General features: G+C 41.7%; 1 non-coding gene across 1 annotated transcript; it reads right to left on the reverse strand.

The window, feature by feature from the left end:
• Positions 1-30,051: 30,051 nt before the first annotated feature.
• Positions 30,052-30,174, reverse strand: LOC132400152 (U6atac minor spliceosomal RNA). The gene has a single exon (XR_009514186.1). It is a non-coding gene; the product is annotated as a U6atac minor spliceosomal RNA (small nuclear RNA).
• Positions 30,175-144,179: the final 114,005 nt, after the last annotated feature.

Consider the following 144,179-nt stretch of genomic DNA (forward strand, 5'->3'; position numbering starts at 1 on the left):
CAGCCATGATGGAATGGTGTGCAGGCTCAATGAGTCAAATGACCTAATTTTGCTTCTGTGTCTTATGGTCTAAATTATGAGGCTGTGCCATTATAAACGGAAGTAACAAATAGTGGGAAATTTTCTCAACGCATCAATAAGAGGAGTTTCACAGAAACTGCACTGACTTCTGTTTGCCCCATTATGGGAAGGATATGGAGGCTTTGGAGAGGGTGCAGAAGATATTCACCAGGATATTTCCTGGATTAGAGGGCATACGCTAAAAGGAGAGAATGGACAACTTAAGATGTTTCTGTGGAGTGGCGGTGGGTGAGAGGAGACCTGAGAGAAGGCTCAAAGTTAATGAGAGGCAGACATAGAGTAGACAACTAGTATCCTTTTCCTAGGGTTGAAATTCCAATACCAGAGGACGTGCAATTACAGTGAAGGTGGCAGGAGGGGGGAATTCAAAGGAGATGCATGAGGCAAGATATTTACACAGAGTTGTGGCAGCTTGGAATGTTCTACCAGTGGTGGTAGTGGTGGCAAATACAATAGAGGCAATGAAGAGGCTCTTAGGTAGGCACATTAATATGCACAGAATAGGGGGACGTCGACATTGTATAGGCAGAAGGGATTATTTTAGTTCGGCATTTAATTGCCTGTTTCAATAGTTTGGGCTGAAGGGTCTGTACCTGTGCTCTATTGTGCTACGTTCTGTGTTCTGCATTCTGAACTGCTACCATGAAATTTGGAACTTGCTCATAGTTTCAAAGTATGGCACTAGGCCTAACATGATTAAATAGGAACCGCATGCTTTATCTCAGTGTGAAAATCAGCATTTTTTTGGAATTCAGAAGTCTCTGGATTTGTCCCTTGGTAGGAAGTGGGTTTGACATCATTAGCAGTGATGGTCACTGGATTCTCAGGATTAACCTTAAAACACAAGAGCCACTTGTAAGTTGATCACAGTTTCTACCTTGAATGCGTTCCCAACAGAGGTCTGCCGACACAATTTTCCTCCTTCCATTTCCAAAACAATAGAGACAGGCTCAATACGAAGAGGCACCCTTCATATGACCATAAGCTATAGGAGCAGATTTAGGCCACTTGGCACATGAAGCCTGCTTGGCCATTTCATCATGGCTGATCCGTTTCCCTCTCAGCTCCAGCCTTCTCCATGCATCCCTTCATGCTCTGACTAATCAAGAATCTATCAAGCTCTGCCTTAAATACACCCAATGACTTGGCCTCCATAGTGATCTGTGGCAACAAATTCCACTAACTCACCACCCTCTGGCTAAAGAAATCCCTCTTCATCTCCAATCTAAATTGATGCCTCTCTATTCTGAGGCTGCGTTCTCTGGTCTTCAACTCCCCCATCATAGGAAAAATCTTCTCCAGTGAGATCCACCCCCTCCCCATGGTTCTTCTGAATTTCAGTGAGCATAAGTCCAGAGGCATCAAATGCTCTTCATTTGCCAAGTCTTTCAATCCCAGAATCATTTTTGTGAACCTCCTTTCAACCCTCTCCCCAGTTTCAGCACATCCTTTCTTAGATAAGGGGCCAAAAACTGCTCAGAATACTCCAAGTGAGGCCAGACCAGGGAATATGAGATCTTTAATAATTCCCAGGTTATCAATGTCACCAGTGGGATTGCATGCATTGTAGGTTTCCTCTTTCCGATGAAACATCAAACCAGGACCCCAGCTGATGTGTACATAAAATATGCAGGGGCACTATTTATCTCCAATGATCATCAAAAAATAAATAATTTTCCCATTTATTAAATTGAAGATGCAGAAATTTTGCTGTGTGCAAATTGGTTGCCTCATTTCCTACATTACAATAGAGATCAGATTTTGAAAGTATTTATAATGCCTTTACAACCACCAGGCCACCCTGAAAGGGTGTGAAGGCCATTATCAGTGCCTCTTTCATTCTACCCGATCAAAAGTAGATGGAAGTAAACTTTCCCCTTTCTTGCCCATTGTGATTACCAATGGATTAGATTTAGAGATACTTGAATGTATTTCTTATCAGTACACTTGTCTTATGCCTGTGTAAAAGTTTTATTCCACTGCCATCAGGCACTGTTTCTTCAGCTGCCCTAAACTTTAGAATACTGTCCTGAACCAATTCCACAACCTTTATGAATTCACTTTCAAGGACTAAACAACTAATCTTCTCAGTATAATTAATCAATCAATCTATCTATCTGTTAATAGTTTGCATAGTTTTCCTTCTTCTGCACATTGGCTGCTTGACTGTAGTGTATCGTTGTTTCTGCTGTAATTCTCTGACCTACTGTGAATGTCTGCAAGGAATTGAATCTCAGGATGGTATATGCTCTTGATAGTAATCTCAAGTTAGTACTTTGATTAAAAATTTACTTTGAACTTTGGACTTCAATCTGCTCATCTCCTGTTTGGTTAAGATGCTGCTTAAAATCATTGACTGAGGCTTTGTCCACCTTATCTGATATTTCTACATGTCTCTTGAAGCATTATTTGGATGTATTGTCATCGTGTACTTAGTTTTTAAAAAATATTCTTTTTCAGAAATATAAAATTCATCATTAGAGTCTTCAGGTAACACATCTCAGTGCTTATTTTCCTGACCTTATGTGCAAACCATACATTACTGAAGGCTGCTTCAGTGAGTTGATTGCTTGGTAACTGATGATGTTGTGGCTAGATTGTACATGCGATAGAATTGCAATTGGCCCTGCTCTCACTTGAAAATAATGTGCTCATCTGAAATTGTCCTGCTGAACTCATTTACTTGGAGGAATAATGCTGGTAATTCTAATTTCTTGTCAATGACAGAAGAAGAAGGAAAAAAGGATTCAAAGGTTGGCAGTTCATGACATAAATATTGCATGGCCATTGTCAATGTCACACTCCATGGCCACTTTATCAGGTACAGGGACCCAGTGAAGTCTTCTGCTGCTGTAGCCCTTCGAAGTCCAACATGTCCTGTGTTCAGAGATACTCCTCTGCACAGCACTGATGTAACACCTTGTTTATTTGAGTTACTGTCACCTTCCTGTCAACTTGAACCAGTCTGGCCATTCTCCTTTGACCTCTCTCATTAACAAGGCATTTTTGTCCACAGAAATGCTGCTCACTGGATTTTTTTTTTCCACACCTTTCGCTGTAAGCTCTAGAGACTGTTGGGCATGAAACTTGCAGGAAATCAGCAGTTTCTGAGATACTCAAACCACTCAGCCTGGCACCAACCATCATTCCACAGTCAAAGTCATTTTTTTCCCTATTCTGTTATTTAGTCTCAACAACAATTAGACCTCTTGACCATGTCTGCTATTTTCTCTCTTTGCGGAGCTTTAGCAGAACTGGAGCTGTTGTCCTCGTATTAGAGTCATAACAAAATCTACCACACTACTGGCAGGTACTTACATAGTTTTCCCTAAGCACTTGAATAGTTCTGGAGCCAGATTAAAACATACTGAAGGACTGCCAAGGGCCTCCTTCACACTTAGTCAGCAGTGCAGTGGATGAGATTTCCTTAGATTTACATGACCTGCCTTCTTGAAATGTTTGCTGCTGCCCATTTGGCAGCTTGATCATCCTGGAGTCGGAGGGTGGTGAGTACAAGACCCGTCTCAGGGATTTTAGCACAAAATTCTTGGCTGATCCCCTCCAGTACAGCTCTGAGAAAGTGTTACGCTGTCAGACATTTCACCCATTTCCTTTCTCAGGTGGATGCAAAACTCTGCCATGGCTCTTTACAGAAGAAAGGCAGAGGAGTCCTCGCCAATATCCTGGTTGCATCACTACAACAGTTTATTTAATCATTAATATTTTCCTCTTTGTGCTGGCACAAATACAGAGTCATAGATACGCAGCCAAACTGGCTCATGTCAATGAAGATTTCCATCTAAGTTAGTCCTGTTGGCCCATATTTGTCCAAACCCTTGCTATCCATGTACCTGGCCAAGATCCTTTCAATTGTCATTAATATACAGTACCGTGCAAAAGTTCTAGATATACTGTATATATAGCTGGGGTACCTAAGACTTTTGCACAGTAACCATATAACAATCACAGCACGGAAACAGGCCATCTCGGCCCTCTTAGTCCGTGCCGCACTCTTAATCTCACCTAGTCCCACCTACCCGCACCCAGCCCATAACCCTCCATTCCTTTCCTGTCCATATACCTATCCAATTTTACCTTAAATGACACAACTGAACTGGCCTCTACTACTTCTACAGGAAGCTCATTCCACACAGCTGTCACTCTCTGAGTAAAGAAATACCCCCTTGTGTTTCCCTTAAACTTCTGCCCCCTAACTCTCAAATCATGTCCTCTTGTTTGAATCTCCCCTACTCTCAATGGAAACAGCCTATTCACATCAACTCTATCTATCCCTCTCAAAATTTTAAATACCTCGATCAAATCCCCCCTCAACCTTCTACGCTCCAATGAATAGAGACCTAACTTGTTCAACCTTTCTCTGTAACTTAAGTGCTGAAACCCAGGTAACATCCTAGTAAATTCTATCCTAGTTACTATTTAAATACTATGTAAGTACCTGTCAGTAGTGTGGTAGATTTTGTTATGACTCTAATACGAGAACAACAGCTCCAGTTCTGCTGAAGCTCCGCAAAGAGAGAAAATAGCAGACATGGTCAAGAGGTCTAATTGTTGTAGTAACATCCTAGTTACTGTTGTAACTTTATGTACTGCTGTCACAAAAAAAAAGACACAAATTTCATGACATATGTGAGTGATGATAAACCTGATTCTGATTTGGGTCTCTATTATGGACTGAGAGTGGGAAAGGGGCACAGAGAGAGGAATCATTGTTGGGAAAAGGGGTGGGGTGGGGGAAGGGAGGGGGGGAGGGAGCAGGAAGCACCAGAGAGACATTCTGTAATGGTCAATAAACCAATTGTTTGGAATCAAATAACCTTCCCCAGTGTCTCAGAGCTGGGTGTGTCTGTACTCGCGCAACACCCCCCCCACCCATGGCACTCTTTCTCTGCCACATCCCACACCCCTCCCACGGGTCTCCACCCTCACCATTTCCAACATCCTTTGCTCACACCAGATTTACAAGCTCACTCTCTACTCTACACTGACAAATACAATACTTTGCAAAAGTCCTAAGCTTCCTAGCTCTATACAGTATATATATTCCTCAGGCTTTTGCACAGTATTGTAAATCTACCTCACTGTACTTGTGCTCATGTCAATAAACTCAATTTGACTTGAAAGTCAGAACAGGCTCAGTTCATTTTAAATGTTGTTAATATACCTGCCCTAACCACTTCTGGTAGTTAATTCCATATACTGACTACCCTCTATGTTAAAAAGTTGCCCCTCAGTTTCCTGTTATACCTATTACTCATTGGTCTGACTGACGATGGCCAGGATGCCGAAAGACTTCTTCACTACCCTGTCAATCTGTGTAACCAGCTTCAGGAAACAGTGTACTAGGTCTGTCTATTCTACAATATTTTCACTTCCTGAATATTCATTGTAAAATTCCTAACGTCATTTGTCTTCCCAAAATGCAACTTGCCTGAATGAAACTCAGTTTACCATTCCTCAGCCCACCTACCAAGTTGATGAGGTCTGTCTCATGGACCTCTAGTTTTGCACAACCAATGATCTCACTTTAAGGATTCTTTATCTTGTTATTTCATGTTCACATTATTTATTGCGATTTATTTACATTTGCATTTGCATTGTTTGTTTTCTGCTGGTGGATTTTTCATTTATCCTGTTATAGTTATTGAGACTTCAAGTCAAGTCAAGTCAAGTCAAGTCACTTTATTGTCATTTCGACCATAACTGCTGGTACAGTACATGGTAAAAATGAGATAACGTTTTTCAGGACCATGGTGTTACATGACACAGTACAAAAACTAGATTGAACTACGTAAAAAAAAACGACAACACAGAGAAAGCTACACTAGACTACAGACCTACCCAGGACTACATAAAGTGCACAAAAACAGTGCAGGCATTACAATAAATAATAAACAGGACAATAGGGCAAGGTGTCAGTCCTGGCTTCGGGTATTGAGGAGTCTGATAGCTTGGGGGAAGGAACTGTTACATAGTCTGGTCGTGAGAGCCCGAATGCTTCAGAGCTTTTTCCCAGACGGCAGGAAGGAGAAGAGATTGTATGAGGGGTGCGTGGGGTATGGGTGAGGGGTACTTGCAGAGTATGACAGCATAAAAATAAACCTCAGGGTTTTATGTGGTGATATATATGTGGTGTGAGTGTTCTGAGGCATATATGTACCCTGATAATAAAATTTACTTTGAATTTTGATCAAGATCCTGCTGAAATTCCTGATAATGTTGTAAGAGTGCAATATATTGTTAAGTGTCAACAATTCAGAAGTACTTCATTAGTTGTAAAATGCAGCAAGATTTCCGGTAAGATAGCGTTGCATTCGATCACAGCAGCCTCTTTGGGGTCAACCAAAGGTGTTCGTGTCCTTCTTAATTGCAGTTTTTCAATCACGAAACCCTGCTGGACATTGGGGAGTTAAAGTACTGCAGGTCTACCCTGCCAGCGAGTTGCTCATTGGTGGAGAAACTGAAGGAGCTGGAGTTGGTGTGGATTGTGTTGCTGTCTGCGTCAGAGGAGTTGGTGTGCAGCCTAACAGCAGGTCGTCATCCTAGCTGCTTTCCTTGAGATCGCAAGACTCTGTTGCGAAGGCTGAGGAAAGTCCATCTCCCACCCCCCATCCTCATCACATTCTACAGGGGTTGTAATGAGAGCATCCTGAGCAGCTGCATCACTGCCTGGTTGGGAAATTGCACCATCTCGGATCGCAAGACCCTGCAGCGGATTGTGAGGTCAGCTGAGAAGATCATCAGGGTCTCTCTTCCCGCCATCACGGACATTTACACCTCACGCTGCATCCGCAAAGGAAACAGCATTATGAAGGACCCCATGCACCCCTCATACAATCTCTTCTCCCTCCTGCCATCTGGTAAAAGGCATTGAAGCATTTGGGCTCTCAAGACCAGACTATGTAACAGTTTCTTCCCCCAAGCTATCAGACTCCTCAATACCCAGAGCCTGGACTGACACCTTACTGCCCTGTTGTCCTATTTATTATTTATTGTAATGCCTGCACTGTTTTATGCACTTTATGCAGTCCTGGGTAGGTATGTAATCTAACGTAGTTGTTTTTTTTGTCTCTCTGTGTTGTTTTTTACGTAGTTCAGTCTAGTTTTTGTACTGTGTCATGTAACACCATGGTCCTGAAAAACGTTGTCTCATTTTTACTATGTACTGTACCAGCAGTTATTGTCGAAATGACAATAAAAGTGACTTGACTTGACTTGACTTGATTTGACATTGCTAATGTGGAGTGCTGCAAGCCTGATTCACTGATTTATCGGAGGACGGCAGGGAACTGCATGTCTTCTGTAGTAGTGAGAACTAGGTCTGTTTAAAGCCACCCAGGAGAAATGCTTTGGAGCACTCCACCAGAGCTGGTGCTGCCCCCTACTGTTCAGTTGGCAGAAGACAAGCTGTATTGTGTTCAACTGCAGACTGCTGCAACATTCTGGGACCTTTTTTTTGCGCTGTGACTGTATTTTCCTGATATCTTACATGTGCTTGCTATCTTATATGTGCTATATGCAGCTTGTTCTGTGTATGACTGTTGGTGCTGTGTTTTGCACCCTGGCCCTGGAATAACTCTGTTTCATTTGGCTGTATTCATGTATGGTTGAATGACAATTAAACTTGAACTTGAGGTCACTAAAATGCTGTTGGTCAGACTTTCTTGTATTAAATGAACCACATCAGAATACAAGAGTTGAATGGACCTGTTGTTTCTTTGTAGCTCGTTTAATGCCCTAATAGTTACTTTAACTCTTCCGCACATCCCCCGGTTTTCACAGCTCCACACTAGGTGACTGCCTTCAGGTAGTACAGTAGAGTACTGGTCAACGCAATACACTGGCTGTAAGATCGGTGTTCAATTCATTGCGGTTGCTCTGTTGAAGTGGCAACAAGAAGGAGTTCACCATTTTTCTTTAGTTCTGTGGCAGCTTCTAATTGTCACTGTCGGCTGTTTTTGCGTAACATTTCTCAGGGAGACTTGTCAAAATGATTGCAAACTCTGAGGGACCCAAGGGTGTGTCAAAATGACAATTGTGTTCTCCTGTCATGCGAAGTTCAATATCAATAGAATTGGATCTTGACACTTACCATGTCATTCCATTTCTCATGTTTGTATGTTCTCCCCGTGACCACGTGGGTCTCCTGCCACATTCCAGAGAGTATGGGTTAGGGTAAGTGAGTTGTCGGGGCACACTATGCAGTTGGCATGCTATGTTGGCACTGGAAATGTTGTAATACTCGCAGTTTGCCTAGCACAATCCTTGCTGATTTGGTTAGACACAAATGACACATTTCACAGTACATTTCAGGGCACATGTGACAAATAAAGATAATCTTTGTCCTTATAATCTCTCCTTTCTAGTTTTTGGAACAGCCTCCATGTTTTCTGCTTCCTTACCTTTCTGTAAGATGCATCTTATATTATATATAAGATTTTGGTCATGCAATCAAGCATGTCAAAATCAAAGTTGAGTTTATTGTCATATGCATAAGTACATGTATACAGAGTTGCAACGAAAAACGTACTCATTGTTAATTTATATTTATTTATTTAGTGATGTAGTGTGCAGTAGGCCCTTCTGGCCCTTCGAGCCATGCTGCCCCAGCAACCCCGACAGCCCCGATTAACCCTAACCTAATCATGGGACAATTTACAAAGGCCAATAAACTTCCCCAGTAGGTCTTTGGACTGTGGGAGAAAACACTCAATTCTGTACAGAGACTCCTTACAGAACATTGCTGGAATTGAACTCAAAGCTCTGAAACGTCCAGAGCTATAATAACATCACTCTAACTGCTATGATACCGTGGCGCCCTATAGTTGCCATCTATAAATTTGCCGATGGCACCACTGTTGGTAGAATTTCAGATGCCAACACAGAGATGAAAGAGGTGCATTGGCTGGTTGAGTGGTGTTGCATCAACAATCTCCTACTCAATGTCAGCAAGACCAAGGAATTGATTGAGGACTTCAGAAAGGGTAAGTCACAAACACACAATCCAGTCCTCGTTGAGTGGTCACTGGCGGAAAGGATAAGAGGCTTCAAGTTTCTGAGCATCTATATCTCAATTGGAATTTGATCACTTCCCCTCTGGTCTGTAAATGTTGTTGAACCACAGAATATGATGAGATTTTCTGTAAGAAAGATTGGATGGTGTGATTAGGTTTGACTGTGAGAAGCAAAATCATTTGGATGTGTTTCTACTGGAAGAAGAGGCAATAAAAAAAGAACTGTCCCCGAGCAAAATGTTTATCCCTATCCCAGAACAGAGAAAAAAAACTTGCTTTGAGAAATGGAATGACATGGTAAGTGTCAGGATCCAATTCTATTGATACTGAACTTTGCATGACAGGAGAACACAATTGTCATTTTGACACACCCTTGGGTCCCTCAGAATTTGCAATCATTTTGACAAGCCTCCCTGAGATGTTACACAGAAACAGCCAACAGTGGCAATTAGAAAGAGACACAGAACTAAAGAAAAATGGTGAACTCCTTGTTACCACATCAACAGAACAACCGCAATGAGTCAGTACTAAATGAACTGCTTGCCTGCAGTTGGAGAAAAACCTTTATTGTTTCTCTTGCCCTTTGTTGAAAGGGCCGTCACTATTAACCACCTCCCACACAAGGACATTTGAGTCAGAATCTATGAATCAGGTGTCACCAGGTTCATTTTCTCTCTCTTTTTCCCGACGTGTGCTTGTAGTTAATATGATGTATGCCTTTTTTAAAAACATGTGATGAAAAGGTAAAGACTTGTAAATGAAAAACAAGCACACTTTTCTCAGCAGTGGTACCTAGCTTTACCAATGGGTTAATTGTTATAAATGAACATACAGGACGTGATGCAGCACGGGAACAGTCTCTTCGGCTCAGCATATTGTTCCAAGCTAATTAAACTCGTAATTAAATGCCTAATTAAACTAAAGCAATACACACAAAATGCTGGAGGAACTTAGCAGACCATGCTGCATCTATCAAAAAGAGTAAACATTCAACATCTTTGCCTGAATCGTCGACTGTTTATTCTTTTCCAAAGACGCTGCTTGACCTGCTGAGTTCCAACAACATTTTTTGTGTGTTTCTTTGGATTTTCAGCATCTGCAGATTGTTTGTGGCCTATTTAAGCCCTTTTCTATCTCCATCCCTCCGTTCTCTGTCTCTCAAAGAGCCCTCTAAAATGCCTCTATTGTGTTTGCCTCCACTACTGCATATGGGGTTGTCTTTCTGTTTCCCAGGAGTGTCTGCTTAAAAATTAGAGGAGAACAAAGAAATGAGGGAAGTGTGGATTAGTCCAGTCAATACCTGGTCACAGAAGTTCAATCAAAAAGCACTGATCTGAAGAGATAACTCAGCATCTTTGTCTACATAGAAAGAAGAAGAAGAAGAAGAAGAAGAAGAAGAAGAAGAAGAAGAAGAAGAAGAAGAAGAAGAAGAAGAAGAAGAAGAAGAAGAAGAAGAAGAAGAAGAAGAAAGAAGAAGAAGAAGAAGAAGAAGAAGAAGAAGAAGAAGAAGAAGAAGAAGAAGAAGAAGAAGAAGAAGAAGAAGAAGAAGAAGAAGAAGAAGAAGAAGAAGAAGAGAAAGAAGAAGAAGAAGAAGAAGAAGAAGAAGAAGAAGAAGAAGAAGAAGAAGAAGAAGAAGAAGAAGAAGAAGAAGAAAGAAGAAGAAGAAGAAGAAGAAGAAGAAGAAGAAGAAGAAGAAGAAGAAGAAGAAGAGAAGAAGAAGAAGAAGAAGAAGAAGAAGAAGAAGAAGAAGAAGAAGAAGAAGAAGAAGAAGAAGAAGAAGAAGAAGAAGAAGAAGAAGAAGAAGAAGAAGAAGAAGAAGAAGAAGAAGAAGAAGAAGAAGAAGAAGAAGAAGAAGAAGAAGAAGAAGAAGAAGAAGAAGAAGAAGAAGAAGAAGAAGAAGAAGAAGAAGAAGAAGAAGAAGAAGAAGAAGAAGAAGAAGAAGAAGAAGAAGAAGAAGAAGAAGAAGAAGAAGAAGAAGAAGAAGAAGAAGAAGAAGAAGAAGAAGAAGAAGAAGAAGAAGAAGAAGAAGAAGAAGAAGAAGAAGAAGAAGAAGAAAGAAGAAGAAGAAGAAGAAGAAGAGAAGAAGAAGAAGAAGAAGAAGAAGAGAAGAAGAAGAAGAAGAAGAAGAGAAGAAGAAGAAGAAGAAGAAGAAGAAGAAGAAGAAGAAGAAGAAGAAGAAGAAGAAGAAGAAGAAGAAGAAGAAGAAGAAGAAGAAGAAGAAGAAGAAGAAGAAGAAGAAGAAGAAGAAGAAGGAAGAAGAAGAAGAAGAAGAAGAGAAGAAGAAGAAGAAGAAGAAGAAGAAGAAGAAGAAGAAGAAGAAGAAGAAGAAGAAGAAGAAGAAGAAGAAGAAGAACTCGGGCATCGGCAGCGGAGTTATCCAGTCACCATTTTTGATGATGTTTTCGTAGCAGGCTATTCTTGTTTTTAACAAGGCTGAGTTGCTAGCTCGACGCTCAACCCAACTTGGATTCGAACTTGGGAACCCTCACTCTGGAGTCCAGCGCTGATATAATTGCACCACCAAGCAGGGTTTTAGACAGATAACATAAAAAATAGAGCATTTCAGCACAGTACAGGCCCTTCGGCCCATGATGTTGTGTTGGCCATTTAACCTACTCTGAGATCAATCTAACCTTTCCTTCCTGCATAGTCCTCCATTTTTCTGTCATTCATTTCCTTAAGAGTTTCTTAAAAACCTTCAATGTATCTGCCTTTATCACCAGAAAAGATGTTTCACACACTCACCACTTTCTGTGTAAGTAAGTTACCTCTGACATTCCCCCCATACCTTCCTCCAGCCACCTCAAAATTAAGCCCCTTGTATTAGGCATACATTCAATTAATGTTCACTGTTTTTATTTCACATTTCCAGTTTCAGTAGTACTTTGCTTTGGTCCTTTTAACAATTCATTCCAATTTTATGTTAGAACTTTCAGGAAGCCTTGTGAACTGGGAGTTTTGCGGGTTAAAACTTCCATTGAGATCTGTGTACTCTCTATTAACTGAAAATTTCAGAGGACATTTCATCTTGAAGCAGTTTCTATGTTATTGATAGTTGTGCTGGTTGTGTTACTGTGGACTTCCATTGAGGTTAATACAGTTTCTGCTCCTTGGGTGGCAGGGTGGAGATCTGTTTCTACCAAAGGAAGTGTAAAGTACTCCTTCTCTCTTGGGCAGGGTATAGCACCCTCCCACCCCCACCGATCAAGGTCACATGAAGCCATGGGAGCAGGTGGTGGATGGTCGTATGAGCAGCTGGTGCATATCACCAATCTTGGTTATGGGACCACTGATGCCAGGCAGACTTTCACTGAAGAGTATTGATAATGGCTGGAATCACCTGTCTTGTAATGATGAAGGCAATGACAAACAAATTCTGTAGAAAAAATTTGCCCAGAACAATCATGGCCAAAGACTATGATCACTCACATCATACAGCATGGCAAATGATGATGATAACTCTTTCAACACAAGAATTCTGGGTTTCACAGAGCATAAAACAAAAAAACATAGAACTGCACGGTTTCTTAGATAGAACTCTCTTATCTGCTTCTACATAACCTTCACTTGGAGTGCATTCTAGAAATTTCTGGAACTTTTTGTTTAGTTCCTCCCTGCACCTTGTTTGGCACATCAGGCAGCAATCTTGCCTTTATTTTAGTGTTTGTCTGTTTTACAAGGCTGAGTTACTAGCTCGATGCTCATTCCAGCAAGGTGCCAGCTGGATTCAAACCGGGGACCACTCGCTCCGAAATCTGGTGTTGATGCCACTACATCACTGACACTAGGATACTTATGCTCCACTAATTCTGTGTTGGGAATTCAATATGCTTACTATTGATGCTTGTGCTTTTAGTTATCTTGGACCTACATTCTGGAACCTTCTCCCATTTCCTTTCTGCTCTTTTTCTCCTCAAGACAATCATAAGACACAGTGGGATAATTAGGCCATTCGGCCCATTGAGTTGGCTTCACCATTCCATCCTGGCAGATTTATTAATCCTGTCAACCCTATTCTCCTGCTTGTTCTCATAACTTTTAAAGCCCTTACTAATTAAGACCTATCAACCTCCACTTTAAACATTTCCCATGGCAAGGCCTTCACAGCTGTCTGTGGCAATGAATTCCATAGATTCACCACTGTCTGGTCTAAAAAGGGTGGGACCTATTACACTCCCCAAGCTTTCAGTCATCTCTGACCGTAAATCTCCTTAGGAGGTTTTGGCCCATCAAAGGTGCTAAATTGGAATAGTTATTGACTTAGGGAAGTGATGGCTGACTCTGAAGCTATTGGCTGTTGTCATTTTGTTGTCAAATACACTTCTTTTTAATCTAGTGGTCTGGGGGAGGGATTTTTCATGCTTCCCATTTTGCTGCATGGTTCTTGGGTAATGTGAATTGATTTCTTTGTTCACTGGTGAAGATATTAATTGTCTGTTGTTACTATCTTTGTTTAGCAGCTGGTCACCGACTGTGGGAATATTGGTGATGTGGAATTTCAATGTTCTTGCCTCTTTGTTTGAAAAGCACTTTACCCAGTGGTTCTCTCTAGAAATATTTCTTGCAGCAATAATCAGTGGAGCAGTTCCTTTTCCTTTCTGATGTTAAGAAATAATTAGAAGCTCCTTTGTTGTTTATTTAGTGAGGCCTGGGTAGCACAAAGGTTATGCAGCTGGACTAAGAGAGTGGGATTAGTAGTCTAGACACACAAGTTCATATCCTGCTGTGGCATTAACTAAGATAAAGAAATGGGAATAAGTGAAAAGTTAGTATCAGCTTTGGTGATCCTGAATTCACCTGGTTGAACTTCATTAGTGCTCTTTAGAAAGGAAATCGAGTGTTTGAGTGTCTATGACTGTAGACACCTCACAACAATGTTAACACCTTCTGGTCATCAGAAGCGGCTTGCCAAGCCAGTCATTTATCAGGATGTGATTTTTCAAGGGCATTTAAGGACAGGTAATAAACGCTAGACTTGCCATTGATATACCTATTCTATGAACGATCAATAAAAACAAAATTTTCTTTGCCACTGACTTCATTTATAACTGAGAGTTGGAAGTTAAGAAATGGTCTGGCACTATGCTACATGTATAATAATCTCGAAAAGAAGTGAGGTTAAAGATTTGAAGAGATGAATTCATTTAACAAAGCTTACTTCACATGAGCTCTGGAAAAGGCATTAATGTTTGTAATGGACTATTACCAGAGGAAGAAATGATAGTGAATAAGGTACATGATAGGCCATTAAGCAGGGTAATGAGAAAAGGAAAGGACATTGCCTTTTACATTGGCACTAATGCCCTTTTAATGCTGCTGGCTGATGATATGACTTCCTCTGCATTAGAGGACATTTTGATATTACAAAGTGCAGCCAGCTGCAGGCTGATCTTCCTGTGGCTGCATTCTAAAATGAGTAACCTACAGTCAACCGATGATAGCATAAAACACGTGCAATATACATGTTGTTAGGTTACAGCCGACACATAGAGTCTGCTGATTAAGCTTCTAGTTAAATTAATTTCAATATCATAGCAAAGTGCACAGCTGGAAAGCCTAATAGGTTGAGGGGATCTCAGAAACCCTCTTGAATTCCCAGAAATCAACAACAAAGGTTGAAATTGCTGTTCTTAATTTTCGAGGTCAAGGTTAAGAGGGATATGAGCCAAACTGGGCATCTTGGTTGGCATGGGTGGGTTGGTCTGGTGGTTCTTTTTCCATGCTCTGTAACTCTGCAGAGACTGGAGTTGTAATGCATCCTGAAAGGTTCTCAGAGAAGGAGATGATAAAACGGAAGTGAAATGTTGAAAGTGGGGTGGAATCATGGATGGAATTCCAGATAATGTGGTGAAGATATTTTGTACAGGGTCACAAATTATGCCAAATTAGGAAGTGGGAAAAACTGAAATTACTTAGTGAAGTGGGAGAGAGACATGGCTCAGGTGTTTTATTTAACTTCCATAGAAGTTTGGCTCTGAGGAATTCCCTAATGTTGTATTTACCAATGTTTTGCAAAGACTTTTATGTATTTCTCAAATTTATTTTATTGATTAAAAGTTACTTTTAAAGAAAGTTTATTCTTAACATTTAAAAACTGTTAGATTTTTTTTTTAAAGTTAAGAATAATTTCTATAGCATTTAGAAACAATCTGACCAAGAATGCCAGGGGAGCTCCAGCAAAGTGAGATCCAAGGAATCCAGCGGTGAGGTAAGCAATGGTAGGTAAATGTTTGTGCTTCTTGACAGATGATAATTGCAGCAGGAAATCTATAGTCCAACTGTCTTCACTTCCATCAGCAATGCCTCATTGTGTCAAATATTTTGCCTCTGACTCGGGATGCTTTGCATGGAAATCCTACTCCAGAGCCTTAAACAAGTTGCACATGGTTACATTACACCCAGTGGGTACCTTATTAGGAACCTCCTGTACAGTGACCATTGAGTGTATGTTCATTGCTGCCATTTAATATCAGAGAATATCAACCTGAAATTCTTACTCTTCGCAGACATCCTTGAAACAGAGAAAACCCTACAGAATAAATGACGGGGAAAATAGTGTAAAAACCCCAAAGCCCCCTGCCCCCTCCCACGCACGTAGCAGCAAACACCATCAACCCTCCCCCAACTTATTCTAGCATAAAGCATCAGCATTCCCACCACCCAACATGCAAGCAACAGCGAAGCCCCCAAAGAGAGATCATGGTCCACAGTCCATCAAACACTAGCTGTTCACTCCAACAATTCGACATCCCTTGGGCTCCCTCTCTCACTAACAAGGGAGAGACAGATACCACTCCTTCAACGGCAAAAGGGGAGACAATCAGTCAATGTTTCAATGTTATAGTCACAGTCTAAAGTGTTGCTTTATTTTGAGCTACTTGACTTCAGAATTGGCAGCAAATTCTCACTAACCAATTAGAGCGCGATCAATCACTGAATGCAGAGGCCTCTGAGAGCTGCCTCGATGTTCCAGCTCTCTCTATGCTTCAGTTCGCGACACCAGTGAGAATTCATGTCCTCAGAGCCATTTTCCAAAGGCGCCCAACTTCAGGCTGACCTGGACGTATCCAAAACGTGGCTGATTGGTGAACTCCAACAACGGGAACACACCGCCGTGCAGAACCACAGTTTGAGTACCATTGTAGATCACAGACTCTGGCAGAAACCCAGTCACACTGAGAAAGAAAACAGACATTAGAACAGGGAGAATTTAACTGTTTTGCAGACGGATTGGGAGAAGTCGCCCTCTGATGGCATCTTTAGCTCCAACCATCTCGCGTTCATGTTCTTGGTTTTCTGCTGTTGTAGCCCACCCACTTCAAGGTTTGATGAGTAGTGCGTTCAGAGATGCTCTTCTGCACTCCACTGTCGGAACGCATGGTTATTTGAGTTACTGTTGCCCTCCTATCAGCTTGACCCAGTCTGGCCATTCTCTTCTGACCTCTCTCATGAACAAAACATTTTCACCCATAGAACTACCGTTCACTGGATTTTTTTTGTTGTTTCTCGCACTATTTTCTGTAAACTCTAGAGACTATTGTACATGAAAATCCTCGGAGATCTGCATTTTCTGAGGTACTCAATTCCCCCCATCTGGCAAAAGCAGTCATTCCACCGTCAATGTCCTTAGATCACATTTTATTCCCCATTCTGACGTTTGGTCTGAACAACAACTGGACCTCTTGACCATGTCTGCATGGTTTTATGCATTGAGTCGCTGACACATGATTGGCTGATTGGATATTTGTATTAAGGGGCATGTGTAATGGCATAACTAATAGTGTATAATGTCATTGTTAGTCAGCATGGGCATTATGGGGTAAGTAGAAACTTCCAGTGATTTTGGAATTTCACTGAGATATGTCCAATGCTGAGGCTGTGCTGCATGTCAGAACTCAGTGAATACCATCTGAAGTCCTATTCACCCTTTTAGCTGGATGCTACAGATTCCATAAAGAAGAATAGCAAGTCACCCTGATATCCTGGCCAATATCACCGCTTAGCCCTAGAATCTAGGCCAACCTATAGTGTTGGTTGTGGGGTCCTGTGTAAAAATTGTTGCCACTATTCCAACATTTCAGCAGTGACTTTGCTTCCGAATTATTTCTCTCACTATAAACCATTTTGCAGTGCCCCGGGGTCTTGGAAGGCATTATGTAAATGCCAGCCTACAGTATTTTTTCATTCTAGTCCCAACAGTTAACTTTATCTAGTCAAGGGTACAAAATTGCTCATAGTGCATCATCTGAATGACAACTGACTATCTGAAAACAAGAGAAAATGCAGCATAAATGGTAATCACATCATCAAGAATAATATTTTTTTCCATGGTCTGCCCAATCCTATTTACTAGACGTGGCAGGATTTTGTCAGAGATTGGTATCAATGTGATTAAAGTTGTGGCTTTGAGTTTTGCTCCTTGTTTTCTCCTGCACTTTACCTTGGTTTAACAGCGAGAGTTCTTGTTATGTGGTGGACATCAGATTAAACATACATTTAGTATTTTTATAACAGACTCTTCACACTTGTAGGCATGCAGGCAGTAAACTCAGTGGCAACTTTATTAGCTACACCTGCTCATTAATGCAAATATCTAATCAGCCAATCATGTGGCAGCAACTCAATACATAAAAGCATGCAGACATGGTCAAGAGGTTCAGTAATAGTACAGATCAAACATCAGAATGGGGAAGAAATGTGATCTAAGTGAATTTGACTGTGGACTGCTTGCTGCTGCCAGACGGGATGGTTTGAGTATCTCAGAAACTGCTGATCCCCTGGGATTTTCACGCACAACACTCTCTAGAACTTACAGAGAATGGTGAGAGAAACACAAGCCATGTTCTTTCACCCCTCCTGCTCTCATTTTATACAAATTACTGCACCTCCACAGATCAATCAATTAAAATCCTAAAGTTTGCAGATGATACGACTGTAGTTGGTCTCATCTCTAATAATGTTGTGACCTACTATCAAAGAGAGCTAGATTACCTTGCGGTGTGGTGTGCTTGTATTAACTCAGAGTTTCATGCTATTGAGACAGTGGAAGTGAGGATTGACTTCACATTTGGCTGGGTTAAGTGCCATCTGCATTTCTCCAACCATATCTGCAAATGGCCTACATCCTGCTGTACTCTTTCCCAGTCTTCGCCACTATCCACAACACCGCCAATCTTCACGTCATCTGCAAATTTACTATTCAAGTTATTCAATATAGATTTATGTCATTTCCAGTACTCAAGTGTAAAGGAGAATTAAGTAATTGTTACTCCGGATCTGATGCAGCACAAACACCAGAAGATAAAGGACACAATAATAAAACCACAATAAATATAAACACATAAGATAATGTAGCTTATATACATAGGTTGATTGTATGTCCATTAAGTTTCACTAGGCACACGATATGCATAATGTGACTGACAGGAAATGATAAAGTAGTAGTGGTTTGGGGTGTGGAGGGGTGGGTTAATGGGTGGAGGTGTTGATCAGCTTTACTGTTTGGGGAAAGTAACTATTTTTGTGTCTGGTGGTCCTGACATAGATGCTACATAGACTCCTCCCTGATGGGAGTAGGACAAACTGTCCACAAGCAAGGTGGGTAGGATCCTTCATGATGTTACTGGCCCTTTTCCGGCACTTTTCTGTATATATGTCCTTGATGGCAGGTAGGCTGGTGCCAGTGATGCATTGGCAGTTTTGACTACCTGTTGTTGAGCCTTCCTGTCCACTGCAGTGCAGCTTCTGTACCATTTAGTGATCCAGCATGACAGGATAATAGACAATAGACAGTAGGTGCAGGAGTAGGCCATTTGGCCCTTCTAGCCAGCACCATCATTCACTGTGATCATGGCTGATCATACACAATCAGTACCCTGTTCCTGCCCTCTCCCCATATCCCTTGACCCCACTATCTATAAGAGCTCTATCTAACTCTCTCTTGAATGCATCCAGAGACTTGGCCTCCACTGCCTTCTGAGGCAGAGCATTCCACATATCCACCACTCTCTGGATGAAAAAGTTTTTCCGCATCTCTGTTCTAAATGGCCTACCCCTTATTCTTAAACTGTGGCCTCTGGTTCTGGACTCACCCATCAGCGGAAACATGCTTCCTGCCTCCAGTGTGTCCAATCCCTTAATAATCTTATATGTTTCCCCTCTCATCCTTCTAAATTCCAGTGTATACAAGCCCAGTCGCTCAAATCTTTCAACATATGACAGTCCCGCCATTTTGGGAATTAACCTTGTGAACCTACGCTGCACTCCCTCAATAGCAAGAATGTCCTTCCTCAAATCTGGAGACCAAAACTGCACACAATACTCCAGGTGGGGTCTCACCAGGGCCCTGTACAGCTGCAGAAGGACCTCTTTATTCCTCTTGTTATAAATGCCAGCATGCCATTAGCTTTCTTCACTGCCTGCTGTACCTGCATGCTTGCTTTCATTGACTGATGTACAAGAACACCTAGATCTCTTTGTACTTCCCCTTTTCCTAACTTGACTCCATTTAGATAGTAATCTGCCTTCCTGTTCTTGCCACCAAAGTGGATAACCTCACATTTATCCACATTAAACTGCATCTGCCATACATTTGCCCACTCACCCAACCTGTCCAAGTCACCCTGCATTCTCATAACATCCTCCTGACATTTCACACTGCCACCCAGCTTTGTGTCATCGGCAAATTTGCTAATGTTACTTTTAATCCCTTCATCTAAATCATTAATGTATATTGTAAACAGCTGCGGTCCCAGCATCGAACCTTGTGGTACCCCACTGGGTACAGCCTGCCATTCCGAAAGGGACCCATTAATCGCTACTCTTGGTTTCCTGTCAACCAGCCAATTTTCAATCCATGTCAGTACTGCCCCCAATACCATGTGCCCTAATTTTGCCCACTAATCTCCTATGTGGGACTTTATCAAAAGCTTTCTGGAAGTCCAGGTACACTACATCCACTGGCTCTCCCTTGTCCATTTTTATAGTTACATCCTCAAAAAACTCCAGAAGATTAGTCAAACATGATTTTCCCTTCATAAATCCATGCTGACTCGGACTGATCCTTCTGCTGCTATCCAAATGTGTAGTAATTTCCTCTTTTATAATTGACTCCAGCATCTTTCCCACCACTGACGTCAGGCTAACCAGTCTATAATGCCCTGTTTTCTCTCTCTGTCCTTTCTTGAAAAGTGGGACAACATTAGCCACCCTCCAATCAGCAGGATGCTCTCTGCTATAGAAGAACTCACTACAGCCTCATCAGAAAGCAGAAAGTGAGCTTTCCTGATGGTGTAGAATGTGAACTGGGACCATGAGATGTGCACTCTCAGTAGTTTGAACCTGCTTGCAGTTTCCACTGCTATGCACTTTGCTGGGTTGGTTATTGAATTGTCGGAGCTGGTTCGGTTAATGAATTGTCAAGGCCAGGTCAGTTAACAGATTGTCCAGGGTGATTTGGTTAATGAATTGTAGGGCCAGGTTGGTTAATACGTGGTTAGGGCTATTGATTACTTGCACTGCTCTCTCTTAGAAGCTTTTGAATTTTATTCTGCATTGTTAGCACTTCACCTTGTTCTATCCCAATGCACAGTATGAATGGCATTCAAGACAAGCTTTTTACTGTCCATGTAACAATAATAAACCAATTCCAATACCAATCCCCAGTCCGTGTACAACAGAACTCTTACAACACTGTGCAAAAGCCCTGTCACATATAGTTAGGGTGCCTAAGACTTTTGCACAATGCTGTAGTGGTTTTATGTACGGATACGGTTGCTGCAAAAAGAACATATTTCATGATATATGTGAGTGATGATAAATCTGATTCTGATATGGGTCTCCATCATGGACTGAGAGTGCGTCTACCTCCTTTTGTGTCTAAGGACAGAGAGTCGAGAGCTGCAGAATGGAAGTAACATTCGTCATGCAGATATAGTCGGAATTTTTTGGCTGCTTTTCGTGCACTAATGATGACAAAGATTCGCCTTGAACAGCTTAATAATATAAGAAAGCAAAACATCTGAGCCCTCGCATTAGACTGTGACTGTCCTCTCTCCAATCTCCAGATGCATTCTGCAGAAAAGTTCCTTCAATTTGACACTGCGCAAATCTTTTGCAATGGCATTTTCCACAGCATGAAATAAGTTATTCTACAATTTTCTCAGTATTGTGAAGTCATTGATGCTGAAAGTGTAAATACTAATATCAATCTAACCCTTTCCCAGGACTAATCTACCCATATGCATTTTCATCCTGGTCATTTATATACATCACAAATAGCAGGGGTCGTAGTACGGGGCCCTGCGGAACATCACTAATCATAGACCTCAAGCTAGAATAAGTTCCTTCGACCACTACCCTCTGTGTTCTATGGACAAGCCAGTTCTGAATCCAAATGGTCAATTCACCACGGATCCCATGCATCTTAATCTTCTAGATGACCCGCCCCATGAGGGACCTTGTCAAACGCCTTAGAAGATCCATGTTGACAACATCCATAGCTCTATCTTTATCAATCACACTCATCATCTTGTTAGTACCAAGTTAGAAAAGTATGACTTGTCCACATAAACCCATGCTGGCTCTTCCTAATTTTCCAAATGCTCATAAATCTTATCCCTAAGAATTCTCTGCAGTAACTTCCCTGCCACTGATCGGAGTCTCAGCGGTCTATACTTTCCAGAATTAACCTTGGTTCACATCTTGAATAATGAAACAACATTAGCTACTTGCCAGTCCTCTCAGATCTTGCCTGTGACTAGAGTGGAGATGAAGTTATTGGTCATGGCCCCGGCAATCTCCTCTCTTGCCTTTCTCAATAACTTGGGGTATATCCTGTGAGGCCCTGGGGACTTACCCAGCTTAATGCTCTTTAAGAGACCTAACACTACTTCTTCCTTAACTGTACCTTGAAATGCCCTAGTATAACAATTTCTTTGGCACTGATCTCCCTATACTCCATGTCCTACTCCTTGGTAAATACCAATGTAAAGTACTCATTAAGGACATCAGCAACATCCCCTGCATCCAAGCAAATATTTTCCCATTTATCCTTGAGTGGCTCTACCGTCTCCCAAGTTATCCTTTTGCTCCTGATGTATGTATGGGATTCTCTTAATCCTTCTTGCCAATGAATTTCATGGTTCATCCTAGTTTTCCTAATTCCCTTCTTGATTTCTCTTCTGCCTTCTGCCCTCATGGGCTCGGTTTGATTCTAGCATCCTAAATTTTACATACCTTTCTTTTTTCTTCTTGACTGAATTCATCACCTCTCTTTTGCCATCCTTGTCCTTCTTTCTGACTGGAACATACTCTGTGCAGTTGGTCTTTATACACCCTCCACATACCCAAAAACAGCTGTTCCCAATTAACTCTCCTTATTTCCTGCCTAAAGTTCTCATAACTTGTTCTTCTCCAGTTTAATATTCTACCACAATGCCCATAGTTATCCTTGACTACAGCTATCTTAAAACTTAAGGAGTTCTGATCCCCGTTCCCTAACCTGTCACCAACTGATAATTCAGTCACCTGGCCAGGCTGATTACACAACACCAGGCCCAGTATAACCCCACCTCTTGTTGGACTAACTACCCATTGACTTAAGAAACCCTCCTGGGTGCACCTAACAAATGTTGTCCTATCTATTTCACTTGCACTAAGAATGTCTCAGTTTATATTAGGGAAGTTGAAGTTTCCCCCTGATAACAACCCTATTGTTTTTACATATTTCCTTAATTCGCTGCATACTAGTTCCTCAATGTCCCGGAGGCTATCCTGTCAGAGTGATTACACCCTTGCTGGCTTTGTATAGACTCACTGGATATGCCCTCCATTATGTTCCCCCTCCACCCCCCAAGTGCAGACATAATATTGTCCCTGATTAGTAGATCATTTCCTCCCCTTCTTTTACTTCCCTCTCTATCTTTTCTAAAACATCAAACCCCGGGACACTAAGCACTCATTCCCGTCCCTCTGTCAACCAAGTCTCTGTAATGGCCACAACATTGTAATTCCATGTACTGATCCATGCTCAATGTTACCCATTATTCTCCTATAACATTAAAATACACACACTTTAAATAAACTATACATCCTGTAGTATCTATTCCTTTGCTGCTGCCTATTTTTACCGGCCCTGGTTTCTAACTTCCTCTCCACTGCTCTACTCTCTGTGCTTCCCATCACCCCGCCAAACTAGTTCATACCCTCCCGAGCAACATGAGCAAACCTCTTGGCCAGGGTATAGATTCCTCTCCAGTTTAGGTGCAACTCATCCCTCTTGTACAGGTGACCCCAGCCCCAGAAGTGGTTCCAATGATCCAGGAACCTGAAACCCTGCCCCCTGCACCAATTCCTCAGCCACTCATTCATCTGTACTATCACAGTATTCCTGCCTGACTAACATGTTGCACTGGAAGTAATCCAGAGATTACTACCTTGGAGGTCCTGCTCTTGGACCCTTTCCTCACTGAGTAGGACCTCTTCCACCTTTCTACCTATGTCTTTGGTGCCAATGTGCACTACAACCTCTGGCTGCTCACACTTCTCCTTGAGAATATTCTGCAGCCACTCCAAGACATCCTGGACCCTAGCACCTGGGAGGCAATGCACCATCCAGGCGTCTGTTTTGTGGGCAGAAAATCTGCTGTCCTTCCCCCTAACTATCGAGTCTCCTATCACTATTGCTCTGCTTAGCTTTACCCTTCCTTGCTGAGCGTTAGAGATGGCTGGCTGAAGTGTCACTGGCCTGGTTGACGCTGCTGTGCCCTGATCAGTCATCACCATAGCAGTATCCAAACAGTGTACTTGTTGCTGAGGGGAATGGCCACAGGGGAACCCGGCACTGACTGCTTCTCCCAGTGTCTCTCATCCATTATCTGGAGCCTGCTCTTTGGGTGTGACCATCTTGGTAAAAGTTTTATCTGTGAAGTTTTTAGCCTCCCAAATGGTTCCCACTGCACCCAGCTCCAGCTCCAGTTCCTTGACCTTGTCAGTCAGGAGCTGCAGGTGCTTGCACTTCCTGCAGATGTCGTTCCTGGAGACCGTTAGCTACCCTGAAATCATACATCTTAGAGGAGAAGCCTTAACTACCATCCTGCCTATACTTGTTATACCTTTAGCTCTACCTTCTCAAGCTTAAGTTCTACAATCAAATAGACAATATGAAATGACTCAGCACCTTTAGCCTCTCCCTGTTCTTGTCGAAGCCTTTTGAGCCAAAGCCTCCCACTCTAACCCTGGCCCACTCTAACAACAGCTGCTCCCTCTATGCCTGCTCCTCTGAAACCTTAACTCTTTTTACTGGTCCTTGCTGTCACTAATAACCCAAACAATCTCCCACTCTGCAGACCAGTCCCGACAGGCCTCACTTGCTTTTTAAATATGTGCTCAGTAACGGTGTGGTCTTTTCCTGTAATGGACTGGGGTTTATCACTATTTTTTTAAGTTTCTGCCTGCACTAGCTTTTCAGTCGGAGACTTCATGAGGTGAAAAAATATTTCCTCAACAATGTCCTCTAATTCATCTGCCAGATGATTTGTGGTCTGTGGTAGCAGGTTCCGCTACTGAAGAATATGAGTCCTTTCTGTTTACTTTAGACCTTTTATAATTAAACATACTCTCTTTCAAAGTCAAGAATAAGGCATAAATCTTATTGTTTGCAATTGTCTTATTAAATGTTACAAGAGCAAAGAAGAAGAAGAAAGAACATTGAAAGAACAAAGAAAGGACCAGAATGAAAAGTAGTTGTGGTCATCTCATACCAGACTAGATATAAAAATGAATTAACAATCAGCCTATAAAACAGCCAAATTCATGTGGCGCAATACCTGCTGCTAAAAACTATAAAGTTTCTAGAAAAGTATATAAGCAACTTACTGTAATTACTAGAAATATCACTGATGTATATAGTTGATTACATTTTAGAAGTACAAGCAAGCATAGGCAAGTTAAACTGACACCTAATCCAACAAGCTCAAATTTGTCAGGATCTCAAGGCTTATCTAGCGAGCTGATGATTGTATGTTCACGTCTCTTACAGTGCAAGTCAAACTGATCTACCCCCTCAGCATCCTTGCCTTTGGATACCTGCAGGCTGCCTCTGCCAAAATGTGTTGGATTTGACACCTTGCTATCGCTACTGCATTGCAGAAGTCAAACAAATTCTCCTTCTGCCAAGTGGAGAACCTTAGAATCAGATTAATTTTGTCACATGAACCAGGGTGCAATGAAATTCCTAGCTCTTTGATACTTCTGCGTTCACCTCTGAAAGGGTTATATCATTTCCATGGAGGGCTTTGAAAATTATTGACATTCATAATGGGCTCTTATTTGTTTACACTCATGTCTCCTGCTTCTGCCATGAGTCTGACCTTTCTGTTTTTAGCTCCTATTTGATCTGCTGAACATTGAACCTGTTTTTTTTACCAGATTTCTCTGGCCACATACCTTCAGCAGGATATTGCTGAATCTATCAGAGGGATGTGGTGATTGCAATTTCAGTCTGGGTCAACCCCCTTGGTTTTTTCCAAGGCAGGGATTTGTGTAGCAGTCGGCTTATGACTACAGGGAGCTGACTCCAAGCTTTTAGCAATGGGACATAAGAGACTGCAGATGCTGGAATCTGGAGCAACAAATGATCTGCTGGAGGAACACAATGGAGGAGCAGCATCTGTAGGACAAAGGAATTTTCAGTGTTTCAGGTTGGAACCTGCATTAGAACCCTATATAAGCTTTGATCAACATCAGACTAACTTAATTGGAAATCACCCCAGGAATTAAATTTGGGTGTGGAAATGCTGCTAATAGCAAATTGACCATTTGCTAAGATTCACAAATTTCTCACTCCAAAAGTCTAAACCTATTAATATCTTACGTTAACTTGCATAGAATTATGCATGAAACTGGTTAATACAATTTTCATTTTCACAATACCCATATTTTTTTAGGAATTCATCTGTGCATTTTGGCTTTTAGAATAGTTTTAAAAAATAAATTAATTACTTTAACATAGTTTGAAATATTATTCTTTTAATAGCTATGTGAGAAACATTTATAAACCCTTAGTACAACAATGGTTTGAATGAAGACAATGACTTCTACTAAGAATGTTTCAGGAAAGTGTCTCAAAGCTATGCTGCCCAAGATCTGATCATTGCTGAAACTTCATCACTCAGTTTCTGGACATGGACTGCCAGTGAGATTTGACTTTTGAGGGAAGCCTAGGTAAGTTTGGAAGGATGATGACCATGTCTCATTCCAGTCCAGCATGTTCCCAGATACTCTCCCAAAGCCTCTCTTACCCCAGTGTCTCCTATATCACAGTAACGTGGTGTAAGCAGAGCAGTCACTTTCAAAGCATTTGTATCAGTCCAAGATCGTGTCCTCGATCTGTAAGGTGCATAGAGTAGTAAGCAAGCCTTTAGGCCTACTTTGTGCTGATGCAGTGTTTTGTTCTGTACCTCTTGCCCCCTTAGATGCTGCTTGACCTGTTAAGCTCTTCCGAATTTCTAGTTTTTGTTCTAAATTCCAACATCTGCAGTCTAATTTGTCTTTGGTCAATAGTACTGTGTATGCTCCTAGGAGCACCCGGCCCTTGGACATTATCTAACAACATCTGCATTATCTTTTATCCTTTTCTCTTTTCTGCACATTCAACTTCCCACTAAAGGCAATAATTCTCTCATTTCTCTTAAATCTCCTTGCAATGGTTTATTGCTGTCTTCATATGAAATATATTGTATGGATTATGAGAGTAATTGTTCCCTTTAACTTGTGCTCCCATTCCAGAGCCCCCATTAACAAGGATATATTTTCCTACCTTTGCCCTACCTTGTTTGGATGTACAGAAGTACCGTGATGTGAGAATGTAGGTCTCTTTTTAGCCCAGCGCCCTGTTTCATTTATTTTAAGCTGCTCTTGCTCCAGAAAAACAAATTAATTTTGAAAAATATTCTCTACCTCCACTCTCACCAAGCAAGAAGCTATATCCGGAAGTTCAGTTAGCTGAAGCTTCCTGTCCAATGAGAGCCACTGGAAGTACTGGTAATTAATACCACAGAGTTGCTTTTTTTTCCCACAGCCTTTTCGCAGAGAAGGTAGTTGTCTCCTCTCTGTTGGGCCAGCAGCCTGCAGATAGCAGTGCTGTATTTTCTCTGGCTGCAGGCAGAAGGGATAAAGGTCTCCTTGGGGAAAGAGGAGCTAAATAAATTAATGGAAAGACATTGCAGAAACAAACAATAGCTTGCAGAGCTTGGTTGGCACCCAGTTCAGTCTTTAGTTACTGTAGAGGGCAGTGAAGTGCCGTATGAATTTGGAAGGCAGCAAAAGGTGTTCTTTCCAACATGCTGCCTTTTATGACATCTCCACTCCCCATTAACTTGAATCATAGTCATAAATTGCGACTCTCTAAGTATGGAGGTGAGGATGTCAGAGGAGATGCAAGGATGCTTGAGACTGCTTCAGAGCCTGGGAACATTTAGGTTGCTCAGTGTGATTACAACTTACTCATGGACCAACCACTCATTTAATACTCAAGGCACCTTCATGACTACTGGGGTTGGGGGTTCTGAAAGAAAATTAAATCAATGAGAGAAGCATGATGTAAAAACATTCACAAACAAATCATATTTTCTTGGAAGGCCTTTATGAAGAACTGATGCTGGTCAATGTACAAGTTTGTAAGTAATAAAGGGGTGCTGATTGGGAAAATCACAACAGGACCATGCCAATGAGATATGAACATTCACTTCTACAAGCTTATGCTGATTTTCTAATTATTATTCATCCCATCCCATCCCACCAAAGTATCTCCTTAAAAGCCAAATAATCATCTTTCCATTTTCTAAACATTTAATTACTGCACTTTAGTTAAAATACTTACTGAGGAGATCTAATTCCAACAGAGCTCATTGTTTGAGCATGATCCTTAACTCAGTCAAATCTTGCCATGAAAATTCAGTTTGGAATACATCCTCTACACAGCAGAAATTTGCCTCAGGACTCTGAGACTTCCAGTGATTCTGGCCTACTTAATTATTAATACTATTTACTATCAACTTGGATGGAACTGTAAGAGGAACATTGTCATGCAAAAACAGCTTGGGCTACAGTATTGATTCCTCCAAGAGGACCACAGCTTTGTCATAGGGTTTGGAGGCTTGTGTGCCTCAATGACTCAGACAGCTATGTTTGCTAGAGTTGGGGCCTTGTGCTTTGGCTCTTGGTAGGGTCACCCATGCCAAACAAGTCATAAGGTAGAGGCTAGGCTAAGAGTGGTCCATTGGTCCTCTAGATTTGGTGGGGGTGGCAGATTCAGCTCAGGCTTAACAACCTTCGACCGGTCAAAAAAATTGTTATGGAAACAGCAATGAAGAATCCTTCTTTATCAGTGTGTAACAGTACAGACAGAGATGGAGGACCTTCATTGCTGCCATAAATGCCAGCAGCATAATAGGCAGTAAGTAAGTTATAGTGTAGTTATGTTCAGTGATGCTGATACAGATGTTGCTACATCCTGTTTAATCTACTCCATGTGAATTTCTGCATCTCCAGCTCTATGTCATTGGCACTCTACACGGTGCGAGTGGGATGGTTTCTTGACAGTTGTCAATCACATCCATGGGTAGGACAAATCTAACTCTGAGTTCAGACTCTGATCCAGGCCATTGTCAAGGTCCACCATGTTACATCTGTAGATCCAACTACCAGATAAGTAGTGAATACTTCTTTCCAGGTTCTAGACCTGGACATAGGACAGTAGAGCTCAGGTATAAGCCCTTCAGCCCACAGTGTTGAGCTAAAGCAGCTCAAAAGTAAATGAGAAAAAACAAAACACTAATCCCTCCTGCCCTCCAGAGAATCCAAAGAGTACAACTTCAGCCCTTGATGTTGGTATTGGTTTATTATTATGACAGGTACCGAGACAGAGCAAAAAGCTTGTCATGCAGATCAAATCATTACACAGTTCATTGAGGTTGTACAAGGGAAAGCAAAAATAATACAGAATAAAGTGTAACAGCTGCAGAGAAAGTGAAGTGCAGGATCATATCAAGGTAGATCATGAGGTCAGGAGTCATTGTTATCGTACTAGGGAGTCATTTAATTGTCTTTCTACAGCCGGGTAGAAGGTGTTCTTGAGCTTGCTGGTATGTACTTTCAGGCTTTTGTATTTTCTGCCCGATGGGAGAGGGGAGAAGAGAGAATGTCTGGGATGGACAAGGTTGTTGTTTACACTGGCTGCTTTACTGAGGCAGCAAGACATATAGACAGAGTCCATAAAGGGAAAGCTTGGTCCATGAGGTGCTGAATTGTGTCCACATCTCCCTGCAGACCAGTTGCCCTACTAAGCCATTATGTATCAGTAAAAATTGGTAATTGATCATTTTTGTAATGGTAGATCGTCAAGTAAGGGGGATGAGGAATGAAAGATCACATAATAAAATGGCAATGCAGAATTGAAATTACAAGCAAAGCAGCCGTGACCTTATAAAATGGAGAAGTAGCTCAAGCGATTGAGTGGCCGACCCTTGCTCCTAACTTGTACACTTATGCGTAATTACAAGCATCTTGATATCTGGCTAGTACTGTCTTTATAGAGTCTTTGTAAACTTAGGGACCCCTGGTGTTGTCTGTATGAAGAAATAGAAACAGACAAAGCAACTGCCATGTGTCAGGCAAAATGTGTGGAGAGAGAAACAGGGTTTACATTTCAGGTCTATGGCCTTCTTTCAGAACTGACCTGCTGAGTCATAGAGAACTTCAGCACAGAAACAGGCCCTTCAGCCCATCTAGTCATGCTGTACTATTATGCTTCCTCGTCCCATTAACCTGGACCCAGATCATAGTCCTCCATACAACCCCATCCATGTACCTAACCAAATTTCTTTTAAATACTGAAATCGAACCTGCATCCACCACTTCCACTAGCAGCACATTCCACACAAAATCAAAGATGCACCTAAGTAGATGGCAATGCCTTGATCATTTATTTGTTATGAGACCACTAGGCCCCCTTCCGTCCTTATCAATGGAAGTACTAACTCTCTCTCCTTTCATATAACACTATTTCCAGCATTTTAGATGTTTGTTTCAGATTTCCTGCATCTGCATTCTTTTGATTACTGATGGAAGAGTCGGTTTGTAATAAATCTGAAGCATTGAAGCCCCCAGGTTTCTGAGCTGTTGATCTTGGGGACTACAATTCAGGCTGTGGAGAAGCAAAATTTCAAAGTTCAAAATAAAATTATTATCATAGTAATTGTACATCACCATATACTACCCGGAGTTCCATTTTCTTGCAGGCATTCCCAGTAGAGCAAAGAAATACGATATAATCAATGAAACACCACACACGAAGACAAGCAACCATTGTGCAAAAGATGACAAACTGTGCAAATACAAAAAGAAACAAATACTACGATTATACTACTACTATTAATAAACAACTGAATAGATAAACAGGTAAATAAATAAATACATAACTAATACTGCAAACATAAGTTATAAAGTTCATGAAAGTGAGTCCATAGGTTGCAGAACCAATTCAGTGTCGGGGTGAGTGAAGTTATCCACACTAGTTTAGGAGCCTGATGGCTGAAGGTTAATAACTGTTCCTGAAGCAGGTGATATGGGACCTAGGGCTCCTGTGCCTCCTTGCTGATGGCAACAGTGAGAGCAGAGCATGGCCTGGATCTTGATGATTGATGCTGCATTCTTATGGTAGTCGTAAATTCACACATTCACCATTTGAGGGAATAAGGAGGCTGGAATCTGGATCAATAAACCTTCTGGAGGAACTCAACAGGTTGAGCAGTGTCGGTGGGAGGAAAGGAATGTTTCAGGTCAAAACATTAAGTAACATTAAGTACATTAAGTAACTGCCTGCTTCAATGAGATCCCACCACCAGCCACATCTACCCCTCTCTACACTAATCTGGCTTCCATAGGGACAGGTACCTCTGTGACTCCCTGGTCCAGTCATCCTTCCCAAGCAGCCCTCTGGCATTTTTCTCTGGATTCAGAGGATGTGTAGCACTTGTCCTTATACCTTCACTGTCATCACTATCCAGGGGCTTAAACAGCACTTCCAGGTGAGGCAATGTTTCATTTGCACCTGCGCCAACTGAAGATTCCCTCTGTAGGGTTTTGATCTTATTCATAGACACTTCCCATAGATGCTGCTTGACCTGCTGCCTTCCTCCAGCAGATTGTTTTTATTTTTCAGTGTTCCTATCCTTTCATTGGCCTTTTGCCACAGTTTGCCAATTTTTGAGCTGTCTCCTGACTATTCTTCACCTCCTCTTTAATGAAACTTACTACAGAAAATAGTGAAGCAAGCATTTTCTTTGCATTGGGACCATTAAAAATTTGCAATGTGTTTCTGCATCACATGACAAGAAATGCTTTTTTGGATGAATGGGATTTACTGGAAAATAATTAGGACGTGGTGAGTGCTGGAGGTTTGGAGCTCTCAAAGTTGCATATGGTCAAATGATTAAATGGAAAACTGAAATTGATAGATAATTCTGAACCACTGTGGCGACCCATTTCCTGGCACATCCGAACCGGCTCACAATTAGATAGCCTACGGGGGTTTGCGAGCACAGAGCTTTGGAGCCTCTGCGCCACGGGGGGCAGGTTGAGGGAGGCTTAAAAGTGAGGCTGAGGATTTCGAATGAAGTTTTTCCTTTGACTGCAGTTACCGACTCCGTGTCGTAATTTTAGCGCTGCGTGTAGCACACCGCTACACCAAAGGCATAAAGGCCAGCTGAAAAGGGCAGGATACCCATTTATTAAGCCATGACATTGAATAGCAAACCTGCTTTGCGAAAATCCCTACGTCATGGGTTGGTAGACCTTTGATTTTGGAAATTGGAGTGTATTCCATTCAACTTGATGGGACCATATCTCAATTTTTTTTCTTTTGCTAGGATGACACAGGGGCACAAGTAGTAGTGCAGCTCCCTCAAGTCACCTGAGATCAGGTTCAATCCTGACTCTGGTGCTTTCCATGTGGAGTTTGCACGTTCTTCCTATAACCACATGGGTTTCCTCAGGGTGCTCCAGTTTCCCCCCAAAATCCTAAAGATGTGCAAGTTGACTTGCCGCTGTAAATTCCTGTTAGTGTCTAGGCGAGTGATAGAATCTGGGGGAGTTCAGGAGAAGCAACACACACAAAATGCTAGAGAAACTCAGCAGGTCAGATGGCAACTATGGAAATGAGAAACAGTCCACGTTTCGGGCCAAGACCCTTCTTCAGGAAATAGTTCATTAAAGTGTGGTAAGAATGAAAAAAAAGATTAAGGTAGATAGTCGGCACAGACTCAATGAGCCAAAAGACTCATTTCCATATTGCATCTCTCTATGATGATGCCTTTAATATTTTATGAGTGAGGTGTCCTACAAATCTCTTCTGCTGCTAGTCCCCTTGATGAGAAAAGACTGGTTCCTCTGGTTTTAATCAGATTCTGCAAGAATAAGCCAAACACTTATGATGCATGAGTGACCAAGGCCACAAAGGGAGGTTGGGTGGTTATCACCTTCAGTCATCCTTTCAAATGATCTCCAATCATGAGGGAACCCCCCCTGACAGTTTTATCCAAGGAAAATGACTCTACAGCACTTTGCCACATTAGCACTATAATCAGCTGAATTCCCCGCCTCTCTACAAAAGTAGCTTTTATTTCTGAGGGAGCCCTAGTGCAGAGGAACACCTCAAGGTAATTTCACAGAATAAAAGAATGAGATATTAGTATGTATGGCCAACACCTCTATTAAGAAGGTGGGCTTTATACAGCAGCTGAAAGCTGAGCACAGATGAAAAGTGACGAAGTTTGCAGAGGATAATTGAGGAAGTGGCTTTCAGTCAAGGTGTGTGAGGGGCATTTTTCACAATCCAGACAACTATAGTGGCACCAACAGGCTCTACAAAGGCTCAGGACTGACTCTAAGCAGTCCAAATTCAAACAGCTGAGAGACAGCAGTTCCTGGGTTCCAAAACAGTGAAGATATCCTTGAATTTGTGCCTCTGAGCTCTGTTGCCGAACTTGAAGGGAACAAGGAGATGGGATGGCCGGTGCTGTTTATGTGGCTTCCAGTGGCTTGAAAGCTTATCTAGAGTCTCAGCATACCGCAACAGGAAGCACAGGGCTGTGGGACAGCTAGAAACCATCTCCTCTCCCGAGAGATATATTGTAGTAGTCTTTGGACACAGATTAGATGATCCAGGCAGACATTCCTTTAGCGGTTAGCACAATGCTCTACAACAGCTAGCTGTAAGATCAGGGTTCAATTCCCACTGCTGTCTGTAAGGAGTTTGTATGCTTCCTCCACACTCTGGTTTCTTCCCGCATTCCAAAGACGTAAGCTTCAGGTTGAAGAGTTGTGGGCATGCTATTTTGGCACTGGAAGTGTGGCAAAACTTGCAGGCCTCCCAGCACAACGTTTGCTGATTTGATTTGATGCAAAACAGCACCTTTCACTGTAAGTTTTGATGTTCAAGTGACAAATAAAGGTAATATTTTATTATAAACCAGAATATATATCCTTTGAGAGCATAGACCCAGTTCCTAGACAGAGTGAAGCCCACTGCTGCCACTTTTTAGATAGTGCTGTACATGCCATGATAGGTCACATTTGCAAGATTTGAACTAGGCCAATGTTTGGAGTTTCTGACCAGGCTCCATACCCCTTCCCATCAGAATCCATGGAAGAGCAAAAGAATATCGACTCCCTGGGTCAACCACAACTTTGGTGTGAGACCAGGGCTCTGGTTGACCAAGATCCCTTTCAACAGACTCCCAGTATTCCACCAAGAACAGTGGCAGCTTTCCAGCACCACTGAAGTTAGCTCAAATACACTGGAAAATGGCCTCCATGAAGGGTGTAATGGATACCACAACTAATTCAACAGCTACACTCTGAGAGTTCATGAGTCAAGGATGGAAAATCGTAAGCTGGATTATTTTTTTGTCATGAGGGCTATCGCAGAGGCAGAAAGGTTTTAGATGATACCCTTTCCCTAGTATGGTACGGCCCACTTGTCCCAGGAACTGATATGTATATCCTCTGTGATGGAGATGCTAGCTAACGAGATGACCATAGCTCTCAAGCACACAGAGGATACATAGGTCCAAGAGCTGGCCAAAATGATGTCTCTTTGATTGGTAGCTTTGCAGAATCAGAGGGCCTTAGATTACTTGCTTGCAGGGAAAGGCAGCACTTGTGCTTTCATTGGTCAACAGTGCCGCACTTACATTCCCGATGAATTGGGGAACATCTGACTCACTGTCTGATCACATCCAGGATTGGGTAGATGAAATCCAGTTCCATTAGCATTCTACTCCGGGGGAAGATGGTGGCTTTGTGGGGTGTTGGAAGACTGGTGGATGACTGTAGTACTCTTGGGTAGCGACGGTTGGGCTTATAATACTGGGGGAGGGGCAGGTGGTACTTTTGCATTTTGTATGTAGCTTATTGGGGCATTTGCAGGGATTAAATTAGTCTGAGGTTGTTGTGTTTTTGATGTTGTATTCCGAAAACCTGTAGTGATAGGCAGAAGAACACCTAAACTGATGAAAGTTCCCTGATTTCTACATTTGGAGGAAAATTCCTGATGATCTTTATTAGTGATTCAGTACAGTTCCACAGGGTGTCTTGTAGTCTGTTCCATGTATACCATTGAAAACCAGCAAACTAATGAAAATTATGGGTATTTCTGAACTAATCTTACTGCAAAATATTCTGTGAATGTTATGTTTTGCTGTGACTATTATAAGTTATAAATAGTACACTGAGCCTTAATTATTGTTTAATACCAAATCCTGCCTAAAAATTAAGTTTAAGGATTCTCTCAAATAAATTAACCAATATTTAATTAACTTCTACAGTATTATAATTAATTCTTAAAATATTATTTATGATGTTCCAGCTTCTGTCCTAATCTTGTATGTATAATCCAATTAATATTTATCAATGAGCAATTTTTTTCTGAGTGTGACTGCTCAGCCAGCTGATTGGTGTTACTGTTGCTCAGCGTGTTAGCATTCCATTTGGACAGACTGATACCAACAGAAAATGACACAACATTGAGGGCAGAGGGTACCTCGGCTGCAATTGGGGTCATTCACACACAGTGGAAAGTACTTGGTCCAACTTGATTCACCACACTGACCATAGCTTCTGTCTGTCCACTCTTAGCTGTATCAGATGCAGAATTGAACTAACTCCCCATCTTAGAAGATTTATCAAAGGATTTCCTGGTGGCCAAAGATCTTAAGTCCAGTTCCCACTCCCATTCCAACATGTAGACCCATAACTTCCTCCATTGCCATGCTGAAGCCATGGTCAGGTTGGAGGAGCAACACCACATATTTGTATTGGTATTCTCCAACCTGATGGCATGATCATCAATTTCTCTAAATTCTGGTCATTTTTCCTCCTCCTCTCCTTTCCCTCTTCTTCTAACCCCCACTCTGGTTCCCCTCTCCTTTTCTCCTCGCATGCCTATCTTATCCTCCTGGTGCCCCTCCTCCTTCCCATTCTTCCATGGTCCACTCTCCTCTCCTGTCAGATTCCTTCTTCTTTAGTCCTTTACCATTTCCACCTATCATCTCCCTGGTCTTACTTCCTCCCCTATCTACCTGGCTTCCCGATCTCTTTGTAGCTCGTACACCTTCCCTTCCCCACCTTCTTATTCTGAATTCTTCCCCTTCATTTCCTATCTTGAGGAAGGGTCTTGGATCAAAATGTCAACTGTTTATTCATTTTTCATAGATGCTGCCTGACCTGCTGAGTTCCTCCAGTATTTTATGTGGGTTGCTCTAGATTTCCAGCATTTGAAGCATCTCTTGTGTTTGAAATCTATCACCTCCCAACTTCTGGTACCATTCCCACTCTCTCCTCCCCCATCTCTCTACCACACAGATTCATCTATCAATGGTTCAATGGTTCAATTTAATGTCAGGAATGCATGCCAAAAACAACCTGAAATTCTTACTCTTCGCAGACATCCATGAAACAAAGAGGAAAAAACCCAAAGTACAAATGACAGAAAAACATTAGTACCCCAAAGCCCCCTCCCCTTTCTGATGTACAAGCAGCAAAAAAGCTTCAACGCTCCCTCTCCCCCTCCCCCAACTTGTTCCCGCAAAAAGCATCAGCCCTCCCATCACAATCCACCAAGAAAAGACTGTGGTCTACTGTTCATCCCAAAGCCTTGGCATTTCAACAAGCCCTTTCTCTCACTATCACCTGTTACTGCCCCCATTCCCGCCACTCATTTATACTGGTTGTCTCCCCTCCATCTTTCAGTCCAGCTGAAGGACCTTGATCCGAAATGTTGACTGTTCATTTCTCTCCATAGGTGCTGCCTGATTTGCTGAGTTCCTCTAGCATTTTGCGTGTTGCTTCATTTATGAAGGTTGGATGTGAGGCATAATTGAATTGAATTGACTTTATTTCTTACATCCTTCACATATGTGAGGAGTAAAAATCTTTACGTTACGTCTCCGTCTGAATGTGCAATGTAATAATTTGAAATGAATAGTATGTACAGTAAGATATACAACACAACAGTCAATATAGTTTAGAAATACATTGTGTCACTGTGAATTAATCAGTCTGATGGCCTGGTGGAAGAAGCTGCCCTGGAGCCTGTTTGTCCTGGCTTTTATGCTGCGGTACCATTTTTGGGATGGTAGCAGTTAGAACAGTTTGTGGTTGGGGTGACTCAGGTCCCCAATGATCCTTTGGGCCCATTTTACATACCTGTTGCTGTAAATGTTCTGAATAGTGGGAAGTTCACATCCACAGGCGCACTGGGCTGACTGCACTACTCCCTGCTGAGCTTTACGATTGAGGAAGATACAATTCCCACACCAGGCAATGTGCTGTCAATTGTGTCCCTGTAGAAAGTCCTTAGGAATTGGGGACTCATGCCGTATTTCTTCAACTGTCTGAGGTGAAAGAGGCACTGTTGTGCTTTTTTCACCACACAGCCAGTATGTACAGATGACGTGAAATCCTCGGTGATGTGTGTACCATGCAGCTTAAACCTATTTACCCTCTCAACCCCAGATCCATTGATATCAACAGGGGTGAGCCCATCTCTGTGCCTCCTGTAGTTCGCAGCCAGCTCCTTTGTTTTTGCAATGTTGAGGGAGAAGTTGTTTTCTTGACACCACTGTGTCAGGTGATGACTTATTTTCTGTCGGCTGCCTCATTATTATTTGAGATAAGGCCAATCAATGTAGTATCATCTGCAAATTTAATTGGCATATTGGAACTGTGGGTGGCAACACAGTCGTGGGTGTACAGTGAGTAATGGAGAGGGCTTAGGACACAGCCCTGAGCCATAGCCTTAGGACATGAGGCCAAGGTTGTGAATTGGCCTCAAGCAATAACATAGAGGACTCATCTGCAGAGCCTATCATAGGAGAAAGGTCTTCTTTCAGTGCTGCAAGACATTCCTAGCAGTGTTGAAAAGTATTTCAAAACTGGTAATATTTCTGTAAGTAATTTTAAATTATTAAAGGTTGTTTCAAAATGAAAGAGCATCTAAACTAAGACTGGTTGCATCACAGCTTGGTATGGAGGCCCAGCTTCACGGACTCCCAGGAGGCTGCAGTGGGTTGTAGATTCAGCCAGTTCCATGACAGCACACGCTTCCCCATCATCAAGGAGGCGGTGCCTTAAGAAAGATCCTCACCACCTGGGACATGGCTTCTTCTCATTACAACCATCGGGGAGAGGGTACAGGATTCTAAAGACCTACAATGACTTAGAAACAGCTTCTTCCTCTCCACCATTATATTTCTGGATGGGTCCGTCCATGAACCAACGAACATCACCTTGTGTTAACTTATTTTGAACTACTTAATTAATGTTTGTAATTCATAGTAAATTTTATCCCTTTGCACTGTGTTGCTGCCTCAAAACAACTTACACGTTATCAAAGTCAGTGATAATAAATCCGTTTCTTATTCTGATTCTGAACTACAGAATTCTTAGAACAATCAAAAAAAAAAGTAAAAGCATTGCTATTACCCTTCTAGAGGAAGTGGTCAAGGTGGGTCCAACTGCAGTATTTAAGAGGCATTTGGATAAGCACTTGGAGGGGGAAGGGTTGGGAGTCTAATAGGTACCTGGGGTTAGCAGAGACAAATCTGTGGCCAGTATGGATCAGTTGGGCTGAAGGGCCTGTTTCTGTGTTGTATTACTCTATGATTTCCTGACTTACCTTTAGGGCATTTAAATGAAAAGAGACTTGGTTTCTGTACATCTGACTGCCATGATGGTAGAAGTGGTTACTCCAGCGTACTGCTGGAAATTCCAGATACCACCCAGCCTTTCTGTCGGACCCCATGCCGAGGTGCAAGGCAGAAGAACCTTGTGAGAGATGAACGAGTGTTTGACACTCAGCAGGCAGGTACAACTATGGTATTTAAAAGACATTTGAAAAGTGATATGGACTGGAGAATTTCAGTCATTTCCACAAATAACCTCCATTATTTTTAATATATCTTCAACAGTTTCAAGATGCCTATGTCGTTTATATCTGTGTTTCATATGAGGAGTCAGAATATTAATGCTGCTAAAAAGGCATTTCCTTAATCTCAGTGATCTTTTCAGTTCTTTTAATGGCACCATTACCAAACGAGTCTCCAGTTTAGAAGTTTCAGAGAGTTATGGACCAAATGCAGGAAAATAGCACTAACTCATAAACACAAGAGGTTCTGCAGATGCTGGAAGCCCAGAGTAATGCACAGAAAATAATGGAGGAACGCAACAGGTCAGGCAGCATCTACGGAGATGAATAATAAGCTGATGTTTCCTCTCCATAGATGCTACCTGACCTGCTGAGTTCCTTCAGCCTTGTGTGTGGGAAAATTTCAGTTTGGTAACATGGACAGCACAGAGGAGTTGGGCTGAAAGTCCTGTTTTGGTGCTATATAGTTCTGTGATTCTTCATTTAAACTTAAAGCAGGTCCCAGTACATCCAAGATTTATGTATCTGGAAGCAACTGAAAGCCAGCAGTATCCTTCAGGACCTTGAGCCACAGTCAGCAGATTCAGCTTGGTCTGGAGACATGTTTGGTAACAGTACATTAAAATAACTGATAGGATCACTGAATATAACTGGCGAAAGGAAATATATTTTTTAGCGGCATTAATATTCTAACTCTTGATATGAAGCAAATGGATACTGTAAATGACAAAGTCACTTTGAGACTGTTGCAGTTATATTAAAAATAATGGAGGTTATTTACCAGGCTGAAGCATTGCGTTACCATGCTAAAATGAGAATGACTTTCTGTGTTTTATTCACTGTTCTACAACATGAAACATTTGCACATTTACTGCTCTAATAGATTTTATTTAAGCAGTAGTTCTAATCAGACAGTGCGCTGTAGATTTTAATTATTACTCGCTGAATATGTAAAGTCTTTTTTCAATTAAGGGAGTCAATGTTTTTTAAAAGGAAAAATAAGGATGAGTAAATAAGCTTGGCTCAGAAGGTTGTGTTTAAATTATCCTGAGTCTTGTGTTTTGGTTCAAAGTATAATAAAGTACAGAATACTGCATTTGAATTATTTATTACATTAATATTAAAGATTTGTTTTTGCAATAATTTAAGCTATAGTCATGTACCTAAAAGCCCAGATTTAGAATGAACAGAGAACATAAAACTTTACAGCACAGGCCCACAACGTTGTGCTGACCTCTTAACCTTCTCTAAGATGAATTGAACCTTTTCCTCCTACATTACCCTCCATTTTTTGATCATCCATATGCCTAATCTAAGAGTTTCTTGTATGTCCCTAACATATCTGCCTCTACCGCAACCCTTAGCAGGATGTTCATCACAGTCACCACTCTCTATGTAATGACCTTACCTCTCACTTCCCCCAGACTTTCCTCCAATCATCTTAAAATTATAGTCTCCGCTGTTCCACTCTATCTACGCCTCTTATCATCTCGTACACCTCTATCAAGTCACCCCTCATCCGCCTTTGCTCCAAAGAGAAAAGCTCCACCTATCTTCTTGCTTTCAAGAAGGAGCTGGATAGATATCTGATGGATAGGGGAATCAAGGGATATGGGGACAAGGCAGGGACTGGGTATTGATAGTGAATGATCAGCCATGATCTCAGAATGGAGGTGCAGACTCGAGGGGCCGAATGGTCTACTTCTGCACCTATTGTCTATTGTCTATTGTCTTCGTAAGGTACTTCAAATCCTCTTCAGATCAAAGATTTAGTTCAAACTGATTTGAACAAAATAGACTTCTAAAAATTGGTTGAAAAATTGCCGTAAGATTAAATCTTTAATATCAGAGTGATTGGACTATGATTCAGTTCTCACGATTACAAAAGCAGTTTTGCCCTAATAGTAGAGGTGAAGTTTTCCGTTCTCAATGACGTGTGTGATAGAGGTGCTCTTTGAAAGGTGTGCAACTACACTCAGTGGCCACTTTATTAGGTAACATTTGAGCCTCTGTTACCTTCCTGCCAGCTTGAACTAGTCTGGCCATTCTCCTCTGACCTCTCTCATTAACAAGGAGATTTCACCCACAGAGCTACTACGTGCTGGATGTTTATTCTTTTTTTTGTACCATTCTCTGAGAGAATGCTTTGGCTCCTATCAAACTCTAGAGACTGTTGTGTGTAAAAATCCCAGAAGATACTCAAACCTTCCTGACTTGCACCAATAATCATTCTGCAGTCAAAGTCAATTACTTCTTCTACATTCTGATGTTTGGTTGGAACACTAACCAAATCTCTTGACCATATCTGCATGCTTTTATGCATTGAGTTGCTGCCACATGATTGGTTGATTAGGTATTTGCATTAACAAGCAGGTATATATGGGTACCTAACAAAGTGGACACTGAGTGTATAGCTATGATTTACGCTTAACTCACAATATTGTGTGATGACACAGGAAGTGAATGGCCTAGGATTCACTTTTTCTGAACTTTTCCTGACGGCTGGGCAAGTTGACAAGTTTAAAAAACCTGCTGTATAAGAAGTTACCAGTTATATTGGTTTATTCCGCTGGACCTTGACCTCTATGGCCAAGATCCAGGTGCAATAGCTTCTCCACGTTAGTCTTGTTCATGCACAGGTTTTGTACAACTCTTCAACTACAACATCACTGAACCTGATGGTCAACTTATAACACTTGGGAGTCATGTTCATAAGCAACTGATTAGTGCCAACTTGGGATGCTACAGAGTACTGTACAAAAGCCTTAGGCACATTTATATAGCTAGGTTGCCTAAGTCTTTTTGCATCATACTGTCTTTGCCAATGTGAAGTGGAGAATGAGTTTGCAAATCTGGTGAGAATCTGGTTGGGAATGGCAAGGGTGGATCAATGCATGAGGGGTTGGGGATAGGTGGCAGAAGAGTGCCAGGGATGTAGGCACTCCCACCCCCTGAGATACCAGGTAAGGATATTCGATCGCAAACAGTTGGCTTATTGATTCTTACGTGATGCCTCTCTGGTGCTTCCCACTCCATCCCCTTTTCCCACCATGATTCCCGTCTCCCTGTCCCCTTCCCACTCTCAGTTCATAACAAAGACCCATATCAGAATCAGGTTTATCACTCACATACATCATGAAATATGTTTTTTTTTGCAACAGCAATACTGTGCAGAACTATTAGGCACCCCAGCTATATATGTGCCTAAGACCTTTGTAACGTACCGTACATTAGGGAGGATGTCAACAGTCTTGGAACAGGTGCAGAGAAATTTAACAGTACAGTTGAAAGGATTGGAGTCAATGTGAAGAGATGGCAGGAACTATGATCAAATTCCTTGGTGCAGTACTGTAAGACTAGATGTATCAACATGATGAGATGCTACAATTGAGATTCAGGTACAAAATCCAAAGTAAATTTATTATCAACGTTAGTATATATCAATATATACTACCTGAGGATTCACTTGCCTGTAGACATTCACAGAAAAACAAGGAAATACAACACAATCAATGAAAATCTACATTTAATTACATTAGTTTATTGTCCTATAGATCAGGGTGCAATGAAATGTGAAGTTCCCAGAGTAGATAGAGAGAAACAATTGGCACTGTCAGACTGGTCAGTAACATTTGGGCTCAGGTCACTGTGATATCTTGGGAAGCGCTAATATTCAGCTCTATGAATTCACACTACCTGAGAGTACAGTGAAATCAGATGCAATGGTAACTTTCAAAAGAGTAGTAGAATAACAGGTTGAAAGAAAAATTATTTCATGGTTAATGGAAAAAGAATAGATGAGTTCCATAAACTGGATTCCAGCTTCAAAAAGCTAGCACAGGCACAAAGGGCTGAATGAACTGTAAGCAATTCATTTGTTATATGCCAGGTCATATGACATGGATGATCATCGTCTTTCCATGACCATGATTGTTCTTGTCAAATTTTTCTACAGAAGTAGTTTGCTATTGCCTTTTTCTGGCAGTGTCTCTACAAGACAGAAAACCCAAGCCACTATCAGTAGTCTTCAGAGATGGTCTGCCTGGCATTAGTGGTCACATAACCAGGACTTGTGATATGCACCAGCTGCTCATACGACCACCCACCACCTGCTCCCATGGCTTTGCATGACCCTGATCAGGGGTTGGGGGTGGGGTCATTATCAGAACTTTGGTGCCTGCAGGTGTGCTTGAAGGAATGTAAGAGTAATCTTTACTCAGATTCCCCACAAGAAGATATGAATTGCTCACTTAAATTTGAGTTTATTAAAACCAATAAATCCAGAAATCCTGACAAGAGTACTGATGGGCAGTAAGCTGAGGGAAGGCTTAATCTTGTGGAAAATGTGATAAACTACCCTCTGAATATTCTGGGTGTGTGTATTAATTTGTAGATATGTCAGAAGTTGTAAGGCAACAATATGTGAGGTCTTATATTTAAATAGAAATCACGCATTTATGCTAAAGTGGAAAGAACAAAAAAAGCAATTTGTAGCCCAGTTGGAGAGATATTACTTCTTCCTTCAATTTAAAGTTAAACAACACTGTCATGCCATTATATATCAGAGTAAAGTCAGAGCTTCAATGCTGCAGTATCTATTGTTTTCACTTCTAAGGCTGGTTGCTCTCTGGGAGAAATAGCTTCCTGCACAAAATAATTTAGTTGCACACACCAGGATGCTGTAAACCTTTGCTGTAATTTTTTGAGCGAAGATCTTCAGCTGAGAAGCAGCTACCTTCCTCATGATAAGAATAGCAGCAGCGATTATGCCTGTATTTTCTATTGGTGAAGCTGTTGTCTCTGGAGGGCCCAGAGTAGTGGAACTTGGATGCAAGCCCGTGCTGGCTACACAGAATAGAAATGAATCTTTCAGCTTTCATCATCTTTCTGAGGTAAATGGGACAGAGGGCTGGCTGACTGGCAGGAGGCAAAGAGCATGAATAAGGGAGCCTTTTCTGGTTGGCTGCTGGTAACTAGTGATGTCCCATGGGGTTGTTGTAGGGACTGCTTCTTTTCATTTTATAGGTCAATAATCTGAATGACAGAATTTGTGGCCAAGTTTGTGAACAACACAGATAGGTGGAGGGGCAGGTAGTGTTGGGGAAGAAGGGATTCTGCAGAAAGACTTGGACAGGTAGATAGGGTTGGAAACAGAACTTTTGGCACATTGGCCTTCATAAGATCATAAGACCATAAGACATAGGATCTGAATTAGACCATTCAGCCCATTGAGTCTGCTCTGTCATTCCATCATGGCTGATCCCAGATCCCACTCAACCCCATATACCTGCTTTCTCACCATATCCTTCGATGTCCTTACCAATCAGGAAATGATGAACATCTGCCTTAAATATACGTACAGACTTGGCCTCCACCACAGTCTGTGACAGAGCATTCCACAGATTTACTACTCTCTGGCTAAAAAATTTCTCCTTACCTCTGTTCTAAAGGGTCACTCAATAATGTTGAAGCAGTGCTCTCCAGTTCTGGATACCCCCACCCTATCTAGTCCTTTCAACATTTGATAGGTTTAAATGAGATCCCCTGCATTCTTCCAAATTCCAGTGAATACAGGCCCAATGCTGCCAAACGCTTCACATTTGTTAACCCCTTCACCCCTGGAATAATTTTTTGTGAACCTTCAGCCATCATAAATCAATATATTGAGTACAGGAGTTGAGATGTTATGTTGAAATTGTATGAGGCTTTAGTGAGGCCTAACTTGGAGCATTGTGTGCATTTCTAGTCACCTAACTACAGGAAAGATATAAATAAGATTGAAAGAGTACAGAGAAAATTTACAAGGACGTTGTTAGGGCTTGAGGACCTAAGTTATAGGGAAATTATAAATAGGTTAGGACTATATTCCCTGGAGTGTAGGACAATGAGGGGAAATCTAATGGAGAAATATACTGCAAAATTATGAATGAGGTCGCATGACACTAGAACTAAAGGTCATGGGTTAAGGGTGAAAGGTGAAATATCGAAGTAGAAAATGAGGGGGATCTCCATCATTCAGAAGTTGGTGAGGGCATGGGACAAACTGCCAGTGGAATTGGTGGAAGCAGGTTTGATTTCAACATTTATGACAAGGTTGGATAAGTACTAAGATGGAAGGGGTATGGAGGGCTGTGCATAAGGTGCAGGTTGATCAGACTCAGGAGAATAATAGCTTAGCATGAGAAGGATGGGCCAAAGGACCTGTTTCTGTGCAGTAATGCTCCATGACTCCATGGCTCTATGACAATTTGAGAGGAGTAGAGCTGGAAATTTGCTGATACTTCATTGTGCTGGATCTAAATCCCTGAACTTACTCTCCAATGACACAGGGAAGATTCCACTAAATCAATTTAAGAAGAGTGTAAACCCATGGCCCTCTGAATCAGTAAGGAATCCCACCAGTGAGCTCAGACTGACATTTGCAGTATGATCTGGGTTGTACCCATTCTGTCTGGCATTTGATTTAATTGTCCAAGTTATTACATTCTTTTTTCTCTTTTATCCATTATGCCGTTGGAGTTTAGGACAGCAATGAAGGGCACCATCTCTGCAGGCGTTCACAGCTTCCTTCATTGTGTCAGTTGTTATGAGTGATGAACAGACCTGATGGACAATGGGGTACAGAGTTAACCATTACCCCCCCAGAAACACGAACTATTACTGTTGCTATGCTGGCCATGAGAGAGAGATAAAGCCCAGGCAAGAACATTTGCTACAGATAAGAGGGGGAGAGAGGGGGATAACTTTTAGTTTTATTGCTGCTAACTTGTTTTATATGATTATTTGCATAATTGATATGGTTTTTGCTTATTTTTATTAATAAACACCTTTAGTGTAGTACCACCAGACTCCAACGAATTATTCTTTCTCTGCTGGTTAGACACCCAGTTACGGGGTACGTAACGCAGCAGCTTCCTCTTGGTTTTCACTACTGTCAGTCATGTAAGTTCTGGGTGGAGACTCAGGAACACCATCACACTCATATTTAGAAGGATTCTTCATTGCTGTTTCTATAACAGCATTGTTTGACCAGTCAAGGTTGTTAGCCCTGAGCTGAGCCCCTGAACCTGGAGGACCGGTGGACCACTCTTAGTCCGTCCTCTACCCTTTGACCTGTTTGGCATGGGCGACCCTACCAAGAGCCAAAGCATGAAACCCTGACTCCAGGCAACACAGCTCTCTGGGTCATTGAGGCACGTAAGCCTCCAAATCCAATGAGAAGGTTGTGGTCCTCTTGGAGGAAGTTGTTACATGCTTTCTGAAGAAACCCTCCTCAATCAGGTAGTTTTCTCTTTTTCTTTGCTAACCTTGTTAGTATTTCAGCTCTTACATTCCAACAGTGCATGAGTTTGTACTGGGTAGCAGAGGATGATTTATATTGCACACTGAACTCAGCTTTTGACAAATCTTTCCGATTCCAAAAAAACATTCTTTTTTCAATTGATGAATAGTTATATTTTGATCATCTGAATGATGTGTAGGATACAGTAGTATGTGATCTAGATCCACTGGAGTTATCAGACAATACTTTCTCAGTCACATCTACAGGACTCATTCTATCATTAAGTACTTAATGGTAGTAGATATCAGCATTTCTCTCAGCTAATGGAGTGTATTTTTGGCTCAATCCACCCACATTATCTCCTGATTGATTGTGCAATGCAAGGGCTGAATAGGAATTATGTATTGCAATATAAATTCAATCATGGCTCACTGACCCTAGAAAAATTGCAACTCTATCATGTTTTCTTGGCCTCTTTATTGATAACAAAAATCCATTTTTGTCCACATCTCTATCAAAAGGCTCATTAGCCTATTCAGCAATCATATAACAGGCTGGTTGGAGAGCCAAAGTTGTGTGCTTCATTCCAGAACAACCATCATTAGCTATAATCTTTTAAAATTCTTCCATCTTCTCTCAAATATTTTGCACTTCAGGTCACACATTTGGTGCTTTATGAGCCCTTTGAGATTGCTTTTAGGGTCTCAGCATTTCCATATGAGGTCCAGTGTTGTAGTAAGTTGTGGGCATGCGATGTTGGTGCTGGAAGCTTGGTGAAACTTGTGCACTGCTGCCCAGCATGTATTTGGACTGCATTGGCCATTGACAGAAATGATGTATTTCAAAGGTTCAAAGATCCAGTTTAATGTCAGACAAATGTATACAATATCTTCTTCATGAACATCCATGAAAACAGGGAACTGTCCCAAAGAATGAAACGTGAGAGTTAACTAAATGTGAGAACCCCAAAGTCCCCCGTCTGCACATAAGTGGCAGCAAGCAACAAACGCCCCTCCCCTCACCAGCAAAAAAAGCGCCTCAGTACCGTCACTGAGCCCAAGCGTTTGCTAAGCAGTAGCAAAGGCACAGACCAAAGTTACCCCAAAGGCTTTCCATTTCATCTGAAATTCGACAAACTACAGGTTCTCTCTCTCCCTAATAAGGGAGAGGGAGGTGTCCCCCATTTTCACAGCGAGTGGGAAACATAACAACAAAAGTCCATTTCGTCACTTTTTTCGAGCTCTGTGTCCGAAGATTGCAAAGACCTCGGGTCTCCGGGCCCACAGCGAGAGATTTTCTGGCCTCTCAGACAGCACACGAGTCTCCTGCTGTGACACCAACCCTCGATCCACCCGTCTCCAGAGCCCTGAGATCTTAGGGTTCCAAACACGAGCGAGACTCAGGCGAACACTTGGCATGTCGAATAACAGCCAGTCGTGGAACCCGAGAACCGGTCCCATTCCTGCAAAGAACCGAAGCCTGTGTGTAAATCTCTGTGTTTCGATGTTTTGATGTACATGCAACAATAAAACTAATCTTTCTCTGAAGAAACTTTATTTTATAACACCACTATGAAGCATCTTGGGACATATGACTATGTTAAAAGAACTATATGAATTACTATTGCTATTGTTGATGTTCACATGAACTACTCAGCTGTAACAGCAGCAGGGGATGAAGAAAAGCATTGTCAGCAACATCCATGTCCTAATCACAAATAAATTTTGGCCATTGTTTTTATATTTCTAAATAAACTCTGGGAGTTCTTCCACGATAACTGTGTCAAAAGGCAGACAGGAACCCTAGGGAATTATGGAATTTTATAGAAGCTATAAATTGAATTATGGTTATTACTTTAGCATTGGAAATATCTGCGTTGTATTTAGCTCAGGAGTGCTTAATCCTGTATGAACTGCCTCCTTTCTTTATCAGCAGCTTCCATGTTGACAGTAATTTCCACAGGTTCTCTTCAAGATGAAGTTCACCTTGGCTGGATATTGCTTTGAATACAATTTCGTCCAGAGCTGTAGACTTGTCTGTCGCCTCCAACCACTGACTTCAGTGGAACACCTTATTAATATTGCTCCCTTGCAGTTCTTTTCAGTTTAATCCCAAGAAAGAACAGCTTGCCCGTGTGCGTGACTGGAAATTGGATTTCACCCTCTTTTGCTGTACAAAGCATGTGTAGTGTGTGGTGTCATCGCCTGATTGGATCCCTGGCTAAAGTTTGTGAAATTGAGCAGAAGAAAAACCTGCTAAAAGCCCTGTTCAGTTCCCGCCGGGAGTTCTTAATCCAGGGAAGTTGGGCATCATGCATCACTGCCCGGCTGCTCAGTGGAAAGAGTGGTTGCTGGTAACTGGTTTATTATATCACATGTACCAAGACATGGTGAAAAGTTTTGTTTTGTATGCCGTATAGATAGATCGTTCCCTCCATCGATAACCCAGGTAGTACTTAGCCAGTTCCATCATGGGCGCCAGCCTCTTTAGTATCTGGGACATCTTCAAGAAGCAATGTCTCAAGAAGGCAGCATCCATCATTAAGGACTCCCATCACCCAGATCATACCTTGTTCTCATTGCTACCTTCAGGAATTTCTGAATGGACATGGAACCCATGAGCACTACCTCACCACTTTTTTTTATTTCTATTGTTGCACAACTTATTTAATTTAACTATTTTATATCTAGACTTTTGTAATTCACTTTTTCTATTGTGTATTGCATTGTACTGCTGCCGCAAAGACAGCCAATTTCTTGACATGAGCCAGTGATATTAAACCTGATACTGATTCTACAGGAAAAACAGTAGCAGAAAACAGAATATATGTTTATTGTTACAAAGTGCAGGTAAACAGACAAGATGCAAGGGACGATGAGGTAGACTGGGAGGTTCGGTGTTCATCTTTATCATACAAAAGCCTTATAACAGCATGAAAGAATTTGTCTCATGGCACCCATAGTACAACTGCATAAAGGGTTGTTGAGAAGTTGAAAGAAGACATAAAGAAGAAGAAATAACAGTTTCCATAAATCCAGGCATCCCAGCTGTTAGTTGGCACCAAATGGCTCCTGCACTGTGAGGATGCCACAATAAGGAAATCCATCGCCAGCAAAACTGAAGATGACCATCCAGCGATTCCTGTCCCAGATGGGACCACTTCAGAAAGTGAATTAAAAACCAGAGCAAAGTGGAAGTGTTTGGCCAAAATATCCAATGTCCAAGTTCACAGCTTGGAGCCAATAGCAAGTAAAACCACTGAACAAGTGATTGAAAATCTTCCTCCTCAGGAATTCTGTCCTGCACTGGATAACCAAACTCTCAATTCAGTGCCGCTAAATGTGAGTATTCCTCCAAGAGGGCCACAACCTTGTTGTAGGTTTTGGAGGCTTGTGTGCCTCAATGATCTGGAGAGCTATTTTGGCTGGAGTCAGGGCTTTATACTTTGGTTCTTGGTAGAGTCACCCATACTAAACAGGTCAAAGGGTAGAGGACAGACTGAGTGGTTCATTAATCCTTTAGGTTTGGGGGTTCAGCTCAGGAATAACAACCCCGACTGTCAAAAAAAATCTGTTACAGAAACAGTAATGAAGAATCCTTCTACATCTGAGTGAGACAGTATTCCTGAATCTATACCTGGGACTTGCATGTCTGACAGTAGTCAAAAATGAGCTACTGACATGATAAAGGAAGACCTGACCACCACCAGAGATGGAGGACCTTCACTGCTGCCCTAAATACCAGTGGTGTAATGGGCAGTAGGTAGGTATATGTGAATGTAGAATGAGACAATTTGGAAGCAGAAGCTCATGAAAATGAGGCTGAGGATCGAGAGTCAATTCTGCAGGAGGATTGAAGATTGGCTGGAATTTGCATTTGTTTCAGCCAGCTAGTTCTTGAGTTCAATTTGAGAAGGAATCTCCAAGCTTGTGTAGCAGGCAAGATAGTGACTGAACTTAAAATTTATGTACAGTCTTGACTAGCTCCACAGTCTTCTGCTAGAATTTGTTTGCTTGAAAAATGCACCAAGTTACAGGCTTGTTAAGGAGATTGCAGGATGCAGATCAGACTTAATGTTAAGATAAATGTCTGAACAATGAAGGTAGTCTCACTGATTCTGTCCCCCTCGCCACTAAAACCTGAGACAGGCAAACGTGGTGTGCAAGACATTGAGGTCACAGTCCTGCCCCTTCAACTCATGCCACATCATCAGTCCTTGAGTGACGAGCAGCCGTGAACGAACGATGGGAGTTGGAGAGCACAGAAAGGTGGCCCCAAAAACTCCAATGGACAAAATTTGAAATCAGCACCTCAAGCTGGAAAATTGTTAGCCGTGTTTGGGGATGATTCATTCTTGGAAGTGCCTGGGCCAGATTCCTGAAGAGAGTTATAGAGAGACAGACAGAGTAATACAGCACAGAAACAGGTACTTTGGTCCATCTAAGCTGCCAATTTTCCTGTGTTTGGCCCCTATCCCTCCTTTCCTATCTATGTACCTCTCCAAATGTCCTTTAATTGTATAACTTCAGTCATAACTGATCACAAGCACTATTTAATTTGAGTAAAATCCTTTCTGTGTGCAATCTTCACATGAAAAATTGGACCTAACTTTGAGGCTGCAGTGTTTTCCACAAGCTCAGGCAGCCTGAAAGTATTTTACAGCCAATCAAGTAATTATATTTATAATTATATATTCATGTAACGGAAACAGGCTATCTCGGCCCTTCTAGTCCGTGCCAAACGCTTACTCTCACCTAGTCCCACTGACCTGCACTCAGCCCATAACCCTCCATTCCTTTCCTGTCCCTATACCTATCCAATTTTACTTTAAATGACAATACCGAACCTGTCTCTGCCACTTCTACTGGAAGCTCGTTCCACACAGCTACCACTCTGAGTAAAGTAGTTCCCCCTCGTGTTACCCTTAAACTCTCTCTAACTCTCAACTCATGTCCTCTTATTTGAATCTCCTCTACTCTCAATGGAAAAAGCCTATCTACGTCAACTCTATCTATCCCCCTCATTATTTTAAATACCTCTATCAAGTCCCCCCTCAACCTTCTATGCTTCAAAGAATAAAGACCTAACTTGTTCAATCTTTCCCTGTAACTTAGGTGCTGAAACCCGGGTAACATTCTAGTAAATCTTCTCTGTACTCCCTTTATTTTGTTGACATCTTTCCTATAATTTGGCGACCAGAACTGCATACAATACTCCAAATTCGGCCTTACTAATGCCTTGTAAAGTACAGCCAATTGTAAAGTTGATTTGTGTGGATCAAACTCCTGCAAAGGGTGATATATTGGTTTCAATGGTGAAGGTGGCTGAAGGATAAGGGTTGGACAGGAGTTCAGGAATAACTAAAACAATACGTGGAAAATGCTGGAGGTACTCACCAGGTCAGGCAGCATCTATGGAAATTAACAAACAGCTGACACTCTGGGCCAAGACACTTCTTCAGGATTGAAAAGGAATGGGGAAGATGCCAGAATAAAAATGTGGAGGGGGGAGGGGAAGGGAAGGAAACTAACTGGAAGGTGATAGGTGAAGCCAAGTGGGTGGGAAAGGTCAAGGGCTGGAGAAGAAGGAATCTGATAGGAAAGGAGAGTGGACCATAGAAGAAAGGGAAAAAAGAGAAGATCCAGGGGAAGTGATAGTCAGGAGAGAAGAGGTAGAAGTCCAGAGTTGTGAATAGAAGAAGAGGGGAGGGGGAGAAAAATTTTTTTACCAGAAGGAGAAATTGAAATTCATGCCATCAAGTTGGAGGCTACCCAAATGGAATATAAGGTGTTGCTCCTCCACCCTGAGGGTGGCCTCATCTAGGCACAAGAGGAGGCTGTGGACTGACATTATTCCTCTTTTGCATCATTTATTTTGGTTGCACAGTAATTTTTATGTCCTGCTCCGCACTGCTGATGCTAAAGAACAAATCTCATGACATGTTGGTGATAATGAACCCGATTCCGATTCTCTAAACTGCCTGCCTTCGGTGGATTCAGCAATCTGTTTCCAGCCCACAATCTGCCTGTCAGTCAAAGCATGGTTATTACTCTGCTGAGAACCCCATAAGCTATCAAAATGCTTATCCTTGCTGACTGGCTCCTCTGCTCAAACTCAAAATATAATGGGAAGCTTTCAGGTGAAATGATCTTTGGAAACTTCCACAAACCGTCAGATGATTTATCGGAGGGGTTATCTGTTAACATCTGATTCAATATCGGCAGTGGGTTAACTGCTGCAGCTTGGCAGTTACCCTGAAATCACATTGATCCGCTTTACATTTCATACACTTCAAAGTACTTCTCCAAACGCTGTTTAAATCCTTTGGATTAGCACATTCAAATATCTCCAAGCATCGCCTTTCTTTGAAGAAATCTTCTTTTCACATAATCCTGGAGAACTTCTCTCTTTTGCCATTGCAGTTTTGACCCACAGTCTCATCCACACTTACAATCCATCTAATCAAAGCCACACACAGCTTCTGTCCCTGAAACCGAAATAGGTTCCTTGAGTGGGGCGTTTAACATTTACAGGAAATATTTGCGATGTTCTCAGTGGCACAGCTAGCGGTGTTGCTACCTCACAGCTCCCACAACCTGGCCTCTGCTGCTGTCTGTTAACATGGAGTTTCTCCGGCTCTCCAGTTTTCACTCACGTCCTAAATATCTGGTTAATTGGCCACCATAACCTGCTCCTAGAGTGCAGCAGAGTTAGAATCTGGGAGGTTTGGGGTGGAGCTGAAGGGAAAATGGAATATCAAAATATAGGATTCAGGTAAATAGGTGCTTGCAGGTCCGCACCAGCTCATAAGACTGAAAGGCCTCTTCCATTTTGATTCTCCATAATCAAGGATCAAGAATCAACTTTATCGCCATATGCATTTATATGTATTAGGAATTTATTGTGCTGTGTCGGCCAGGGTGCACTGTGCAACAAAAACAAAACCATGCTCTACAATAATTAAGAATGAAGATTTATTTAAAAATAAAGAATACCTCAATACCTGTTCGATAATGCAAATATCCAATCAGCCAATTAGGTGGCCCCAACTCAATGCATAAAAGCAAGCAAACAAAGTCAAGAGGCTCAGTTGTTGTTCAGAACAAATATCAGAATGGGGAAGAAATGTGATCTCAATTACTTTGCCAGTGGGATAATTGTTGGTGTCAGACGGGGAGGTTTGAGAATCTCAGGAACTGTTGATCTGGGATTTTCATACACAAACATCTCTAGAGAAACAAGAAACATCCAGTGAGAGACAGTTCTGTGGGTGAAAACACCTTGTTAACGAGAGAAGTCAGAGGAGAATGACCAGACTGGTTCAAGCTGACAGGTAGGTGACAGTAACTCAAATAACCACGTGTTAGAATAGTGGTGGGCAAAAGAGCATCTCTGAACACATAACATATTGCATCTTGAAGAGGATAGAGTACAGCAGCAGAATACGACGCACATTAACTCAGTTGCACTTTATTAGGTACAGGAGGTATATACACACACATATAGTTTAAGGAATCTAGAACAACAAACAATTTGCTGGAGGAACGCTCAATGAGTCAAACAGCATCTGTGGAAGAAAAGGTTGAAGTTTCAGGTAGAATTGTCAGTTTTGGATTCCAACCCAAAACATCAACATTTCCTATTCTCCCAGAAGTACTGCTTGACCTTCTGAGTTCAGATACAGATTTACTTATCTCTTGTACATTGAAACAGACAGAAAATTGTTATTTACATTAACAACCAAACCACCCATGGACTTTGGATATGACATAGAAACATTACTTTCTCCCATCCAGTCCATACATGCACTAATGGTCCACTTAAACCCTCTCTTGTCATTCATCATCATAATGCTAGGGACATGAAAGAATATGATGTAAGTACAAGATATTTTTCCTAAGAAATCTGGCCTTTGTATTTCAATTCTTCGTTCCATTTCATTTTCAAAAAGCCACCTCTTGCACCATGTCTCCTGGTTCTGCTCCAGTGTTCAGCATCTCTTTCTCCTGACCTTCTATCCTTTGAGCCTCTGTATGTTGGTCGGACCATTGCCTCAGACCAAGTTTGCTTGACACTGTGGCTGCGGAGCAGAGAATTTTAACAGCGATTGCACCAGTTTCTTGAGGTGGAGCTGATAATTGACCAGGGATTGCAGAGTTTATCAAGTGAGCAGGTGGGAGGGTGGGAACATCCTGCATGTTGGGCAAGTTTCACAGTTTCTCTAATTGCTTGCCGGTGCCATCTGGATGCCTGGGGGCACCAAGAAAACTGTTAATGTGCAGCCCCAATTCATGTAAATTTAAAGTAACTAACAGTAGTTTACAGGATTCAGTAACAAATTAATTTTAGTTGGCCAGGGGAGAGTAAAAGAAGCAAGAAGATAAAGAAAATGGAAAAGTTATGTCAATTTTAAGGTTATTGTATTAAATGTCACAATCACCTCATTTCTCTTCCACACGCTTTGGTCTGTTTTTCATAAGACCATAAGGACATATGGTATAGGAGCAGAATTAGGCCATTTGGCCCATCACATCTGCTCTACCATTCTATCATAGCCTATTTATTACCCCTCTCAACCCCATTCTCCTTACTTCTCTCTGAAATCTTTGATACCCTTACTAATCAAGAACTTGTCAACATCTGCTTTAAATATACTCAATGACTTAGCCTGTGGCAATCAATTCCACAGTTCACTACCCTCTGGGTGAAGAAATACTTCCTCATCTCTTTTCCAAAGGGATGTCCTTGCATTCTGAGGCTGTGTTCTTAGGAACTGGACTCTCCCGCTGTAGGAAACATCCTCTCCAAATCTGCCTGTTAGTAATTTGCCTGCTACCTTTTGCTTCTTTGGTCATAGAATCATAGAGAGGTATGGCACTGAAATAAGGCCTTCACACTAGCCACTTGTACTCACCTCTAACCTAGGGGCAGTTTACAATGGCCAATTGACTTGCATGTCTTTGAGATGTGGAAGGAGACTGGAGTAGCTGGAGAAAACCCACACAAGGCAGTGGCTGTTTTTGTCATGGACACTGCTGCCAATTTTGGGTATGTTCCTTGGGGTCAAAGATGATTTGGTTTCACTCGAGTTCCATGACTGATGTGGCCAATGTGGGATCTGCAGGCACTGCCACAAGTGTGGCGGGTTTTTCATAGGACAGATGGTGCAGGAGATCAGGTGCTCATTCCACTGTTTCCCTGGGCTTCTGCCTGCTCTCAGCAAGGAAACCCAAGATTCTTAATGACACCTTGGATGATCCATCTTGATTTTGGTGAAGTTGATCCCTTTTTTTTAAACCTGGAGAACATCCCTGAAGCCTTTCCTCTGTTCCCCTGCTCATTTCTTTCAAGGTCAGAGTTCGGAGTGCAGTGCCTGGTGTTGACCATGTGAACAATGAGATGTGTCCATCAGTGATGGCTTAGCGTGTTTGGCTGCTTACTGCCTTGGGAGAGAATGCAAACTTTGGCTCATTTACCCTACCACTGGATTTGGAGGTGGATGCAATCATCAATGCAAATTTCTACAGATGTACCATGGAGAGCATTCTAACTGGCTGCATCATTATCTGGTCTGAGAGAGCTTCTGAACAGGATCAAAGAAAGCCATAGAGAACTGTAAGCTTATGTCAGCTCCATCATGGGCACTAGCCTCTGTGGTATCCAGGGCATCTTCAAGGAGCGGCACCTCAGAAAGGCAGCGTCCATCATTAAGGATCTCCCCATCACCCAGGACACGCCCTCTTCTCATTGCTACCATCAGGGAGGTGGAACAGAAAGTTGAAAGCAGACACTCATTGATTCAGGAACAGCTTCTTCCCCTCTGGAAACGGATTTCTGAATGAATATCGAATCCATGAACACCACCTCACTACTTTTTATTTCTATTTTTATGCTACTTATTTAATTGACCTATTTTATATATATTTATACTTACTGTAAGTTTTTTCTCTATTGTTATGCATTGCATTGTACCGCTGCCACAAAATTAATGAATTTCACAACATACGCCGGTGATATTAAAGCAGATAGAACTCTTACCCCTGTTGATTGCCTTCACAATGTCATGCAGCACGTGGCCTAGCCTGTCCCACCAATCTGCCCATTAAACCATGCTCCTCAGATCCTTGACCCCAGCTCCCGTTAAAGTGCAGCTTCAAAGCTGGGTGTTACTCTGTTCCCTCAGCCTGAACCGGAGCAGCTGCCCTGAGACCTCATTTGCAGATACTAATGGTGGCACCTGGTTACCTTTTGACACAAATTATAACATGGTTCCAGATGGTGCTGCGGAAGTGAGGACTGTATTCAGAACAGAAATATTGGGCTAGAACTAGGAAACATCTCTATCACTGTAATCTCATCGAGTCCCTTAATCTTTGATTAATCTCTGCTCCCTCTAATTCTTAGTCATCCTACCACAGGTCTCTGGGGTTAAACTCTGGAGGGCTCTGCCTAAACCCACCTCGCTGCTGAGTTCTGTTCATCTGGACTATTCAGCACACATGCTCAGTCTCCAGTATGCGTGCGGGTGGAGAGAGATGAATTGTGGGATGTCAAGGCGATGGCGCTCAGGTACTGAAGGGAGACTTTGGAAGTAAAGTTGCTTAAACTGAAGAGAAACGTGTCCTTGTTGTTCGGGTGTTAACCTCTCCATTTGTCTTCTGGTTGCTGAAGTCACCCTTATAACACAAAACATAGAATAAGGAAGAGTATAGCACAGTATGGATCCTTCTGCCCATGATGTAGTGCTGACCTGTTTAAATGTATTCCATGATCAAGCTAACTCTTCCCTGCTACACCCCTCATTTTTGTTACATCCTTGTGTCTATCTTAGAGTCTCTTAAATGTCCCTGTTGCTTCAGCCTCTACCAGGCTCCCATCACTCCCTAACATCCCCACTAAACTGTCCTCCAATTACCTTAAATACATGTCCTCTGGTACAGGCCTTTGCCACCCTGGGAACAAAGCACTGGTTTTCTCCTCTATCTAAGCCTCTTATGATCTTATCCACCTCCATCAAATCACTCCTCATCCCCCTTCACTACAAAGAAAAAAGCTCCATCTCACTCATCCTTTCTCTTTGAGCAAGCTTTTAGTTTAAAAAAAGGGATATTGTGCTTTCCCAGGGGATATGACGAATGAACTCTTCTTGGGCTTCCAGCTGGGTACAGATATCGATTATAATTGATGTTTTGATGACAAACTCTGCCATCTTCACCAGGAATGTTGCCTAGGCATGTCTAGTCTGGTGGTACTTATACCCCTGCAGTCAGTCCCTCCTGATTGGTTAGTCCTCAACCAATCAAGTTTCCCCTATCCCACCCTGTTTACCATTGAATTCCAGCTTTTAGTTGTCTATTTTTATTTCTGCACTACATATTTAACTATTTAATAGATGTATTCTTACTGTAATTCATGTTTTTTCTCTGTTATCATGTATTTCACTGTTCTACTGCCACAAAGTTAACAAATTGTACAACATATGTCGATGCTATTGATTTGATTTTGATTCGTTTTAAATTCTCCTTTAAGTGGTCTACTGTTACTGAAGTATCCGCAAAAGAATCTTGATTTGTTTCAAAAATAGCTTCTACGCCTTACATCAGATGATCATTGAAAGCTGGGCATGTCTTCAGTACAGACTCAGCCTCTCTGTTCAGCTGGTTACTGTTGAAGTACAGGCCACCAAAATGTCATAAGACAAGCTGGCAGGCAGTTACTTTGACGGCCATTGCCTTAAAGACCTCCTGCAGGCTATTTAGAGTCATACCGTAGCTCTTGAACGAGCTGACATCGGGCTCGGTGAAGGTAGCTGGTGTGTGGGGAGGGCATCGACAATAGCTAAGGTGGTGACACTACTCAATTTACTGGCTAGGACACCTTGGAGCCTCCTTGGCATTTTTTATATAAAAATATTTACTGGAAGGAACCATTCAATTTCTTTTCATTCTTACAGTCATAGTCAATGTGTTAAGTGGCATTCTATTATATTCCTTAATAGTCATAGCACTTTTGCCACTTATGTGGTCCGCTATACTACTATGTACCCAGACCAAACTGCCTCCCTTCTTAGCATACTTATCATTGAGGAGTCCGCTGCAAAAATTAAAGCACAAAGTACATTATCACGCAGCCAGGGTGACTCAGTGCTATGTGTGAGGAAGGCTTCTTGGAAATCAGGGATATCCCCAGCAAACAGTTGATAATTCTGGTCTGCCGATATCCGTGGAGAGCAAGCACAATGAGACCCCAGGGGACTGAAAGAATTTTAATGGGCCTGGCTGTGGGTGTTTGGGAGATTTACAATGGATGCCTGGATAAAGTTGAATTCTTCCTAGATTAGAATTCAGCAAAGGCTTCCAGAGTCACTCAGAATGTGCTGCTTAACTTGAAGAGAAAGCTTGTACTTCCTGCAGATGGAGAGAAAGATTACAACGATGAAGACGAGGTTCTCCATTTCTCATGTCCAAAGAAGGGTGCTTAGCAATGGTTAGAGAGCAGCCTGCAAAATAAGGAGATGGCAATAGACATTTCAGCATGAACATGAAGAGTAAGGAAGTGTCACTGTAGTATAGTGGTTAGCGTAATGCTATTACAGGGGAGTGGGGTCTCAGAGTTCAATTCCTGTGCTGTCTTGTAAGGAATTTGTACGTTCTCCCTGTGACATTGTCTGTTTTCTCTGGGTGCTCTGGTTTCCTCCCAAAGTCCAAAGGTGTACCAGTGAGTAGGTAAATTGGTCATTGTAAATTATCCTGTGTTTCGGCTAGTGTTAAATATGTGGGTATGTGGGTGGTGCTAGCTGGGCCAGGAGGGTCTGATTCGCATTGTATCTCTAAATAAATAAATGTAAAAAGTAAACTTACCTACTATGGGTCTGAAGAGCACTCAGTTGTAGGGGGTACCAATAAGGAAACTTTCCACCATATTCAAGAAAGAACAGAGAGAAGTAATACTTGCAAAATGAGCAACTCAAGGAACAGCGTGTGCTAGAATCTGCAGCAGAAAGCAAGCTGTCCTAATGCAAGGTTTTGACCTGAGACATTGACAATCCTCTTCCTCCCACAGGTGCTCCTAGATCCATTGAATTCTTCCACAGATTGTTGTCAAAATATTTGCTGCAAACATGAGTTGGCATGGAGCAGTTTTATTTTGATCATCTTATGGCATGCACAGAAATAAAAGCATCGTTCATCCAAAGCCTGTCCTGGTCCAACGACGCTGATGTCACGGCCAAGGAAGCTTACCAATGTCTCTGCTGCCCCAGAAGGCTGAAGAAATTTGGCATCTCCCCATCTAGCCTTACCACAGAAAGCACTCTATCTGGACGCCTAGCAGCTTGGGATGCCAACTGATCTGCATGTGACTGCAAAACTCTGCAGAGAGTTGTAGAAACCAACCTCTCTTCCATGGACTCTCTCTATACTTTTCACTGGCTAAATAAACATCCAATAGAATCAAAAACTCCTCCCATCCTAGACACTCTTTCTCCTCTCTCCCAATGGGCAGAGACAAAAACCTGAAAGCACAGGCCACCAGGCCCAAGGCAGCTTCTGTCCTGCTGTTATAAGACTATTGAATAATACAATAAAATAGACTCTATACCACACATCTACTTCATTAAGATCTTGCACTCTATTGTTCACCTGCACTACACTGCATGTGGCCAAGTGGTTAAGGTTTTGGGCTGGTGATCTGAAGGTTGTTAGTTCGAGCCTCAGCTGAGGCAGCATGTATGTCCTTGAGCAAGGCACTTAACCACGCACTGCTCCTGCATGAGACAAGACACTTTCCCCATCACTTTTACACGTTACTCTGCACTGTTATTGTCTTACCTTGTTCTGCCTCAACGCACTGCGAACTGATTATTGTCGCATGAACCTTGATACATGTGACAAGGAGAAATAAATAACAATATGGAAAAACAAGTGTTGGCTCTGAAATCTTTCTCATAGAGACAGAATTGGAGTAGAGGAGGAGCCATCACCATCATTGTTGGTGTGTGGCAGATGTTTGGCTGATCTTTCAGGTTGGTTGTGACTCTGTGATAAACTTCTGCTTATTGGACTCTGGACTCCTGCCCAGAGAAACCCTTGCACACAGTTTCCATCTTAACCCTTGTAAGGTAAGTGTATGGATCAAAGTAGTGATTATTTTTCCATTATTCCTGCTTATATAAAGCATTTTTATATAATCATCATAATAACAACTTAAGACATTGGTAAAAAGAGTAAATTTATTTATTTAGGGATATAGCATGGAGAAGGTTGACCCCTGCTGCCCTGCCCCAGCAAACTCCAACAACTCCATTAACCTGAACCAAATCACGGGGTGAATGCTGAAACCCTATCCCTGTGGCGGGAGGACGGGGTAAGGACGAACGTGTAGGATATGGAGGAGGTACAGATGAGGACAGCAGTGATTGGATGAAAGAGAAACCCTGTTCTTTGAAAAATCAGAAAATCTCAGATATTCTAGAAGGGAACGCCTCATCCTGAAAACAGGTGTGGCGTGTACGGAGGAAATGAGAAAAGGGAATAGCATTTTTTAGAAATGAAGGATGGGAAGGGGTAGAGTCAACATAACTGTAGAATCAGTTTCTGTGGATAGTCTGTCTCCAGAGATTGTGAAAAGGGAGAGAGAAGTCAGAAAAGGACCAAGTAAATTTGAGGGCAGAGTGGAAATTGGAGAAAATGTTGAAGAACTTAACAAATTAGGCATTGGTGCAGGAACAGCACCAATGCAGTCGTCAGTGTCGCATAGGAAAAGTTGGGGAGCACTACCAGAGAATGCTTGAAGCGTGGACTGCTGCATGCAGCCGGCGAAAAGGCAGGCGTAGCTGGGGCCAACGTGAATGCTCACCGTTTGGAGAAAGTGGGAGGGGCTGAAAGAGAAGTTGTTGAGCCAGATAGAGGAGGGTGGTGGTAGAGGAGAACTGGTTAGGTCTGGGTTTTTTCGTATGGCGGTGGGGGCGGGGGGAGTGAAAAGCTTTAAGTCATTCATGATGGGGGATGAAAGTCTATAGGGGAAGTAGAAATAAACCTAAAATTCCCTTTCGGATAATTGCTTTCAGCTTCTCTATGAGGGGTGATTGATAAGTTCGTGGCCTAAAGTAGACGGCGATGAGTTATTAACTTCAAACTCTCTGGAATATTATTCAAAGAGTTGAATTGCATGTGCTTGTAACAAGGGTTGTATAACTCCTTCTACTCTAGGCCACAAACTTATCAATCACCCATGCTGTGGACACTTTCTGGAGGTCCAAGGTCCATATGCTCCACGACTGCTGGACTAAGTGTGTAAATGTAGGAGGGGAACTATGTTGAAAAATAAATGTGCCAGGTTTTCTAAAATAGACTTCGTCTACCTTAGGCCACAAACTTATCAATCACCTGTTGTATAAGTGAAATGACAGGGAGAATCTTTGTTCAGGTTTGATTTCTTTGATATTTCAGAATGGATCCCATTGTTGCATTCTGCCCCCTCCTTCCCCCACAACATTGAGTGAAAATTCTCACTAAAATCTCATCAAGCAATTTGCCACTATCTACACACACACTCCTCTTGAGGTTTTGTATCTGAAAGGTCAAAGGTTCTCTCTCTGGACTGCAGTATTGATTTCATGAATCTCATTACTTTCAGTTCCGCTGTGTTTTTTTTGTATTGGGAAGATGTCATGCTAATTCATGCCAGTCACCCTTGAGTAGCTGAGAATAAGCAGTTAGCTGGCAGCTCAGCTTCATCTTCCAAGAGTGAAACCCTCTCAACATTACAATATTCACTTCATATTGTTTGCAGTGGGCTGAGTTCAAAGGTTCATTTATTATCAAAGCATCTACGCCTCTGAAATTTGTATTCTCCAGACAGCCATGAAAGAAAAGAACATGAACGTTGCTCACAGAGCAACATTGAGTCCACCCCGCAGATAAAAATTAACTTCCCTTCCCCCGCACAAAATGGAATAGGAACATCACCTCCCCCCCCCAAAACCCTCCCTTGAACAAGAAACTAACAGAACATTAACCCACAAACACCCTCCCCTCACACAAAAACAGAAAAGGAACGGGTGATTAAAAAAACAGAATATAAAAACCATAAGTCTGAAAAAGTTCTCGGTCCATATACACAAAAGTCCAGATCATAAACGCAGAACCACGATATCAACCTACAATATCATGCAGATAAAGGCAGCACCACAGAGAAAGGTCATACCAATAGTAATAAATAAATAAGTGAATAAATAACATTGAGGACATGAGTTATACTTTCCTTGAAAATGAGCCCATAGGTTACAGAATCAGTTCAGTGTTGAAGTTACCCACACTGGTTCAGGAGCCTGATGATTGCAGGGTGATAACTGCTCCTGAACCTGATAGTGTTGGACCTAAGGCTCCTGTACCTCCTTCCACTGGCAGTGGTAAGAAGAGAGCACACACTATTGCTGATTGCACACCATATTTTATAATGAAATGCTTCATAATTTTCAGAATGTACAGTACTGTGCAAATGTCTGAGGCACATATCTAGAGCTATGGTGCGTAAGATTTTTGCACAGATTTTTGTATGTATCAACGTGGAGCACAGAACTAGTTTGTAAATCTGGTGGGAGAAAAGGATGTTGGGATTGCAAGGGTGGAGCGCCACAGGAGGGGTGTGGGACAGGTGGCAGAGAAGGAGAACTGGAGGGGGAGGCAGTGGGTGGCACAGGTGCAGACACACCCAACCCCGAGACACCAGGCAAGGTCATTTGATTCCGAGCAATTGGTTTATTGATCATTACAGAATGTCTCTCTGGGGCTTCCCACTCCCTCCCCTAACCCTTCCCCTTTTCCCAACCATGATTCCCCTTTCCCTAACCCCTTCTCACTCTCAGTCCACAACAGAGACCCATATCAGAATCAGGTTTATCATCTGATAAACACATATGTCATGAAATTTATGGTTTTTTGCAGCAGCAGTAGTGCAATACATAAAATTACTACAGTATTGTGCAAAGTCCTTGGCACCCTAGCGATGTATATATATGTTAGGACTTTTGCACAGGAAGGTAAGGTATGTATAATTAAATCAAAGTAGAAAGCAAGTAAAGCCTCTAATGTATTCAGGAATCTTTTAGGCTGAACTGTTATTGGAGCAATAGTCAGATGCTAATTATTACTGGATCTTCTTGGCTTATTTGCCAGCTTTCTCTCTTATTTTCCTCCTATTGACCTGAAGAATGGGATGCTCTGAAGAATGCAGATGTAGCAAGTACGCTTGCTGAGTTCCCAGTGAGATGCAGAGAGCCTGCAGACTCTGACAGATGGCCCAGTACAGTGCCGGTACTGCCTAGCATCCAAACCTACCCGGCAGAGGTGTAAGGTGAGGGAGAGGAAGTTTGAAGTGGATCTGAAGAGCAAATTCTTCACACAAGCAGTCATTTGTATCTGGAGTGCATGCCTGCGGAGGAGGTAGAGGCAGGAACAGTAAGAATGCTTAGGAGGCATCGCGACAAAATGCCTCACTGAAAGCTAGAAGGCTGTTACGCTGGCAGACATTCAAAAATCCCCTGCTTGTCACTTAGAGTCATACTTCAGCTCTCTAACAAGCTGACATCTAGCTGAACAAGGCACAGAGTGATAAAGAATTAATGTAGGCAAGTCGGATTTGTACAGTCAGGCATAGATAGGCTGAAGGGTCTTTTAATATACTGTACAACTGTACGATTGTGGACGTCTTTTGATAAAGCAAACGTGCATGACAGGAGCATCAGGCTACATTAAGGCTGATGGGCAAAAACTTGATTTGAGAAATTTTAAAGCCATCTTGGTGGAGTGAAGGAGGTAAGACCATAAGATATAGGAGCAGAATCTGGCCATGTTGCCCATTGAGTCTGCTCTGCCATTTCATCACTGCTGATACATTTTTCCTCTCAGTCGTGATTTCCTGCCTTCTCCATTTCCCTTCATGCCCTGACCAATCAAGAACTTCTGCCTTAAATATACCCAATGACTCGGCCTCCACAGCTGCCGGTGGCAATGAATTTTTGGCTAAAGAAATTTCTCCTCATCTCCATTCTAAAAGGACATCCCTCTATTCTGAGGCTGTGTCCTCTGGTCTTAGACTCCCCCACCACAGGAAACATCCTCTCCACAACCACTCTATCAAGGCCCTTCAACATTCAATGTGTTTTAATGAGGTCACCCCTCAATCTTCTGAATTCCAGTGAGTAGAGGCCCAGAGCCATCAAAAGCTCCTCTTATGACAAGCCTTTCAATCCTGGAATCATTTTTGTGAACCTCCTTTGAACCTTATCTAATGTCAGCACATCCTTTCCTTGATAGGGGCCCAAAACTGCACATAATGCTCCAAGTGAGGCCTCACCAGTGAGCCTCAAGCCTCAACATTACATCCTTGGTAGAGAGAGTTTGGAAGAAATATCCTAGGTTTATGGCCAGAGACCCAGTCGAATGAAAAGACAGGGATGTGGATGCAGTTCGGCTTGGAATAGTGCAGGGATCTGGCTGGAATGGAGAGTATGAGAAGATCCAAGATCATTGGCTGCACACCCCTTTGACCCATCCTACCCCATGAAAAGATCAATTCATACACAAATTTTCCTTTCACTCTTTCTCGTATTCAGGTTCAGGTTTATTTATCACATGTACATTGAAACGCACGGAGAAATGTGTGATTTGTGAAAACTGCCAACACGCCCAAAGAAGTTCTGAAGGGCAGCCTGCAGGTTTCACCACACACTGTGGTGCCAGTGTAGCATGCCTACAACAGAGGACACAACTAAACAGAATGCAACAAGCTTTACTGGTCACATGTACAAAACATGCAGTGAAATGTGTTGTTTGCATCAAATCCAATCAACGAGGATTGTGCATGTGTCACCAAGGCAGCAATATAGCATGCACACAACTCACTAACCCTAACCGTACATCTTTTGGAGTGTGGGAGGAAACAGTAGCACCCGGAGGAACTCCATGCAGTCACATGGAGAATGTACAGACAGTCCTTAGAGACTGTGGCAGGGATTGAATGCTGGTGCTGAAATAGCATTAGTTTTTAATTTGCATTTAATAAACCTCAAGGAAATGAGCAAGATCCCAGCAAGCCACAGAACTAAATGACGATACACAAACGATTCATGCCAACTGCATGGACAAATATGGCTGCTCCAAATGTTATGCAATTGGTCTACGATGGCAAAGTGAAACCGAGCCTTTCTGGCTGTTCTTTTATAGATGTCATCAATGGACTACATGCTGGTAAATGTCAAATGTTAAAATTAATACTCAGACCTGTACAGCACCCCCATTAAGTTGCAAAACTCTGAGGGCTGGCACTGAAATTAAACCTTTGTAGTATTTGCTCTATTTGTTTTTGCTATTGACTTTCCAGTAATACTGCCCATGAAGGTAAGTGAAGTGATATATTTTAATAGGAAGAAAGAAAGATCATTCTTATCACTATACAAGAAGAGCTAAAATGGTCATACTTCCAAAGAGGGTAATTATGACGATCCCACTTAGTCATAGCTTTATAGTGTACAGCGCACTGCCTTCTTAATCTAGGTTCTTCCCCTTTCCTTTTCAGTCCTGATGAAGGGTCTTAATCTGAATTATTGACTGTTTATTCACTTCCATAGATGCTACCAGACATGCTGAGTTCCTCCAGCATTTTGTGTGTGTGTGTTGTTCAAGATTTCCAGCATTTGCAGAATCTCTTGTGTTTCTTAATTCTTAAGATGTTCAGTTCCAGTTTTAGATGGCGCTACCGAAGATATATGTCAGCTTACTGGTAAATCATAAAGCAAGAGAATCAGCTTGAAACATTACCAATAACATCTATCATGAAGCAAATTGTGGTGAACTATCACCGCAGACAGTGAGGAGGCAGACGGAGACGAGGCTGGTTCAGGGGAAGAGCCATGCTGAGGCATTGCAAGGCACAACGTGTTCAAGCTGCAGATGGAGACGGAGTTCGTACTGCTGCCAGAGATGGAAGGAGTGATTTGGAGAGGAGTCGACGTGGAAGGGTTTTGATATCCGTCCACCTAACCTGGGTGCAAGGTTGGATTGCTCCAGGCACTGTGCCGATTCGGTGAGATCGAGAACGGTTTCGGGTGGGGCGGACCAGGCATATCGGGGAGCCTGGATCTGGGTCCTGGAACATAGCACCACTCGATGCTTAGACAATTTAAACACTGGCACAGATAGACTGCAAGCCTGAGGTTGGGACCAGGGGTGAGGGTTGAACTGATTTCACTTGCTCTCCTGCGAACGTTCATTCCTTTCTCTGCAGCGTTGAGGCTGTGAACTGAGCCAGCCGCTGTGCATTCTTGCCCCGCTGGTGAGCAAACTGGGCACTGAGGCTTGGCTTGGGCCTACTCTGGCTGCTCCAGGAGTGGATCTGGGACCCGGTCTGGTTTGGGATGATGTTTGCTTGCTTCTGTTCTTTGCATGATGTGTGTTTTACTTTCTCTCTTTCTCTGTGCACTGGTTTTTGGTCTTTTTTATTGGGTTATTCAGGTTTCTTGCTTTCGGGCTGCCTGTAAGCAGACAAATTTGGAGGTGTATATACATTCTTTGATAATAAATATGCTTTGAATCTTTGTTTTTCCTTTTTCCTTCTCTTTTCATCTGGGAGCCGAGGACGTGTCCAGTCGAACCTGTCCAATTTGCCTTCCTGCTCTGCTTTTCACAACCTCTGCGTTCTTTTGTCTCCATTCTATAATTCATGTCCTTACTCTCTGGTTGCTCCCACTCATTCAGTGACCAAATAAACCAGTTTACAGCCTATCCACAAATGGGCCTTCTCCCTCCCCACCCTCCCGGTGGCTTAACAAGTATCTTTTCCTGAAGAAGGTGTCTCGGCCCAAAACGCTGACTGCTTATTCATTTCCACAGATGCTGCCTGACCTGCTGAGCTCCTCCAGCATTTTGTGTGCGTCGCTCTGGATTTCCAGTGTCTGCAGACTTTCTGGTGTTTGGCAATTTTTTCTATGCCTCCTTCCCAGTTCTGACAAGTTGAAACATTAACTACATTTCCCTTTCCACAGCTGCAGCCTGACCTGCTGACTATTATCAGCATTTTCTGTTTTCATTGCTGTTTAGAAAGAGTTAATTTGTAAAAGGTGAGTGTTTGGGAGAGCGCTGAACAGTCATGTCTAGAGTTAATCGAAGCGCAAGCAGCTGCTTATTGGAGCGTAGAATGATCAGTCACAGTAAGTGATTGAGGCTCAGTCTTAAGGGGGAAAATCGAATAAGTATGTGAACGGGAAGAGAATACCGAATCACAGAGAGTGAGCGGATAGATAGGACCAGCACAGGGTTACAACAACAAAGGATTTTTACAGACCCGATGAAACCCGCAATTTGACTCTGTGGCAAATGGGCTCCATTTCTTTGACACACTGACTTGGTATCTATCAGTCTCTCCTTTGAAAGTGCTAAATGCTCCAACATCCATAGCCAATCTGGAGGAGAAAATTGCAGGCTTCTGCAAGGGAAAGTTCAAAGTAAAATTTATTATTCGAGTACATACATGCCACCACATACAAGGCTGAGATTGTTTTCCTGAGGGCATACTCAGCAAATCTATGGAACAGTAACTGTAAACAAGATCAGTGAACAACATACTGTGCAAATGAAAATAATAATAAATAGCAATAAATAATGGGCATAAAATAACAAGATAAAGAGCCTTTAAAGTGAGACCCTCAGTTCTGGGAACACCAGAAGTAGAATGAGTGTAGCCATCCCTTCTTAGTCAAGAGCCTGATGGCTGAGGGGTAGTAACTGTTAGACCATAAGGTTAGGAGGGCTTTACCCATGATGTACTGGGCTGAATCCATTATCTTTTGTAGGATTTTCTGTTCAAAGGCATTGATGTTCCCATATCAGGCTGTAATGCAGCCAGTCAACACACTTTCCACCACACATCTATTTGTAAATTTTTTAGTTTTAGCTTCCTTAAAGGAATGAGTCTTGTTTTCTTTCTTTTCAGACAGTTTTAGTTGCCAAGATTAACCTGTTTCCACTTCAACACAGAAGGCCTGTGATCTACACTCTAATCCCGGTACCCACTAAATTGGCCACTGAATGTATGTTCATGGTCTTCTGCTGCTGTAGCCCGTCCTCTTCAACGTTCAATGTGTTATGCATTCAGAGATACTTTTCAACACACCACTGCTATAATACGTGGTTATCTGAGTTACTGTCACCAGCTTTAACCAGCCTGTCCATTCTCCTCTGACCTCTCTCATTAACAAGGCATTTTCACCCACAGAACTTACACTCACTGGATGTTTTGGTTTGTTTTTTTGGACCATTCTCTGTAAACTCTAGAGGCCTTTGTGGATGAAAATCCCAGGAGATCAGCAGTTTCTGAGACACTCAAACTACTCCCATCTGGCATCCAACAAGCATTCCACAGCCAAAGTCATTAGATTACATTTCTTCCCCATTCAGATGTTAGTCTGAACAACAACTGAACATCGTGACCATGTTGCATGCCTTAATGCACTGATTCAGGTGAAAATGCAATCTAAGGTTCTGAACGAGGTAGCGGTAGGGATTTTGGAGGCATTAGTAATAAGCTTTCAAGAAACACTGGAGTCTGGCATGGTTCTGGAGGACTGGAGAATTACAAATGTCACTCCACTCTTCAAGAAAGAAGGAAGGCAGCAGAAAGGATATTATAGAGCAGTTAGCCTGACCTCAGTGGTTGGGAAAACGTTGGAGTCCACTATTAAAGATGAGGTTATGGAGTACTTAGTAACACAGGACAAGAGAGGACAAAGTCAGCACAGTTTTCTTAAGGGGAAATCTTGCCTGATGAACCTGTTGGAATTCTTTGAGGAAATCACAAGTAGGATAGATAAAGTGGGGGTAGTGGACGTTGCATATTTGGACTTTCAGAAGGCCTTTGACAAAGTGCCACAAATGAGGCTGCTTACCAAGTTAAGAGCCCATGGTATTACAGGAAAGTTACTGGCATAGTTAGAGCATTGGCTGATTGGTAGGAGGCAGTGAGTGGGAATAAAAGGTTTTTTTTCTGGTTGGCTGCCAGTGATTAGTGGTGTTATGCAGTAGGTCGGAGTTGGGATCGCTTCTTTTTATGCTGTATATCAATGATGTATATGATGTCTTTGTTTCCAAGTTTGCAGATGATACGAAGATTGGTGGAGGAGTAAGTAGTGTTGAAGAAACAGCAGAAGGACTTAAACAGATTAAGAGAATGGGCAAGAAAGTGGCAAATTAAATATACTGTTGGAAAATGCATGGTCATGCACTTTGGTAGTAGAAATAATTGTAGACTATTTTCTAAATAGGGAGAAAGTCCAAAAATCTGAAAGGTAAAGGGACTTGGGAGTCCTTGTGCAGAGCACCCTAAATGTTAACTTGCAGTTTGATTGAGTGGTGAGGAAGGCAAATACAAAGTCAGCATTCATCTTAAAAGGTTTAGAATACAAGAGCAGGGATGTGTTGCTGAGGCTTTATAGGGCACTGGTGAGTCATCACCTTGAGTATTGTGAACAGTTTTGGGTTCCTCATCTGAGAAAAGATCTGCTGGCATTGGAGAGAGTTCAGAGGAGGTTCACAAGGATGATTCTGGGAATGAAAGGGTTATCATATGATGAATGTTTGATGGCTTTGGGCCTCTACTTGCTGGAATTTGGAAGGTTGAGAGTGGACCTCAATTAAACCTTTTGAATGTTGATAGGCCTAGACAGAGTAGATGTGGAAAGGAGGTTTATCATGGTGGGGGGAGTCTAGGACAAGTGGACACAGGCTCAGGATAAAGGAGCATCCATTTAATATGGAAATGTGGATAAATTTCTTTACCTAGTGGGTAGTAAAGTTGTGGAATTTGTTGCCACATGCAGCTGTGGAGGCCAAGTCATTGGGCGAACTTAAGGCAGAGATGATAGATTCTTGATTTGACATGGCATCAAAGGTTATGGGGAAAAGGCTGGGGAGTAAGGCTGAGGAGGGGAAAAAGGATCAGCCATGATTGAATGGTGGAGCAGACTCGATGGGCCAAATGGCCTAATTCTGCTCCTATTTCTTATGGTCATATGGATTGCTGTCACATGATTAGCTGATTAGCTATTTGATTTAATGAGCAGGTGTACTGGTGTATTTTATCAAGTGCAAAGCGGCCACTGGGTGTACAGTTTGAGAATTAGCACTGAAACCCGCATGTATGGAAGAGAAATTCATCGATTCTGGAACTCTGTTGTCTCCAGGATAAAACTGATGAGTTTCTGATTAATTTGAAAAAGAATAGAATCATCATTGTGAGCAATTTTATTTTGTACAAAACAGTTGACCCAAAGGCAAAATTTGCAAGTGAATCAAAACAATGCACTGGTGATATGGTGACATGACAGACTCATAACTGTAAGGCACAAGGGCATTTAGGTATATATTGATGACTTCATTGTCACAATTGCAGAGATTACCTTGCTTCAAAGCAATATTAATTTCACTTATTGATTAAAGGCAATAACAAGGCAGCCCTAATGTGTGATTTAGTAATTTTTATCTGTAAGTAGAGTTGATACTAAAGTATTGAAAAGAAAATGGTACAAACATCACAGGTTACAATGAATGGATGTTGTAAGAGCTGGAATCCTGAGATTGTCCATTATAAATTTGTCAACATTTAATGCCTTTTTTTTAAAAGAAAATGTGACTGAATGTTTTATTTTATGGCTGACAAGTTTTATTTTCATTTGTTGTCTCTGATTGCCAGAGATTACAACTCCTTGATTCTTTGTTGTTGTTGTCATTGACTTGTTGTCGACTCAAAGTGACCCTATGGATAGTGTAGTTGTCTGTAGGGTTTTCGTAGAAAGATACAGAAGCTCAGGACCATCTACCTCAAAGTCCAGTGCTGATGCCACTATGTCATCGTTCTTTACATCACGTCAATTCGGAGAAATCAAGATTAAAAGAGATGTGTGGAGCAATTTTTAAACACAGGGTACCTGGAAGTGGTAGTGATGGAAGCAGATATGATGCTGCCATTTAAGAAGCAGTGAAAGGAGTGAAGGGATATTGATTAGGTAGAGGCAGGAGAGATTTAGTTTAATTCTGCATAATGTTTGGTACAGACATTGTGGACTGTAGGGCCTATTCCTTTGATGTATTGTTCTATGTACTGTGTTCAGTCCATAACGAGCTAAATCTTGGTAATTCAGTGCTCATCCAGATATTTTTCCAATGATGTGAGAGTACCTACCTCAATTACCTTCTTAGGATAGTAAGCTTCATACACGTGAACTCAAAGAATTGCCAGAATAAATGATCATTGTCTTGCACTGTACAGCAATAGAAAATAGTTTAACATCAGAAAATGTTGAAAGCTCTCATCAGGGCACAGAGCATCTGTAGAACAAGAACCAAGAGTTAACGTTTAGGATCTTACAGTTCTGGTGAAGGGTCTTTGACTCGAAACATTAGCTCCTTTTTCTTTTTATACAGATCCATCAGATTTCTAAACGGTCCACGAACACACGAACACACGAACACTACCTGACTATTTTGCGCTCTTTTTGCACTACTTATTTCTTTTCAAAATACTTCTTGTTGTAACTTATAATCTTTTTATGTATTGCACTATACATAAAATGACATATTTTACGACATGTGTCAGTAATAATAAACCCAATTCTGTTCCTGAGGATCAGCCTGGCTTGGTGAGTATTTCACCATTACTGGTTTGATATCAGATTTTTAGCATCTGCAGATTTTTTAGATGTTTAGTTGAAGATTATCTTTACTTATATCTGTGGTCTCCACACCATAAAGAAAGAGCTTATACTTACACATATCCCTCTTCCCTTGTATCCTCCCTCCCTTTCTCACATGGTCCACTCTTCTCTCCAATCAGATTGCTTCTTCTTCAACCTTTTATCTTTTCCATCTATTACATAGAAACATAGAAATCTACAGCACAATATAGGCCCTTCGGCCCACAATGTTGTGCCGACCATGTAATGCACTCTAGAAGCTGTCTAGAATTTCCCTACCACATGGACTTCTATTTTTCTAAGCTTCATGTACCTATCTAAGAGTCTCTTAAAAGACCCTGTTGAATCCGCCTCTACCACCTTCGCTGGCAGTGCATTCCATGCACCCACCACTCTCTGTATGAAAAACTTGCTTCTGATATCCCCCTTGTACCTGCTTCCAAGCACTTTAAAACTGCTCCCTCATGTAGTTATTTCAGCCCTGGGAATAAGCCTTTGGCTATTCACACGATCAATGCCTCTCATCAACATATACAACAACTCCTAGATTCTCACTTCATCCTCTCTCCCCTACTCACCTACCAGCCCCCTTACCTGGCTTCACCTATCACCTTCCAGCTTAAGATAAGGGGACCTTTAGGGAGCTTGTGATCATAATATGATAAAATTCACCACGCAGCTTGAGAGGGAGATGTATCAGTGGAGTAAAGAGAATCACAGAGGCATGAGAGAGGAGCTGGCCAAAGTTGATTGAAAGGGAACAATAGCAAGAATGACAGCAGAGCTGCAATGGCTGGTCTTCGTGTGTGCGCACGTCCATCTTGAGCGATAAGGACCACTGACATCTGTGATGTTGTGACTTGTGCATGAGTTTGCTGAAGTGAGGGAGAGCTGCAGAGGTCATCAACCTCACCCTCACATCCTAGTCCATCTGGATCCTGTAGCAAGATGAAAGTCAAGATGACTGGAGATAGGTTAGGATGCAGTGGATGGCCAGGGTGATCTTTATGTTTTGTCTTCCATAACATATGCTGGGAAATGCCTTCCTGCTCATTAAACCAGCTGATGGTTTCTTTTGTGCAGTCTGCCGAATCCAGTCTTCGCGTGCTTTGGGTAGACAAGCCTATAGTCACCAAGGGTTCAAAAAAATCCCTGACGGCTACTCTCTCCTGGTTTGGCTGGTCTGTCAAAGCCATTGCCCAGGGCGTGCCTCTGTCACATGCAAACAGCTTACTTGGAGACACAGGTGAGGGCTGAGTGCCAGGTGAGGACCAAAGGTGGAGGACCCACCTTGGAGGGTATGGCAGGTCTTCACACCCCTCCCTGACATCCCATACAATGACTGGTAGAGCAGTGCTAGAAACAGGGGTGGAGAGCATAATATTAGCCTACAGAGGTGGGGCGTAGAGGTTTTGTTGCCTGCTCGCTGTGCAGAATCTACTCTCTCCTTGGCATTAAAGGGACTGAAAAGACAAAAGCCATCAGCAAAGTCCCAGATGGAAATGGATCAGGAGGTGTGACCCGTGGGCCAATGCTGCTAGGACACAAGCCAGGGCCTGATCAACCCCAGCAGGGCTGCCTGACGTTGAAAGACCCAAAACACCCGATGACCCCATGTGACATCACTGATGATGAGTCCTAGCACACCCTTGGATGTACCTCAGCAGCATCAGTTACTGTTGTAGTAATGTGTGAAAAGCATATTTCACACAGTGAATGAAATTGTGCTCATGACCAGATTGTCTTTTGGTTATATTTATATGATGAGATCTTCAGGCCTATGTGGGGGCATTGGGCATTGGGCTCCGAGGCTTTTAGAGCAACTGAATTGGATAAACCGTTGTTTAACGAGAGTTGTTGATTGTTTAGAATTCCTTGCGTTTTTCTTGAGTGACTCACTCTTTGTAATGCTTCCTGTTTAAGCTTGGGCTACATCCACACTACGCCGGATAAATCAGTAACCGAAGCTTTTTCTCTTGGTTTTTACCCTTCGTCCACACTAAAACGGCATTTTCGTCCCCTGAAAACTGAGCTTTTCAGAAACGCTTTCCAGGGTGGGTTATTTTTGAAATCGCTGCTCTGACAGATCAGTGTGGACAGCGTAACCAGAGATTTCTGAAAACACTATCAGACGCCAGCGCGCTATTTCATTGTTTTCTTGAACACAACCTAACAATTTCAGAACAGACGGCAAAGAGACCGAAGCCAGAAGAATTAGAAATGTACTCACCAAATACTTTGACCCCTAACTTACTGAATAAATAAGTATACTGTACTCACTTTGCCCTGTTTTCTGTCCTTGCTCATATGAAGGTGGTTTACCTATTTATGCAAGTACTTCTCTGACAATAGATGTGTAACAGCCTAATGTAACATTGTATGGAAATACAAGATAACACTGACGCAGACATGTTTTACACATTTAACAAGGTGCTTTATTAATGCAACAGAGTTAGTCAGTTTTTTATGTTCGTTGTCAGCCGGGTCAATCTGTCCGTGAACTCCGTCGGTTGCCGCCGTACGCTCCAGCATTTGTTTTTTTTTAGTTTTAAACTCCTGCGCGAGAGCCAACAGCTGTCTGTCGTGTTAAGTTTTTCTAGTCTGTAACTACACAAACGCGCACTTTTACGGCGAGATTCGACACCAACCATGTCGTTTGTTTTCGGTAGATGTGTCCTGCGCATGCGCAGGAGGGGGAGACTCGCCGAAATCTCTGTTTCAGTGTGGATAGAGATATTTCCAAAAATGCATAGTGTGGACGCCTATCGTTTTAACTCGAAACCGGCATTTTCAAAATTATCCGGTCTAGTGTGGATGTAGTCTTCGCAAGTTGATTTTGATAGGTCTGGGGATTCCATGTTAAGCAGATGCCTGATTAGTGCTAATGGCAGAGTCTTGAAAACGTTAAGTCCCGGCTCAGGCCACTGACGTTCTGTTGAATAAACTCTGGTCACCGCCTCTATATCGGAATATGTCTTCCCTTTGCACTTGGGTTCTGACGTTCCCAGCGCACATTGTGACAATCCGATAGAATAACATCATCTAGGACCTGGAAACTGGGGGGTTGTGCATGGAAGGGAAGGGGAGGGGAGATCTTCACAGCCATCCACAAACTAATACCATGGGATCTTTGAGATAAGCTGCCGGAGGTTTCTTGCAATGTGTCAAGAAACATCTGACAAGGGAAATGGACAGTCGATGTTTCAGGTCCAGACCTTTCATCTGGATTGATCCATTTCCCTCCACAGATACTGCTTGACCCACTGCTATTCTTCAGCTGTTTGGTTCCTTGATTAAGACTCCAGCATCTTTTGTCGCTGTGGGAACTCTGACGTCCTCCCTGGCGGACCGTTGCCGGACCTGGCTTAATGACTCCTCTGATGCTGCAATGTTCCTTCAGATTCTGCACTTCAGTGTCAGTCTGCACTTTGTGTTCAGTTGCATTGACCTTGAAAACATGAGAGACTGCCGATGCTGGAATCTGCCTCTAACACTTGTCAGTTCTTGCCTCACCCCTCCCTCTCATCTTTTTATACTGGCAATTGCCCCTCAACACTCAATCCCAATGAAGGTTCTCAGTCCAAAATGTCAACTGTCCATTTCCCTCCACAGTTACTGCCTGACCCACTGAATTCATTACGGATCTTGGATGCCACTTTTGCTTGTACTCAGCTGCAGCATAAAGGTAAGTTAATGTGTATAGTTGACAAGAGATGAGGGAATCAAGCTCTTCTTCATGTTGCTGAGCTGTGCTGATGGCTGGCATTGGGACAGGAAAGGACTATTTCAATGCCCCTCCGATAATGAGGGAACAAAAATTTAAGGCAAATGTATGGGAAAAGCAAAATTAGTCCGGCTCTCTCACCGATCTTAAATCCTGCATTTTCATAAGTGAGCTGGAGAGTCACAGAGTCATGCAGCACAAAAACAGGCCCTTCAGCCCAACTGGTCCATGCTGATCAGGATGCCCCTTCCAAGCTAGACCCATTTCACTGTGTCTGGCCCATAACCTTCTAAACCTTTCCAATGCATGTACCTGTCCATTTGTCTTTTAAAAGTTGTAATTGTACTTGCCTCAACCACTTCCTCTGGCAGCTAATTCCACATGCATACCAAGCTTTACCACTCAGGTTCCTATTGAGTCTCTCCCCTCTCATATTCTTGCTTCCCCAACCGAGAAAGCATGCAAGATTAGGACCTACTGAATGACAGATGTCACCATGTCTGTCACAAAGCTCCCTGGCTGCTCTCCACTTTGAGTTGAGTGGTAGAGCCCAACCCTGCTGAGGGAACACCACCCAATCCCACGAACAAAACCCTGCAGACTTGCCAATTGGACCTAAAGTGGAACACAAGATGCTGGAGGAAGTCAGCAGGTCAGGCAGCGTCTATGGGAGGGTATAAGCACCGATGTTTCACAGCAAGACCCTTCATCAGGTCTGAAAAGGAAAGGGGGAAAAGCCTGAATAAGAAGATGAGGGGAGGGGAAGGAGTGCAAACTGGCAGGTGATAGGTGAGGTCAGGTGAAGGGGAAGGTGGGTGGGGGAGATGGATGAAGTGAGAAGATAGGAGTTGGATCTTGTGTCAGTTCAGATGTAGCATTGAATTCAAAGGGGATTCTGGGAGATTAGGAGGGAAAGGTGATACTTTTAAGAACATAAAATTGTTTCTGTGTGCTGTTAATTAATTCTTAAAAAATTAATATTATTTTCTTTTAATTATTTATTGTCTTTAATTACCTCTCAACTCTGTAGTCATGTAAAAATTGTTGGTCGATCTTATAACTGTCCCATAACTGACAAAGCTCCCAAAGCAGCTCAAAGCCAGTCAAGGGCAGGATCTCGACATCATGCCACCCCTGGCATTGGCATCACCAGGCCACGGTACTAGCTGCAAGGTCCCTCAGACATGCCAGAGCAGAGCTGTGAGCAGAAATTCTGGGCCGAGGCCCAGAACAGCACAATCTGGCCCAATATTTCAAAGTAAAGGAGACGCACCCCGTTTATAGTAATAACCATAAAGCTACAGCCGAGACCAGTCTGGATTTATTAACAGCTTGTGGACAAGCTAATAAATTGGTATTTGTTCATGAAAAAGAAAAGGGCCATAATAGTATGAACCAAGAATGGAAAATACTTCCCATTTCCTTGTCAGCATTATTCTGCCAAGCAGCAACATTAAAATGGATTAAATGGGCAGTTATATCACTTACTCATTGTGAAAGTGAGCTATGTACTAATTAACTCTATTTAGTGCACCAGTGTTCCCATCTTCTCCTGCACTAGGACCTAATAAAATGCCTTAACGTGGTACTTTATAATACCTGGCCTATCCAGCATCCAGCATACTTGTTACAGCAAAACATAGTTTCTCTTCCCAATGGGTTGCCTCAATACTTACACCATCGCCTGCTGTTACCCTAGTACTCCTGACTCTTTCAGTCTGGTTACAGCATGGTGTGAGAGTAGACTTAAGAACAGCAAGGAATTCATCAAAACCCTGTGCAGAGATTTTCTCATTAATTTTACAACAGGACGATTTCAGGGAAGACAAAATGCTACAGATCTTCAGTGGCCCAAAATCTTCAGTGCTTCTCTTCTCATTCTCCTCATCCTCATGGCTGTATCACCTATGCCCGCGACCTTACCCAATGGCCACTGCTGCCAGATTCCGAGAACAAGGCTGGCTTTGGATATGCCTCACTGTAACAAACTGACTGATGGAACACATAGAAAATGTTGGGGTACCTCAGCAGGTCAGGCAGCATCTATGGAGAGGAATGGACTGTTGATGTTTTGGGCCATGACCCTTGATCAAGATTGGAAAGGAGTGTGGAAGAAGCCAGAATACGAAGAAATGTGAAGGGGAAGGAATACTAACTGGTAAGTGATAGGAGAAACCAGGTGCAGGGTAATATAGGTGGGTGAGATGTTGGGAGGTGATTGTTGGAGGAGATAGGAATATGATAGAAGAGAGAGCGGATCATGGAAGAAAGGGAGGGAGGAGGATTACCAGAGTGGCGGGATGGGCAGGTAGCATGAACATCGATTTCTCCTTCTGGTAATTTAATTTTTTTTACTTTTTTGCCCTCCCCTTCCCTCTTCTTTTATTCGCCACTCTGCCCTCTTACCACTTCTCCACACCACCCTATCATCTCTCCCTGACTCGCCTCCTTCTTTCCTTTCTCTCCAGCCCTTTACCTTTCCCACCCCCTGGCTTCACCTGTCACCTTCCAGCTTGTCCTCCTTCCCCTCCCCTACCTTTTTATTCTGACACCTTCCCTCTTCTTTTCCAGTCCTGATGAGGGGTTCCAGCCCAAAACATCAATTGTTTATTCCTTTCCATAGATGCTTCCTGACCTGCTGAGTCCCACAAGCGTTTTGTATGTGTTGCTCTGAATTTCCAGCATCTGCAGAATCTCTTGTAATTATGGACTTTTGCAGGTGGGTGCTGAACCTCCCACCCTTTCTCCCTTCTGTATGTTTACCTCGAGGACTTGGGAGATCTGAAACCCTACACTGAATCTTTTTTCTTGTTGCTGTATGTGACATATTGTTCTGTGCACATTACATAACCCTCACCACTCCTCTGCTTTTCTGCAGAGGGAATTCATCCCCATTACCTGTGCTCTCAAATCTGCACAGCAACTCAGGGAAGGAAATTTCCACTACAGACAAAGCAATTACATTCTGCACAGACTGGATCACTTGCGTCAGCAAAAATAGCTGACTATTTGTAAGTGTTCTATGCAGCAGAAATAAGGGGCAATATTTTCTTATATAAAGCACATGGGCCTCATGTTTATCTGCATCTGTACATCCACTGCCAATTCACCAGTGGTTAATAAATCATTTTAAAACTGCACTTTTTGTGAGGTTAATCTTAAAGAGCTCCCATTATATTGTGTAAACTCATTAAATTTGTTTCTACTATATTGCTAGATTTAATGTGTGCATGCGTATTTAAATCAATTAAACCAGGCATCTTTAGCTGGGGAGGGAAGAGAGTGAATTTAATTAAGTATTATTTCTTGATTCACTCTTCTACATGCAGTTTAGCACAGCAATATTCATAATGCAGGTATAAAACAGTTCCATTTTATTTGTTTTGAATTTATTCTGGAGATTTTAAACCCAGGTCTAATCACTCATGAGCACCAGTATACTGTTTACTTTTTGACTTGTGTTGTAAGATGTTAAGTGCAAATCTTCTGGAATTTATTTTATTATTGTTGAGTTATATGTGGTAATATTACTTTGTGCTGAATACATTACATGTATTGTGTTGTGTACCTTGTTCCAGAGGAGTGTTGTTGGGCAGTAGACAAGTATACCTTTGAATGACAATTAACTTGAACTTGAACTTATTTGCCCATGAGAAAATAGTAGTTCTCTATTTTCTTGACCTGTTGATAACTTTCCAGGCAGTTCTAATATCGTTGTTTGGGTAGGGGACAGGATTTAGACCCAATGACAGAAGGAATGATGGTGCATTTTTCACTCAGGGTGTTATGTAATACTGAGAGTGCAAATACTGGTGTTTCCATGCATTTTCTATTGAGATCATGAGTTTGAGAGGTGCAAAGGAGCCTTGATAAGTGACCATAGTGCATTTTGTAAATAGGTCACACCAAGCCTATGATGGGACATTGGAGGAGGAGGGTTAAGTTTAGCACGGTGAATCGTATGCCCAGTCATTAGGACTGCTTTTCCTGGGCTGCACTCATCCAGAAAACAAGAGTGTATTCCGTCACACCATCGGCTGGTACAATGTGATATTGGTAGGTCATAGACCTGGGCTGAGAAGTGGCAGATGGACTTCAATCTAGAGAAGTGTGAAGTGATTCATTTTGGAAGGTTGACCTTGAAAGTGGAATACAGGGTTAATGGCGGATTCTTATCAGTGTGAAGGAGCAGAAGGTTCATAGATTCCATAAAGTTACCGTGCATGTTGATAGGGTAGTCAAGAAGGCACAGGGGCTGTTGGCTTTCGTTAGTCAGGGAACTGAGTTCAAAGCCACAAGGTAAATTGGAGCTTTATAAAACTCTGGTTAGACCCCATTTGGAGTATTTTGTTAAATTCTGATAGTTTCATTATAGAAGGGAAGTGGAAGCTTTGGAATGGGTGTAAAGGAGACCTAGTCTGATGGTGCTTGGGTTAGAAAGCATGCCTTATGAAGATAGGTTGAGTGAGCGAAGGAAGATAAGAGCTGACTTGATAGAAGTGTACAAGATGATTAGAGGCATAGACCAAGTTAATAACCACAGATTTTCTTCAAGGACAGAACTGGTTAATATGAGGAGGCATTTGGAGGTACGATTTTTTTTTCACAGAAAGTGGTAGGTGTGTGGAACAAGCTGCCAGAGGTGGTTGTAGAGGCAGATACAGTTTGGATATTTAAGAGAATCTTAAATCAGCACTTATGATAGAAAATGGAGGGCTATGTGAGAGGGAAGGGTTAGGTGGATTTTGGAAAGACCTGTATTGTGCTGTACTGTTCTAAGTTCAATATTCTATATTCTATGAATTAGTGTTTTGTGGATGGTAGGATTGCTCTGAGGGATTGGGAAAGGATGCTCGGCCTCTGACCTGCTCTATATTCAAAATTCAAAGTTCAATGTGCATTTATTATCAAAGTATGTGTATACGTTATACAGCCTCGAAAATCATTGCTTACAGGCAGCCACAAGATAAAGAAGCCCAAAAGAACACATAAAAAAGGCCAAACACCTAATGTGCAGTGAGAAAAGAAACATACCTTGCAAACAATGAAAGTAAGCAAATAGCATTCAAAACAAAAGATGTGAAGCCCAAGCTGCAGGTCACAGCCTCAGTGTCTTTTCAGTGCAGAGCCAAGTAAAAGTTGGTGAACCCTCAGACACAGAGCCTGGAGCTGGCCACAGCCTCAGTTCAGTGCAGAGCCAAGTAAATGTTCCAGAACTGCATGCAGAACTGGCTCCAGTAATGGAAATATTATGCTGCTAATATTGATGCTGGGCATCAGAGATGATATGGCAGAGAACGTAAAGGACCGTCTCTTACTGGAAACAATCACTACTACATTACAACAGTGTAGCTCAAAAGTTAGTTGCGGCTTCTCAGTCAATGTCTGAACATTGCCTGGTCAAGATACAAGCCTGAAGGAGCCATCAGTCATTGCAAATGGAATTCAACGTTATGCAGTCACCTAGCCAATAACCCCATTCCTGACCTTTAGTTGGGGAAAAAATAACAGTGAGTCAACAGTGACAGTTGTGCCTGGATCACTGCCCTGAGTAACTCTTTCAGAGAACTCCTGAAGCAGAGATGATTGACATCGAATACATTCATGGTTGCTACCTATTATCAATCCCTTAAGAAGTGGTTGTAGTCCTATTTTCTTCAGACAGTGTGATTCACATGCTCAGAAAAGGTTTTGAATTTGAATTTATTTAAATCTTACATCCATCCTACAATGTGAGGGAGCAAAAATCTTTGTGTTATGACTGCATTGCAATTTACAGGCATGTAAATTTAAAAGTCTAATGGCTTGTCTAGAAGCTGTCCCGTAGCCTGTTGGTCCTGACCTTAATGCTGTGGTAGCGTTTGCCAGACGGAAGCAGCTGAAACAGTTTGTGGTTGGGGTGACTGGAGTCCCCAATGATCTTTCAAGCATTCTTTCTGCACCTGCTGCTGTAAATATCCTCAGTGGAAGGAAGTTCATGCCCACAGATGCTCTGGGCTGTCCATACCACTCTCTGCAGTGCCCAGCGATCAAGGTTGGTGCATTTCCCATACTCAGCAGTGAAACAGCCAGTCAGGATGCTCTCAGTGGTGCCCCTGCAGAAGGGCTCGAATGTCTTCAGTCACCTGGGGTGGAAGAGATGCTATTGTGTTTTTTTTTGGCCACACAGCTGGTGTGTACAGTCCGGTGAGATCTTTGTTGATGTGTATAATGAGGAACTTGAAACTAGTTACCCTGTCAACTGCAGACCCATTGATGAGCCTGTCTCCATTCCTCCTGTAATCCACAATCAGCCCTTTTGTTTTTTTGGATATTGAGGGAGAGGTTGCTATCTTGGCACCACTGTGTCAGGGTGTCAACCTCTCCCCTGCAGGCTGTCTCGTCACCGCTAGAAATAGGCGGATCAAAGTCACATCATCTGCAAATTTGATCAGCTGATTGGCGCTGTGTGTGACAACACAGTCATTGGGTGTAAAGGGAGTAGAGGAGGGGACTCAGGACATAACCCTGCCAGGCACCCTTGTTGAGGGTCAGAGGGGCAGAGGTGAGGGAGCCCATCCTTACCTCCTGTCAGCAATCTGATAGGAAGCCTAGGATCAGCTTTTTAGATAAATAGAGGAAAACCTCCTCAAGGAGCATGTGAGAAGTTAGTGCCTACCCCAATGAATCCCTGTACCATTTCAAAGATCTGGAGTAAATCGATCCTCATCTCGTAAACCCAGGGAAAGTCAAACCTTAGAATAATTCTGGTTATAGAGTTATAGACAGAGTAATGCAACCTGGAAGCAAGCCCTTCAGTCTAACTGGATCGTGACGACCTCAGTATCCATCCTGTCAGTCCCAGTTGACCTAGTTTGGCCCATAACCCTGCAAGCCCTTCCCCTCCCTCCATGTACCTATCTAAATACCTCTTAAATTATGCAATTATACCCACTTCAACTACGTCCCCTCTGTGTAAAGAAATTTCCCTCTACGGTCTCTGTTAACACTCTTTCCTCTTTTATTTTGTATCTGTGCCCTTTAGTTCTGGAATTTCCAGCCCTGGTGAGAAGACTATAACGATCCTTCTTATCCATTCCTCTCGCGATATTATAAACTCCTATAAAGTCACCCCTTGTTCTCCTGTGCTCCAGAGAGTCAAGATACAGCATGGTCAACTCTTCCCTTTAATCCAGACAGCATCCTTATAAATTTCTGCACCCTCTTCAGCTGGACAACATATTTTCTATCACAAAGTGACCAAGTGCAACCTCATCAAAGTTTTATATGTCTGCATCACATCCCTACTCTTAAATGTGATGCCCTGGCTGATGAAAGCCAGCATGCTAAATGCCTTCTTCAGCACCTTGTGCTCTCTTTCAGCAAATTGTCCACTTTAACTCCCAGTCCTTCTGTTCCACAATACTCCTCAAAGTACTGCAATTCCCCGTATATGTCCTACTCAGGCATGACTGTCCAAGATTCATCACCCCACACTCATCTAAGTGGGAATATACTTTCTATCCTTCAGCCCATCTCCCTAACTGATTCACGATCTCTGCAATTCATTATAACCTGCTTCACTACCAACAAGTCCCCCTATTTAGCATTATTAGCACAATTGCTAATCATGCCAAACACATTCACATCCAAATCACTTACGTAACTAATACAGACGTCAGAATCAGAATCAGGTTTAATATCACCAGGGTATGCCGTGCAATTTGTTAACTTAGTGGCAACAGTGCAGTGCAATACATGATAAATATAGGGAAAAAATAAATCAATTCCAGAAAGTAGATATATGTATATTAAACAGTTAAATTAAAAATTATGCAAAAACAGAAAAAAGTGAGGTAACGTTTGCAGGTTCAAGGTCCATTTAGAAATTGGATGAACGAGGGGGTGAAACTGTTCCTGAATTGCCGAGTGTGTGCCCCCTGAAACATAGAAAACCTACAGCACAAACCAAGCCCTTCAGCCCACAAAGTTGTGCCGAACAGGTCCCTACCTTAGAAGTTACTAGGCTTACATATAGCCTTCTATTTTACTAAGGTCCATGTGCTTATCTAAAAGCCTCTTAAAAGACCCTATCATATCTGCCTCCACCACCGTTGTCGGCAGCCCATTCCATGCATTCACCACCCTGAGTAAAAAAACTCTTACCCCTGAGATCTCCTCTGTACCTACTCCCCAGCACCTTAAACCTGTGTCCGCTTGTGGCAACCATTTCAGCCCTGGGAAAAAGCCTCTGACTATCCACACAATCAATGCCTCTCATCATGTTGTGCACCTCTATCAGGTCGCCTCTCACCCTCCTTCGCTCCAAGGAGAAAAGGCCGAGTTCACCCAACCTATTCTCATAAGGCATGCTCCCCAATCCAGGCAACATCCTTGTAAATCTCCTCTGCACCCTTTGTATGACTTCCACATCCTTTCTGTAGTGATGCCTTCACCATTTCCCTCTCTCACCTCATCTCCTTACTTGCCCACTACCTCCCTCTGGTGCTCCTTTCTTCTATTGTCTATCTTTTCCTGTCAGATTCCTTTTTTCCCACCACTTTATCTCTTTCACCTATCAGCTTCCCAGCTCTTTACTTCACCCCTCCCCATCTACCGGTTTCAACTATCACCTACTACCTTGTACATCTTCCTCCCCTCCCCCTCACCTCCTTGGTTTAACTTCTCATCTTTTTTCTCCAGTCCTGATGAAGAGTCTCGGCCCAAAATATCGACTGTACTCTTTTTCCATAGATCCTGCATGGCCTGCTGCGTTCCTTCAGCATTTTGTTTGCGTTGCTTTGGATTTCCAGCACCAGTAGATATTCTCATCTTTGTGAGACTTTTAAGAGGTGTTTGGGTAGGTAAACGAATGTGAGGAAGATAGAAGAATATGGTCATTGTATAGGCAAAAGAGATCAACTTAGTTAGTAATTTGATTAATAATGTTCTGCACAACATTGTGGGCTGAAAGACCTGTTCCTATGTTGTACTGTTCTCTCTTCTTGAATAATGGAAGAATATTGGCCATCCTCCAATCCCCTGGAACTTCAGGGGATTCTAGGCAAATTTTTCTACAGAAGCAGTTTGCCATCACCTTCTTCTGGGCAGTGTCTTTACAAGAATGGTGACCCCAGCCATTATCAATACTCTTCAGAGATTGTCTGCCTGGTAGTAGTGGTCACATGACCAGAACATGTGATATACACCAGCTGCTCAAATTACTTGCTCCCCATGGCTTCATGTGATCCTGATTGGGGTGGGTGTGCTAAGCAGGAGGTACACCCTGCCCAAGGGTGAACTGTATTGGTAAGACAAGTGTCCACCCTGCCACCCCACAGTAAGATGAAAGATAATAAAGGGACTCCAGTGGCTTCGTCCATCTCTGGGTTCATAGTGGAGGCCATCACACAAAGTTGGAAAAGGTGGTGTTGTAGGTGGGCCTAAAATTTGGGCCCATTACGTTGATGATACCTTTTGTTATAGTAATGTAACACTCGTTTCGCCTAGCAGATTAATATAAGGGGTGATAACTCCTGGCCCAGCCAAATTTAAGAACTCTCATTTGGGTGGATGCTGCACAATGTGACCCCTGTTACAAATCAGTACCACAAAATAACAAACAGTACACAATATGCAATTAAATGATTAAGCTTTATAACTCTTACTTTGACTATATAGTTAGTAGAGAAATGAAATAAAAGGGAATAAAAGGCATAATCTTATTAAGCAGTCTGTGCACAAAGTTGGAGCTCACTCATAGGCCGTTCGTTCACTATCAACCTCCTCCGATCCCCTCCGATCCTCCCCTCCTCTGATCCCTTTTGACCCCCACTCCAAATCTCTCCATTTGTGTCTTCTCTACATCTCTCTCTGGCAAGAGCCCGTGAAATCAACTGCCTCCAGATTTACAAGACAGGGCAACAAAATCCTGATTGGCTAACATGCATACCACAATCCCATTATCTCCAGCCATAACCCAAACATTGCTGCTACAGTGAAACCATTACTTCAGAAGTGAACATTACAGAGAAGCCATTTCATCAGCCTTAGCAGTGAAACATTACAGAGAAGCCATTACAGAGCATTACAGTAAAATACAGCAAAACTGAATGAGGATAAAATGACCAACGATGTGTTCGATAATATTAAGTTCACAAATGAAAGAGAAGCTGAGGGGAAACTATCATTCTTCGATCTGCTTGTCTGTGGAAACATGGATGGCACTTTGGATACTTCCATTTATCATAAGGGAATGCATTCATTGGATCCTAAATTATCACAGCAACCATCCAAACGCATACCAGAAGAGGTGTACCAAAACTTTGTTCTAAAGAGCGGAGACATACTGCAGCACGGTGGAACTAAAGGGTAAAGAGGAGAAACACCTCTTCAAAGTGTTCACACAAAATGGACACTCATGGAATTTCATACGAAGATACCTACGAGGTCAACAATGTGCCAACCAAGAAGCAACCAAGCGTATTGTCCTTCCATACATTCGAAATATCTCAGAAATGGCCCAACTGTTCCAGGAACATAGAATTCCAGCTGTGCATAAACCAACAGCAACGTTGAGGAGAATACTTTGCAGGCCAAAAGAACAAACTAAGCTATTGGACAAGACCTATGTGGTCTACAAAATCCAATGCGGGAACTGCAGTAAATATTACCTCAGCCAAACTGGGAGAAAACTATCCTCAAGGATCCATGAACATTAGCTGGCTGTGAAGCTGCATGACCAACTCTCCCTATTCTTTACACATGAAGATCGAGGGGGGGCATAACTTCTACTGGGCATCAGTCAAAGTCACGGTGCAAGCAAACACTGGGCATGGAAGATAATTCCTAGAAGTGTGGTTTTCTGAGAACAATTCTGTAAGGAAGCATGTAGACCTTGATCTTATTTATGAGGCAATATGGGCACAACACACAACCAATCAGCGACAAGATTTCCTCTCCACATCACATTTGAGTTTCTGAAATGGCGACCGATCTGCTGATTGATAGGTATGTAATGGCCAAGCATTCGGAGGATGCACCATAATTAACATAGCACTGATAATGGTTCCTCCTATGGTGATGAAACACTTGCAAGTAAATTGCCAAAGTGGAGAATAACATCAACCACCTGAGCTACACATCTTCCGAATTATTTGGAATACAATTAATAATAAAAAAAATGATATATATATTTACATTAGATAGCTTATACAAATACGTACGTAAAGTAATGCTAGGTACATAAGGTGATGCTGACAGGAAGTGATAACTATCCATTCATGTTCATTTAGTGGAAAATGCAACCTTGAATTTTATCTCGCTTACACTTGACTACAACTGCCTATAGAACTAACTATTCCAGCTATTTTGACTTACAGCTGAGTCTAAATGCAGCTGCTGAGACTAATTTCAGGGACTGATTCACCACTAGTTGAAAGAAAGTCTGACATGTTTGCTTTAGGATGGATTGCAATGGTGTCGATGTGCACCTGACAAAAGGATGGGACTGGAGATAATGACACCACTAAGCAATTCATAAACTATCAAAAAGCAGGACAATGAAGGCAGAGTAGTTTATATATGCCACCTGAACCCAGAAATAGTTTGTCTGTCTTGAGTCTCCTCCTCGTTATCATTTATTTATGATACGCTGTGTGGCCACTTTATTGGGTACCTCCTGTACCTAATCAAGTGGCCACTGAGTGTATGTTCATGCTCTTCTGCTGCTGTAGCCTGTTCACTTCAAGATTCGATGTGTTGCGCATTCAGAGATACTCTTATTGGCACCACTGTTACAATGCATGGTTATTTGAGTTACTGTCACCTTTCCGTCAGCTTGATCCAGTCCAGCCATTGTTTTCTGATCTCTCTCACTAACAAGGCATTTTCACCTGCAGAACTGCTGCTCACTGGATTTTTTTTTTGTTTTTTGCATCATTCTCTATGAAATTTAGAGACTGTTGTGCATGAAAATCCCAGGAGGTCATCAGTTTCTGAGATACTCAGACCACCCCATCTGGCACCAACAATCATTTCACAGCCAAGGTCACTTAGCTCTCTTTTCTTCCCCATCCTGATGTTTGATCTGAACAAGAAATGAACCTCTCGACCATGTCTAAAAGCTTTTATGCATTGAGTCTCTGCCACAGGAGTGGCTGATTCGATATTTGTATTAACAAGCAGGTGTACGGGTGTACCTAATAAAGAGGCCACTAAGTATTCAGGGTAGAACTCATATCTTGCTCTTTCTTCACACAGTAATGTATTTAGAGGAGCAGATTATTTTGACAGCTTGTAGACATCCTTATTTTGAAGAACAGTTTTAATATATTTGTACCAGATTTGAACTGAAAGATCTTGAAATATGATCTTGCATTGGTTAAAGTACAGTCAACTGATAAAGTGATTACAACAGTGTTGTTGTCAAAACAGTTGTCATTGTTAAAACTAACAGCTGAGATGCCTTTGGTTCTTGCTGGGAAACAAAAAGGAAGTGTTTTTCCTGTGGCTTATATGCAACTGCTTCATGACTCTGAGGCAGGAATGGGTGTGGATGAGTTTGGATTTCATTGGCTGTGGATCATTCCCCATATACTATCACTTCATTCACAGGTTGTAGGCAATACTGGTTTTTGTTGGCCATCCAGCTCCTTAGCTGAGCATTTCAGAACTCAGTTAAAAGCCAAGATTATTAATGGGTCTGGAGTCACATATGGGTCACAGTCAGTGAGGGTGGCTGGACATTGGGAAAATGGTGGACCTCATGACAATCCAATAGTTTAATGGTTACCATTACTAAGTTTAGCTAATATAACTTCACCCTTTTGCATCTGTATTGGCTGCTTGACTTAACCTTACCCAAATCTAATTTGCATGTCTAGTTTGCATGTCCCAAATCTAATTTCTACAAGAATGAAGTTTGGATGAGGTTAATAACAAGTGGCCTACTCCCATTACTCCCAACCACTCCCATTACTCCCAACCAGAAAAAGCAAAAAGTATCCAAACTGCTTTTTAAAAAAAAACAGGACTCTCTGACCATTAATATAAGCTTAGCCTATAGAAATATTTAACAGGATTTAACCTAAGTTTATTGTCTCTTAGCACTTCAAATCTTTATAAATGTCTCCAACATTAAAGCTATTAAAAACTTAAATATTCTCATTTTAAAGCTTATTTTTTAAAGAATAAGGAACAACTATGTAAAACCTAAAAAACAGTAGAAAGTTCTTTAAACAATTACATACGTCAAAGTTTGTAAATTAAAATCAATGTAAGTATTCTGTGAACTACATCTCTCCGTCACAGTGATTCTGCTTCACTGAGATGAATGCAGTTGTTTAACCTCTGTCAAGTCTAACAACATGACAGGGCCATATTTAAAATGACACTTACTTCACTACATGTGAGAATATCTTCATCATCTACAAGAAAGTAATGGTTAAATCATTTGAGCAGCAGTTGTAGGTGTGGAGGTCAAGTAGTGACAGTGCCTGGGGGAAAGGCCCTTCAGCCCATCAAGCTGGTGCTGACCATCATCCCTCTTCACTAAGCATATTTCCATAGTATCCAGGACATCTTCAAGGAGTGTTGCCTCAGAAAGTTAGCATCCATCATGAAGGACCTCCACCTCTCAGGACATACCCTCTTCTCATTGCTACCATTAGAAAGCTTGAAGACACACTTAGCAGTTCAGGAACAGCTGCCATCTGATTTCTGAATGGACATTGAACCCATGAACACTATCTCACTACGTTTTTACTTATTAATACAGGTGTCCCCCACTTTACGAATGTTCACTTTACACAACCTCGCTTTTACAGAAGACCGACATTAGTAATCTATTTTCACATTACAAAGAGGATTTTCGCTTTTACAAAAATTTTTCCCATATAAATTAATGGTTCTTCGCTTTATGCCATTTCGGCTTAAGAAAGTTTCATAGGAATGCTCTACCTTTGTAAAGTGGGGGGGGGAACACCTGTATTTGCACTATTTATTTAATTGAACTATTTACTATATATGTACTTACTGTTATTCACAGTTTTCTTTTCTCTATCTATAATCATGGGTTTGTGACCAGAGCCCTTGACAAGGATGAATTGAACCCAAATGCTGGGATATCGAAAGCAAGGTCTGAGATATGGTATTACACAGGATCTGCACTCAAAACAAACACTAGACAATATCACAAGTCGGCTTGCAATTGAGCACTGAATCATAGTTCAGCTGTTCCCTAAATACTCAATTCTTGGTGCTTAAAACACGATTACCAATTAGTGGAACCATCCTGAACCCTTAAAGGGGCCGCGTCACTATCCAAACTTTGGGGAGTTTGAGTGTCTAAATCCCGGAAGCTGGTGTGGTTGGGGCCATTTCATAACAGTATTGCATTGTGTTGCTGCCACAAAGTTAACAGTTTTCACAATACATGCTGGTGATATTAAAGCTGACTCTGATTCATACAGTATCTCACTCGATTCTACCAGTCCACTATGTTACACTGGCCAAATATTCTACCAACCTGCATTTCTTTGGAATGTTGGTGGGGAGGGGGGCTTGCTGGGAAGGGGAGCACCTAGAGGAAATCCATGCATTCGCTAGGAGAGCGTACAGACTCCACACAGACAGTACTGATGGTCAGGATTGAACCTGGTTTGCTGGAAGGGTGAGGCAGCAGTTCTACTAGCTAAGCCACTGCCCTCACTGTAGTTCTGGAGCATAGTTCCAGAAACATGTTTCAGTCTTGGTCATTGGGGATTTTGAATTCAGGTGAAAAAGAACTCTGGAAATAAAGAAAACTATTCCTGTTGTGATAACTGAGATTTACATTAAACCCGTCTGGTTCATTAATATCCACCAGGAAAGGAAATTCAAAAGTTCAAAGTAAATTTATTATCAAAGTACCTTGAGATTCATTTTCTTGGAGGCATTTACAGGGAGAAAAGAAATACAATAATTTTTTAAGAAAGATGACAAACAAAAACTGACAAAATCCGTGTACAGAACAAGACAAACTGTGCAAATAAGAATAATACTGAGAACATGATTTGTAAATAAATAAAAAATCTGTTTGAAGTAGTGCTGGGTGAAGTTATGCACGGTATTTCAGGAGCTTGATGGCTGCAGGGTAAAAAGCTGTCCCTGAATCAACTTCAGCCATCTTCACCTGATCTGGTCTTCAGGTAAATCCACACCTACTCATGTGGTTCACTCTTAACCACTTCCACAGCTCAGTGGGTATTTGAGATGGGTGATAAATTCTGGTATTGCCACTGGTGTTCACATCCATGAATGGAAAGATAAAACGAGAGTGGTTCAAGCAGGAAGTTCTCCTCCAGAGCTTTGAGGATAGGAAGCTAGCCTGTGGGCAATGACTCCATCTAAACCATGACATTTAAAAAGCATTCTCTTTATATAAAGGCAAATCCAATTTTCTTTGTAATCTATTTAAGCAGCTTTTAAGTTGGTATAAAATGCTGTATGAGTGGTTTTTCACTTAAAGTTAGCAATTTAGCTCATGTATTTTCTTGATCTGTCTTCTACCTCTGTTTTGGCGATAAGGGGTGACCAGGCCAGCAATAACAGTGTAGTCAATCTAAGAAAACTGCTGATGGCACTCAAGGGTAAATTCAGGGTCAAAATTATGATTCTTTTAAGGAATTAATGTTCTCGATAAAGTGCTTTATAGTGGCAAAGTGGACAATTAGCTTGGAAACAAAATGGTTATTACTTGTTTGGGCAATCCATTTTGAATTTTGACTTTGACAGACAGACAGACATACCTTATTGATCCCGAGGGAAAATGGGTTTCATTACAGCTGCACCAACCAAGAATAGTGAAGAAATATAGCAATATAAAACCCATAAACAATTAAATAATAATAAGTTAATCATGCCAAGTGGAAATAAGTCCAGGGCCAGCCTATTGGCTCAGGGTGTCTGACACTCCGAGGGAGGAGTTGTAAAGTTTGATGGGCACAGGTAGGAATGACTTCCTATGACGCTCAGTGTTACATCTCGGTGGAACGAGTCTCTGGCTGAATGTACTCCTGTGCCTAACCAGTACATTATGGGGTGGATGGGAGTCATTGCCCAAGATGGCATGCAACTTGGACAGCATCCTCTTTTCAGACACCACCATCAGAGAGTCCAGTTCCACCCCCACAACATCACCGGCCTTACAAATGATGTTCTGTTTTACAATATTATAATCCATAAAATATCCACTTTGACTTAAAACCAATAAAAACAGAATTTGAGCAGTGCCTGATCTGATTTCAATGAAAAATTAGGTATAATGCAATTTTCACAGCATGTAAGGTGTTTTTTTTCTGAGAGTTTTATGTGTTTACATATTACCATATAAGGGATCTCAGACGTGTACGGTGTACTGCAATATACAGTGAGTGGTTCTTCATGGTATTCCAACACTATCAAACAATCTCACTCTTCCCATTTGTCCACACTACAGCCAAACTCAGTCAAAACCACATCTCTCAATCACCTGCACTACCCCTACCTTCATGAACAAACACATCCGTCCATTTTATAAACACAGTTTGAGATCCTGTAGACATTTAAATTGCACCAGTGGGTGCACAAGAATATTGCACAATTTAGTAAAACCATGACTAATCATCTACTTCACCAGTGTTCCTGCCCATTCCCTATATCTCCTGATAAAGGAATCCACTGATTTCAGACTTAAACTGCACTTACTGGGTGATTTACAGATTTATGAAACATCATCGACTTCGCAATATTGAGTATGAGGACTGCAGCATTAGATCAGTACACTGCTACTAATGCTTTAGTGTAGAAGCTTCAAGTCACCATTGGTTCTGTAGAGGAAGCCTCTATGAGAAATTTTGTTTTGCATCATGGTTTTGGTTTTTTTTAGACCTGTTCCAAGCCAACATTTATTGACCACCCCTCACTGACCTTGAGATGGTGGCAGTTTGCTATCTGACAAAAGTCGATCCAAATGACAAAATGCAATGGTAGGTATGGATTGTAGATAATGTTACGAACCCCGTAACTGGGTCACTTACCAGCAAAGATAGAGAAGTCCATTGAAGTCTGATGGTACTATTTTTAAAAGTATTTATTGATAACAGGGCACAAAAATAAGATTAATGCAAACATACAGATAATATACGTCGTCAATACTAAATCTACAAACGCGGGTATAATAATAACCAATAAGAAATAGCTCTATCATTGTCTAGGGGATAATGTATTGTCTGATGGAAATATAAAAGTCACTGTTAGTTCGTTCAAGCTGCAGCATTTTTAGGTTTAAGAGAGAGATGGGTTAAACTTGCCCAGGTCTTTTATGATGCCAATCCTTTGATTTTCGGGGGGGGGGGGGGAGTTGGTTTCCCCGTTGTTCACTAAAAGCCGTTTTCCGTGGAACAAGCCACCAGTTCCAGGCAACGGAACTGAACGCACGTGGCCTCCTTCCAATGGCTTCACTTCCGCTATTACAGGATCACTAGAGTTTCTTCTGCTGTGTCTGAGGGGCTGTTCCCACAGACCCTCTTTTATCCTGACTCACAGAGGCGCAGATGTCAATCAGGTTGGGGGTGATGCAATCCCTCCCTCAACCAGCCTACTTTGCCTGAGGGCTTCCACGTAGCATAGTATTTCCAATCCACAAGTTCGTCTCCAAGAGACAATGGCCGTGTCCTGTAGCTTTAAATTGCAGGGGAACGAGACATTCTGCATGTCTCTCTCTCATTTCTTGGGTCTCCTGACTCAACCCAATAGTGATCTTGCGATTCTCACAAAGGAGGGGGCTGCAGGCATAACAATAAAAATAACAAAAGGACTTCAAGTTGCTTAGCAGATTTGTGCAGTGGGAAATAGAAGGTAACATTTCGGGGCCAGTGTCACAGAGGTTAGTACACATGCTTAGAAGTCCAGAGTTCAGGATTTGTTCCTGATCATAGGTGTTTGTAAAATTCACCCATTTGCTCTGTGAATACCTTGGTTTTCTTTGGGTGTTCCATATTCTCCCACATCTCAAAGATGTGCTAGGTTAAATAGCTACAACAAGTTACCTCAAGTGTACAGTACATTCAGTACTTTATCAGGTACCTGCTGTAACTAATAAAGTGGCCAGTGAGTGTATGCTTGTGGACTTCTGCTGTTGTAGCCCATACATTTCAATGTTTCTTGAACTTTTCTGTGTGTTCAGATATGCTCTTCAGCCCACCACTGTTGTAACGTGTGGTTATTTGAGGTCCTGTACTATTTGAGTTCCTATAGCCTTCCTGTCAGTTTGAACCAGCCTGGCCATTCTCCTCTGACCTCTCTCATCAACAAGGTGTTTTCACCCACAGAACTGCTGCTCTGCTGCTGACTGGGTGTTGTTTAGTATTTGCACCATTCCCTGTAAACTCCAGAGACAGATTTCTGTGAAAATCCCAGGAGATCAGCAGGTTCTGAGCTATTCAATCGCCCTCTCTCTCTCACACACACACACACACACACACACACACTCACACACACACACACACACACACACACACACACACACACACACACACTCACACACACACACACACACACACTCACACACACACACACACACACACACACACACACACACACACACACACACACACACACACACACACACAGAGTTACTTAGATCACATTTCTCACATTTCTTCCCCATTCTGATGTTTGGTCTAAAAAAACATCTGAACCTCTTGACCATGCCTGTATGCTTTTATGCATTACGTTGCTGCCACATGATTGACTGATTAGCTATTTGCACTAATGAGCTGGTGTATAGGTGTACCTAATAAAGTGGCCACTGAGGGTAAGTGAATGACAAAAGGAATTGATGGAAAATTGAGTGACAGAATATTTTGCAGGGTTAGAGAGATAAGGAGGAATGAAATTAATGGGATCAGATGGCCATAAGGCCTCCTTTTGTGTTATATTGAAGAGAAAAGAAGATATTAAACCAATGCTAAAGAAGCACAGTATAAACAAAACAAAGCACATTTCCCTTAAGCGCTTCACACAAGACCATCCCTTGTGCTCGGCTGAAATGGGTTAGGTTACCAAAGGGAATCATCTTAGCAGATAAAGGTGCTGGAGGCTAGAAATTGAATAACACTCTCCACAACAAAAGGCACAATATAATAATGGTTCTGCAATGAATGTCACATTAAATTTAGTTCTATTGTTTCCACAGATATTTGCTTAAATAATTTAGGAATGAGTTTAAATGTGGATGTAAGATAAAATGCTTGTCAATATTATATATGCCTTTAATGCCGCAAGTGGCAAAATATTTTACAAGAACCTGTAAATGTGGTTATTATTGCCATATGGTGCATTGAGAAACTATGTTTTGCATACCATCCATACTGATCATTTCATCACATTAGTGAATTGAAGTAATACGAGGGGAAGCAATGACAGAATACAGATTTAATTGTTACAGTTACAGAGTAAGTGCGGTGTAGGTAAACAGTAATACGTAGGGCTGTGACAAGTTAGATTGTCAGAATCAGAATCAGGTTTAATATCTCTGGCAGATGTCATGAAATTTGTTCTTATGAGGCAACAGTATATTGCAATACATAATAATAAAAACTATATATATGTGTGTGTGTGTGTGTGTGTGTGTGTGTGCACGTGTGAAATGTGTGTATATATGGCATCCGTTAGTCTTGCAAGATCATGGTTCCGCACCTGGAAAGTCTTCTCCAGGGAGCAGGCCTGGGCAGGGTTGTATGGAAGACCAGCAGTTACCCAAGCAACAAGCCTCCCCTCTCCACACCACCGATGTTGTCCAAGGGAAGGGCAAGGGCCGATACAGCTTGGCACCAGTGTCGTTGCAGGAGTTGCCAGAACGAGGTTGAAGGCAACGTCGGACTGCCTTAGGGACCCCAGCTCTGGATCTATCCTCAGTGTTTACTCCCGAAGACTTTCCCATGAGTAGGTACAGTCACAAGGCAGTGGAGGTTTGAAATCAGAGTTTTTCCTCTCTTAGATGGATTCCCTTCCCAGACTGACAAACTCCAACTACCCTAAGTACGAGGGGAAGAAGCTGTGAGATCAAGAGACCATCTTATCATACAAGAGCTCCGTTCAATAGTCTGATAACAGTGGGATAGAAACTGTCCTTGTGAATGGTGTTATGTGTTTTCAAAGTTTTGCATCTTCTGCTTAATGGGAGGGAGAGGAAAGAGAATATCTGGATTTCTTAAACCTCCTGAGGAATTGGAGACATTGGAGAGCTTTCTTGACGTCAACGTGGTTGGACCAGGCCAGGCTATTATTGATGTTCATACCTAGGCATCTGAAGTTCTCAACCTTCTTTACCTCAGCACCATTGATGTAAACAGGAGCAAGTGCACCTGGCCCCCTTTCTGAAGGGAATGACCAGCTCTTTTGTTTTGCTGACTGTTACGTACCCGTGGGTATCTTGTACTTGTCACGTGACAGTGGTGTTGAAAATATGCTGGACCTAAGGTATTGGTCTTGTGATGGTGGAGTGACATCATTTTCCCACCAGTAGAGGTCATGAGACAGGTTTTTCTTACAGGGTATAAAAGGAGGACCCCTCCCTGTGAGGAGGGGTAGTTCGTGGCTGGATTTGCCATTTTGACTCCATGCCACTGCGTGGTCCAATATCATGACGCAGTTTGGTTGAAAGGTGGAGTTTTATTTAATGCCTAAAGTTTAAAAGGTCATTGCCGGCAGTTTCTTTATAATACTGCCAGTTAAAAATCAGTGGAGAGTGAAGATTGGAGTTCGGGAGCTAAAAGATCGAGGAAAGTCGATTTCGATGGTGAAACAGGTTTGACTTTGTTTGATCCTCATTCGGAAGAAATTCGTTGGCTGTGCCCATGTTAACCCCATTTCACCATGTTAAATAATAGCAGAAAGGGTTGGGTACGGTTTTGGAAAGGAAAGGTCAGTGCTTTTAAGTTGTTTCATTTTCATCTTCGTAAATTCTCCGGGAAAAGTATATTTCAACTGGGAACCGCAACAACATGACATGAAAGAGAATTTAAATAATCTAAAAAGCCTCTCCTTTAATGGACTGTAAGCATTTTGAACTTTTGCAGCACTACTTTGAAGAACTGTTTTTGCAGCATCGCTTTAAGAACTATTTTCGCTTTATTCCTTTAAGAACTGTTTAAGCTGCCGCACAGCAGCTGATTTCCGGTTACGTTAGTTGTTTGTTTACTTTTGGGGGTTTGTTTTTCAGTGTTTAATAAATGTTTTATTTGTTATAAAAAAAAACCCTGCCTCACATATATTTATTGTTGCTGAATCCGTGACACTGACCTTGAGAGAAAGGCTGTTGTCATGATACCATGCAACTAAGCTCATTCCCACTTTCCTGTACTCTAACCCATCACTTTTTAAGATGTGGCCAGCTGCAGTGGCATCATCTGCTAACTCATAGATGGAATTAGAATAGAATCCGGCCACGCAGTCCTGAGTGTACAGGGAGTAGGATAGGGAGCTAAGGACGGAGCCTTGTGGAGCACCTCCAAACTTGTGCTGGAGGTGTTGATGCCTATTCTTAGTGATTGTGGTCTGTTAGTCAGAAAGTCGAGGATTCGGTTTGCAGAGCTGTTGTTGGTGTGTGACTTGACCAGCCTCTTGAAACACTTTGTGATGGTAGGTACACAGGATTGTTTAATGTCCTATCCAGTACACAAATGTAAAAGAGAATGAAATAATTGTTACTCTGGATCCAATGCAACCTTTAAAAAATATGCTCAGATAAAGAAAACTAAAATAAAGATGGTAGATGTTGGGCAGTAGTCATTAAGACACATTATTTTGTTCTTATTGGGTATTGTGATGATAATGATCTTCCTAAAGCAGGAGAGAACCAAAACCTGAAGCAGGGAGATGTTAAAAATTCTGCAATTACCCCAGCCAGTTGATCTGCCCAGGATCTAAGGACACGGCCAGGAATTCCACCGGGCCTGATGCTTTCCGTAGAATCTCCCTGTGGAAGACTGTACTTACATCCACGACAGTGACTGTAGATTCCCCTGCACTGGATTCAGGACATACCCATTCCCTTCTGTTCAAAATATACATAGAATGTGTTAAGCTCATCAGGAAGGATTTGTGTGATTTTCAGCAATGATGCCAACTTTGTTGTGTGATCCACTATAATATGTAAGCCTGGCATTGCTGAAGGCTGGGGCGTAACATAATTTTGGATTGATACTGTCTCTCAGCATCGCTGATAGTTTTGCAGAGATCATATTCTGATTTCCTATAAAGATTAGTGTCACCTGACCAGACATGCAGACATAGGCTTCGGAAAAGAGTGGATCTCCTGGTTCATCCATGGTTTCCTGTTTGGAAACACCCAGATTGTCTTCTTTGGTACAAAGTCCTCAACACACTTGCTGATAAAGTCTGTGATGTTAGTCACATACTCATCTAGCTAGCAGCTGAGTCTTTGAAGGTGGACCAGTGAGCTGACTCAAAGCAGTCACATAGAATCTTACCTGTTTCCTCAGATCAGACTGTATACCTTTCTGTTCTGGATCCTCCTGGTTCAGCTTCTGTTAGTATGCTGGGATGAAGAGGTCAGCCCCGTGGGTGTGATTTACCGAAATGTGGACAAGGGATGGCTCAGTAGATATCTTTGATGGTTGTATAGCAATTTACTTTGGTAAGATCTTAATCGACTAGTCCATAGATAATACATCCCTCCCATATTATATTACCAAAACTAGCACTGCTACCTTGTTAGCTAGCATCGCAGTTGAATTCACAAATAATTTAAAATGCATAACAATCAAGATGGCAGCATCCGGAAGTTGCAAATAATTAATCTCTCTGTTCTATCATGTAACAAATAGATATGCTTTAAGTTCTGGATTGTATGACAGATTGGTTTGTTCATTATGTGCTATGTTGTATGACATAGGCGGCATGGTAGTGTATTGATTAGCACAATGGTTTGTAGTGCACACAACCTGGGTTCAATTCCTGATGCTGCTTGGAAGGAGTTTGTATGTTCTCCGTGTGGGTTTCCTCTGGGTCCTCTGGTTTCCTCCCACAGTGCAGGGACATACTGGTTGGTAGGTTAATTGGTCATTGTAAGCTACCCTGTGATTAGGTTAGGGTTAAGTTGCTGGGTTGCTGTCAAGCATGACTCAAAGGCCAGCAGGGTCTACACCATGCTATACCTCAATAAATTTTAAAAAACGGCCTTTCCAAGACCATGATTGTTCTTGACAAATTTTTCTAGAGAAGTGGTTTGCCATTAAATTCTTCTTGGCAGTGTCTTTACGAGAGGGGTGACCCTAGCCATTATCAATACTTTTTAAAGACTGTCTGCCTGACATCAGTAGTCACATAACCAGGACATGCAATATGCATCAGCTGCTCCATAATGGATTAGGTATCCATGTCAAATTGACACGATAAATCTACTTTTCTGTTGCATATTTTGCAATGTTTCAAAATGCTTCACTGTAAAATTTACCAATATTATCCAGCAATGCAGAGTAACTATGCAAGGAAAGCTATCCAAATAGCAATGTATTTACTTACCTAATAGTGTTTCAGTAACATGGCTTGAGGTGGAACCCCTTGGTGAATTTACTGTTCTGTAGAAGCATTCTGAAGGCTGGGCTGGTGCCATGTGGGAGTAAAGTCATGGGGGAGAAACTCTGTTATGGGGTCAGGCATACCAGGGGAACGAGTTACTGGAGTGTGTTGTAAAACTCCCACTCTCAAGCAGGCTGGAAGGTTTTGGGTGGGAACACAATAGATTGCAGATGTTTGAATCTGGAGCAACTTTGCTGAAACAGCTTAATGGACTGAGGAGCGTCTGTGGGGGGAAAAGGAATTATCAGCATTTTGGGTCAAAACCCTGAACCAACCCTTGTCCTTATGCAGGTTTCTGATTTAAAACATTTACAATTCTTTCCCTCCCAAAGATGCTGCTCGACCTGTTGAGTTCCTCCAGCAGGTAGTCTGTTGCGTTGGATGGGGAGTCTGCAACCCAAGGCCAACATCCCAGAGAGCAGGAAGTTGCCCTGGGAGAGAATGAGGAGAGAGGGTGGTCTGGTGAGCAAAAAGGTGTAGGAAGGTGGGCAGAAGATGTGGATTTAGAGATCTCTATAGATCATATAAGAACAACAGAGCAACTGATAGCATCTCGGCCCTACTGAATTATGCAATGGTGGATCTTTGGATATATAAGTGGCCCAGTGCCCAAAATCCAAATAGGCAACATTCAATTTCCAGGCCTTATACATCTAGTTTCCATTTGAAATGGAAATATTGGATTTAAAAGCAAGGAAAAGTGGAGTGGAGAGGAAGGGATGGAAGGGAGGGTACAGGGTTAGGAGTAAAGCAGCGGATACTAAATATTGAATGGATTCAGACACAGGCGTAATAGAGGGTGTAAATGAAGAAGGAAAGAAATGAAAGATGGGCTTGGATGAGAAATGAATGGGAATACCTGAAATTTTTGAATTCAGCATTGAATCTGGAAGGCTGTAATGTGCTGAAGAAAAAGCAGAAGTGTTGTTTCCTGTGTTTACATTGGGCTTCAATGAAAAGCTGTAGGAGGCTGAGAATAGAGATCAAAGTGGATTGGAAATTAAAGTGACAACCCACTGGAAAGGCCAAATGATGCTTGAACTTAAGTTTTCTACAAGGCAGTTCCATAATGGCCTTCATTCTGTAGTTTAATTTAAACGGTTCTCCAACCCATCAGAGATCTTCCTTTTGTGTTCTTTTTGCCCTTCACTCCTTTCTCTGTATTGTAAGTCTTTCCTAATTCAGATGGAAAATAAAGTTACAGCCCTTGGGACTTTCAAAGATTCAAAGATTTAAAGCACATTTATTATCAAAGAATGTATACATCATACAGCTTGAAATTTGTCTGCTTACAGGCAGCCATAAACACTGAATTTGCAATTTCAGATTAATAGCCTTTCCAGTTTGTACCTGGAGTAACTAGCTCTGATACATGTCTATCAATCTTAAACACTAATTCTGTCCCTCTCTCCACACATGCTGACAGACATCCTGAGTATTTCAAGCATTTGAAATACCCATAAAGTCCAGGTTCAAGCATTTTCTGTTTTCATTTCTGATCTCCAGCACTTGGAGAACTTTGCTTTGAAATTTTCAGTGGTCTGCTTTTAACCTGACTGTGGGCCAAACTGTCTGGTCTGCCCAGCATTTATCCAGCACTACCCATTTCTATTTCTAACTTCCATGGCATTCCACTCTTGTTATAGCCTTTATGACTGCACTGCAGTGATTATAACAAGCATGCAACGAATTCTAAAGACACACGGAGATCCTCTTATTCCTCTGGGGGCATGATCATTTCACTTGCTATCCACGAGGATTTCCCTTTGAGAAAATGGCCGTGCAGCAATCCTCAGGCACATGATCCTCCCACTTCTGTGTTGATGAGTGAATTCACAGTCTTTATTTAATCATTAAAGAGATAATGGGTGTTGAGGCCATGCCAGTTTTATGATCCATCCCCAATTTCCACTGATTGTGAAGAAAGTTAACAGCAAATCAATTGGTAATTCTAAAGTCATATAAAGAACACATATAAAGAACAGTGCAGCCCAAAACAGGCCCTGCAGCCTACAACACTCTGCTGACCTTTTTACCCATTGAAAGATCAATCTAACTCTTCCCTCTCACATAGCCCTCCTTTTTAATTTTACACTAGTGAAATTTAAGAGGTTACTAGACAGGTATATGGAGGAATTTAAGGTGGAAGGTTATATGGGAAGCAGGGTTTAAATGTCGGCACAGCATTGTGAGCCGAAAGGCCTGTACTGTGCTGTATTGTTCTATGTTCTAATTTCACTCATGTTCCTACTAAAGTACTTCTTAACTGTCCCTAATCTATCTGTCTCTAAGACCACCCCCGGCAGTGCATTCCATGCACTTACCGCTCTTTATATGAGAAAACCTACCTCTGACAATACCCCCTTCCACGTACTTTCCTCCAATCACCTTAAAATTATTCCCTCTGGTATTAGCCATTGGCACTCTGGGAAAAAGGTGCTGGCTGTCCACTCTCACTATGCTAGAAGCAATAAGAATTCACTTTCCTAAATCAAATGAGTGAGACGACGAGTTTTTTTTTTACGATACTCTCCTAGCTCTGGTTATCGTGATCAAGTCAAATGGTAAATCAAGTTTATTATCACAGTTTTGGCATGCCACCCATACAGTGAGAGGAGACTGGAGGAAGCCCACACTGTCAAGGGGAGAACGTACAAACTCCTTACAGGCAGTGGCAGGAATAGAACTGGGGTTACTGGGTACTGTAAAAGTACTGTGCTAACCACTATGCTAACTTGCAACCCAAATGTTCTGGAGAACTTTTTATCAGTCTTATGCTAATAGTTTAGAGGCTTTTCACTGTGTTCGTTTGCTTCACCAAAGCAGCACGGAATGTAACGGGTAACAAGAAAGTGCTCAAGCAGACAATTAGGAAGGCCGAAAGGGGCCAAGAAAAGTCCTTGGTGAACAAGATCAAGAATCCCAAGGCATTTTATAGTTATATTAAGAAAAAGAGGATAGCTGAGGAGAGGGATTGTGGAGATTCAGGGAACATGATATAAGCTTGGATGTCAAACACTGATGATCACAAATCAACTAGACAGGAATATATTAGGCAATGCTTGATATGGAATTGAGTACAATGGATTCATGAGACGCTGTTTCACTTTGGTGGAGCTATTAGCAAATGTAGAGATTTAACTGTTTCCATTTGTTCTCACCTTTATGAATTTCAAAAACTAAAAGCTCCATGTTCTACATGAGGTGATGCTCTGTCTTTGAATAAAGATAGAAACATAGAAAAACTACAGCTCAATACAGGCCCTTCGGCCCACAAAGCTGTGCTGAATATGTCCTTACCTTAGAACTACCTAGGCTTACCCATAGCCCTCTATTTTTCTAAGCTCCATGTACCTAGCCAGGAGTCTCTTAAAAGACCCTATTGTTTCTGCCTCCACCACTGCCACTGGCAGCCCATTGCACTGCGTAAAAAAAGTTACCCCGACATCTCCTCTGTACCTACTTCCAAGCACCTTAAAACTATGCCCTCTTGTGCTAGCCATTTCAGCCCTGGGAAAAAGCCTCTGACTATCCATATGATCAATGCCTCTCATTATCTTGTAAACCTCTATCAGGTCACCTCTCATCCTCCATCGCTCCAAGGAGAAAAGGCTGAGTTCACTCAACCTATTCTCATAAGGCAAGCTCCCCACTCCAGGCAACATCCTTGTAAATCTCCTCTGCACCCTTTCTATGGCTGCTACATCCTTCCTGTAGGGAGATGACCAGAATTGTGCACAGTACTCCAAGTGGAGTCTGACCAATGTCCTATATAGCTGCAACATTACCTCTCAGCTCTTAATCCCACGATTGATGAAGGCCAATGCACTGTATGCCTTCTTAACCACAGAGTCAACCTGCACAACAGCTTTGAGTGTCCTATGGACTTGGATGCCAAGATCCCTCTGATCCTCCACACTGCCAAGAGTCTGGCCATTAATGCTATATTCTGCCATCATATTTGACCTACCAAAATGAAGCATCTCACACTTATCTGGGTGGAACTGTATCTGCCACGTCTTTGCCCAGTTTTCATCCTATCTATGTCCCGCTGTAACCTCCACACTATCCACAACACCCCCAACCTTTGTGTCATCAGCAAATTTACTAACCCATCCTTGCAATTCCTCATCTAGGTCATTTATAAAAAAATCATGAAGAGTAGGGGTCCTTGAGGCACATCACTGGTCATTGACCTCCATGCAGAATATAACCCATCTATAACCACTCTTTACCTTCTGTGGGCAAGCCAGTTCTGGATCCACAAAGCAATGTCCCCTTGGATCCCATTAGCTAAAAGATCTCCAGAGCATGGACTTGCACGTTCTAAGGCTAATTTATCTTTGAAATCTCTTCCAAGGGATTTCTGATATCTATCAAAAATGCTCCATTGGTCTTGAATTTTGTGCTTGAGTCTCTGGAACAGGGCTCAGACCCAAACAGCTCCACAACCAAGGCAGGCTGCTATCAAATGAGTCACCATAAAGACAACGTCTTCTTGCTCGTGGGACGTGACTTTTCTTCTCTAATTCTCCAAGGAGCTTGCTTGACTCTCAGACCCTCATTAGTTTGTGTAGACAAGCCTAAATGGAAATGCTCAGTAACTTCCCCTAAATAGTCCTACCTCAAATGCAATTGCTGCTTTCTTTTGGTGCAACCGGGTATGACTGGCCAAAACTCATGAGGTCACTACCTAGCCAAGGGGACCACCCTATCTGCTTCCAGGTTAAAATTGGAAAAGGCATAACCTACTCAATTTATCTGTCCTCAGATAAATTTAAAAATCAAATCTTCACAGGATTCTGCTTGGAAGCACCCAACAGAGTTTAAAGACATAAGATATATATTGGAATGTAGTGTCTATTTGCTCTTATATTGCTTTTAAATCTCCTTTTCAGTGTGTGGAGATGAATCAGAGCTGATTAATTAACCTTTCGTGGTTGACGTTGCCATTTTGTGAGCTGAAAAAAGGGTTAAAGCTACAGCTTATCAGTGATGCCAACCTCATGTAATAAAGTTTATGTCCTGTAATGGGTTTCATTCTTATTTTGGGTTGCTTGATGCTTGCAGCGTTCTGCAGTTATTCCCACAAGATCTCAGAACCACAGGCAATCTTTAAAATATTAAATTTTGCTACATATTAGTCAGAACGGCAATGATATTACTGCTTCTCACTACATACATCTTGCTGAAAGAGAGGCACACTGTTAACCAAAGCAAAGTTAAGCACATACTTCTGTTTTTGCTCATTAACTGCTAATTTTCTCCTGTTATTTTCCCAAGGATGAAGAAGCATCCAGTAATTGTTCATTCACACAGGCACATCACCAAAATAAAGGTCATTCAAGTCAGAGAGAGGCAAATTGCAATGGAAAATTCCTGTATTTCCATTCAATTTTTTACTATTTCATAACGTCCCAAAGTGTTTCTGAATTAATTATGCCTTTTTGAATTATAGTGACTACAGTAATATAGAAAATAAGCTACCCAAGTTGAGCACAGTGAGATTCCACAGACATCAAAGTGCAGCTATATAGGACTCTGGTCAGACCCCACTTGGAGTACTGTGCTCAGTTCTGGTCGCCTCACTACAGGAAGAATGCAGGAACTATAGAAATGGTGCAGAGGAGATTTACAAGGATGTTGCCTGGATTGGGGAGCATGCCTTATGGTAATAGGTTGAGTGAACTCGGCCTTTTCTCCTTGCTGCAAAGGAGGATGAGAGGTGACCTGATAGAGGTGTATCAGATGCTGAGAGGCGTTGATTGCATGGATAGTCAGAGGCTTTTTCCCAGGGCTGAAATGGTTGCCACAAAAGGACACAGGTTTAAGGTGCTGGGGAGTAGGTACAGAGAAGATGTCAGGGGTAAGTTTTTTACTCAGAGAGTGGTGGAATGGGCTGCCGGCAACAGTGGTGGAGGTGGGTACGATAGGGTCTTTTAAGAGACTTTTAGATAAGTACATGGAGCTTAGTAAAATAGAGGGCTCTATGTAAGCCTCGTACCTTCTAAGGCAGGGACATACAGAAACATAGAAACATAGAAAATAGGTGCAGGAGTAGGCCATTCGGCCCTTCGAGCCTGCACTGCCATTCAGTATGATCATGGCTGATCATCCAACTCAGAACCCTGTACCTGCTTTCTCTCCACACCCCCTTATCCCTTTAGCCACAAGGGCCATGGTTGACAGAACTTTTTGGGCCAAAGGGCCTGTATTGTGCTGAAGGTTTTCTATGTTTCTAAAGTGATGTTGAGCAGGTATTTCAAACGAATCAGATTCAGTGTCAGAATCATTGACATATGTTGTGAAATTTGTTGTTTTCTGACATCACTAGAGAGCATTACATAAATTACTACAGGTTACAATAAGAAATATTAAAAAATAAATAGTCCATGAAGAGAGCAACATAGTGAGGTTGTGTTCATGGATTCATGAAATCTGGTAGTGGAGGGGAAGAAACTGTTCCTAAAACACTGAGTGTGTGGCTTTGGGCTGATGGGAAGAGGAAATGTTGTCCGTGTGGGAGCTGGAAAATCCTTCTCATATCCACGTATATGGCTGCGTTGTAGTGGACTTCTGGAATTTGGTTTTGGGCCATTCAGTGGTATGAAACTTCAGAAGCAGGATACAAAGCAGAGTGAGTGAGCGAATGAGGCTTTCGTCGGTCAGAGTCAACCATGGACGCTGTCCAGATTTGCAAGCCTGTGCGGTAAGATATGGACAGTGAGCTGATGCCTATGTAGCAAGCTCCCCCTCTCCATGCATCTGATGAACCCAAAGGAACGGCAGAGACTGATACAATTTGGTACCAGCAGCATCGCAGGAGTTGCCACTCAGCGTTGAGTTCAACATACGGTTGTCTTAGAGACGCCAGCTTTGGGTTTTCCCTTTGGAATTTACTGCCAAAGCCTTTCCCGTGAGTAGGTATAGCCACAAGGCAGCGGAGATTTGAGATCAGAGCCTTTTCTTCTCCTGTATGAGCTGCCATCCACTGCTGACGAGCCCCATCTGCACAAAGCGACCAGTTTTAAGGCTCCTTTCCCCCTCTCCTGTCAGTAGAAATGGTTCCGCCAGGCTTTTTAGCTAAGCCACACGTGAAGGCCAGGAGCTGGACTTGTTTGTCAGAGGCTATTTCAGGTGCACACTGTTGTGAACATTCAATAGATAGTGGGAGCTTATCTCCACTACTCCACCCCTGGTTCTACCAACCTTAAGGAACCACCGTATTACACATTTAATGTACGGAACCAAAGATAAATTGCTATCGTATTATATTGTAAATGAGGGATAAATATTGACCAGAACACTAGGGAGAGCTTCCATGGTCTTCTTCGAAACTATGTGATTTTTTTTTTCAGGTGCCTTGTGTGATGTACTGTACCTATTATGTTCATTCAAGACAACAGACAGGATCTGGATTCAGCACTTTGATAAAGTGACTGCACCTCTAATTGTGTCATAGAATGGGAGTAATGGAGTTCACACTGCAAGCGTCTCGCAGCTAAAAATAAGAGTAAAACCCATTACAGGACAGAAACTTTGTTACTTGAGAGTGGCATCACTTTATACACCTTTATTAAATGTCTCCTAATCTTCTCAATTTCAAAGAAAACAATTCCAGATCCTAGTCAATCTCATCTCTGATGGCACGAATATCGATTTCTCCTTCCAGTAACAAATTCTCCCTCTACCCTTCTCTGTTCCCCACTCTGACCTTTTACCTCTTCTCACCTGCCTATTACACCCCCCCCTCTTAGTCCCCTCCTGTTTCCTGGTTTCCTACAGTCCACTTTCCTCTCCTATCAGATTCTTTCTTCTCCAGCCCTTGACCTTTTCCACACACCTGGCTTCACCTATCACCTTCCCCTCCCCCTACCTTTTTATTCTGGAATCTTCCCTTTCCTTCTCAGTCCTGATGAGGGGTCTTGGCCAGAGACATTGACTCTCTATTCACTTCCATAGATGCTGCCTGACCCCACTGAGTTCCTCCTGCATTTTGTGTGTGTGTTTGCTTTGGATTTCCAGCATTTGCAGAATTTCTCATGTTTTTCATTTCTTAAGTATACTTCTCCAGTTCTGGTTACAAGAAGGAGCTGATACCACCCTTCATATCCTTCCTGTAACATGGCCACTGCTTTAGGTGAGGCTCCAAACTTACATTCACCAGTTTAGGAAGTAATGTCAAAAGATACCAGCAAACAGAGAGGATATCGTATTGAAGCATAATTTGATGGTAAATGGCACCAACTGGGTAGCTGCTGAAAGGGTGCCAAGAGGATAAATGTCTCAGGAAGAAGATTTAGGACTGAGGTGAGGTGAAATTTTTACTCAGGTGAGTCCATGTCTTTTCAATTCTCTACTCAAGGGATAGTTAATATTCCAGAAGCAGATATCTAGAATTGAGTGGACACCATGGGATTCATATTCTCTAGGGACTGGGTTGGCGAGGGGAGAAAATGCTGAAATGGCAGTAAGTTTGGGCAATGGTGAAGCAAGTTCAAAAGAATACTTGACTTGCTCTTAGTTCCAATTTTGTGAAGTTCTTCAATATAACTTGGGTGCACTTCTTATACTAAAAATGAAAATAAGTAAGTATTTCTCAAGTATCCTTTAGAACTTGTGGTCATCCCAAGTACTTCAGAATCAGGGTTATTATCACCGGCATGTGTTGTGAAATTTTTAAACTTACCAGCAGCAGTTCAATACAATACATGATAATATAGAAAGAAGAAAAAAATTGATTACAGTAAGTATACGGCATATATGTATATTGAATAGATTGAAAATAGTGCTTAAACAGACATAATATACTGTATATATTAGAAAAGCAAGTTAGTGTTCATGGGTTCAATGTTCATTCAGAAATAGTGTGACAGAGGGGAAGAAGCTGTTCCTAAATCGCTGAGTGTGTACCTTCAGGCTTCTGTACCTCCTACCTGAAGGTAACAGTGAGAAGAGGGCGTGCCCTGGGTGAGGGGAGTGTCACCAAAGTTCACATATGGCCCAAGTGCAGAGTGAGAGACACTGAAGCGGGTTGATATTTCACTGACTTTAATGCGAACAGTGTTATAGGGAAAAGAAAACAATAAGTGCCAGGACAACAGGGCTGTTAACTAAAACTCTCAAATGGTAAATTCTCAAAAGCCTATACACGAGCACAATGGCTGTATCTGCTGTGCTGCTGAATCCATTGTCTTTAATAATGGATGTCACCTTTCTGAGGCACCACTCCTTGAAGACATCTTGGATACTACAAAGATGGAGCTGACTTTCTGTAGCTTCTTTTGGTCCTGTACAATAGCCACCCTCCCTTCCTCCACCCCGTAGCAGACTTTGATGCACCCTGACAGAATACTCCCAACAGTATATCTGTAGAAGTTTTCAAGTGTTTTGGATGACAAACCCAATCTCTACAAACTCCCAATTAAATAGAGCCGCTGTCTTGCCTTCTTTATGTCTACATCAATATGTTGGGACCAGGTTCGACCCTCAGAGATCTTGACACCCAGGAACTTGAAATTGCCAGTACTTTGAGCCAGTAGATACTTTTGAAGTGCCCTCACGATTGTAAGCCAGGAAGTATAGTTTTCAATTTCCACACAGCACACTGCCAAAAAGAGCAATATAGAAATAACCATATAACAATTACAGCATGGAAACAGGCCATCTCGGCCCTTCTAGTCTGTGCCGACACTTACACTCCCCTAGTCCCACTGACCTGCACTCAGCCCATAACCCTCCATTCCTTTCCTGTCCATATACCTATCCAATTTTACTTTAAATGACAATATCGAACCTGCCTCTACCACTTCTACTGGAAGCTCGTTCCACAGCTCATTCAAATGACCACACGATTTGTTTTATTTTGTGATGTTGGTTAAAGGAAAGCTCTGTTCTCCTCAAAGCAACAGCATCGGATCCTGTGCATCCATATAAGAATCAGAAGTCACCATGGTTTGATCTCCAAAGTAAATGGTAGCACCTCCGACAGGACAGCACTCCTCAGCATTACTGGAGGGTCACACTAGCCTTTAACGCTCCATCTTACAAAACGTGAGTGTACCCACTCTGGGCTGGAGTTGGGGCAAGGTGGAAGTGTTTTCTCTTTGTTCATAACAGAATAAAGGACCACAATTCATCATATGTGTTGATTGATCTGTTTGTGGATGAAATGTTCAGTTAACATTATTTATGAGCCATTTCTACTGCTATTAATTTTTAATTATAAAATTCCCAAAGTATTACAGCCAAGCTTCAGCAAGGCAACTTATTTTTCAATCTTTCATTCAACAGTAACCTGCAAACAGTGCTTACGGCAACTTGCATGTAGGATGCACCTTAGGAAACAGAAATCACTTATATGTTGTATTATCATGTCATCGATTAACTATCCATGAAATACAGAACCTTAAGACCCATAAGACAGAGCCACGGAATTTGTCCTTTTGGCCCATCAAGCCTGCTCCACCATTCATCACTTCCCATTTTCCTGTCTTCTTCCAATAATCTTTGACACCCTTACTAATCAAGAACTCATCAACCTCTGTCTGAAATATACCCAATGACTTGGCCCTCATATCAGTCTGTGGTAATGAATTCCACAGAATCACTGCCCTCTGGCTAATTCCTCCTCATCTCAGTTCTAAAGGTATATCCTTGTATTCTGAAGCTTGCCCTCTGGTCCTAGACTTGCTCACTACAGGAAACATCCTCGCCATATCCACTCTGTCTCGGCCTTTCAATATTTAATAGGTTTCAACGAGATTCCCCCCTCATTCTTCTAAGCTCTAGCAAGTATAGACCCAGAGCCATCAAGGACGCATTTATATCAGTGTTAGAATTTCAGAACAAAGTTCATTGATTAGAATTCCAGACAAGGCTTAACAAGATGTTCATTTTGCCATGTGTTCTGCTGAATGATACAATATTTTCACTGGTGAACGATGTGGTACAAGTATAGAGTAATAATAATTACACTGAACAATATAATTATTTATTCTTCTGGCATTTAAGTAAATGCATTATTTAAATTACATTGGAAAACATATTATTCCCACAAGTATGAACTCAAGAACGGATACAAACAGTTATTGAAACAGTGACACACATTCATTCTATGCTGTGTTGTGTTGGTTTGGATGACATTTATGTTCCTAATGGGCTCTCAAACTATTTCTTGCCTATGCTTATTTTAAGATTCAGAGATTCAAAGTGTAGTTATTATTAAAGAATGTACACAACCTTGAGATTTGTTTGCTTAGCAGACAGTGCAAAGCAAGGAATCCGAAAGAACCCGGCTTAAATAAAATAAGCCCAATCTGCAGTGCCCACAGAGAAGGAGGGAAAAAAACACAAAAACAATCATGCAAATACTAGAAACAAGCAATAACAATAGCATTCCAATCTGAGCCCGCAGATCCAAATCCTTGGTGTAGGCCCAAAGCCTCAGTCACAATTCATCATATTAGCGGAGCAAGTTGTTGCAAAGTTCACAGGCACAAAGCACAGCAGCCAGGGGCAGTCTCATTGCCTTAGCGTCATGAGGAGGGGAGTCCCCAGACTATCTGGGCTGGCCTTTAAATTGTCCAAACCTTGAACTAGGACCTGGCCCCTCCACGCCAAATGGCCCTGGGCCTAGATTTTGCTTCTGGAGAAGTTGTTCTCGCCCTCTCCAAACTGGCTTGGCACCCAGAGCAATCCAACCTCGCTTGACACCCTGGCTTTCAGTCTATCTGGGCCTGCATTTAGATTGACCAAACAGCGTATTGTACTCGGATTAGGACCTGGTCCTCGCCGCAGCGAGTTGCTCCAGTCTGCAGCACGCTGTCTAGCGATTCACTTCAGACCACGTTTTCACTGCCAAAGGAGCCATTCTTGAACTCTCCAAATTGGTTTGGCACTTAGAACAATTCATCCTTGCACCCAGGCCAGCTAGATGGGCATTGGAACTCCTCCACCCCACATACTCCCCTCTGAATTGTTCACTCTCACCAGCAGAGCTCCAGCTCCAAATACATTGATTTTGCACTGCACCAGCAGGACACAAACTGTGAATTTGCTTTGCCTTCACTTGCTTCTACATCGTTTGCAGTTATAGTTTACCACAATTTAATTTATATAAAGTGTTATGAATAATGTTTTCAATTGAATTCCTTTGCTTTTGAACTACCAATCAGCTGTCACACATCTTCAGTAGGGCCATCTTAAACCATTAGTATTTTTACCCCTCTTTAGCTGATAGCAGACACTGCATGCCACCACGTTCCTCAACCTCTTCTTCCTACCGAACCTAATAGTCATTATTGATAAACACTAGAAAAGGAAGAAACTGCAGTGGTCTGGTTGGTCAGATGGTTCTATCAAGGGTAAAATTCAGAAAACCCCGGAAATCGTCAGCGAGACGTGAAAGCTTTAGAGAGGGAGCAGTGGAGATTTATCAGGTTGCCTCCTGGATTAGAGAGCACGTCTTATGAGGACAGGCTGAGTGAGCAAGGCTGTGGAGCAAAGGTGGATGGGAGGTGTGCAAGATGATAAGAGATAGATCAAGTGGACAGGCAGAGACAGTTTCTCATCGAAGAAATGACTAATAGGAGGGGGTCTAATTTTAAGGTGATTGCTTGAAAGCATAGGGGCGGCAGGGATAGGTTTTTACACAGAGAGCGTTGAAACTCGCTGCCAGGGGTGCTGATGGAGGCAGATACATTAGGGATATTTAAAAGACTCATAGGTAAGCACATGGATGACGGAGAAATGGAAGTCTATGTAGTAGGGAAGGGGTAAGTTGATCCTAGCATAGGTTAAAAGGTTGGCACAACATTATGGGCCAAATGGCCTGTACTGAATGGTACTGTTCTATGTACTATGTCAGGCTGTCTCTGCCTGATCCGTTGAGATTTATACCCCTCCAGCAATATCCGTTTCTATTTTAGATTTACAACACTGCAGTTTTTTCTTTCAATTCTTAGCTCTTAGTAAAAGTTGGCTCAGTCCTGATGGGCTGAATGGCCTTCTACATTTGTGCCCTGGTATATTTGTACATCTTATTAGTAGGGACCATGGTAAATATTTCTATAGCTGTGTGCCCATGGAACTGTGTTTAGACTTGTTGCTCTTTTTGAAGATTACATACCACAAAATTTAAACATTTTGAAAAAAATCTACAGAACTTTAATTTTTCATTCACATCATGACCAGTAGTGCCTTTCCTTGACCTTCAAAGGCATCAGTATTTGTGATTCATTGAACAGCTCACCTAGAACAGCTGAATGAAGAGACGTATCAGTTCTATGACAACAGCAGAAAGGCTTGGTGCATCAGTAATGGTGATTAGTGAAAGGTTGAGTCTTCGAGTCCTTTCACCATCTAAATGACTCAGGACAGAAGCACAATAGAAGAAGCCCAACGCACTTCTGGAGAGATCAATCTGCTTTCTCGACCTTTATCTGCTCATCCAACAGAAGTGTGTGATGGGATGTGAACTATTTACAGAGTGCAAGGCAACAGTCAAAGCAAAATCCAAACCTTGTAAACTCTGCCAAAGAAAAGGATCAGAGCTGTCACTCACGAGAGTATCACCACCAAGCGAAGTAGATCTTCAAGGAATGAGAGTGGTCACTTATGCAGGCCCCAAATGATGTCTTTCATTAGGACACAGAATGCTTCTCACAAAAAGAGAAGGTACATGGTTGGTGAGGTCAGCAGCAGTGTCTTCTACGGGTCACCCAAAGGTTTTTAAACGCTTTGCAAAAACCAAAGGTTTTCACCTATTTTGAATGTATATCTTTATGATCACAAGAGGCTACTGGACATTAAGAACTTAGAGTACTGCAGGTCCACCCTATCAGTTGGCAGAGGAACTGAAACAGCTGGAGCTGGCGCTGATCATTCTGCCAGTGCTTGAAGATGGTGTGCAGCCTAACAGAGAGTGATCATCTTAGTCACTTTTATCTTTCATCGCAAGACCCTTTTGGATGTTGTTAGTGGGTAGCAATTCCGTGGGTGAAGATGCCTTGTTAATGAGAGAGGTGTGCAGAAGAACGTCTTTGAACATCCAACATGCTGAATCTTAAAGTGGATGGGCTACAGCGGCAGAAGGCGATGATTGTACAGAAAAAAACTCAGTGGCTACTTTAATAGGTAGCTCTTGTACCTAATAAAGTGACCACCAATTGCATATTTTGAAGATTTTGTAACATTCCTGGTCCCTTCCCTCTCTTTTCCCCTTTTCCCAACCATGATTCCCCTGTCCATGCCTCCTTCGCACTCTCAGTCCACAATGGAGACCCATTTCAGAATCAGGTTTATCATCACTCAGATATTCCAGGAGATTTGTTTTTTCTTGTGGCAGCAGTATAGTGCAATACGTAGAATTACTACAGTACAAATAAATAATTAACGTGCCGTGTTGTATGAAGTAGGTGATCATGGTCTTTCCATGATCATGATTGTTCTCGGTAAGTTTTTCTACAGAAGTAGTTTGCCATTGCCTTCTTCTGGGCAGTGTCTTCACAAGACCCCATCCATTATCAATCCTCTCCAGAGATTGTCTGCCTGTGGTTAGTGGTTGCATAACCAGGACTTTTAATACACACCGGCTGCTCACACGACCATCCACCACCTGCTCCCATGGCTTCATGTAATCCTGATTGGGGGTGGGGGAGGGGTGATACCCAGATGCTACACCCTTCTCGAGGGTGCCCTGAAGGCTAGTGGAAGGAAGGAGCACCCTATACCTCCTGTGGTAGAGAACCATTTGCACCCTGCCAACAATGTTCCCACTAACTTGTAATGTGTGCAAAAAATCTTGTGCTGCACCATTTTCTGCCAGTGACAACAACATGTACACACTGAATTTTTAAATAATTTCTTCAATAAAAACAGCTTGAATAAGCCAGATCTAATATCTGCAGATGAATCATTGCAAACTCCACGTTGTCAACACCGTCCGCATCAGAAACCGGAAAAGAAAGTGTGATTGCATACGATCGTGAAATATACTTAACATGCCAGTGAGGCAGAGAGTGACAATCTTTTGTGCGCAGATTACGTTTCTTCATGCGCTAGTAGGAAAAGGGGTGTGTGTGTGCACACACATGCACACCTTAGTGGAAACATTGCCCAACACTCATAATAGTTAAATACATATGGAATTAAGAAAAGCTAAGTTCAGTTATGAAAACTATAAAAACAACTGACTGATGACAAATGATCTTAGGAAAGGGAATTTGCCAGCTTAATTTCAGACCCACCAACTTGGTTGACTCTTAATTTCCTCTTCAATCTAAGGACAGTTAGGGATGGAAAATAAATACAGGCACTGCCATCAGATCTACAGAACTATTTCAAAGAGATGATTGGTTGGTTTGGTGGTTTCAACATTAGTTATAGATGTCTACTGTCAGTGAAAGTGGATAGTGTTGTGCAAGAATTTTCATTTCTGCAATGAAAAAGATTAGTTTTGTTTGTCACATGAACATCAAGTCACACAGTGAAGCATGTCTTTTGCTTCAGATCAAGTCAGTGAAGACTAAACTGGCCAGCCTGCAAGAGTTGCTAGGCTTCTGGTGTCAATATAGCATGCCCACAGCTCACTAACCCTAACTGTATGCCTTTGGAATGTGGGAGGAAGCTGAGGGCAACTACTTCCTGTAGAGGGTAGTGCAGAATAAGCTGGCAGAGAAAGTCTTTGAGACAGGCACAATAACAGCACTTAAAAGACATTTGGAATAAGTACATAGGTAGGAGTGACTTAGAGGGATATGCAGGCAAATGGGTCCAGCTTGCTGGTCAGCAGGGATGAGTTGGGCCAAAGGGCCTATTTTCACGCTCTATTACTGATGATCCTACTGCCAGTGTGTGATCCTGTTCCCATTTATAAATGGCACATCATGAGCACAATACATTCCCAGCTCACTCAATACTGACATTTCTACCCTGCTTACCTGGGTTAATGGACTTGAAAAGCCTCTTCTATGTAATTGCCCTACTTTATGCCTCTTTATTTTAAATGGTAATTCATTTACTTCATGGAGACACTTAAGAAATTATTGTACAAAAATGATCCAACTCTTCTGCCACATCCCCAATCTCAATTCCTAATAACTAACGTGAACCTTGTTTACTGGAGGTGAAATGTTTGGCACAATCCTTTTAAAGTCATGGTGCACCTGCAGAAATTACACAAATTTAGGCACTGCGGCACCCAAGGAATGTTTAATGCTCTGAAAATTCCCTTTCAACGAAATTCTATTCTCCATAAATCTGGGTAGTCGAATGGATTGCAACAGATTTCTTGTGGTATTCATCACGTTGATTAAAATGTCTTGGTCAATGTAAACCTGCGAAATAGTCTTGTGTCAATAAGGTGTTAGCCTATTGTCTCAGGTACAGAGCTCGCACTTGAAACCATTAATCATCAAGAAAAATAATGATGGACTATCAAACTGTAAAGTAACAAATCCACTATATAACTTGCAATTAGCTACATCAGGCTGCATCACTGTCTGGTATGGTGGGGTGGGGGGTGACTGCACAGGACCAAAAGAAGCTGCAGAAGGTTGTAAATCTAGTCAACTCCATCATGGGTACTAGCCTACAAAGTACCCAGGACACCTTCAAGGAGTGGTGTCTCAGAAAGGCAGCGTCCATTATTAAGGACTTCCAGCATCCAGGACATGCCCTTTTCTCACTGTTACCATCAGGAAGGAGGTACAGAAGCCTGAAGGCACACACTCAGTGATTCAGGAACAGCTTTTTCCCCTCTGCCATCGAATTCCTAAGTGGACACTGAATCCTTGGACAAGACCTCACTTTTTTTAATATACAGTATTTCTGTTTTTGCACGATTTTTAATCTGTTCAATATACATATACTGTTATTTATTTATTTATTATTTTTAAAAAAAATGTTTTTTTTCTTCTATATTATACTGCATTGAACTGCTACTCCTAAGTAAACAAATTTCATGTCACATGCCAATGATAATAAACCTGCTTCTGATTCTGATTTAACTATAAAATCATAACCCTGATTTTTAAGGTAACTTCTTCAAACAAAATTATTAAGAATGTCATTTGAACCAAAAGTAGGATTTGCCATGTGCATTTCCTTGAATAATATTAGCTTCAGAGAATCACAAAACATCAGCAAAAGTCACCCTTTTCATTAAATTCTAATCCTATCTTATTTTTTTTTTAAAGAAAATCAGTTCAGTATTTCATGCCAGAGGGAGGGCCATGTGGTTTCCACCAGCCTTAGCATCCTCAAGTGGATTGCCTGGTCTTATGCAAGGATTTGCAAATATTTGCTTCAACTTTGAAATAAAGAATAGCCCTTTGGAGCTGCTGTGGCAAAGGTCCATTTTCCCCTGATGGGCGGTATGCTGTCAAGCTGAATATCTGTCTCAGTTCTGATACACTGTTCAGAATTCTGATCCTTGATTCTGAATCGGCCTTATTGAATCCTGTCAGGTTCATTCCAACTAAAGCCAGGCAGAATCTCCGTCAGCAAGTGATCTATTTCACCAGCTAAGATCCATGCAATGTACATGGAGTGATCACAAAGATTCTTTGCAACAGCATGTCAGTCTGAAATGTCTGTTTAAAGAAGCAATGGGTCCAATTTGTACTGAAGGGACAATCTTTCTTGAAATGTTCTGTTCTTTGTTGATTCATTTCATTATGAATGAACACAGTAGACAGGTCTGCTACAATTTTATGACATAGCTGCTGCCATGCTAATTATTGAGTACATATAGATTTATTCAAGCCACACCTTAAAATGTGGATAGCTGACAACCAACAGCTTGGAAGAGTTGAGGAATAATGAATTGTGTGAAACAGAGGGATAGAAAGAAATGGCAGATGAATAGTATTGTGAGAGAGAAAGAGAGGTGAAGGACTTGGTGAAAGAAAATAAAAGAACCGATATTCCCTGTCAAGGTTCAATGGTTTGTTACGAATGTGCCACAACTCTGGGAGGCCGAAGGGTACAAAGTCGCCCCCTCCTTTTTAAGAATCGCAAGATCATGATTAATTCGGGTCTGGGACCCAGGAAATGAGAGAGATACACATCATGGCAATAATGAGAGAGAGCGAGACGCCGGATCACAGCCCCGGCAGTTGCCATAGACAACGCAGAATACACAAGGTAGGGGGAATGCCTCCTAACAAAAGCGGGATGGAACCACTGATTACTGCCATTATCTCTTGGGGATGGAATTGTGTATTGAGTACTGTACTATTCATTGAAGCCCTCAGGGGGCTGGTTGAGGGATTGCATCATCCCAACCTGACTGACATCTGAGACCCCGTGAGTAAGGATAAAAGAGGGTCTGGGGAACAACCCCTTTAGACACACCAGGAGAAACGTATGAGACTGGTGGGGGCTTGTGTGTGTGTCCATCCTTGCCTGGATGACAAGTCCTCCACGAAACGGCCTCGCTAAAGGATGAATACGGATCAAGATCGGATAAAGGAAAGCCGGCAAGTTTCTTTTCTCGAAATTTCTCTCTCTGTCCAACAATTGAAAATCCAGTGGTATCAAAAGGCTGCAGCCTGTGTGAACTGAAACAAACTTTATATTTCCATCGGGCAATTCATTATCCCCTAGGCAATGATAGAGCTTATTTCTTATTGATTATTATTATACCCACACTTTTAGATTTAGTATTGATGACATATATTATCTGTATGTTTGCATTGATATTACTTTTGTGTCTTTTTACTAATAAATACTGTTAAAAATAGTCATCAGACTTCAATGAACGTCCCTATCTTTGCTGGTAAGTGACCCAGTTACGGGGTTCATAACAACATGGGGCCTCGTCTCGAGATTTGATACCAAATTGGAGGGCCAGTAAATCAGGCTTTTAAGTCCAAACTCGGATCTGGTTGCATGGGTAACCAGACGGGAAACCAGACTTGGTAAATATTGCAAAAGGACTAAATCTCGCAGAGGTGAGGTTGTCAATGAAAAAGTGAGAGGTGCGGACGGCCATAACTCAGTATTATATTGTGAAGAATGTGCTTTCAGCTGAGGTATTGGAAAATATCCCTGAAAAGGTACCAGCTAGTGGGACGGCTCAGTTAGAGTTGGAGAAATTAAGGTTGGAATATGAAATTAAGTTAAAACAACTGGAAGCAGCTGAAAAAGAGAAAGAAAGGGCTGAAAAGGAGAAAGAAAGGGCCGAAAAAGAGGAAAGACCTGTAAAGGAAAAAGAGCAGGACAGAGCAGAAAAGCAATGGGAGCATGAGCACCAGCTAAAGGAGTTAGAGGTGAAAAGGGAGAAGGAAAGGGCCGAGAAAGAGAGGGAGAGAGCCGAGAAGGAGGGAGAGCATGAGGAGGCAGAGAAACAGAGGCAACATGACTTGGATATGGAGAAGTTAAGGCAAGAGCGAAGAGCTCAAGGGCCAGACCGAGAGGAGCGGTTTAATGTTAGTCGAGAGTTGAGGTTAGTACCTCCGTTCGAGGAGATGGATGTTGATAGTTATTTATTGCATTTTGAAAAGGTGGCAGTGAGTCAGAAGTGGCCCAAAGATCAGTGGGTGGCATTGTTACAAAGTGTGTTAAAAGGGAAGGCACAATGGGCATATGCGGCGTTGTCCATGGAGGAGGAGGAGTTTGAGAATTATGAGAAAGTAAAGGAGGCCATTCTTCGGACCTACGAATCGGTACCTGAGGCCTATAGACAAAAGTTCAGAAATTTAAAGAATGGGTGGAATCAGACATATGCAGAGTTTGCCTATGAGAAGGGTGTGCTCTTGGATCGTCGGTGTGCAGCAGAAATGGTGGAAGAAGATTTTTGGCATCTCAGGGAGTTAATTCTGATTGAGGAATTTAAAGGTTGTGTTTCGGATGATATCCGGATGTATTTGAATGAGAAGCCGAATAAGTCCATCTCCGAATTTGCTAGGTCCGCAGATGAATATGCCCTAACCCACAAGACAAAGTTTTCCTCAAATAAGAGTTACCAGAGAGAAAGCCCACGGCTGAGGCAGAGATTCAGCCAGGAGCTAGCGGTAAAATTAAGGAGGAGGAAAGACAAGACGGCAGGAGACGTCCTGGCTTGACCTGTTTTAATTGTGGAAAGGTGGGTCATATTGCATCTAAGTGCCTTGCTCTGAGGAAGGAGACAGGAAAATGGAAAGCAGCAGTCCCTACAGGATGTGTTGTGGTGATCAGTAAATCGACAAGAAAGCCCCAGGTAGACCGAGTACGAGAGGGGCCTGAGAAATGTATTTCAGAAGGAACTGTGTCTGTGAAGGAGGGAGATCCCCCAGTTCCAGTGCGGATCTGGAGAGACACGGGAGCTGAGCTGTCATTGATTCGCAGTACGGTACTAGCTTTTGGTTGCAAGACTAGAGAGGTAGCTTTGAGAGGCATAAGAAAGGGACAGAAGCAGTGCCTTTGCATAGGATCATCATAAATTGTCAGCTGGTATCTGGACCAATTGAAATAGGGGTGCGATCAGAATTCCCGAGAACTGACGTAGACATCCTTCTGGGTTACAATTTAGCTGGTGGTGAAGTCTGGTCGGCCATGGAGCTGCTGAGCCAGCCTGTAAGTGTGGAGGTCCCGCCCCTAGATTCCAAGACCTATCCCGCATGCGCAACCACTCGCAGCATGTCGAGAAAGGCAGCTGAGAACGAGACCAGTTTAAATCCGGCCAGTATCGATCTGGCCGAGACGTTTTTACAGACCCTGTACCAAGAGGAGTTAGAGGGTGGTGAAATGGAGAATAGGGAGGTGAAAGAGAGTAAGGGAGAGGAGGTAGACCTGCCCTTAGCCAGGAGGAAATTTATAGAGGCACTGAGTAAAGATGAGAAACAGAAAAGGCTGTTAACAGGTCCAGGGTTGGACATGGATGATCTATCTGGTTTGGCAGAACTGTTTGAAGAAGTTGAAAATTCTAAGTGTGTTCCCGATAATGAAATGAGGGCAATCCTAAATGAAAAGGATGCCGTTACCTTGAAGAGGTCTGCTGGGTTGGCAGATGAGGTTGTTTCAGCCTGTGGGGTTGAGTTTACTCTGGAAGGGAGTTGCCCAGAGAGTAACTGGGAGGATCAGGGGAATTTAGAATTTGAAAAGGGTACAGGTATTGAAAGCCTGGAAGAGGCAGATGTCTCATTTGAGTGTGTCCAAGATGTGGATGCACGTGGTACTGAACCTAGTAATGGAGCTCAGAAAAAGTCTGAGGTATTTGATTCAGTTGAAAAGGAATGCAGTCCTTGTGGGTCAGATGGACTTGGTTCAGTGAAGAAAGGGTTAACCTTGGTACTAGTGGGAAGTGAGAATTCCCAGTTGTTTATGTTCGAAAGTGTGTTAAAAGTTAATGAGGAGATAAAAGGTGGTGAGGTGAATATTATTATTGAAGGAAAAGGGAAAAGTGTAGTTTCTAAATTGAATGAAGAAAATTTAAAGTCTGGATTGATGTCAGAAGCAGCAACCAGGCTACAGGGTCAATGGCTTGGTAACACGGTGCCTGCGAATCAATTACAGGTTGATTTGGAATGTAAAGGTGCCCCACATGCTATTGTTATTCAAGAGTGTGCTGTGAAGAGGCAGAATTCAAAATGCTGTTTTAACAAAGAGGGATCCATTGCAGATTTTAAACTGAAAACTAATAGCCTGAAGGGCCCTGAAGATAAAACCAACAACTTGCTTAAAATTAAAGAATTGTGTGGAAATTTGGAAAATGGTCTAAGTTTGGAACACATTGTTGATAAAATAACTCCTATGAAAGGAGCATGCAGAGGCCTATTCCACACTAGTATACAAGTTAACCACGTGGGAGTTAACGTGGAAAAGGGGCGAGGGATGATGGGGTGCCACTTTAATTAACAGGATCCGGTTTTAAGGGATTTCGACAAAGCATGTCAATAATAAAGACAACCACCATGGAAGATTGACTGTTAAGTTTGAAAGTAAAATAAAGATTAGTATTTGCATGAACTTTTGTAATATACACGTAAGCTAAAATCACAAATCTTCAGTTTGTTTGCTGAAGGAAAGGAATAAAAAAAAGGTGGTTATTAAATTGGAGTCTGATACTACCAGAATTATTAAGGTACAAGATGTTAAGATATTAAAGGAAGTGACAATATAACCACTAACTGTTTAGATGCTGAATTGAATGTATAACTGTATTACTCTGTAGTGAAAACAAAACTCTTTTGTATTGTGTTAGATTCTGAAATCCTGTAAGACTCTGTATTAATTCATTTTTACGGGTGGTAAAAATACTAGAAGGAAGGTGGTGTTACGAATGTGCCACAACTCTGAGGGGCCGAAGGGTACAAAGTCGCCCCCTCCTTTTTGAGAATCGCAAGATCGCTATTAATTCGGGTTTGGGACCCAGGAAATGAGAGAGATACACATCATGGCAATAATGAGAGAGAGCGAGACGCCGGATCACAGCCCCGGCAGTTGCCATAGACAACACAGAATACACAAGGTAGGGGGAATGCCTCCTAACAAAAGCGGGATGGAACTACTGATTACTGCCATTATCTCTTGGAGACAGAATTGTGTATTGAGTACTGTACTATTCATTGAAGCCCTCAGGGGACGACCAGAGTGGGCTGGTTGAGGGATTGCACCATCCCAACCTGATTGACATCTGAGACCCCGTGAGTAAGGATAAAAGAGGGTCTGGGGAACAACCCCTTTAGACACACCAGGAGAAACGTATGAGACCGGTGGGGGCTTGTGTGTGTGTCCATCCTTGCCTGGATGACAAGTCCTCCTCGGAACGGCCTCGCTAAAGGATGAATACGGATCAAGATCGGATAAAGGAAAGCCGGCAAGTTTCTTTTCTCGAAATTTCTCTCTCTCTCCAACAATTGAAAATCCAGTGGTATCAAAAGGCTGCAGCCTGTGTGAACTGAAACAAACTTTATATTTCCATCGGGCAATTCATTATCCCCTAGACAATGATAGAGCTTATTTCTTATTGATTATTATTATACCCACACTTTTAGATTTAGTATTGATGACATATTATCTGTATGTTTGCATTGATATTACTTTTGTGTCTTTTTACTAATAAATACTGTTAAAAATAGTCATCAGACTTCAATGGACGTCCCTATCTTTGCTGGTAAGTGACCCAGTTACGGGGTTCATAACAGGTTCAATAGAACATAGAACAATACGGCACAGGACAGGCCCTTCGGCCCATAATGCTGTGCCGACACTTAAACCCTGCCTCCCATATAACCCTCCACCTTAAATTCCTCCATATACCTATCTTGTAGTCGCTTAAATATAGAACATAGAACAATGATTCAATGGTTCAATGTAATATCAGAGAATGTATACAGTATACAACCTGAAATTCTTACTCTTCTCAGACATCCACAAAAACAGAAGGAAAACCTGAAAGAATGGATGACAGATAACTATTAGAAACCCAAAGACCCCGCCCTCTCCCACAGAAAGCAGCAGCAAAGATGAAGCCTCCTTCCTTCCCCTGCCACACATGTTCCAGCCCTCTCCCACCACCAGCAAGTAACAGCAAACCCCCCAAAAAGACCATGGTCCCAAGTCCATCAAAGAACCACAGTTTATCCCAACAGTTCAACATCCCACAGACTCTGTCTCTGACTGACAAGGGAGGGAGAGGTATCACTCTTGCTACAGACAGAGGAGAGGTCAACAGCTTGCTGCTTTGATGTAGCAGTCTGCAGTGTCACTTTATCTCAAATCCCCCTGACTTGAGATTTGGCAGCAAACTCTCTTTCACCATCGAGAGAAAGCAAAAGAGAAAGAGAGTGAAAAGGGTAATTGTTCAAGAGCAGAGGCCTCTGACAGCTGCACCCACAGTCATTAAATCGTCATTCTAAGATTTCAGCTCAGGTTTGGAATTTTCACCTGTCCATGGTTCAGATAAATTCATGTTGTCAAAGGATGAAATAAGCCATGACAGAAAGGCAAACTCAAGATTCAAGACTCGAGATTGTTTGTTGTCTTTCTTTGGTACACGAGTGTAAAGGAGAATGAAACAATTGTTACTCTAGATCCGATGCAGCATAAAAAAATAAGCATAAAGAACATAATAAAGAAACAAAAAAACTCCCCTATGAATTTAAATAAGAAAGCAAACCTATAAAATACAATGTACATGTAACTTATATGGATAAACTGTATCTATAGTACATAAAGTGATGCTAGGTGATCCGTATGTAGCGGTGGTTGGGGGGTGTGCTGAGGTGCATTAATAGGTGGAGGTGTTGATCAGCCTAACTGTTTCTGAGTCTTCTGATCCTGGTGTGGATGTTATGTAGCCTTTTCCCTGATGGGCATGGGACAAACAGTCCATAAGCAGGATTGGTTGGATTTTTCTTGATATCGCTGGACTTTTCCCGGCACCTTTCTGTATATGCAGTATGTCCTTGATGGTGGGTAGGCTAGTGATGATGATGCTATTAATTATTACGCCTGCCGTGTGGTGCTTTTCACTGTTAGCAATGTTGTAGTCTCCCCAGTGCATACCCTTTTTATGTGTTTGTTTATATGGCTGGAGGCATTATCAAAACAAGTTGGGCTTATTGCTTTGCTGCAAATATCCTCCTGAGTTCTGCTGAAGGGTCTAGGCCTGAAACATTGACTGTTTATTTCTTTCCATAAATGCAGCCTGACCTGCTGAGTTCCTCTTGCAGTTTGTATGAGTTACTCTAGATTTCCAGCATCTGCAGACTCTCTTCCATCCTGTTTCAAGTTGGATTACCAACAGCTGGCTATTCATGGGTGGAGAATCACCCTTCTTAAGAGAGAGTTCCCGGCTCAGAGATGTATTCCTTTAGTAAACATGGGGACTTCAATTTTACTTCATGATGATGTAGCAATTCCAAAACAGAGACCAAATTCTATTCAAAATTGGACAGCTTTGATTGTGCTAGGACATTTTAGCAGGCTATATCTTTAGGATCTATAATGATAAGGTTTTATGACCAAATAAGAAAGAACAAGCTCACGGCAGCCATTTTTTGAATAATAATTATTACCTCCTCTAGAATGTATATTATTTGCATAGGATCTTCTGATCTTTGATCATATATAACTCTTCCTTTCAGATTTGTTTTGAACACTACTTTTTGAATAAATCGTTGCAAGTTTAGTGTAATTCTCTCGCGACTACAAATCCATACCACAATGTACATGCTACTTACTCTAGCCTTGTCAGCAGTCAAGAGCTACTGAACCTTATTTAATTGGTTCTTATTGGCAAAAAGGATAAGATACTAAAGCAAAACAGATTTTTGGCTGTGGTCTGTTTGCTCTTATTAGTATCTCCTAGTTATCTTGGTCCCAGGAGGATGAGTTCCATCAATCCTCTCTATTATTGATGCAGAGATGTAAGGAGATATCATTCACGGTTGATCTAAACAAGTAATAGGCGACCCTGAAGACCAATGACAGGCGTTTTCCTGACATTCACCACAAGCACATGCTCAGGCTCTCAAAACCGAGTAAAAAATAAACAACTGATTGTGAACATGAGATTCTTTTTATGATAACAAAGAGAATTCTGAGTTCCAACCTGGAAAGATCTTTGAAATCATGACATGGCTTCTCAGCATGAGTATAAAGGTAATTGGCTAGGAGGTGCTTGGGGGTCACCACAATCCTGTGTTTGCTGTGGGGCCACCCATTGCAAATCACCAGGAGCTAAGATGTGAATAAAGTGCTTTGCACATTGCCTCGGGAGTGGAATCATCAACTCTCAGGAATGGAAAAGGCTACAGAAAGTGGTAGATATACCGAAGCCGTCCCCACCATTGAGAACATTTACACGGAGCATTGCCACAAGAAAGCAGAACCCTCACCGTCATCTAAGATGCCTACCATCTATGCCATGCACTCTTCTGACTACCACCATTGGCAGGAATACAGAAGCCTTCTTAACTACCTCATCGGTATTAATCCATGGTTTTGCTTTCTATAATCTTCTGCACTTTAGTTTCCTGTCACTGACTAAGTACAAACGTTTGTATTTCCTTACCTTGTTTATCTCCCTACACTTCCATTTTCCACTTTTTGTGCCCACCTAAACAGGGCATTAATGTCAGTCTGTGGAGTAGAGCTTTCTGCAATGCACAGGAATAAAAAAGGGAAAACTGGAATTACAACCCCGGATCCCTGTCCCACCATGCAATTAGACCTTGGCACATATTTTACCTCAGCTCCACTTCAAGTCAAGTCAACTTTTATTGTCATTTCGACCATAACTGCTGGTACAGTACATAGTAAAAATGAGACATTTTTCAGGACCATGGTTTACATGACACAGTACAAAAACTAGACTGAACTACGTAATAAAAAAACACAGAAAAAGATATACTAGACTACAGAACTACACTGGACTGCATAAAGTGCACAAAAACAATGCAGGCATTACAATAAATAATAAACAGGACAGTAGGGCAAGGTGTCAGTCCAGGCTTCGGGTATTGAGGAGTCTGATAGCTTGGGGGAAGAAGCTGTTATATAGTCCGGTCGTGAGAGCCCGAATGCTTCAGAGCCTTTTCCCAGATGGCAGGAGGGAGAAGAGATTGTATGAGGGGTGCATGGGGTCCTTCATAATGCTGTTTCCTTTGTGGATGCAGCATGTAGTGTAAATGTCCATGATGGCAGGAAGAGAGACCCCGATGATCTTCTCAGCTGACTTCACTATCCTCACTAATCCTATGCTCCTCAGTTTCTTTATCATCTATCAAGCTTTCAGTTTAATCTGATGGTTTCTTAAGCTTTCTAGTGATTCAGAGATTTGCACTAATGCAAGCACAATGAAGGAATTGGGCAAGTAGAGTCTGAAGTGATCCTTGAATCAAAGGGTATCTCTGGAGGGTTTTTCAGAGCTTAGGACCAAGACATCTGAAAACACAGCTGTCATAGGTAGGAGAAAATGAACTTTGGGATGTGCAACAATCAAAAGAAAGCAGAGGTTTCAGAGGGTGATAGATCTGGGGGAGGTTACAAAAATGGTGGAAGCATGAGGAAAGGTATAAGGAAGTGGCAGCATGGTAAGGTAACAGCTAGTGTGGTGTTTACGGTGCCAGCGATCGGGGTTCAATTCCTACCGTGTCTGTATGGAGTTTGTACATTCTTCCAGTGCATAGGTTTCTTGCAGGTGCTCCAGTTTTCCCACACAGTCCAAAAGATGTATAGGTCATAACAGTTTAGCTATGTTGGCCCTGCTTGCAGGCTATCCCCAGCACATCCTCAGACTGTGTTGGTCGATGATGCAAACTATACATTTCCCTGTATATCTTGATGCACATATGACAAAGAAAGCTAATCATCTTTAAGAAATTTTTAGTTTGTGACATTGCTTAATCCGAAGCTGAGGCGGTGGGTGAATGAGACGTGTGAGGTCTCAGGGTGCTGGCGACAGAGGTTCCAGTGGGCTGAGAATGGCGTACAAGAGGCCATACAGGGAAATAATGGAATATCTTTGAAATATGCACTTGTACTCTCGCCTTTATCATATACTTCACTAGCTGTTACTATCTAAATAATCTCATATTATAATTCAGCTTAATGATATTGAACTATCAATAGACGGTCAAAGTTTCGGGCTGCATTACTGAAGAAGCAAATTTGACCAGAGTAAGAGGAGTAAACAAGCTATCAATTCTTCTTAACTTGATGTTTCTCGTCTGGCTGAATTTGAATGGGATTTATTTTTTTAAACTGCTTTCACAAGAAAAAAAACTTGTGGAACTCATGTGTGAAGGAAAGGAAATTTGGGATCGAGAACCTGCTGCGTTCCTTGATCTGGAATATCAGCTATCCCCTTTCATCTGCAGATGCTGCCTGACTCATTGAGATCTTCCAGCAGCTCGTATTCTGCTCCATATTCCAGCATCTGTCTTAGTTTCCACAGCCTGATTCAATTGAGCAGGTATTTGGCCTTGTGCCATTTCCTACTTGACTTCGAACCAAAATATCTCATTTTGCAAAATAATTGAATATTTGCACACAGAACTTCCAGAATATCAAAAGGTTGTCTTCAGAAATGAGCAGCATATTTTCTTTCCCTCTTAAAACAATCCTGATATACTCTACTAAGAAAATCTGTATTTGAATATTCAAGAAGTTCTACATACTTGATACAGCGTTGTAAAATTTTACTTTATACAGAACATTCCAGACTTCAATGCACATTAATGAAAATGACCAGGGGTTTTGTGAATTTTATTTAGAGATTTCAAAATATTTTTTATTTTGACATGATGTCACCCACTAGACTTGTTGCTTAGAAGGTATAGTGGACATCAGTTGTCACTAAAAACTAAAGTGCCAAGTGAAAGAACGTGAGAGATTGAATCAAAAATTCCACCTTTCTGCTATTTGGGGAACGGAGGAACCTAGGGAATAAAGATCTTTTTAAAATCAAATTTAGCCCACATCTCTGGGGATATGGGTTGATAAAGAGCCTCAGATACTGGATCTGCAGCAACAAGCAATGCTGGGAGGATTCAGCATTCACTGAGTTGAACATCTCTTGGGTTGGGGGAGGGGGTCGATGGTGTGGGTGTGACGGAAATGTTGACATCTCAGTGCTGATTCAGGGTTTCGTCACAAAATATTGGCTTGTCCTTTCCTTTCTCAGGCACTGCTTGCATTCATCGTCATCAAGACCAAGGAATTCTTTATGGACTTCAGGAAGAGGACATTGGAGAACACACACCAGTCCTCACTGAGGGGTCAGAAGTGAAACAGGTGAGCAACTACAAGTGTCAACATCTCAATGGTTCTGTATTGGGCTCAACATATTGATGAAATCACAAAGAAGGCACACTGGCAGCTCTACTTCATTAGAAATCTGGCCAGTTGCACCACAGCTTGGTATGGAGCCCCCAATGCATAGGATCAATAGAGGATGCAGACGGTTCTGTAGCCTCACCCAGTTCCATCATGGGCACAACCCTCCCCTCCCTCGAGGACATCTTCAAGAGGCAGTGTTTCAAGATAGGCAGCATCCATCGTTAAAGACCTTTCCCATTTAGATTATACCTTTTCTCATTACTACCATTGGGGAGGAGGTACAGGAGATGGAAGATCCACACTCAGTATTTTAAGAACAGCTTCCTTTCCCTCTATCAGCACATTTCTGAACATTCCATGAACACAAACTCTTAATTTGTCTTTTGCATTATTAATTTGTTTCTGTTACTTATATTAATTTTTATCTTTTGCACTGTACCGCTGCTATAAACAACACATTTCACAACATGTGTCAACTATAACAAATGAGATTCTGATTCTGAATCTGGCTTTGGTTTACTGAGATCCTGCAAAAGATTGGTTGTTGGTCCACAGAGGGTATTGTTACTTCCCTCATCTTTTTAATGTAGAATTGTTGAAATACAGACTTAAAAAGATACATGGGGCATGTCTGGCATTCACCTAAATCAGGCAACAATTTAATCTCCTCTGTCAATGTTGTCAGGCTTAAGGGAGTTTACTTATAACAAGAGATTGGATAGGCTGGATTTGTTTTCCCAGGATGGAATAGGCTGAGGGTGGTGACCAGAGGGATGTATACAAAAATTGAGAGACGTCTGGAAAGTAAGCTAGCTCATATTTAGTAAGAGTCTTTAGTGTAGGGTGAGGACATCTAAAACAAGAGGGCATAGCTTTAAGGTGAATGGCAGGAGGTTTAGTGGTACCTATAGGGTAAGGTTTCTCTCACAGAGAGTGGTTGGAATGTGCTGACAGAGGAGAGGTTGCCGATAGGTACAATCATAACAAATAATCTTATCTGGATGGACACTTACTTATAGAAGACTGCAAAGTAATGCAGGCAAATAGGATCAGTGTGGTTAGGTTTGATGGACAGCATGGAGGCAATGGGCCAAAAGGTCCTGATTGACTCTGTGTTGCTATGGCTCAACCAAGTGTCCTTTAATAGCTATGGAACCTGATGGAATGATAACCAATCCTGACACCAAGGCTTCAAAAGAAAGGCACTTTAAATGTTGGCTTGCAGAGTTGGGAAGGATTAGAGTGGGGTTTCAATACAAATAGGCTCTAGCTTATTGGTTCCTGTCTGATTTCAGCTCAAACCAATTTCTGCCACAGCATCTATATCAATGGAAATTTCAGCTCTATCAAACAAATGTGATCAATGGTGACTTCTAGCTTCATTTGATGCTCATTAAGACTGTTTCAATCAGATTAAAAGGCACCATAATTCTTCATAATTATTCATTGTTATGATGTTGCAGGCCTAAAATTATCACTCTATGAGTTAAGATTTTAGTTTAGCAGTTATATGACTCATGAAACATCAACAAGGCACAAACAGTATTTCTCTACCTCCTCCCAGCTGTTGAGCATTAATGTAGAGGGCTGAGAAGATAGCACTGTATGCAAGACCACTCTCTCTTCTGAAGGGGATTGTTGCTCAGGCAAGGGTTGAGGGAAATGTAGATAAATGCTCGAAAATGGAGTGAAGATTCTAATGAGGGATTTTTGTCTATGAATATCTATTCAGCTCTAGGGTGTTTACATTTTAAGGTATTTAAGCTCTTCCTGAGAACCTTTATATTCCAGTGTTAGATATACCTCCTTGAGTCATACTTACATCTCCATATTGTAAGTTTTTGGTCTCCAGTCCAAACACTCCAGTAGTAGGTCCATATTACCAATACAGAGAGTGATTCATATATGGAACACTCTACCAGAATAGATGGTGGAATCAGTTACAATCATAATGTTTAAGAAGCATCTGGCCAGGCAATAGTTTATAGAAGACCACAGCCCTAATGCTGGTAAACGGGATGGATAGATCATGGATAGATTTAATGATCGTGCACCTGGCTTTTCACATATTCTGTTCAAGTGGTTTGAATATTGAAGGCCAAAGTGGAGAGGATGTTTCCTATGGTGGAGGAGATGAGGAACAAAGGGCTCAGCCTCAGAACAGAGGGATATTCATTTAAAACAGAGATGAGGAAGAATCTCATTAGCTAGTGTATGGTGAATCATTTGTCTCACAAGACTATGGAGGCCTAGTCACTGCAGATATTCAGAACAAAGGTTGATAGGTTCTTGATTAGTCATGGTGTCTAAGGTTATGGGGAGAAGACAGAAGAACGGGGTCGAGAGGGATAATAAATCAGCCATGATGGAATGGCAGAGCAGATTCAATGGGCTGAATGGCCTAATTCTGCTCCTATATCTTACGGCTTTATAGTCTCATGCCTCAGCCAGAAGAAGCTCCCCTCTGAGACTCAGGACAAAAGCTTCAGCAGATGACAAACATTATGTCCCTGGCTTAGCCAAATGTTAAAGCTACTGAAAACTATGAAAGTTTCTGGCAGTCAAGACTAACAAATACTATTAAATCTATTCACACTATGAAAAAATAAATATATTATACATACAGACGGCCAGAACACTAAAACATAAAGCAAACTTAAAATGTTTAAATAAACCTCAATCAATAAAACAATCTAAAAATACTAATTGCTTGTTTTTGTCCCTCATCAGAATCAGAATCAGAATCAGAATTAGGTTTAATACTAATGGCATATATATGTTGTGAAATTTGTCATTTTGTGGCAGCATCACAATGCAATACCAAAATAATAAAAAAACTATAAATTATGATTATATGTATATGCAATTTGTAATATGCATATATAATTTAAATCTTCTTCATGTGGCTTGCGCGTTACATGCTTTCCACATCGAATGACCCCACACAGCTTCAATGATATCTTGCACATTTAGATCTGTTACTTCTTTCACAGTGTCCATATATTTTCTTCTTTGCCTTCCTTTTCCGTGTCCCCCAGGCATACTGCCTTGCAATGTAAGGCATTCTATTTCCCCCTTTCTGAAGACATGGCCCAGGAATTTAAGTTTCTTCTCATTTAATGTTCTTATTAAAGATCTTTTTGAATGGGCACGTTGGAGTACTGTCTCATTAGTTACATTACCTCTATATGATATTTTCAGCATTCTTCTAAGCAACCACATTTCTGTTTTAAATAAGTAGTTCAAAAAGAGAGCAAGAAAAAATGGTGAAGTGGTGCACATGGGTTCACTGTCCATTCAGAAATCTCATGATAGAGGGGAAGAAGCTGTTCCTAAAATGATGAATGTGTGTCTTTGGTTTCCTTTGCCTCCTCCTTGATGGTAGCAATGAGAAGAAGGCATGTCCTGGGTAATGGAGATTCTCAATGATGGATGCTGCAATTTTGAGGCATCCCATTTTGAAGGTGTCCTCAATGCTGGGGAGGCTAGTGCCCGTGATGGAGCTGGTTGAGTTTACAACTTTCTGGTGCATTCCCTGATCCTGTGCAGTGGCCCCTCCATACCAGAAGGTGATGTAACCAGTCAGATGCTCTCCGTGATACATCTGCAGAAGTTGGCGAGAGTCTTTGTTGACAAACCAAGTCTCCTCAAACTCTTAATGAAATATATTTGCTGTTGTGGCTTCTTTGTAATTGCATCAAATGCTGGGCCCAAGATTGATCTTCAGAAAGGTTGACACCCAGGAACATGACACTGCTCACCCTCTCTATTGCTGATCCCTCAAAGACAACTGGTATGTGTTCCCTCGACTTCCCCCTTCTGAAGTCCACAATCAATTCGTTGGTTTTACTGATGATGAGTGTAATGTTGTTGTGACGCTACTCAACCAGCGGATGTATCTCACATCCGTATTCACATTGCTGATGGTCTAATGAAATTGCATGGGAACCTGTCATTCTCTGACTGGATTCCCCATGTAACTGAGGTGGGCAGGTATCACAACACTGTGCTTCTTCACAGGACACTCAAAGAAGTCCAGTGGTGGAGCACAGTTGGCATCTTCCTGCATCTTCAGGACTTCTTAATTTGCAAGGCAATCACAAATAGATTGTTAAACAGGAAACTATCAGCAGATATATTGGGAAGCAACTAGTGATATTTACCCAGGAAATCTACATTTTACAAGGTGACCTTGATTCACAGGAAGCAATGTGTAAAATCCATATTAATGAGAAATTCGCTAAGATTTGCCGATCCAGTGAGATTCATTGCTCTTTAGCAGATTTATAATGATCTTTTTTTAGTTTCAGGAATATATTTGTTCAATTGCATTTTGTCAGACAATTTGCCATGCAGTCAAAAGGGAAGCCAGCTGTCTCCATACAAACCTGATTTAGCCCGATGAAGAGATGTCACTGAGAGCAGAAGCTGATCGGATAATTACAGATGGGTAAGTGCATTTGGCTCATGTTAATCCATTCTGAAACACTGAACGGCTGTGTAGTTGCACAGTCTGATGATCCAGGAACATTTCCAGGCCTGGATGGAACCTCCGAAGGAGAGCCTACTTGACCCTGGATTGAACCTGCAGATACAATTCCCAGCACAGTCCCATGACTGCAAATACAAGGATTCCACGAGAAACGTGGCTTCTGGGTCCTGTCAACTGCCCCGAATACAGTTTTCTAAACAAGTCCAATCCACTGGATCAAAAGAGGTTGCAAAAATGTTGTAGAGCCAGGCAGCTCCTTCACGGGCATAACCTATCAAGGACATTCTCAAAAGGCATTGCTTCAAGAAGGTGGCATCCAACATTAAGTTCCCTCACCATCCAGTACATATCTTCTTCTCATTATTACCATCGGGGAGGGAGGTATGAGAGCTTGAAGACCCACAATACCATTAGATTTCTGAATGGTCCATGAACCCTACCTCATTTATCATCTTTTGCACTGCTATTTATTTATTTTTATTGTAACTTACAGTAACTTTGTTTTCTCTTACACTATATTGCAGCCACAAAACAATAAATTTCACAATATATGTCAGTGATAACAAACCGGATTCTGATTCTGAAATGCCTATACTGCTCTTGATGTTTCCCTGGGCCAATATAATGTTTCTTGCTGTGAATTTGTCAAATAAAACAGCTCATTTGAACTAAGTTTGCAATGAGCATCTAGGCAAGCTGCACATTTATTCTGTTATTTTTTTATTGTCACTTTTGCATTGCTTATTGCTCTATTTCAGGCAGGGCTCCGAATTTGGTTGTTTTGAACTGAATTGTCATCTTTGTTATTACCGCGTACCTTGTACATTGTTTACTTTGTGAGCTGCATCTAAGCAGGGAACTTCACTGCAACCTCGTCTATGTGACAATAAGCTGCACTAAACAAAACTAACTAAAGAAAGTGATGGCAGAACGACAAACTTGCAGAGGCTTTTAAAGTTATGAAGAGATTTAATCAGGTAGATGTAACAAAGATATTTCAACAGAAATAGAAAGTATCATTTTAAATTCATCAATAATCCACTCAGCAGAGCCATCTTTGCCCAGAGATGGATTAAAATGTGGATTGTGTTACCTCATGAAGAGTTGATTAAATGGGATAGATATATTTAAGTGGAAGTAAGAAAAGTGCACATGAAGAAAGAAACAGAGGTTGTTCATAGCAGAGTTCTAGGAACCAAAACAAAGAAGAAACAAAAGTGGCTGTAACCTAAATATTTATTTTTCCTTCCAGTTTAAAAAATCTCTACCTCCCCCCTCTTCTCTTCTTCTGTTCCTCACTCTGGTCTTTTACCTCTTCTCAGCTGCCTATTACCACCTCCTCCTTCCCTTTCTCCTATGGTCCACTCTGATCTCCTGTCAGATTCCTTCCTCTCCAGCCCTTTACCTTTCTTACCCAGCTGTCTTCACCTTTCACCTTCTAGTTATCCTCCTCCTCTTCCCACCTTTTTATTCTGGCATCTTTCCCCTTCCTTTCCAGTCCTGAAGTAGGGTCTTGGTCCAAAACGTCGACCGTTTATTCTGTTCCATAGACGCTGCCTGAACAGCTGAGTTCCTCCAGCATTTTAAGTGTGTTGCTTTGTAACCTAAAGGTATATGTTTAAGGTCATGAGTAAGAGGTTTTGAGGGGATATCAGGATGAATTTTTTTTCATCCAGAGTGTGAAGTATGGATTTCACTTCCTGAGACTGTGTTGAAGGCTGAAATTCTCTCAACATTTAAGAAGTACAAAATCTCAAGGCACAGAAGGCTAAGGAACGAGCACTGGTAAATGAGATACAGTATATATGATAACGAACATTCAGCATAGATTAGGTAGGCGAAGTGATCAGATTCTCTGTTATGTGACTCTATGATTGGAAGATAACTAAAGCTTCTCTTTAAATAGGCCCATTAATGTAACAAGATGGGCTTGAGGTACTCTGTGGACAGTCATCAGTGGAGCAATTATACTTGAGGATGAAAATAAGGCTAGAATTGGAGGAGCGAGGCTATTAGCAGACTTGTAGAAGATTAGAGTGTTATGATGTGGTGATGCTTCAAACAAAGATTAGTTTAAAATTGAAAGTTCAAAGTAAATTTTATTATCAGAGTATTTATATGTTACCACCTACAAAAAAGAGCAAGGAGAACGCAGAAGACAACAAATTGTGCAAATGCAGATATAAATAAATAGCAATAAATAATGAGAACTTGAAGTAACAAGATAAAGAGTCCTTAAAGTTAGACCAGTGGTTGTGGGAACATCTCAATGGATGGGCAGGTATGGTTGAGGGATAGTAACAGTTCTTGAACCTGGTGGTGTGAGTCTTGAGGCTCTTGTACCTTCTACCTGATGGCAGCAGTGAGAAAAGAGCATGGCCTGGGTGGTGAGGATCTCTGATGATGGATTCTGCTTTCCTTCGACAGTGTTTCATGTAGATGTGCTGAATGGTCAGGAGGGTTTTACCTGTGAGGTACTGGGCCAGATCCACTACCTTTTGTAGGAATTTCTATTCAAAGGCGTTGTTTCCATACCAGGTCATGATGCAGCCAGTCAATACACTCTCCACTACACATCTTTGGAAGTTTGTCAAAGTTTTAGATGTTATTCTAACTTAGAAGTAAAGGCATTGCCGTGCTTTCTTCACAATTGCAATTTTGTGCTGGGTCCAGAACAGGTCCAGGTCTGCATTCATTGTATGTCAGCCAGCATGGATGACAGATGAATGGTATTTGTTGTGTTTTAGGACATGCTCAGAATTTTAAATGTCTGAAGTTTATGGAGGCTACAGCAAGAAAGGCCAGACAGGTGTAGGAATTACCAAGTGGTCACAAGGCCACAGAGCAGGGCTTCTGAAGCAGTTGAGAGGTCACGTGATGGTAGGGAAGTTGAAAATAAGAGATAATTGTGATGTTGCAGGTGAACAGCTTGAAGATCCATCTCATTATCCAAGATTGGAATAGAGCCGATAGTTAACTAATAGAGTTTGTATCAGGACCAGCCTATTTTGCCTGCCTTCTTTTCTTTTTTTCTTTCACTTGCATATTCTATCTGAGTAAACTGGCCTATTCAACATTCCTGTGATTTTACATTATCAACACCTTTATACAAAGTATCTTATCAGATACTTCATTTTGTCCTATAGAGACTTTCCATTTGGTCCTCCCCTGACTCTCTCTGCTATCTAGACTCATTTGCTTTCTCTCCTGTGCTTTTACATTGGATGTTTCTCTTTCCACAGATGCTGACTGACCTGCTGAGTTTTATCAGCAAGTTCTGTTTTTACTATTGATTTTGGAAGAAGCTCAGGATAGGATAATCTGCAAAATGCAGTGTCAGCGACTAATTCTTAGAACAGCACAGTGCACCTTTTGGCCCACAATATTGTACTGACCTTCTGACCTACTCCAAGATCAATCTAACTCTTCTCTCCCACATAGCCCTCCATTTTTCTATCATTCACATGCCTATCTAAGAGTTTCTTTTTCTTTCTTTTTCAATCTTTTTATTGAGTTTCATATAAATATAAAAAAAACATAACATAATAATGAATAGGTTATGAATACAATAGACTTAAGATTACATTGATAATAGGATAATAATATCCTATTAAACATCAACAACAAAAAAGTACATTAATCAATCAAGTCTATATAATTATATATAAAAAAACAAAACTAATCATCAAAAGAAAAAGAAAAAAAATTAGAGATGTGTGAAAGAAAATATATATATGAAACAAACACTAAACTAAAACTAACATGGGCAATAATAACAGTTTATAAGTATATGATAGTGTCAAAGAACTCCAGAACTCCATACCTGAACAAGAATAAACAGAGAGAAGGTCTGGGAAAGGCCAAATTAATTCATATGAAAATGTCGAATGAACGGTCCACAAGTTTCTTCAAATTTAATTGACGAGTCAAAAATAGTGCTTCTAATTTTTTCCAAACTCAGATAAGAAATAGTTTGAAAAAGCCACTGAGATGTGGTAGGAGGGTTTACTTCTTTCCAATTTTGTAATATAGACCTTCTGGCCATTAATGTTACAAAAGCAATCATTCGTCTGATTGAAGGAGAAAACTGATTACCATCCTCATTTGGTATACCAAAGATTGCAGTAATAAAGTTAGGTTGTAAATCGATGTTCCAAATTGAGGAAATGGTAACGAATATGTCCTTCCAATAGTTATGTAAAGTAGGACATGACCAAAACATGTGGGTCAGTGAAGCCACTTCTGAATGACATCTGTCACATTGAGGATTAATATGAGAATAAAATCGAGCAAGTTTATCTTTAGACATATAAGCTCTATGTACAATTTTAAATTGTATTAAAGCATGTTTAGCACATATAGAAGAAGAATTAACCATTTGTAAAATTTTTTCCCATTTATCTGTTGGTATATTGTATCGAAGTTCCTTTTCCCATTGTTGTTTAATTCTATCAGACATCTCTGGTTGTATCTTCATAATCATGTTGTAAATAAAAGCAACTAATCCCTTCTGACAAGGATTTAAGGTAAAAATCAAATCTGAGAAATCCATTGAAGTTGAGTTGGGAAAAGATGGTAAAACTTTATGTAAAAAATTTCTGATTTGTAAATATCTGAAGAAATTAGATTTAGGTAATTTAAATTTATTGGAAAGTTGGTCAAAAGACATCAAAGTACCTTCAAAAAAAAGGTCACGAAAACATTTTATACCTTTCCTTTTCCATATGCTAAAAGCTTGATCTGTCAAGGAAGGTTTAAAGAAAAAATTAAATAAAATAGGGCTATCAAGCACAAAGTTTTTCAGAGTAAAAAATTTCCGAAATTGAAACCAAATTCGTAATGTGTGTTTAATAACAGGATTAGATATCTGTTTATTGAATTTAACTAAATCAGCAGGAAGAGAAGAACCAAGAACAGAGAATAAAGAATATCCCTTTACCTCATTGCATTCCAAATTTACCCACTGCGGACACAATAATGAGTCCAAATCTAATTTCCAATATGCTAGGTTACGAATATTATTCGCCCAATAATAAAATCTAAAGTTAGGCAAAGCTAAACCACCATCTTTTTTAGATTTTTGTAATTGCCTTTTACTTAACCTGGGGTTTTTATTTTGCCACACAAATGAGGAAATTTTTGAATCAATGTTGTCAAAAAAGGATTTAGGAATAAAAATTGGTAAGGCTTGAAATAAATATAAAAATTTCGGTAAAATCATCATTTTAATAGCATTAATCCGACCAACTAATGATAGGAATAAGGGAGACCATCTTGTAGTAAGATGTTGTATGCTGATGATTTGCTGTTATATATTTCTGATCTTGATAGATCTATTCCCACTATTTTATCCTTGTTGGCTCAATTTGGTAGTTTTTCTGGTTATAAATTAAACTTAGATAAGAGTGAATTATTCCCTTTAAACGCACAAACTTTATTGAATGAAAGGATTCCATTTAAAGTTGTTACTGATAATTTTATCTATTTAGGTATAAAAATTACCAAGAAATATAAAGATTTATTTAGACTGAATTTTTTACCTATGCTTCTTCAAAAGAGTTTCTTAAATGTCCCTAATACATCTGCCTCTGTTACCACCCCCATCAGCAGTTCCTTGCATTCACCACTCTCTGTGTAAAAAGCTACATCTGCGTAAAAAAGCTCTCTGTGTAAAAATGCTTATCCACTCAATCTATGCCTCTTTTCATCTTATACACCTCTATCAAGTCATTGTTCATCCTCCTTCACTCCAAAAGCCCTACCTAGTTCACTCAACCTTTCCTCACAAGATACCGTATACTCTCGAATTCCTGAAATATCCTGGTAAATTTAATTTACACCCTCTCTAAAGCTTCCATAATTCTTCCAGGCGACCAGAATTGCTGACCGGTGATTGAAACTGAACACAGCACTCCAAGTGTCATGTAACACCCCCCCCCCCCACCTCCCCAACCCACCAGAGTTTTATAGAGCAGTAACATTACCTCATGGCTCTTGAACTCAATCCCCTGACTAACACATTATATGTCTCCTTGAACACCCTATACAACTTTGGGGGATCTATGGACGTGGATACCAAGATCCCTTTGTTTCTCCACACTGCAAAGAATCCTGACGTTAACCTAGTACTGAGTCTTCAAGTTTAACCTTTCAAATCCTTGTTGATGTGAGAAAATTCCTCAGACAGTCACTTCTATCTGACAGTGAGAAAGAACTTGCTTTTTAACATAGTGGATCTCCATAACAGCTCATGATGTAAGAGTGGAATTAGTCCATTTGGTGCATCGAGTCTGCACTGGAAAACTCTCTCAGAAGATGTTGCTTTCTCTCTTTAGGAGAAGGCAACTGTTACTTGGTCTCTAAATAGTCAATACCTTGAGCATGAAACTGATTTCCATAATGTCACAGCAGGTTCTCAGTTTCCTTACTGTGCAATTCCTTCTCTTTGTTAGGCATCGCAGAAGAGATATTTGATGCTAAATAGTCATCATCCTGTGGGATCTTGCAGACCAAAAACAAGAATTTTGTATTGGAAAAACAAGCTGTGAATTTACTTTTTCATAAAGGTGTTGTGAAAAATTTGCATCTACACTATGACCACGGCATCTGCAGTGTACTTTGTGCATCTACGCTCAGTTGTCACTTTCTTTGGTATCTCCCCTACCTAATAAAACGGCCACAGAATGGATGTTCATGGTCTTCTGCTGCTGTAGCCCATCCACTTGAAATTCTAAGTTCAAAGTAAATTTATTATCAAAGTACATATACAACCATGAGATTCATTTTCTTGTGGGTGTTCATGGTAAATCTAAGAAATGCAATAGAATCAATGAAAAACTGCACCCAGCAGGATGGACAAAACCAGTGTGCAAAAGACAACAAACCACAAATACAAAAGAAAAAAATAATATTTATAGTAATAAATTAATAAGGAATAAATATGGAGAATATGAGATGAAGAGTCTTTGAAGGTGAGTCCATTGGTTGAGGGAACATTTCAATGATGGGGAAAGTGAACTTCAGTGAAGTTATCCCCTTTGGTTCAAGTCAGTGGCAATAACTGTTCCTGAGCCTGGTGGTTTGAGTCCTGACGTACTTTCTTCTTGATGGCAGTAGTGAGATGGAAGCATGGTCTCCATAGTCACTGCCCTTGATGATGGATGCTACTTTCTGGTGATAGTGCACCATGTTTAATGGTGGGGATGGACTGGGCCATATCCATTACTTTCAGTGGGATTTTTCCAAGCAAAGGCACTAATATTTCCATACCAGGCCACTTGTTTTCACTTTGTGAGAGGGAATAGCATTATTACGCGTCAATTAGTGATTAAAGTTTGGTCCAGAATTGTCACTTCACACATGAGTTGACTCTCCAGAGATTGTACCTGGAACTCCTGTATTTCACTTGTTTGCCAGACCTGACTACTATTGATCTGGCCCTCACTAGTTTGCAGATCTCATGGTTCATCCAGGGATTTTGTTTAGGAAAAACTGAATGATTTTGTGAGGGCATACTCATCTATGATTGTTGGTTTGAAGTCCATAACAACTATGGTGTACTCATTCAGATCATCTGATGAATCTTTGAACACGGTCCAGTCTGCTGACTTAAAGTAATCCTGTAGCCGCTTCTTTGCCTCCCATGACCAGTTCCTTGTTGTCCTTATCTCTGGACCATTGTTCTTTTGCCTCTTCCTGCATGAGGTCAGCCCCCTCATTAGATTTCCCGGAACAATTGAAGTATAGTAGCAGTTGAGTGTGTTGGGGACCCTGGTGTTGCAGTTGGCATGCTGATGATAATTGGGCAGAGATTTCTTCAAACAAGCCTGATTTAAGTCTCCGACGATGATTTGAAAAGTATCAGGTTAGGCTGTTTCTTGTTTGCCAATGGGAGCATTCAATATCTTGAGTGCCTATTTAATGTTGGCCTTTGGCGGTAGGTAAACTCTGGTCAGGATTATGGAGGAGAATACAAGGTTTCAGTGTTGCTCTTCTGCACACCACTGTTGTAATGTGTGGCTATTTGTTCCAGTCAGCTTGAACCAGCAGGATCATTCTCCTCTGACATCTGTAAATAACAAGGTGTTTTCACCCACAGAGCTGCTGCTAACTGGTTCTTTTTTTTTTGTACCATCGTAAATTCTAGACTGTTGTGCATGAAAATTGCAGGAGATCAGCAGTTTCTGAGATACTCAAACCACCCCGTCTGGCACCAACAATCATTCCACAGTCAAAGTCACTCAGATCACATTTCTTCCCCCATTCTGATGTTTGGTCTGAACAACAACTGAACTGCTTGACCATGCCTGCATGACTGCTCTCTGCCACATGACTCGCTGATTAGATATTTGAATTAATGAGCAAGTGTACACATGTACCTAATAAAGTGGCCACTGAATGAATGCAATGCCTTTCATGACGTCAGGGTATCATAAAGACCCTTGTGACCAATGATGTGCTATTTGAGATTTTCCAAACTAGTAGGCAAGACCTGTAGATTTGGGAAGAATGTAAATTTGGGGTTTTAGGATGTCTATCAGCTACTTTACACCACTATAGCAAACCTTTATTGTATATCAGTGCAGAAGTAAATCAAATACCTGTCTTTGGAGTCTTTTGAACTGTGAAATGATGAATATTCGCCAAGAAATCTTATGACTTTTCCGACTTTGATAAGTCACGATCCTGCAGAGTAAACATATTACCTGGAGAAAGTAAAATCCAAACTTTATTGAGCAACATCTCATGAGAATCAGGGCTGAAGTGAGAAACATTTTGGTTGTGATGGGAGTTTATGTGAAATAATTGTTAGTTCCTTGAAACCAAGGTCCACGGTACTTATCTACTGAATAGACAACCTGTAAATTTGGCGAATTAGAGACCGGAATTTCAGAAGGATGGAGATAGTTAAGAAAAAATGAACCTCTTGTCTGTTATAGAGTCATAGAGTGCAGCAGCAGAGAAACAGGTCCAACCAGTCCATGCCAAACTGTTATTCTGCCCAGTTCTATTGATCTACACCTGGACCTTAGCCCTCCATATGGTTCTCATCCATATACTTTGATTAAATGTTGCAATCAAACCTGCAACCACCACTTACACTGGCATCTTTTTGTGTAGTCATACTGTCCACTGAATGACAAAGTTTCCCCTCAGATTCCCTTTAAATATTTCACTTCCAATCCTTTCACCCTTAACACCTGACCCCTAGTTCTAGTTTCACATAACCTCAGTGGAAAAAGTCTGCTTGCATTCACTCTATCTATACCCCTCATAATTTTGTATACCTCTATTAAATCTCCTCTCATTCTCCTACACTCCAGGCACTAAAGTCCTAACCTATTCAATCTTTCCCTTTAACTCCAGGTCCTCAAGTCCTGGCAGCACCCTTGTCAATCTTCTCTGTATTCTTTCAATCTTTCCTGTGACCCAAACCGAAAATAATACTCCAAATTTAGGCTCACTGACATCTTATACGTCTTCAACATAACATCACAGTACTTATAAGCTTGATTGAAAGTTGATGTTTGAATAGCAGACCAAGTAAGTAATAAATTTAATAAACTATTTGACATTGCAGTTCTCAGGTGATGTCTTTTGAATTGAAGTAGACCAGGGTAAATTGCATTCCTTTGACAAGTACTTAACTCAATGAAGGTATCATATTTTAATGAGGAAGTCCTGATGATGCATGAGATGTAGGAGCAAAATGTGTTAAGTGTTCCACAAATAGCATCATCAGTATTTCATGACTGACTAAAAATATCAAAGAATATAAACAGAATTTCATTGGTTTTCAGTAACATTGGGTAAGCATTTCCAAGTTTTGCACAGTTGGATAAGTAAGCTGATAGTTTAATGAGTAATTTATTAAATTACCATAAGGAAATAATTCAATAATATTAAGAAGTGCTCAGACAAATAATGCACAGAAATTTACAAATTAAGAGGAGAGGATTTTGCTGTTGGAGAACTGGTGCTGCAATGAAAAAAACAAACTTTAACCAAACAGTATTACTGGTTATTCAGTGGCCTGAATTCAGTCCATGTAATAGTGCTCAAAGCTCAAAGTAAGTTTATTAGCAACGATTGTATAACTTTTCTTGCAGACCTTTATAGGAAAAATACAATAGAACTTCACAAAATCTGTGCAAAGACTGACAAACATCAATAATGATAATATTGATTAGAGGAGAGTGAAATGTGGTGTGTATTTCAAGCATTCCATGTTAAAAAGATGAGAGTAATTCCCTCCACAGATCAACAAACAATCCACTGCAGGAACTCAGCAGGTCAGAATCAGAATCAGGCTTATTATCTTTGATACATATTGGGAACTCAGCATGTATAGCAGCAACTATGGAGGGGAATTAAGCAGTTGATGTTTCAGGCCAAGACCCTTCATCAGGATTCAACAAGAAGGTTGTGGGGCATGGCTTATTCTGATAGATGAAGATCGCTTCTGTCCTGATTGGTAGTTTAGAAACTGCAGCTCCTTTTCACATCGGCTAGGCATCTGGTGTCCAGTTTTAAAAATCCCAGGTATAAGATAACATGTGGAAGGTGCTTGTTCTCTTTTCCTTTGTTTAGGAAGGTATGGTCTGTGTGCACTTTTAACTAAGTATGTTTCTTGAATGGATGTATGTTGAATAATCTGCTTTGTAGGAACTTAAGGAACATGAATGTTTGGTTGAATTTTTACTGTTTGTAAATAAGTGATTAATATTTGGAAGTTTAGTTGATCGCTGAGCTTGGCAAAATGTTTGCAGATGTTTCGGCTCCAGTCGAGAGCTCGTCATCAGTGCACAGTTGAAGGTGTTGTCTCCTCAGAATGTTGCCTCTTCCTGCATGAGGTCAGCCCCCTCATTAGATTTCCCGGAACAATTGAAGTATAGTAGCAGTTGAGTGTGTGGGGAACCCTGGTGTTGCAGTTGGCATGCTGATGATAATTGGGCAGAGATTTCTTCAAACAAGCCTGATTTAAGTCACACTGATCTAACCTCAGATTTGAAGTGTAGCCAGTTCTGTTACTCCCCATGCAAAATGCCATTTGCCATATAGTTTAGCCCATTGCTGATTTCCGAATCCTAACCCTAATCCTACCCCTAATACAGCTTCCAGTGCAAACAGATTATCGCAGAGTGCCACCAGAAAAACAGCCTATCTTACCAACCCCTAACACTCCCCAAATTCACTGGTCTCCCCTCCGACTCTCCAGCTCAATGGGGCTCCAGCTCCACCCCTCCCCACCTACTAATGGCCCCAGACTCCCCCTAGATCAGACTAGACCCATGCTCAGTGATTTTCCCAAGGCCCAAGGCAGTCATGATCTCCATCTCCCAGTCATCCACCAAATTGCCCACTCAGCTTCGCCAGCCACAGAACCGAAAAACAAGTATCCTGTGACCCTGAAGGAGATTACAGTACTGTGACCAAAGCCAAAGCAGTCCCATTAGCTCATTGCTATTATGCCCACCAATCATATCTATTCTGACTGATAGGAGCGTTCAGCAGAACACCTCGAAGCAAGTCAGTCAGGAAATGCAGTCATTGTTGTAACAAAGGTAGTATGATAGCCAGTTTATGCACAGCAAGCTGCCACAATCAGTAATGTTTGATGATACATTGCTCACTGGTCAGCCATGATTGAATGACGGAGCAGACTCGATGGACCAACTGGCCTAATTCTTCTCCTGTGTTTTGATTTTTTCCTCCCCCATATTGCTGCTCTTTTTTCCCATTTAACTGCACCCATGTTGTTTACCTCAACTTCTCTGAGGTGCTCAATGCTATATTCCAGCCGCTCTTGATGTGAAGAAGTCTCCGGTGAATTCCTTGTTGGATTTTTCAGTGACTGCCCAATGTTTAGGGTCTCTGGTTTTCGATTTGCCGCATGTGGAAACGCTGACTTGGAAGTTGAATTGGATGGTGTTGCTTTTTTCCCAGAATTGTTTTATTCGGGATG

Source organism: Hypanus sabinus, chromosome 9 (assembly GCF_030144855.1).
Source record: "Hypanus sabinus isolate sHypSab1 chromosome 9, sHypSab1.hap1, whole genome shotgun sequence".
NCBI lineage: Eukaryota > Metazoa > Chordata > Chondrichthyes > Myliobatiformes > Dasyatidae > Hypanus > Hypanus sabinus.